We start from the raw sequence: 144179 nt of genomic DNA, 5'->3' as shown, positions 1-144179 counted from the left end.
ATTAGGTTTAGACAGAATTGTGCTTAACAGCATCTTTCCAAGAAAATTGAACCTGCCATCACTGCAAGGGCAAGGTACCATTAAGATCACTATGTAGGTAAAAAGGAAGCAGTCCTACATGGATCTTCTGTGCACTCAGCAGTTTGGGTGAAAGCAGTAATTGATTAACATATGGAAGGAAAAAAGCCGATTATCACATCCCTCCATTTTAAATGATATGGTGAGACTATTGACCTACAGTAAATATATTGGAAGGATAATAGTTCAGTTTTAATTAAAATTGCCTGTTGTTGGAGCCACTTAATTCCATGCTGTTGCGATTTTCATTATCTCCGAGGTTTGATATTTGGTTGTTTAATATTAAAAGTCTACACTTATCTAGGAGCTGATTATTGAACTAATATTAAGGCTAGGTGTCACATGCTTTACCTGGTACAGACTGTCATGTGAGCATATGTCTCTGGCTGCCCGTGGATAAGCTGCTTTCTGCCTCAGCTCTTATTCCTGTGAAAGTCAGGAGAATTTCCTGTTAGCCCTACCAGAGTTTTCTCACTTGGATCACTGCTGAGCAATCATAATACGAGTAATAACTCATGTGGAAATATCATTTCATAGTTTGCAGAGGGTCCTCCTAACAACCCCCTGAGGCAGGTAGTGTAATACACTCGTGCCTATTTTATGGCATACTATGAGGATGGAATAAGGAAACTGAAGCACAGAAAAGTTACACAATAATAACTATAATAGAGTGCTTTTTAGGTTTGCACAGCTTTTTCCACGTTATCTCACCCCTGACAGAGGCGCCATTATTACCTCCGTGTTTCAGATGCAGAAACTGAGTTGAGAGAGAGGGTTAAGTGACTCACCCAGAGCCATACAGCTAAGTGTCTGAGGCAGGATTAGAACTCGGGGCTTCTGGACTCAACTCCAACACTGTCCACTGCATCAGCCAGCTAACTTACTCAAGGCCACAGGACTGTTGAGGATGCACCCAGAACTTTTAAAGATCAATGCCTTCCCACAATGCTTCCTAATTTTAGTAATTCAGCATTAACCCAAGACCCTATTTTGAAGAGGCAAAAATATATTTTACTACTTCATGTAGACTACTCTAATTGCCTCTCAGAGCTGGCAATCTCTGATAAGCAGCTCCAGTCAAGGCAGTAAATCTAAGTGGATAAGGACCTTTATATGTATAGTCCACACCTCTAAGACAGCTCTACAATTTTGATAGCCTTTTTGGAAAGTTTTAATATTTTTTGCATCTTTGGTTACATATGTACACACATTTACACAATGTGTGTCCGAAGAGAGATTCAACACACCTCCTAGCACCTGATGATAGGAAAAGGGTGATGGTGCTATAATTGTCATTTTAAAGGTCATCTCTAACAAAGTAGTTTGTATCAAAGAGAATTCCTAAATTCTCTTCTATTAATAGCATCCTTTAGCCGTGCTGCAGCCCAAAGGACTCTGTTTCAGATACTTTCCCACCATGGTTTGCATCTTTGCTGAAATATGGAGAAGAAAGTGTTAGCAAAGGCAGAATTCCTTGAAGAAATTTTAAAAAATGAGCTTTTTTTTTCTTTTTGCTAGTCTATAGCCAGAGTTTTGAAAATTTAACCAAGGTCATTCTCCCTAAAGATTTGCTTTTGAATGTCTAAAGCAAAGCCCCCTCTGAATTTTGTGAATGTCAGGCATGTACCTTTCTTCTTTTGAAGGATGCTGAGCCCTGATCTTTGTTCCAAAGAGGACATGTTGCTGAGGGAAGCTTTGAGTTTCCAGAGAGGCTGGACAGCCAGTGCTCTCCAGCCCATTTCCTGGTACTTGTGGGCATTGTCATTTTGTGGGTGGTTGTATCCATCCCCAAAGCACAGACCTAAGTTGGGGCTAGGTTGGCAGTGCACACACCTGGGTATTTACCTGTGCACTCAAAGGTGGGGTTGTAAGGGAAATAACCATTCACCGGTCTTGACCTCTCTGCAGCCTTTGGCCCTGTTGATCACCCTCTGCTCCCTGATACTCTTCTCTGTTGGTTTTCAGGACTGCCCTGTGTCCTGGTTCTCCTAGCTGTCTGGCTAATCCTCAGTCTGCTTTGCTAATGCCTTATCTAAATCATACCCACTAGTCATGGGTGTCCCAAAGGTCTTTGCCTGGGGCTCTTTTCTCCCTCTGTACTACTTTACTTGGTGACCTCATCTGGATCTCATTATCATGGATGGTTCTCAAGTCTGCCTATCCGGCCTTCGCCTTTCTGCTGACCTCCAGTCTCACATCTCCCACTGCCTTTCATACACTTCAAACTGGAGGTCCAGTAGACATCTTAAGCTCAACATGCCCTAAATTGAACTCGTCTTTCCCTCTAAACATTCCATCCTTCTAAACCTCCCTATTAATGCTGAGGTCAAGACCAATCTTTACAGACCACCAGGCTTCCAGCCTCGTTAGACATCATCTCAGACTCCACTTTCTCTCATCCCCCATCACTAAGCTGTTACCAAGGTTTGTGGATTTCACCTTTGTAGCATCTCTCCAACATGCCCCCTCCTCTCCTCTTCCCCTCTGCTACCATTTCTATCACAGGTCCTCACCCTCTTATGCTGGACTGTTGCAATAGCTGCTGGTGGGTCTGCCTGCCTCAAGTATCTCCCCATTCCGATCCATCTTCCTTAGCCGCCAAAGTGATTTCCTTAAAACTCAAGTCTAACCATGTCACCCCCCTGCCCACACACACCTTCCACACTCAGTAAACTCTAGTGGCTTCCTATGACCTCCAGGTTCAAATACAAAATACTAACTGGGATATCTATATCCTAATAGAGGTACTGTCATGGTGAATTTTCTCTGTATGAATGGGCTACTCCATATGGTGGGATGGGGAAAAGCATTCGTTCAAGCCCTCTGTTCCCCAAAACTTGCCCCAATTGCTGGTCATTTCTTGAATTGAGGATTGATTCCTTTGAGTCCTTGGGGCCTTTCATCTTCAAGAGTCTCCTATTACAGTAAAGCTCTTCATAACCTAGCCCCTCAAATCTTTCCAGGCTTCTTATTCCCTCTTCTGCTCTGCTGCCCACTCCATGTTCTCTGGTCTGGTGATCCTGGCCTCCTGGCAGTTCCTCACACTTCGTCTCTGGGCTCTGGACATTTTCTCTGGCTGTGCCCCATGCCTGGAATGCTCTGCTTCTTCATCTCTACCTCCCGACTTCCTTGAGTTCAAGTCTCAACTGAAAGCCTACCTTCTACAGGAAGCCTTCCCAACTCCTCTTAATTCTAGTGCCTTTACTGTGTTGAATATTTCCCATTTATCTTGTATATATCTTGTTTGTACATATCTGTTTGCTTATTGTCTCCCCTGTGAGATTGTGAGCTCCTTGAAGAGAGGGGTGGTCTTGTGCCTTTCTTTGTCTCTTCAGTGCTTAACACGTGCCTGGTACACTGTATGTAGGTGTCTGAGGCAAGACTTGAACTCAGGTTTTCCTGACTTCAAGCCCAGCACTATCCACTGTACAACCTGGAAGCCTCAACCAGTTCTGAATGCATTTATTGTGTAATCTAGTGTACATGGTTTAATCTCATCCACCATGGTGGCAGAGAGTATATCAGATGGTTGCTCTAACCCAGTTAAGCTATGCTACAACATTTACCTAATTTAATTCAGTAAATTTTTATTACATGCACATGATGTGTAAGGTACTGGATATATAAAGACAAAAAGGAAACAGTCCCTGACCTGAAGAAGCTTATGTTCTCTGGTACAACGTCTATGTAGATGATCGAATTCAAGGAGGAGGGGAGAACACCGAGCACTGGAGGAAGGGGAAGGGGTAACAGGAAAGGCTTCCTGCCAGAAGCAGTATCTGAGCTGAGCCTTGAAGGAAGCTAAGGCTTCTAAGAGGTAGAAAAGTGGAGGGAGCAAATGCCAGTCAACGCTGTCAGAGGAGACCTTCCTACACTGGGCTGGAGGTTACATTATAATTCGGTGACTTCTGCCATCTCTTCCAGCCCTAAGAGATTAGGATTCTGCACCATCTCTTGCCCCTCCCCTGCTTTCTGCATATGTGTGAATAACTGAGGACAAAACTGTAACATGGCCATTATATCTTCCCGCCAGGCCCCGCCATTCCCTCTGGATGATTCTTCTTTCTGCCATGTTTTTTTTTCCCCCCAGCATCTTGCTCTCATCTCGGTAGACTATCAACTAACATAGCTAAGGTGCTTAAAGTAAGATATTTCCCAGGAATAAATTATTGTAATAGGAGACTCTTGAAGATGAAAGGCCTGTAGGGCTTAAAGGAATCACTCATCAATTCAAGAAATGACCAGTGATGGGGGCAAGTTTTGGGGAACCAGAGGGCTTAAATGAACGCTTTTCTCCATCCCACCATATGGAGTAGCCCGTTCATACAGAGAAAACTCACTATGACAGTACCTCTACTAGGATATAGATATCCCAGTTAGTATTTGCTCTGACCTAAACATAGGAGAGGGTTTTTAAAAAAATTAAATTTACAGGAAAAAAATACATGATGGTCCCTGGATTCTAAATTATTTACATTATTACTGCAAATTCTCTTTTGATCTTTGTTGGTGTTTCTACGTCCTAACATAGTTTTAAATTGTGTACATACTTGTTTTCCTTTTTTACTTGGCATTATTTCATTTTCATGTGTTGACACAGTACACATACATTTCCATTTTGAATTTCTAGACAGCACAGTATTCCTCCTGGCTCGGTGATCTCATCGGTTTAAGGTGTTCCAGTGAATGACCTCACTCTATCAGTGCAGACCAACACCAGCTCTGAAACTCATTGTCTTCCTCAGTTGCCTGAACTCTCTGCTGCCACTTCTCTAACTGCCACCTTTCAGACCTCTGGAACTGGATGTCCAGTAGACACCTTCAACTCAGTGCGTCCAGAACAGAACTCTTTCTTCCTAAACCCTCTCTTCTCTTACCTTCCCTGTTTCTGTACAGGGCAACATCATCCTCTTAGTCCCTTCCACCCAAAGGTTAGAAGTTACTCCCTCTCACACCCCCTATCGAAGCTATTATCAAAGTCTACCAATTTCACCTCTGTCTCATCTCTCCAATACACCACCTTCTCTGCTCTGACACTGCTACCTCACATCTGGACTACTGCATGGTCTTGCTGGTGCGTCTGCCTCAAGTTTCTCCCCACTCCAATCCATTCTCCATTCAACCACAAAGGGATTTTCCAAAAAGTGCCAGTCTAATCGTGTCACCCTACCCCCACCCTTCTCAGTAAACTAAAGTGGCTTCCTATTTGTCTCTGGGATCAAATACAAAATGTTTGGCGTTCAAAGCCCTTCAAAACTTAGTCTCCTTCTACCTTCCAGTCTTCTTACATGTTACTCTTGGACTCATACTTTTTGATGCACTGACACTGGTCTCCTGGCTGTTCCTTGAGCAAGACATTCTCTCAGCTCTGGGCCTTTTCTTTGGCTCTCCTCTGTGTGGAATGCTCTGCCTCTCTGGCTTCAAGTCCCAACTAAAATCCCAACTTTTAAAGGAAACTTTCCCTGATTCCTTTTGATTCACTACAGTGCTTTCCCTTATTTGTTTTGTATACATTTACCAGTTGTCTCTTGCACTAGATAGTAAGCTACTTGAGGGCAGCGATTTTCTTTTGCCCCCTTTTCTATTCCCAGCATTTAGCTCTGGCTAGCCGGGGCCTTCACAGTCTGAGGCCTGCTTTGGTTTACAGCCCTCAGGCCACTTGATCCTTTGTATGTAGAAGAAATCCTTTGACTTGCCACAAGCAGCCCTGGGGCCATAAGCAGCCCACTAGCCACAAGTAGCGCAGGCCTGAGCCATGTACTTAGTAGGCACTTAATAAATGATGATCGATTGATTGCTTCAGTCTGCTATCTCATCAGTGTTAGGTATTCCTTTCAATGCTACAGGTTATAAATCATCCCTGCTCTCTCCTGTGCTGCTCAAGTACATATCCTCACGTAAAAATATTCCTTGAAAGATCCTCCCAAAGGGCTGAAGACTTTCCTCTGAGTCTGGACATTATGTTGATGCCAACAGAGTGCCAAACTAGACCAGTTGTCCCTTGTTCCTTCACATGACCAACCCACTTTCTTTTCTAGTCATAAATCTCCCTGATAACATGCTTTTACTCTGATTATTTGCGTGCAGTTATTTGTTGGGAAATGTGTTGCAGCCTGCTCTTGTCTCCATGATCTTCCCTGTTGCCTTTTGGGGGACCTACAGCTTTCATGCTTTGAAAATGTGGCCCTCTATAGCTCTCAGCCACACCAATTTAACAAACAACTATTGGTGGCAAAAGATTGGCTTTTAGCTTAGAGTCATTAAAAGAACTGCATAATTTCACAAAGGCCTAGTCAACTTTTTTCTTTACTAGATCTGCAATTTTATTGGTTTAAGGAATTCCAATAAATGAACTCCTGTCAGTGCAGATCAGCACTTGCTCTGTAACCACTCACTGTCTTGGTGACTTGCCTCAGGTCAGTGAGAGGTTAAATTACTTAAGGTTACCCAGTCCGGAAGGACTTACCTCAGTTCTGACTGACTCTGAGACCTCCTCTTCTACCTCCTAGGATATGCTGCCTTTCCGTATACATTTTTATGAATAAATTTCCTGACACTTCCTCATGTAATCCACAGCACACTGCACACCAGGGTACACTTCCCATACTCATCCCCATGTTCTATTCCTTTGGCACTTATTCTGGGTAAAGTGCTTTTTCAAATATCAGAAAAAGTTCCAAGAAGTGCAGAAGAATGTGTCCCCGCCTTCAAAGAGTCTAAAGACATTTTTTTCATCTAGACTATTTGTAGCCCTCTTTTAATCGTTAACGATGAAAAAATGTTTAGTAGGCAACAGTGAACTCTGCCTGTGTCCTTAAGGCCCCATGTAGGCTGAACCAAACACAGAACTGTCTCAGTATCTTTCTTCTGGGATGTGACTAAACTAAGCTCTTGTTCACCTTTAAAAAGAAACATCTGAGAAGGAAGGGCCAGTGTTGTCTCAATTGTACTGGTGAAAACATTAAGGGAGAAAGGTTCAGTGATATCAGTAAGGTCACAGAATGATTCCACTGGAACTAGGGGATTTATCTCAAAGCTGCTAAATCATTCTGGCATGACTAGAATTAATCATTTGACCACCCACAGTATTCCACTCATGTGGACTTTCTTCTTATGAACCCTTTTTACAAATCTGCAAAGCAATGGAAAGACTGCTGAACTTGAAATCCTGTGACCTGAGCTTAAAGACCAGCTGGCACTTAATATTTGTGGGAGCTTGGCAAGTCCTTAACCTCTACTGGCCTCAGTTTCCTCATCTGTAAAACAAAGGGGTTGGGCTAAGTGATTTCTAAGGTCTGCTTGAACCATCACATCCACTCTTTCCCCACCAGAAAATTGGGTTCCCTGAAACCACCCCATCTTTATTAGGCCAGATCTGGCCTTATCTTGCTGGGTTATAGGCCACCTTAGTACTTCTTGACATCTTCAGTCACACCACTGTCTTCTCCTATCATAGCGTAAGCTCCCTGGGGGCAGATACTCTTTCATTTTATCTTTGTTTCTCCAGCACTTGCTTAGTCAGCTAGACAGTCAACAAGCAGTTATTAAATGCTTATGTGTGCCAGGCACTGTGATAAGTGCTGGAACCTAGTACAGTGCCAGGGACATAGTAGGCATTTAATAAATGCTTGTTGACTTCAAGCGCTTCTTGAATTCATCGAATGCGATGACAACTCCTTTTGAGTAGCTAAGTCTCCTACCCAGGTAAAGACCTGAGTCCTCATGCTGGAGAAGCCCAAGCAGATGGCTAGTATCTCTAAAAGGATCTCCAGTTTCTACTTGAGCTTTAGAAGAATTCGTTGAAAGGATGGCTTCAGTGGAAAGGAAGTGCTTTTAATCAACGTCACCTTTGTAATAATCTTGTGTTAGAGCTCCCGGGCCCACTGCCATCTTCCCATGTGAGAGCTTGTGAACAAAATTGTAAGGTGCTTACTTCTAAGCTTGACCACAGAGAGCAAGCTCATTACAAGTCCCATAGAACAAAAAAGTTTGAAGCCACAAGATTAAAAAAGATTCTGACAAAAAGCGGCCAAATTTATTAATGTCTCCTGGGAGCTGTGGTCTAAACTTAAAAGTGTTGTAGCAGACATACCAATTAGATAAACGATCTCCCTCATTTGCTATTTCCTCTGAACATAGAGAAGCTGAAAAATGTTTTCTTTTCAAATTGAGAGGAAAAGGAATGTCTGATCTGCTTTCTTTAAGGACAGTTTTATAGAAAGTACAAATCCAGTGCCTATCTTTTGTCTCCTCCATCTCCCTGGAGGCTAGGATTTGAAATGGGCTATTATTGATGATGCTGTCCTTCCTGTTGCAGTTATGCTCCTGTTCTGGGGGGATGGGGAGGGGGTGTAAAAGCGGGGAATCCAGATGCCCCCTTTTCTCAGTCTCCTGTCCTCCTCCTTGTCCAAACCACGTGATATTTCCTTGCCTTAGGAGATGAGCAAAAGATACTCCAAATCCTAGAAGTCTCTTCAAGTTCAACCCTTCTTATCCTTCCATGAGAGATGTTATTCATTTCTTGTTCTCTTTTATCAAGCAGTTGCATCTTCTTTTTTTTGAGGCTAAACTGAGCCTAGGCTCTTGACACAGTCTTTTCCTGATTTCTTGGGACCTTTCTTAGTTACCTCATCCCTAACACTTTCAGTCTTCTCTCTAGCTCCACCTGGAAGATAGATCTTTCCTTCCTTCCATACTGCTATCCCCTGGAGTCATTCTGTGCTCTACATCTCTTTTTCACTGCCATAGTTCCTCCTGAATTCCAGTTGTCACAGGCCCAGGAGTCCTTCTACTGTGGCTGCCCTAGGGAAAGAGGGGAACGCCTCAGTCGCATATATTCACCTAAGTGGCAGAGTGATGAGTATCTTTCAGGTGGATTCCCCTTGTTGAGCACCAGGGCCTTGAGTCTTTATGCTATTTTTATAGCTCCTAGAGACATGACTAGCATCAATCCCTGGCTGCCTCTCTCCACGGGGATACTCAATTTAAGTAGATGAACCCTTCAGGGAGGCACAGACACCACTCACACGTGGATGGGGACCCCTGGGCTTTCAGAGATGCTGCAAAATACATCTGCATCTCATGAGGGAGACCACTTCCCTGTCTCTCTCGTGTTTAAGCTATTCCTATCTCCACTTTGCTGCAACTGAACGATGGGAGTGGACAGTTCGTTGTTATCACTAGCATCCCGTTCTGCCAGGGTCCCCACAGCAATATCTGCAGGCAGTTTCCTCCCCCACAGAGGGTAACTGCCTGATGATGGTATGTGCACAGCTGCTAAGCTCCATGCACCAATATATTTCCCCTGTGCTATATTCACTGGCTTAACAGCTAGTTACTAAGGTGGGTGTGTATGTGTGGTATATGTGTATGCATAGGTATGTGCACATGTGTACACACACATGTATACATAGGTGTGCATATATACATGAGTGTGTGTGTGTATACGTTTATGTATGTGTATATACATATACATATAATATCACCGCTAGGCATATACTCCTAGGAGTTCAGAAACAGAGGTAAAAGTCCTTTTCAGCTCCCTTTTCTGTTTTACTTTATCCCATCAGAATGGGGGTTGGTGAAGGTAAGGATGGTCTTTACTTTTATCTCTTTCCTATTTTTCAACATCAGAATCTTGCTTAAATAGGTGGAGTTGGAGTGGCTGTAACTGCACCCGTTTCTCCTCATCTGTATTATTTCTCATAACGTATTTATTTGACCTTTGTTACAACTCACCAATGATTTGACTTTGCACAAATGTCTGATCTTCAAAGAAGGCATGTAATACATAGTTGTGAAGTATGCTGCTTTTGTGATCAGTGATTTACATAGTAGTTTGCCTGTAGATGTTTCCTGACCCAATTCTGTTCTTACTAGGGATAAATCATATTTTCTCTCCTGCTAACATTTTAAGATCCTTTCTTTCAAAAATGTCTCCTATTTTACATATTAAAAAACCTTTCTTCTGACATCTCATGCTGTTAAAACATGTAGAAGATAAGCTCCTGGAAGGTAGAACTGTTTCATGTGTGACATTGTCTTCCTACCACAGTATATAATGTATATAATGCATCCTATGCTTGCTTGCTTGACCGATAAAGTAAAACCAATGCCACGAGCCTAGTTCAGTTCTTCGTTATCCTAAGCCTGGAATGTTGTAATAACTGATCTCTCTGCCTCCAGTCTCTCCCCTCTCCAGTCCCAACTAGACACCAGCATTAATCTTCAGTCTGCCCTGCTCATGCCATTCCCCTGTTGGAGCAGCTCTTCTTTGCTTGCACCTTAGCAGATCTGAAACCAGCACATTTTGGCATCTGGAACTAGCTGCACTAGGTAAATTTTAAAGTGAGGGAAGACTCCAGCTTACAAAGCTCCTTGGTGCAAAACCCTTGACAGAGCCAGAGATGAGCAAATCAGAGGTGAATAGCTTTCTATTGTAAGTCGTTCTTACTAAGTCCATGCTTAGCTCTGTAAGGGCCTTCCTTGGCTCATGCCCTTTGCTCTGGAAAAAGCAGAGTACCTACTAAGTGGAAGGCATTGTGTTACCATGGGTGATAAAGACAAATAGCACCTGCTAAGAAGTATAGGTGCCATCGATGCCCTCTATATTTTGGTAGCCTGGAGCACAGCCCCAGTCACCCCTGGCTTAACTTTTAGTCGTCAGGGATCTGACCCCAACCTGACTTGTCTAGCCTTATCTCTCGTGCTACCCTCCTTGAGTTCTCCGCTCAGTTACCTGTCCTCTTTGAGTTTCACTCAGTCCAAATCTGTCACCCAGTTGAGGTCCTAGTAGCTGTTATCTGCCATCTCCTGGGATGCTCTCCTTTCTCAATGCCTGGATTCCAGCTCCTGCTCTTATATTAGGGTATTTTCATCCTCCTCTGTAGTTTCTGACACTGTTGGTCATGGTCTTCTTCTTGATACTCTCTTCTCTCTAGGTTTTTATAACACTATCCCGTTCTTCTCCTACCTGTCTGATGCCACACTGTTCAAATCTACATTGTCCTTACCTGTCTGACTCCACACCTCAACTCTACACTGTCCTTTTCTCTCAGGTCCCTTTCCCCACCTATGCTATTAATGATCTCTCCCTGCCAGGCTTCTGCCTTGGGTTACTCCCGTCGTATACTGCCTTTGTTCTTATCCACACGCTGCTGAACAAAGCTAGAGAAAATCGTAAGACCATGCTAACTTGGTCTAGTATAAACTTACATAATTTCAACTCAGCCCTCACTGAGGTAAGGCCCTTTCATGCCTCCCTAATTGACTCACTATCCCACGCTCCCTAGTAGCTTTCCCAAACTTTTTCATCAATCCTCAAATTTCCTGTGGTTCCCCCCTTCTACTCTCTTACCTGGAACCCTTTTCTCATCCTTCACTAAAAACATAGAGCTCATTCTCTGTGAGCTCTCTCTTCTCCCCTTCTCCTCATCTCTTATCACTCAGATGCCTTTTGCAACCCTTTCCTCCTTCCCTCCACTCTCTCATGAAGAGTTGATCTTTCTTCTTGCTGAGGCAACCCCTCTACCAGCAAAAGTGATCCCATTTCATTGTCTTCTCCAGCAGATCTTCCCCTCCATCTTGCCTCTCTCACTTATCTTCAATCTCTCCTGGTGTAGTGGCTGCTTCCTTACTGCCTACAAGTTTGCCCTTGTCTTTCCATTCTTCAAAAAACCCTTACTTGCTCTGTTCATGCCTGATGGCTGCTGTCCTCTCTCTTTTGTGGAGAAGGCATCTGTAATCTCTGCCTCTGCTTCCTTTCTTCTCATTCCCTTAACCTCTGCAGTCTGGCTTGTGACATCATTCAGCTAAAACTACTGTCTCCAAAGTTACCAGTGGCCTCTTAATTGACAAATCTAATGGCCTTTCTCAGTCCTCATTCTTCTTTACTTCTCTGCAGCCTGTGACCCTGTTGACTGTGCTCTTTTCTGTGACACTTTCTTCTCTAGATTTTCGGGACACTGTTCTTCCTGCTCCCTCTCTGACCACTTGTTCTCAAACTCCTTTGCTGGATCTTTATCCAGGTCATACCTGTTTATAGTAAGTCTCTCTCAAAGATTTGTTCTGTGTTCTCTTCTCCCTCTATATTATTTCCCTTGGTGAGTTCATAAGCTCCCATGAATTCAGTTACCATCCCTTAGCTGCTGAGTCTCAGATCTACTTAACACAGCCCTCACATCTCTGCCAATCTCCACTCTCACATCTCCAGTTGCCTATTACACATTTTCAGCTCGCTGGCCTGTAGACATCTTACACTAAACAAGTCCAAAACTAAGCTTTCTACCCTAACCCTTTCCCCTTCTAAACTTCCCTGTTTCTGTCTAGGGCACCTGGATCCCCTCAGTCCCCCTGGGCTCACAATGTAGGTGTCAGACTGGTTTATTCACTCTTATACTCCAAATCCAATCTATTGCTAAGGCCTACTGATTTTAACCTTTAGAGTAACATTTCTTACACACTCCTTCTTCTATCCCCTGACATTGCTGCCACCCTGGTATAGGCCCTCACCACCTGATGCCTGAATTATTCCAATAGTCTGCTGGCTATCTGCCTGCCACAAGCTCCTCTCCACTGCAGTTCACCCTCCACTCAGCTACCAGAATAATCTTAAGAAAGCACAGGTCTGGCCATATTACCCTGCCTCCCATGACTCCTTATTACTTCCAGGATTGATTATAAAATGGACAGTACCTTGCACACACTTTCCCTAGAGCCCACTCCCTCCATGTGTCTGGGCACTAAAATCTTCCTTCATTTAGGGCAGGTTCCCCATCCCTGGGACCTTGCACATATCAGGTTCATTCATTTACTATCTATGTGACTTTGATTAGCTGACTTACTCAGCCTGGGCCTCAGTTTCCTCTTCTGTAAGTTGTACTCTAAGGTTTCTTCCAGTTCTAAATCCTATAAACCAATGAATTGAGTTTCAGCACTTGTCAGAAAATAAAAACAATTATTTCTAAAATTTTACAGTTAAAAAAATCTTTTTTAAAATTTTAATGCTTGAACATGACCTTGATACAGTAATCATAGAGTATGGAAATTTTTGAAACTCAAGCATGCGTATATCATGTATGCCCTCTAGTGATTAAAGAAGACCAATACCATACTAGCATAGATAAACCACTATGATTTCACTAACTACTCTGTCGTTCCTTAAGAAGAATAAGGGATATTGATCAACATAAAACAAAGAAAGACTGTAAGGCTGACAAAAATAGAAGGAGGCAACAGAAGCAACATTACGGGAGGGCTCATTGAATGAGAAATGGACAGTAAGAAAAGAAAGGATGTCCTCTCTGAGGCTTCTTGACCACTGCCAACATAGATCAAGTGTGGTTTTCTTAATTGTGTCTTTGGTGATAAGACTAAGCTCTTGAAGCCAAAATGGAAAACTCACCTCAATCAATATTTGTTAGGTGCCTACTATGTGCCCGGAATTGTGCTAACTGCTGAATATAAAAGAAAAGCAAAAAACAATTCCTGTTCCCAGAGAGCTCACAGGTTAATGGGAGAGATGACATACAAATAAGATAAACATGCAGGACGAGTTGGGGGTAATCTCAGGGGGAAGGTGCTCTGGTCAAGGAGGACTGGGAAAGGTTTTTTGAAGAAGGTGGTATTTTAACATACTTGAAGGAAGCCAGGGGAGTCAGGAGGCTGAGATGAGGAGGGGGAGTGTCCAAGGCTGGAGGATAGCCTTTGAAAATGTTCCAAGTTGGGAGTTTGAGGGAATTTGCTCATGGAAAAAAGGAAGAATCTATCCACAAAAACTTCCATGAAAATACTCTCTGAAACTGGTGAACACATGGAACTGGCTTTTGGCAAATGTCAAGTTCCATCAACAATATTTGAACAATACACTTTACAGACATTTTTGTCAGGAGACGCAAAATACCACGTTGGGGCTGGGGATACAGAGACAAAATGCTTTGAGGCTTTCAAAATGTTTAATCATATGATTTCTGGTTTGTTTTTTTCCCCCACAAGAATCTTAGGAGGTAGGTTTGGCTGATGTTCTTGAAGGATCTAAGAGTTCCTCAGTGTGGAAAACTATTGGTGTGAGAATTTCCATTCCTAGTACAGATCCAAAGCCATTTCTGACTGGATATGAATGAATGAATGAATGAAAAAAATAGTTTATTAAGTGCTTATTATGTGTTCTAAAGGCTTGCCTAAGTTAGTTCACTGACTTGCCCATAGTGATATAACTCCTAAATATCAGAGGTGAGCTTGTACTCCAGCTTTATTGGTTTTAACTCCAACACAATGCCATTTCAGAACCATTTTGTACATGGGCAGATTGAGGTTCAGGGGCTTTGGCAGGCAGTCAGTGAACAGTGATCCGGTAAGCATTGATCAGGCACTTTCTAAATGGGCTAGGTATGGTGATAAACGACGGGGAGTCAAAGAAAGGCAAAAGTGGAAGGTCACCCAGCTAGTTAAATGTCAGAGCTGGCATTCAAATCCAGATCTCTCCTACAGACTTGGCTCTCAGTCCGGAACCCTTTCCCGTATACCATATTACTGTCAACAAGATTCAGCATGTATTTGTTAAATGCCTGCTATGTGTAAGATGTTGTGTTGGAGCTGGGAGTACAAAGACAAATTTTTCAAAAGTTCCTGTCCGGCAGTTGCTTAGATGTATGAGGCTGGAGGAAGCCCCAATGCCACCAGTGCCTTATCATCTTTAGTAGTGCACATCAATGTAGGTGCTCTGAATCAAACTCCTCATGGCACATGCACCCTTCCCCCAACACCAGAGGACAGCCCGAGGTAGCAGCTCACTTCCTTGACCTCTCTAAGCACCAACTAGAAAGGAGCTGCCACTTTCTCTTTGGTACCAGCTTTTTGTAGGCCGACGGTAGGGTTTGGCATGTGAACCATCCAATCAGAACAAAACCTTTATACTAATAGATTCCTCTCCTCCATCCCTCTCCCTGCTATGCTTTCGTGAAAGTTTATGAGTCAGGAGCACTTCTGTTAGGAGTTTGAGGTGCCCTAGGAATCCCCAACTGAAGTATCCCATAGGCACCTGGTGATGCTGGAGGTGGTGGTGGTGAGTTAATCTGAAAGTCATCCGCATAGAGATGCTCATTAAACACCTTGGAATGGATGACGTCACCAAGAGTATAAAGAGAAATGAGAACATGTCTCTGGACAGAGCTTTGGGAGATACCCCTAGTTAGGAGGCAGGAGATGGATGATGAACCTATGAAGGAGATAGAGGAATGGCAAAACAGGTAGGAGGAGAATCAGGGAAGGAAAATGTTAAGAAAATCCAGAGGGAGAAAGTGGAGGAGGAAGGGGAAGGAGGGGGAGGGGAGATAGTCCAAAGAGTGAAGTGCCCTAGAGAGATTAAGGATGAGGATGGACATAAATCAGTCGGATTGCTAGTAACCTTAGGGAGAGAGATTGCAGAAAGGACAACAAATGCCTCATTGCAGGGGTTAAGAAACTAGAGGGGAGACATAAGGAAGTGGAGGCAAAGGGAGGCTAGGTATAGGGCTATAGCTTGGGTTCCAATGGTATGTGTGTTTAAGGATTCAAGAGATCTAGGTTTGTAGACTCGAGGAAGGAGAGATTGAAAATGGGGGAGGGGTCATCCAAGGGGCTAACTCCCAGAGGGGATGGGAGGAGAGGGAGTCAAAAGCATCAACTTGGGGAGAAGGGCCACCGAGGCAGAGACGAGAGTCAAAGAGAAGAGGGTGAAGGTCAATACAGAACGATGTGGGAGTGCTGGGGAGGGAGCTTGTGACCAAGACCTCTATTTTCTCAGTAAGGGAGGCATCAAGGTCCTGAGACTGAGCAGGAGGAGGACAGAGGTGGTGTAAGGGCCTGGGGCGGCAGGGAGGGGGAGGTGAGAAGCATGATAAACCAACAGGCAATAAATAGCCAATAAACATTTATTAAACACCTTCTCTGTGCCAGGTGCTTGGGATACAAATAAGAAAAAGGCAGTCCCTGTCCTCAAGGAGCTTACAATCTAATACAGGAATTTTTTTTTAAAAGGCTGTCCTCTAAGCAGTGAGGACTCACTTAAAATTAGATAATATAAATTGATAGTGAGTCTGGTTACCATGGTCATGGGACTTCTTCCTATGGTCATGCCTGGTGCCTGAGGCCCTTTTCCTTGGGTAAGGTCCCAGGCAAGAGTCTTAGTATATGAGAGGCCTGCCGTGGGGTGCCCAATGATTATAGGGGGCTGAGTCATTGGGGTCCAAGAGGAGGAGGTGCTGGGGCAGGATTTTAGCATAAGGCTTTCACTTGTGTGGGATGGATTTTACGAATCCAAGAATTAAAAACAGAGGCATCTCAAGGTGAAAGTAGAAAGGAAAATTTATTATGATCCTGCGGGAAAGGGCAACCCGGACACAAAAAGGACTGGGGGTCCTCTCAGTGTCAGAGCGCACTGGACACGGAAAATTGGGGTGTTTATATAGGTCCCTAACCGCAATTCCCCCTCCCAACCTCCTTCCTCTCAGCTTGCAGATGTAAGCTTTGAGGGTACAATCTGGACGCGATAAATCTACCCCAGGGACAATGGCAAGGAACAAACAGTATCGTTATTTTTGACAAGCAGGTCACGAACATGAACTTCCCACCATTCTTATTTCATTCTACTATCAACCTCAAGGTAGTAAATCTGTCTTAATGACAATGACAATGACGATTGAACAAACAGTTCGGTTATCGGTAACAGGCAGGAATTAGTTGTTAGTTACCTCATTTTCATATCTGTGGCTACGACGGATATCCCCAGTACCCTTACACCTTGTCTCCCATCATTCATACCTAACTGGTCTTGCACGTCTACATTGCACCTGGCTTTCTGGCTTTTCATTCATTTTTCTGCTGAGCTGAGGGTCCCTTATCCTGGGGTCAGTACACAGGGGGTGAGCATCCTGTGTCCTATCCTTACTTTCAGAGGATTTTATGGTTTATTGCTGACTTATTCACCTCAACCCTTCTTTCTTTCAGGCCTCTCGCCATTAGGTAAATACACAGGATGTGAGCATCCTGTGTCCTGTTTTTAACCTCGGGGGCCTTACGGTCACTAGCTAAGCTTGTGGAGGGGAAAATATCTAAGTAGAGAAATGGGACTATCCTACTTATTTCTATTTATCTAATTTTTTCCCTTTTATGAGAGGTCTTCACTCATCCCACACACACTTATTTGGGCAACCCCTGGCAATGGAAGGCAATGGAAGGATGCACCATTGTCCTGTGCTGATTTGAACAAAAGCAGCAGGCTTGGGGAGCTGGGTTGGGATTGGGATACTCATTGCGTAACCTTTGTCCCCATTGGGTGTTCTCTGTTTTGCATGTTTGCTTAATTTGCATAATGTGGTTCAGTGCTTCATGGGAATAAAATGAAGAACAATCTAACAAGGGTTCTTGGGGTCAATGAAGTTTTAATTCAAAAACTATTGCAGTATACTAATTGGTTTCCTTTGCATTCCTGTGTGCTCTATTTTATGTATTTAAAAGCATGATTCTTAGAGCCCAGAGGCTTTACCAGACTGGCAAAGGGGTCCATAATACAAAAAGAACTTCTGCCCTGGGTCAACCAGGAATTTCTTGCTGTAGAAGCCTCTGGCATAAGAACTATACCAGCAAGCATGAAGGAATGGGTTGGAGAGAAAAGGCCTAGATAAATATAGCCAGCCTACTCTCCCCCATCCACCCCTCCTAAAGGAGCCTGGACTGGACTCTCAATTAAAAATGTCTCCAGGCTGGAGAACAATCTGTTCCCAGGTTGTCTTATTTTGGTATTTGTGACTTAGCTATGACCCTTCTTTCCCCTTGACACTTGGAATCCTTGTTATTGATTCATCTTTATATTCTGTAATTCATAAGGGGAAAGGATCTAGGGAGGGAGGCACTAAACATTCAGGACTTATCCTGTCTTCAGAGCCCACCTGTCAGCAGTAGCCTAGCTTTTACCAAAGCTCAGTGAAGCATTTACCCATTCATTCATTTATTCATCCATTCATTCCTTCATTCGATAAACTTATGTAAGAAACTGGGTGAGGCACTTGGACCAGTTGGGAATTCATTAATGGTGCATGAGAATAAGGGTAATGATGCAGTTGGTGAAAAGAACCTAGACTGCAGTTCAAATCCTGACTCTGATGTTGGCTTACCTACTGGCTGTATGAATCTGGGCATTATCACTCAACCTCTCAGAGATTCCTTTTCCTAATTCATAAAATGGGGGTGGTAATAATTGTATTGCCTCTGTTGCACGGTTGTGTAGGAAGAGCACTTTGTAAAGCTCCCAGTGTTATAGGCGTTTCTGAAAGAACAGAAATGGCTAACAGGGAATTGATGCCCGTGTTAAATAAGGGAGTAGTGAGTATCAGGCTGCCTTTGATGAATTTAAGTCACTTGGCCTTAGGTCCTGAAAGATCTGGAAGATACGATGACTAAGCCAGTCAGTGAATGAGAAAGGCATTAGAGGACTGGAGGACAGATATTCAGATATTCCTTTTTTTTTTTTTTTTTTAAAGACAGAGAATAGTTCACAGACTCTATGCCAGGGAGCTGGGCTTTGATTCCTGGGAATATTCTGGAATGCCTTGTTAAAGAGATGGTGTTTGAGCATCTAGAAAATGCCCCAAAGTCAGCCTGGCTTCATTCAGAACAGGTCATGCCAGGTTAATCTCATTTGCCTTTTTGTCAGATGTAGTTTACCTGGCAAAGCATTTGATAAAGTATTTCCTACTGTTTCTATGGAGCAGTTGAAAAAGAAACATGGCCTAGATGATAAAATAATGGATTCAGAAATGGTGGAATGGCCAAACTCCAAGAGTCATCATGAATGGTGCCATATCAGCTCAGTTGGAGGCCTCTGAACTGTCACAGGGAACTACATTTGGTCCTGTTAGAAACATACTTACATTGTCTAGGAATAAACACGACTCGTTGGGAAGCCAGGAATGTTTTAATTATAATTACATTTATTCCCCCTAAATAAATGGGTACCTCCCCTGAACAGAGTACAGGAGAAAATACAAAGGACTTAGATGGACGCCAGGTCTTTAATAGACCCTCACCTTGAATCTCATGCCAGGCTCTTCATTGGCCAGATACAACCCCCTGACTGCCTACCTCATGCCTTCCTCAAATGGCTCGTTTAAGCATGCCTACAAGCCTCTGACCTTTCACCCGACCGACCCGAGGCCTGGTTTCTGCTAAAGCTGGGGTAGGGGAGGGGGAGATGGACATCTTCAATTCTGTGGAAACAAAATTCCTCCCCACCCCCTTTCTTACCATCCTGTGCTCTTAAACATTTTTATCAATGACTTGGATAAAGGCATAGATGGCATATACATCGTATTTTCAGACGATGCAGAATGGAGAGGTTTAGTTAACACATTGGATTTTGGTGAGGATTGAAAAAATTCTTGAAAAGCAAAAGTAGTTGGGCTCAACTAAGAAGATAAAAGTGAACAGGGGTAAATGTAAAAGCTTACACTTGTGTTTAAAAAAATCAGCCTTACAAGTCGAAGTTGGGGAAAGCATGAGGAGATGTAGCTTGCCTGAAAAATGATTTGGGGGTTTTAGTGGGCCGTCACCAGAATATGAGTGAGCAATATTATGCAGCAGCCAAAAATGTTGGGATCTTGGGCTTTGTGAAGAGAGGTATAGCTTCTAGGCATAAGGAGGGAATGAATATCCTTTGTATTCTGCACTGGTCAGATTCCATCTGGAGTACCATGTGCAGTTATGGTCTTCACAGTTTAAGGACACTGGCAAGGTGGGGCAATCTGGGGAGGGGAATCAGGATTTATGAAGGGCCTTGAGTTCATGCCATATGAAGAATGGTTCACGGAACTGGGAATGTTTAGCTTAGAAAGAGAAGACTCAAGGGGGACCTGATAGTTGTCTTCAGTATTTGACATATTTGACATGCTGTCTTATGAAGGAAAGATTATTCTGTTTGGCTGTCTGGGTAGAGCCAGGAGCAACTAGTGGAACTGACAGGTGGTCATCCAGACCCTGCTGGAGGCAATAGGAGCACTGGGTTCAAATCTGGCCTTAGACACACACTGGACACATGGCCCTGAAAAGTCACTGAATGTCTTGTTTGACCCAGGTGCTTCTAAAAGTACAAATTGCCGAGATGGTAGAGGTCATTTCCTACACCAGTGAAATTACAACTGTGGCTAAAAACCAAAATATACTAGGCAGTGTAGGGATAGGGAAAAGCCTTGTGATTTAATTAGTAGAGGGAACTTCCAGGTGAGGAATCTCCATCTACCTATTCAGGTTGTCATGGCCTCAGACTACTGAGTGCTTAAATAGTTACCCCCAGGATCACACAACCACTATGGGTCAGAGGCCAGCTCTCTGTCTGCTGTGGTTTTTATACTTGTTTAATCTACTCTCATAGACAAAGATCTTTTAGGCCTCGTGTCTCGTAAATATGCTAATTTTAAAAATGGATCTATAGGAGATGACTCGGAATGTTTTGATCATACTATATATTTAAATAATAAGACTGAGGAATGTGGTGTACTGGAAGGATCATTACATTTGGAAGCTTGTCCTAGGGATATCCTATCCCAGAATCTCAGAGTTGAAAGGGCCCTCAGAAGAAATCTAGTCTAACCTGAACAAGAATCCCTTCTACACAATCTCCACCAAGTAGTCATTCAGTTTTCCTGTCTAGTGTAGTGAGGGAGAACCTTGTGCCTCCTGAGGCAGCCCATCCCACTTTTGTATAGCTCAACTGGAAAGGTAGTTTTTCCTGCCTCCAACAGAGAAATGGATCTCATGGATCTGGGAGTTCCCTCTGTGGCCCAGACTGCAACTCATCTAGGCCTAATGATGATAAAAATAGTGGTAGTAACAATACCTAAGACTTGCATAGCGCTTACTACATGCCAGGCACAGTCATTACCCCATTTGATCCTTACAACAACCCCAAGATGTAGGTGTTAGTATTATCCCTGTTTTAGACTTGAGGAAACTGAAGCAAACATGGATTAAGTGACTTGCCCAGGGTCACACAGCCAGTATTCTGAAATGGGATTTGAACTCAGGTTTTCTGGACTCCAAGTCTGGCGCTCTACCCACTATGCCTCCTGCTGCCCAGTATGACTTGTCCATGTCCTCCCAAAATATCATCACAATTGATCCTTGCTATCATATGATTCCTTTATGCTGTGCTTTATTCCTGTTCTTATTCTGTGTTCCTTGTTGATTATATATTGCAGGCTGCTCACCCCCCACTCTGTGCCCCCTCTAAAATAAGTGTTGCTTTGTGATACTTATTTTTAATTCTTCAGAGGCAGTTGTGTTCTGTGTCTTGCTGTCACATATAAACACGGTAAAATGTTAATATGGAAAAGTGGGTCTTTGCTATCATGTGAAAGAACTTTGCAGTTTCCCTAAAGCATTCCAGCCTGCTTTGCTTTTCCCATTTCACTGTGGGTCCAATTTGTTGTTGGTCTGCACTGTCTGCCCTAGAGATACATATTGTTGGAAAGCTCCACAGTGCTTTCTTCATCCACTTCATATTTCCTGTGTGGATATTCAGGACAAACATCTTTGAATGATGACAAATCTCTTCCAGGGATGTCTACAGTGTTCTGGTGTTTGATGCTACCTCATCAGCATGATGTTACATCTTTAAATAGGAGGCTCTGGAAGACTTCATCATCCATAGGGAATCCCCCTTGGGTTTGGACTCTGACCTGGATTTCCTCTATCCCAATGGTGAATTCCTTTGGTGAGCAGATAGCTCCTTGTTTTATGTCTCATCTGATATTCATTACCAGAGGGTCATTTACTAGGTTATGTCTGTTAAACCTTCCAGGGAATCCTGACCAATTTTGATGTATGAATGGGGGCTTCCTTCTTGTGAAACAATCCATCGTGTTCTGCCAGGTCAAATGCTATTTTGTAACCACCAAACTTATGATGGTATCTTATATTCGCTACATCTCTCAGTTAATTGGGAATTGATAAAAATGTGACCTGTATAAATCAAGTTACTGATTTCTCTCAGCCCCCTCCCCCCACCCCTCCTCTTTTTTGGTATTAATAAAGTCCAAGATTTTTTTCCCCATACCTTTGGTATCTTTCCCTTCTTCCAGATATCTTGTTTAATGGCCCTTTTCTGCCCTCACAATTATATTGCAACCACCACAGACTTCTGGATAGACATGGCCCAATCTGGCTGCTTTTCTTGACACCAAACCTCTATCTGGTCCTTTGCGTCTTGCTCTGTCTTCTGGGGCCAGGCAGAACAAGTTTAATCAGTTTTACTACTTCTGACCCTGTTCCTTAGAGGCCCCTTTCCTCTCCCTCTTTCCATCTTCTAGACATGTGTTTCAAAAATAGAAGTTGGTTGATGGACATCCCTATGGATATACTTCGGTATCTTGATAACCTATTCCCCTTTCTCTCCCTTCACTAAAATTGTATCTCTTTTTGTCTTTAGATTTTATTCTGGCGAGATTTCCATACTTTGGGGACTGGTTTCCTCTTTGGAATTCTGGTCCATAGGGTCTTACCTAGCATTCCTCTGAACTGTTTGAACTCTGCTCTCCAAGTGTGTTCTTCCATTTTCTCTCCTATATTAAAAATACTAAGGTGCCTTCCTCCCAAGGTTCCCATCATTTCTGTCTTCAGTACTCAGTTCCTCCTTGTTGATCATGATTAGGTCCACAATAGCAGTGCTTATCATCATTTCCTCTAACTTTGAAAGAGTAGTATTATCATTCAGACAAGCCAGCACATTATTAGCTGCTTTGCTTTTGACAGGAGTGTTCCAGTAGATATCTAGATAATTGCAGCTGGTCATTAGTCCGGTATCATGTCTCTGTGTCAGCCTTGTGATCTTTCTCAAACTCATCTATTTTCTTCCCCTGTCCAGGAGAACTTTCATCATTGACATCTGTGACGATATTGCTTGTTTTGCCCAACTTGGTGTTCACACAAATGTTTTCCAGTCCTGGGTTTCCTCACATGAGTCTGTCCATCTCCAATGCTACTTTGCATCCTGCCCTCTTTAATCTATTCTGTAGCTGTTATTTTTGAATAAGGTGTACCCTTCCAAGCCATGTTCTTTTTATGGGTCAAAGGACTTATAGCCAAATATCTGCTTAGGTACTTAGTACCTAACAGTGTACCACTGAACTTAAAAAAAAGGCAAAAAGTTCTTCCTGAGGGGGCTTCTACATGGACATAGATAGCTGAAGGTAAACAGAGTTGGTCCTCAGAAATACTGCCAAGTAGTAGAAGCTTCTTCTCCATATTCCCAACTTCCTCCTTTCTCCCTTCCAGCAGCACCCTTTTCTTCAAGTGCCCCAGGACCTACTCTCATTCAAGCTCACATCCCTCTAAAAACTCAGAAAGGATCAGTCATTTATACTTATTGAATGATTGACTGATGATCCTTCAATGGTAATAAGTTTGTTTGTCTGTTAGTTAAAAACCAAACACTTAAGCCTTTTAACCATGGTATGAAATTCTATTTTTCTTCTCAAAGGAACTTCCAAGTATCCCAGAGCAAGTAGGGGAGATGCCTTGCTGATTGGAGTGGGGTTTCTCGTTGCCTAGGATATCATACTCTACCTTGGGAGACGGACTAGCCTTGATGGTGAACCTGAGTAGTCTTTTTGGATGGCTGGGCATTGTTTGGACAGGCATACAGTTACTGTGGAAACTGGGCTAGCTATGGCTATTAGTGGCCTGTGGTGGAGAGCTTCTATGGGCAGAGAAGACTGGATTGCCAACTCCTTTTCCGGCAGCACAAGTAGGACCTGGGACCTGCGACCCTTCCTTCTTAACAAATAGCACGGCCTGTTGAAAAGAGTACTGCACCAGCATTAAAAGGCCTGGACTTGAGACTTGATCTTGCCACTAATCAGCGGTGTAAACTTGAGTGATTCTCCACCTCTCAGAGTTTCACCTTCATTTTCCTCCTCTATAGAATGGGGATAATGAATTGTCTAACTCACTGGGCCATCATGAGGATCGAGTGAGTTAAGTGAAACACTATAAAGTAATAATGAGGATGGCGATGGCATTTATAGAAAGCTTTAAGGTTTGCAAGATAATAATTGTCAAGTGCTTAGGACAGTGCCTGGCACATAGTAAGAGCCGTATAAATGTTAGCTGCTATTATTATTATCTCATTTGACAGTATTTTACATTACGTATATAACCTCACCACAACCCTGTGAGGTTTTGTTGTTTAGTTATTTTTCAGTTTGTATCTGACTCTTCATGACCCCATTTGGGCTTTTCTTGGCAAAAATACTGGAGTGGTTTGACATTTCCTTCTCCAGCCCATTTTACAGATGAGGAAACTGAGGCAAACAGGGTGAAATGACTTGTCCAAGGTCACACAGCTAGTAAGTGGTTGAGGCTGGATCTGAACTCGGGTCTTCCTGACTCCAGGGCCAGTGTTCAATCCACTGTGCCACTGAGCTGCCCCTTGAGATAGGTGTTATTATCATCTCCATTTTACAGAAAAGAAGGTTCTAGGTGATTACCATTTTAAGTATTATTCCAAGACCCTGAACATAGAAGTCAATTAAATGGTGGCTGAATTGAAATCAAATTACTTGTACTATATATCACATGTGGTTTTTGTGAGGAACAACCTAGGTGGAATGTATGACATGGCTTTCTAACAACTATAAACTGCCATCGACATGTTAGATATTATTACCACTAGTCATTCTAATCCTGCCTCTTTCTTCCTTCTGCCTTCAGAGTCCTGAGTGTAGGGACTGAGAGCTAGTCTCCATGGTGCCCTCTCTCATCATTACTGGCACCATGGATTTTCCCCACTCCATCCTTGATTGCTGTCTCACACCTGGGACGGCCCTCTTTGTCTGAGGTCTCCAGGGTCAGAGGCATAGAACAGTTGAATATCCTGCTCTAGGATCCCTGTGGGGAGAAGTAGCTCCTGGGGAGGAATTTAGTGAGAATGAAATGCAGAGGAAACTCAGTCCTGGGCCATAGGGGTCAACTGAGGAGACCTTAGCAGTTTGGTAGTCCATTCTAGGCCCTTTGTCTTGTGTGTGTGTGTGTGTGTGTGTGTGTGTGTGTGAAAGAGAGAGGGGTGTTGTGGCTGTTGTTGTTTGTCCTTCATTCTGGAAGGGATCAATGACCTTAAGAAGGGAATTTATAATTTTCATATTAATCAATATGATATATGTAATGAATATACTAATAATTTAGATTTCTCAAGAGCTGCCTCTCTGGCCTGGGAGTCAGAGCTCACAATGCAGCTTAAAGTGATTAATCAAAACAATGCTCACAATCACTGGACCTTAAGTGAATCGAATCAAAGATTATAGAACCTGTTCCTGTCACAGAACTCTGGTTCTGTACTTTAGGGAAGTGGTCACAACCCCTAAAGACTTGATTCCAGAATTGTTGTATTGTGGGACTTACGGGTTTCTCGTGGGAAACCACTAAATGATTGTGATCCACCTTCCCTCCTCCTTCCCCCTTTGTGATTCAAGTCTATAACCTGTGCTTTTACTTCAGCAAAGACTGTTTCTCACTCTGAAATTGACTGATTAAACTGCTTGATTACTGGCAGCCCCGTCTCTAGGTCTGCTCTGTGTGACTCCGAGAAATCTCAGGTTGGAGACTGGCTCAGTAAAAGTCCTGTTAACAACCTTATGAGGGTATGTTTTGACTTTCAATTGAATTGGATTTAAGTGAGGCAGAGCTGTGCAAAATCATCAGCCTCACTCTCTCCTCCAGTCATCTAAGTTCAGTGGCAAGACACAGGTCAGGTCGACTGGTGATGACCCAGGATGCAATGGAAGACCATGGCCTTTCCAAATTGAGGTCTTTTCCAGGTCTCAGTTTGTCTGAGGCAATACCCATTCAATGACTAAGGGCCAGGTAAGAATTGAGACAAAAGATGTCATGGCATCAGGGGAAACAAGACATGGAAGGTGAAATAAGTATGAGCCTGTCAGGATGGTCTCTGTTAAAGAGAAGGAGACCAGCCTGAGTACACAGATGAAGGCCAGAGAGTAGTGGGAAATAAGGCGGGGGTGGGAGCATGTAGTTTTCCATATTAGAGGTCTTGGAGACAAAGCAGAGGAGTTTGGACTTAATAGTATAGGTAATAGGGAGCCATTAAGTAGGCAACTATGATAAAAGCAATAGGAAGATGTTTGACAATGTTATACAGGATTATTGTAGGAAGGAGAAATTAATATCCATCACTGAATTGGGCTAAGAAGGTGTTGTAGATATTCACACCAAGGAGGGAGATAAGACCTCATCTAGGGGGTTAATAGTAGGAATGAAAAGAAAAAAGAAGCACGTTCTAGGTACAAAAGAAATGACAGGGTGTGGTGCCTGGTTGGATATGAGAGGAAGAGAGTAAAAAATGACTCCTATAGGTTTCAAACTCAGGAGCCTGGAAAAAAAGTCCTTTAAAAGTCTGAAGCCTCTAGTTTCCTAATATGCAAAATGAGAATGTCAGAGAAGAGGATCTCTGGAAGGTTTTTTTTGAACTCTGAATCCTATGACTGCTCTCTATTTAAGGTATGAGAAAAGAGGCCTTTTACATTCATTCATTCTCTCTCTCTCTCAGAATTAACATCTCCTCCTCCATAAAACAAACAATTATATCATCTCAGATAAGGCTCTTACCTTCTCAGTTTCCTCATCTATAAAATGCAGATAATAATAAAAGCAGTACCTTTTCGACAAGTTGTGAAGAAACTTTTAGCGTCGTCGATAAAGTACTAGAAGGGCCCTTGGTGTTAACCTTGTCCAAAATTCTGATTTTACAGAGGAAGAAAATGAGACCTAGGAAAGTTGTGGCTTACCTGAAAGAAGACAGCAAGTATGTTTTTGTCTGTAAAATGTAGGGCTAAATGACCTCTCAGATCAAACAGTCAATAAGCATTTAGTAAACACCTGCTATGTGTCAGGCCCAGGGCTAAGCCCTGGGGATACAGAGAAAAGCAAAATGCAATGATCCTTGCCTTGGAGGAGCTCATGATCTAATATAGGAGACAATAAGCAAACAAATATGTACAAACAAGGTATTGTAGCAACAGTCTTGCTAGCAGCTACTGTGGCTGTGTAAAGGCAACAACAGCCAGCACACAGAAGGCCACTAGAAGAGGCTCATTGATCTGCTTTACTAAGGAAAGTAACCTTAAGGGGTTACCGATCTTACTTTAATCCAACATTCACTTAGTTCAGGGAGAAAAGTCAGCAACCTGAGCTTCAGAGCAAATACAAACAAATTACAAAAGTACACAATATAAATAGACCAAATCACAATTCATAGTTACCAGGAAAGCATCAACATCTGCGTTTTCAAGCAGGGGCTCTTAAAACGGCTACCCAGAGTCCCACACCACTCTTCCCTGTGGCTGAGAGCCGGAAAAGTCAAAGGCCAACCTTAGATCTTATGTACCCAGTCATGGCCCAAAGGATTCACATCTAATCAGCAAAAGGGCGTGGGCCTGGGGCTTTTGCACCTAGTAAGGCTTAATCAAAAGCATTTGATTACCTTAGCATTTCTAAAAGAGAAAACAGTAAAAAAAGCCTCACCTAAATAGGAAATAATTGATAGAAGGATGGCACAAGAATTTAAAGGGTTTAGGAAAGGCTTCCTGTATAGAAGGTGGTATTTCAGATGGGGCTTGAAGGAATCCTGGGAAACCAGAATTCAGAGGTGAGTAGGGACAGAGTATTTGTGGCACCTGAGACAGAGAAAATGGCAAGAGTCAGAAGATGTAGTGTCCGGTTTGTGGAACGGCAACGGGACCAAAGTTATTGGGGTCTCTGAGAGAGGGAGGGAGAGACAGACAGACAAACAGACTGCACTGGAAAGTGTACAGAAGACTGGAAAAGTGGGCGGGGGAGCTAGGTTAGGAAGGGCTTTGAATGCCAAACGGAGGATTTTGTATTTGATCTTGATGACAGGGAGCCACTGGAGTTTACTGAATAGGAAGGAGATGTGATCTGACTTGTACTTTAGGAAAATCGGTTCAGTGGCTGAGAGGAGGAGGGATTGGAACAGGGAGAGATCTGAGGCAGGCAGATCCACTCTCAGGCCATTCAAATTGTCCAGGTCATAAGTGACCAAAAGTGTGGTGGAGAGATGGTGCAAAAGTGAAATCCACCGCCTTGACCGCGGTGGGATGATGGGCGTGGGTGTGGTGAGAATGCACAGTCCACGATGTCTCCTAGGCTGGGAGCCCGAGGACCTGGGAAGATACTGTTGCACTCAAAGGTAACTGGGAAGGTGGGAGGGGGGAGGGCTTGGGGGAAAGATAAGGTCCATTTTGGGGGTGTCTACTGGAATCCAGTTCCAGATATCTGAAAGGTCAGCAGAGAGAAAGTAAGATCCACATTGCGGGCACCGAGGTAATTCCACCTGTGGGGGAGCGGAGGCGATGGAGCGCGGAGGGGCAGAAGACAAGGGGCCCCGGGGCTGAGCCCTTCCTCAGTGTCGGTTGGACAAACATTCGCTTAGTACCTGCGTGTGCAAAGCGCTTGTGCTGGGGGGGGGGGGGTGAGGGGGGAATGCAAAAATAACATTCGCATCTGACGTCACTGAGGGGTGCAAAGCCCGTCACACCTGTCTGTCAAATGCTTAAAGCAGCGTAAGCACCCAGGGAGGCTCGGGTTCTTGACCTGACATTCATAAACTACTTTTTTCCCTCTCAACATTCTGATAAACGTCTTTCAACATAATGGGCTTCCATCACAATCCTAATTTATTTGATGCATTTCCAAATATTCTTTAAAGGGAGTAGCTTCATCAGGCTGCTAATGGAGTCTATGACGCAAAAATTACTACTAAGATTGTGACTGCCCATTTTACAGAAGGGAGAACGGAGAGATCAAGATCTTAAGTAATCAAGAGCAGAATTTGAACTCGGGCCTTCCGGAGTCTCTCGGCCTGTTATGCTCAGGACCAAACTGCTGCTTGGGAAGGGGCGGGGGAGCGACGAGAAGCTCGTAAGGAGACAGACCCTTAGTGTCCTGGCCCCTTCCTAAACCGGCAGTCGCTGTAATTCGCTTTAGGTTGAAAGTCTAGAGAAGCCGCGGAATGCTTCAGCTCGGGATCGTGTACCCGGAGCTTATCCCACCCTCCCCGAGCGCCGCGGCGGGGCGCCGAAGGAAGGGGACGTGTACCAGCCTCACTGCGCAGCGTCCCTATGAGGCGCGCGCACCTTGCCCCGCCCCATCTCGGCCCAGTCGCGCACCAATCGGCGTTCGGAAGGCAGGCTCGGGTGGCACGTGACGTCTGAGCGCCTTCCTCTTTCCCGGCCTGAGGGGGGGAGGGGGGGAAGCGAGGTACTTTTCTCAGCTCGCTGTCTTGGCTCGCTTCCTCGGCTATCGACTTCTCCTCCCTGTAGACGCCTCTGGCGGGCCCCCAACGGCGATCCGCACGCACGGTCGGCGCTCTACTCGCTCCCGCTGCTGTCGCCGAGTAGGGGCAGGACGCAAGATGGCGGACAAAACGCCAGGCGGCTCGCAAAAATCCAGTTCAAAGGTGATTTCCGAGGGGGCTTCGTGTGCCTGGGGGAGGGGGATCCCCAGGCAGCCGGGGAGGACGAAGGCGGTGGGCACCGGCCGCCGAGGTTCGGGCGGGCGGGGTAGGCCTGGCCAGGTGGGGGGCGGGGCGCTGCCGTGCCGTGGTGCGCAGGCTGCGAGGCCTGAGCTCTCTCCGCAGCCGGGCCCGGAGCCCTCGCCGGGGGGCGGTGACCGAGCTGAGGGCGAGCGGGCCCGGACGGAGGAGCGTGGCCTGGACCCGGGGCAGGGGCGAGGCGCCCGCCCGCTTTTAGCGCCGCCGCAGCCTCCCCCTGGCGGGAGGCCCAGGCTCGGAGGGCGGTGGGGTCAGCGCCCGGGGGACGCGGGAATCTCTCTTCCTGGGCCCGGGCCCGGCCTCCCCGAGGCGCGCAGCCGGCTGGGCAGCCTCAGAGGGCGGGCCAGGGGCGGCGAAGTGTCGGACCAGGCAGGCCGGGGAGCCTCCGGCCTGGGCCGCCTGCCCCTCCCCAGGTCGCGCTGGACTTGGTTTTGCACGTGGGCCAATTAGCGAGACCGTTAGTCCCTCCCCAGGGCGCCCTGCAGAGGATTGACCTGGGAAGGCTACCCTCTGACCTCCGGTCCCCTCTGCGAGTCTGGGTGGAGGGGCCCGTGGGGCTCAGGCGCGGCCGCCCGGGCCCGGGGAGGTGCGGCCAAGGTCACGCAGGCAGAAGGGAGTAGAGCCCTTCCTCCCAGGCCTCGGACCCCAGCTCGGCCCCTCTGGCCCTGCCCAGTTTTCCGACGGCAGGCGGGAAACACTTGTTTTTTCAGAGCAGTGAATGCATGCTTTGGGAAACAGGAAGAAAACAAGCCTTTATAAAACGCCTACTACGTGCTTGCACCGCGTTGACCTCTCAGCGAATCTCACTTCATTTTTAATAATAATGTTGTCTCAGAGCTTTGGATTAGTACCAGAGGGTCACTTGTGATCTTGGGCCAGGCTCTTTGATCAGTTCCTACCACGGTTTGGTTTTCTTATAAAGGCGGTTAAATACTTGCTGCCCTGAAGCATTTTGATGCCCTCAGAAGAATAATGTTTTTTTTTTTTTAAGGATTCTAAACATTCTTAAGTCCCCAAAAGAATTAACTAAGGTGTAAACAGTCTTATAATGGAAATGGTGCCCTGTGGGGTTTCCTTATTTTGTGAAGTAATATCCGCTTGATTAAATGGATATGGTTTCTTATTTATGAACATCTTTGTCTTATCCCTTCTGGTAATGATATAGAACATAGGATTGTGAACATTGATTCTCCTTTATTTAGAGAACCTCAGTTCAATGATGATTGACGAAGAAAGAGTTGGAAGGGACCTTGGGGACTATTCTAGTCCAATCCCTTCTTTTACCCATGAGCAAGACTGAGGCCCGGAAAGTCTCATCACCTTGCCCCAGGTCACAAGTAAATAAGTGGCTGAGGCAAGAGTCCATCCCAGACTTAAGATTCAGAGGGAGCTGTATTTTACTTGACTATTTATCTTAGCACCTTTTTGCTTCTAAGGAAGAAAAAATGGTGTTATTGGTTTTGTGATGTAGACAGTGGTTTTTGGTTTTACTATCTCTGGCACTTATGTCACATCCCTATTGTAATTCAGATTACACTGCCACAATTCTGTATAGTATCCAGTAGTTTTAATCTAGTTTATTTTGAAACTTGGCATACTTTTCATAAAATGTCAGCTAGAACTTAATTCTAAATAAGCAGTTAGCACGTTTTCTTAAACTTTTCTTTTTACTCTTAAATAATAAAGTGTATTCTAACATGAGCGGGGTTGGGGTCCCTGAAGGGGATGACCGTTTTTGCCTTTTGCTGTGATATGTGGAATTTTTTAGTTCCTGGGTTTGATATTCTTACCTGCTCATTTACTTAGTCTAAAGGAAAAGTATAATAAGTGACTGCTTAGATTTCCTTTTGTACCCCATTGTTTATGACTGGTCTCTATCTATACTTTGCTTGCTATACAATAGGAAGTAGTAATTTCTAAAAATATTCAGCAATACTAAACTGTCATTCACTCTACTTTTTGTGTGTACGTGTGTGATGTTGACATTAGGGGAAATTATTTAGGGATGCTACATTTCCCATTTTTGTAGAAAATGGGGAAACAGTATGAACTGAAGTATTTTCTGTCACCTTAGGTAACTGCTTAACATATATTTCCTTATGTGTGAAAACAGATAATCTCTAAAGCCCTTTCCATCTCTAATATTTTCTGATTTTATGTTGTTACGCTCCCATGGCTCACCCTGAAAATTGTAGAGTAATATGCATGAGCCATCAGATCCTCTGCTCTTTTCTTTTGTGTATCATCAAGCTATGCTTGCCTTTGCTTATTTTTTATCTTTATTCTTTAGCAGAATCTGAAGAGGAGAGAAGGTCATAGCTTTGGGCTCATCTCGGTGAAGAAGATGCCCAGATCTATATATTCAGCCTCAGGCTCTCTCCAGAGCTTCTCTTCCAGGTCATCTGATGCTTGTTAAACATTTCTAAGTGGATGTCCTGCAGACATCTCAAACTTGACACATTTAAAACAAAGCTTATTGTTTTTTCCCCCAAATCTATCTACCTTTCTTCTGAACAAAAATACAGAAGTATTTATACAAAAATATTTCTGTCAGGCTATCACCGTTCTTCCATTCTTCCAGGTTCTTGGTGTGATCCGCAGCTCCTCACTCTCATGCCATATACCAATCTCTAGATCATGTCATTTCGGGCCCCACAACATCTCCTGCATCCGTCCCCCTTTTTTCTACTTATATAGTCACCACCACCAGCCAAGGTTCTCTTCACTTCTTCCTTGAACTGTCGTGGTAGACTCCTAATTGCTCTCCCTGCATCAGGTCTCTCCCCTCTCCCTACAGCTGCCGGAGTGATATTTCTACAACACAGCTCCTGACCATGTCATTCCTCTACTCAGTAAAATAAAATGGCTCCAGAGATTCTCTATAGTCAGTTACGAAGTCCTGTGGCATATAAAGCCATTCACAACCTGCCCCAACCTACTGTTCTACATTTTTTATATATTACTCCTTTTCATGTTCTTTCTACAGTCCTTGCTGTTCTTTACTAAGGACACTTCATTTCCCACCTCCGTTATTTTGCAATAGTCTGTCCCCTTTGCCTGGAGTATACTTCTGTCTCACCATTACCTCCTAGAATCTCTAGTTTCCTTCAAAACTCAGCTTAAATGCCATGTTGTTCATAGAGTCTCTTTTGTTCCCCCACTGCCAGCTGTTAGCACCTTTGCCCCGAGTGACATCCATTCCCCTGTTTACCTTGTGTTTATTACTTACGCACACACACACACATGCATATACAGAGTTTATGGAATGTAAAATCTTTGAGGGCTATTTTGTATTTTATTTCCAGCCTTAGCAGTGCTTATTGATTGATGCTACCATCACTAGAAAGTTGTGGTGTTTAGAGTATTACCATCTTCCTCAGAATTGAATTTGCGAAGTTCAGCAGCTTAATAATCATTGGAACATGGTGAATAGCTCTTTGGTTCCTTGTTCTGTTAAAGCAAGGTGAAAAAATAATGTATTAGTTTTTGCTTATGGTGGTCATTGCTTTGACGGAAGTGTTTATGTGGTGAGTAGACTGAGGATGCTTCTTTGGTGGAGTCATGACGCTGCTTGCTTTTTCCATATCCTCACTAAAAATTGGAGGAGAAGGAATAAAAGACATTGGAGGCTCCTATGAGTTGAGTAAAGTTGTTAGAACTATTGATACGTTTGTAGATTGATGGAAATAGTTTATTCTTCTCTTGAAAACAAGGACCCACTCTAGCTACAAGATACTCAGTATGTTTTGCAGTTGCAAAAGTTCACGAAGGTGACAAATACGCCTAATGTTCCTTTTTAAAAAATAAAACAAAAAACCTCTTGAAATGCAGGTTTTTCATACATTGTCAGATTTCAGTTTGAGTTTAGTTTTAGTTGAGTTTTAGTTTAGCCTTACATGTAGGAAGTGTCTGGCATATAGTAATCACTTAAATGCTTTTAAATGTTTCCTTTTGCTTTAAGATACTGATGACGGAATTTTCTAGGAGAAACAACTAAGTTTTTTAGTCACAAAATTCTCTGTAGTGATGACATTCTTAACCACATATGTAAGACAGCTCCAGGATACTTCAGGCTCTTTTGATGCTGCTGCTTTGAGTTGAAGTTGTCTTGCTTTCTTTTCCAGTATTAGAGCTTTTACCACTGGTATAGAGCCTATGCTTTTGTTGAAGACAGGACTGTATCTCTAACTGGTCTTGTCATTTTTAGACTGACTACAGGTCTTTGTTCCTATTGCTTCCTCAAGAAAGTGTGAGACTTTCTCTTCTCTATAATGTAATAGAAAACCTTAAATGAGGGAGAGGGCTCATAGGTTAGTGTGTGTACCAGAGAAGCAGCCATTTTGGAAGAATATGCTTTGTGGCATTAAGATAAATTAAAACAAATTAGTGCCACAAATTGTTATCTTTATTAATAGTGTTGCATTCATTTGTTCATAAAAGCAGTTACTTCTATTTTATTTTATTTGACTGCTCCCATTCCTCTTGTGTTCTATAGACTCTATTGGGGAAGTATCTTAACTAAACATTCAATGCTTTGCACAGAAAGTCCTTAATAAATTGTTGAGTGGGATCATTTAGTTGCCTTTTGTGTTCAAAAGCACTATTAGATCCTCAGGGGATGTATTAAGCCAATTAAGACAAGGCCCTTTCCCTAATGAAGTTATAGTCTAGCAAGGGAGTTATGACATACAAACATAGGCTGATAAATGTATACACATGCATGTATACATACATACATACACACATAAAGTAACTCAGGGGCAGAATAGAATATAATAAAAGTTTCAAAAGAATGTGCTGCTACAGTTGAAGCAGGCCTTGAGGAAATGATAGGATTTCAGAAGGTGAATGTAGATGAGAATACGGAGAATATGAATGAAGGTAAGGAAATGTTGACTATACAACAGTCATGAGTTTTTCAGTTTGATCAGTGTGTAGCATGAGAGGAGGGAAATAGTGTGAGATGAGGTTGAGAAGTTAGCGGCATCAGATTGTAGGACTCAAATTCTAGGCACCTTCCTCAGTAGGTAATAGGGAACCATTGAAAGATTTTGAGCAAAGGAGTGATGTGATCAGATCTGTTCGTAAGAAAGATTAATATGACAGCAGTGTGAGGATAGTTTGTAGGACAGGCATGGGTGATGGTGGGAAAAGAAAAAAAATTGCATCTTTATTTTAGTAAATTTTGGGAGGGTAATCATATGCACAAATAAAATGCATAAAATATGCTTTTGAAAACATTCCAAGAAGGGGTCCAAAAAGTTCAGACTTCCAGAAGAGAATAAGAAAGTAGGTCTAGGGAATGCACTTGATCTTGGGAGAGGATGTACTTCCTGAGATAGAGGTATGGGGTGGACTTGGTCATGGCCTTGGAGAGAATGGAAAAGCTTTGGAGGAGCTGCTAATGCTATCTGCAGTCAGAAGATGAACAGATGGCTGAACTACAGAAAGTCTCCAACTGAGGATAGCTCGATTTATAGTAGAACAAGTCAGTGTGATTTTGTTACCTTTTCCACCAATGCTTGAAAAATAAAGAGGAGATCTATTAGTAGGTTTCTCAGACAGGTGAAGGTAAAGGGAAATTAGGTTTCTAGGGTACTCTGTAGAGCCATGTTGGACTGATTATCTGGTCCAAGCTATGGGGGGTATGCAAATGAAGTCAGAAATGTGGAAGGACTAGAACAGTAGGGAAAAGTTAAGTCAGGAAGATGAACAAGCACCGTTTCAGTTAGAAGGAATGAGAGAGGTACAATTTTTGGCCAGAGGGAAATTTTAGAAATTGGGATCTTGGAGGAGGAACAGTTGTGACTGATAGGGAACATTCAGATTTTGATTAACTGAAGTAGAGGGGAGATAGAAATCATTGAAGTCGAAGACATAGAGGTTCAATCAATCAAACTTTTATTGTGTCAGAGGGAGATACAAAGACAAAAGTGAAAATATCTACCCTCAGTGAGCTTACAATACTTAAAAATTATTTTTTATTATGAATTTAATAAGCATCAACATGTTAACATTTAAATATAAAAAGAAAAGAAAAGGAGGAGTAAGTAATATGTGAACCTCTGTACTTCTTTTATGTAATTTTTCACTATGCACACCTTTTTTAATATTATAACAAATTTAACATGGCAGGTCCAACATTGCCCTTGTCTTGTGGTCCCTTCTGAACTTTGTTGTATATTCATTCATTGATTTTTTTCTTTTCTTTTTTAGTATTGTGGTCACTCTTCAAACTCTGCCCCCCCCCCAAGAAAAATAAAAGCTCTCTTATCATTAAGAAATGTAGTTAAGTGAAGTGGCTCCACACATTGAATCCAGAAATAGATATCTCATTCTGCTCTGGTTCATCACCTCTCTATCAAAAGGTGGACAGCATGGTTCATAATTAGACTTACGGAATTGTCTGTCGTATAAGATGTTTACATTTTAATGGGGGAAACAACGTGAGTATGTATGCACGCTGCACACACACATATACAGGGCATGCATTTATATGCATATGCACTCATACGTATATAGAAGATACAAAATAGATACAAAGTAACCCTAGGGGGAAGGCACTAGCAACTGGGCAGGTAGACCAGGAAAAGTCTCATGTAGAAAGTGGTACTTGAGCTGTCCTTTAAAAAATATATTTTATTTCATGAAATATTTCCCAATTAAACATTTTTTAAACATTCATTTTTTAAAATTGCATCCCAAATTTTCTCTCCAGCCCCACCCCCATCCATTTAGAAGGCAAGCAATATATCTTTTTTTTGCAGGAGGGAAGGCAGGGCAATCTCAATTAAGTTAAGTGACTTGCCCAAGGTCACACAGCTAGTGGGTGTATCAAGTGTGGGAGGCTGGGTTTGAACTCTGGTCCTCCTGATTCCAGGGCTGGTGCTCTACTCACTGTGCCACCTAGGTGCCCCACAAGGAATATATCTTGAGCTAAGTCTTGAAGGAAACCAGGGATTCCAAGAGGGTGGACTTGAGGAGGGAGAGCATTCCAGGCTTTGGAACAGCCAGTGCAAAGGCACAGGGTTGGGTAATATGGAAAGTCACGTTCATAGAGCAACAGATGAAGAGAGGAGTAATGTGAAAGCAGACTGGAAAGGTAGGAAGGGACCAGGGTATATGTGAAGAGCTTTGAGTGCCATAAAAGTTAAATATATTTGATTGTACAGAAAATAAGTAGTCACTGCTTGGATAGCTGGGGTGAGTGATGAGCCAAGGATGGTAATCTTAGACTTCAGGCTGCACTCATTTTGGACTTTGGCTTCTCTACTGTGCTCCTGAGTTGGGTATACCCCTCCCACCCTCCCTCTCACCCCTCTTCAGCTTTCTTTTGTGCACTGTCCTCCCTTATTGGAGTGTAAGCCCCTTTGAATACCTGGGCTATCTTTTTTTGAATTTGTATGCCTAGTGCTTAGCAACGGTGCTATATAGTAGGGCTTAATAAATATTCCTTGACTTACCGAATTTGTGAACCTGGATAATGGAAAGAATGGCGGTGACTTTGGCAGTAATATGGAAGTTTGGAAGAGGGTTGGTTTTTGAGGAAATATAGTGAGTTCTGTTTTGAGCATGTTAGGATTGAGGTGTCTATGGAACATCCAGGTTGAAATTTCCAGTAAGCAGTTGGTGATGTGGAACTGGAGCTCAGGAGAGAGACTAGGGCTGGATATCTAAATATAGGATTCATTTAGAGAGAGATGATAATTGAACCTATGGGAGCTGATGAAATCACCAAGTGGGTATAAAAGGGAAGAAAATTGGGGGTTACAAGTCAACCTTGGTATATCCCGGGTTAGTGAGCATGACACGCATACAAAAGAGCCTGAGACAGAATAATCAGATAGAGAAGAGAGGTCCAAGAAAGATCAGTGTCACAAAAACAGGAGGGAGTGTTCAGGAGGAGGAGGAGGTGGTCAGCAGTGTCAAAATATTAGAGAGGTCACACTGGGGGTCTCTCTGTGGGATTAGAGGTTGGTGATGAGCATGGGGATGATGGTGTAAAATGATGTCCATCTAATCAGAGGAGAGGTGATCATGCGATAACATTGGCATAATAGTCAGGAAGTGACATTTATGACCAGCCAATCTAAGCATTTATTAAGTGCCACAATAACAACAACCATATTCCGGCTATAGTGCTAGGTCCTGGGGTGCCTAGACAAAAACAAAGCTACTACTGACTTCTTATAGGAGGTGGTAATGAGAGGAAAGAATTGTAGGATATTGTGGGAGGAATGAAGGTGGAAAGATTACTTGTGGAAAAGGTGGAGAGCAAATGGAAATGTGCTTTGGGTGGGGGGGTGGCCTGGAAGAAAATAGGAGGGCTTATTAAAGGGAAGTAGACCTGGGGTTAGGGTACAAGGAAGATTGAGTGGGAATGGGATATAAGAATGTGAGAGTAGCTGAGGGATTTGTGTCAAGGGTAAGGAAGAGGATATGTCATAGAGCAATGAGAGAACTCAGGAGATTCTTTTTTATTACTGAAAAACTCACCCCTCAGATGTTTATTGGTATTAGCGTTGTGGTAGTCTGTAAGGTAGGCTGATCTCTTTTAAAATGGTCATGTATCTTAATGGAGATGTCCCAAATAGATCTTGGTGCAATCAGCACAATGTCGTCTGCAAAATAGGAATTTGTAAAGTACCTCATCTTCTGTAGGAAATGCCTCTTCTCTCTCAATTCTATGCAAGACATTCTATGTGATATTGACATATCTTTGGTATATACATATATATATGTGTGTGTGTGTATATATATATACACACACACACATATACACACACGCACACATATCTTTGGTATATGTGCGTGTATGTATATGTGTATATATACATGTATGTATGTGTATATGTATGTGTGTGTATATATGTGTGTGTGTGTATATATATATATATACATGTATATATACACACTTTGTTTTAAACAAAGAGACCTCTAGATGCCCTCAATTACCATGAAATCGTTACAGCCTTAATGTGGAGGATAGGTTCCAGGGCAGAGAGGTGAGCTGAAACTTGTAACCATAGTGCAGACAGAGTGGTGCTGAGGCCCTGGTCTTGGCTCAGGGTGGAGAGAGGAGAGTACCTAAGGTCAGGCCTTCAGATAGAGCTCAGAAAACAACAGGAAAAACCTGACACTTGAGATATTGTCCCCTACACTTTGAGACTAGAATCCAACTCTAATATAAAGATAAAAGCCAAGAAACAAGCTGCTAAAAAAATGAGTAAGTAAATGAGAAAGAAATTGGCCATAGAGAGCTACTGTGGTGATAGAGAAGATCTGATTTCAAACTCAGAAGATGACAGTGAAGTCAAAACAGCTACTTCTGCTTTAAAGAAAAATGTAAAATGGTCACAAGTCCAAAAAGAGTTTTTGAAAGAGCTTAAAAAGGACTTTTAAAAATCAGAGATGTTGATGAAAAATTAGAGAAAAAAATAAGAGCAAGAAAATTATGAAAAGAAACGCAACCAATTGGAAAAAGAGATGCAAAAACTTATGGAAGAAAATAACTTCTTAAAAATTAGAATTAGGCAAGGGGGAGCTAATGACTTCGTAAGACATCAAGAAATTATGAAACAAAACTAAAAGAATGAAGAAATAGAAGAGAATTTGAAACATCTCATTAGAAAAACAACTGACCTGGAAAACAGATTGAGGAGCCTCAACATAAGAATTGTTGGACTACCTGAAAATTATGATAAAAGAAAGACTGTAGGCACTATTCTTAAAGAAATCATTAAGGAAAATTGCCCTGAAGTTTTAGAACTTTTATCACCCAAAGTGGGTGATACTGCCCCGGGGGGTGCTGGAATGATGGGGGGGGGGCAGTAGTAGCCTTGGCTCAAATGGGGGTATGGAATAAAAATAAAGGGGTGATGGAAGCATAAGAAGAGAACAAAATTTTGTTTCATACATGTTTAATCTGTTGTATGACAGAGTTAAAGTCATGGTGATTACATTATTTTCCAAATAAACACACAAAATGCAAGTTATAACTGACCAGTGGTCAAGTCTACCTAAAGGTCTTAACAAGCTTGGCAGGTGAGCAGTGTTTCACATTGTAGGGAAGTCTAGCATGCATCAGCAGGAATACGTGTAATGACTTGTTTGCAATATGATACTATACGGTTGCATGACACACTATAGCATCATCAAAATTTCAATGCAGGAGAAAAACCCTGCAAATTTACAATAAATTATTATATTTGAGATGTGTCATTTAAACAATTTATATACTTTTTAAATGATGCAGATTTTAAAAAAAATACCTGTTAAATGGTTAAAAAAAGTAGATTTCCAAGGGGGTATGTGGAGTAATTTTCTTTTTTTTTTTAAATTGATTTATTTAATATATTTAGTTTTCAGCATTGATCTTCACAAGAGTTTGAATTACGAATTTTCTCCCCATATCTACCCTTCCCCCCACTCCAAGATGGTGTATATCCTGGTTGCCCCATTCCCCAGTCAGCCCTCCCTTCTGTCACCCCACTCCCCTTCCATCCCCTTTTTCCCTTCCTTTCTTGTAGGGCAAGATAAATTTCTACCCCCCATTGCCTGCGTATCTTATTTCCTAGTTGCATGCAAAAACTTCTTTTTGTTTTTGAACATCTGTTTTTAAAACTTTGAGTTCCAAATTCTCTCCCCTCTTCCATTCCCACCCACCCTCCCTAAGAAGGCAAGCAATTCAACATAGGCCACATGCTTATCATTATGTAAAACCCTTCCACAATACTCATGTTGTGAAAGACTAACTATATTTTGCTCCTTCCTAACTTATCCTCCTTTATTGAATTTTCTCCCTTGACCCTGTCCCTTTTTGAAAGTGTTTGGTTTTGATTACCTCCTCCCCTTATCTGCCTTCCCTTCTATCATTCCCCCCCTTTTTTTTTATGTATTCTTCTTCCTTCTTTTCTGTGGGGTAAGATACCCAATTGAGTGTGTATGGTATTCCCTCCTGAGATCAAATCCGATGAGAGCAAGATTCACTCATTCCCCCTCACCTGCCCCCTCTTCCCTTCCTACAGAACTGCTTTTTCTTGCCGCTTTTATGTGAGATAATTTACCCCATTCTATTCCTCTCTCATCCCTTAATTTGATTTTATTTTTTTTTAGATATCCCTTCATATTCAACTTACCCTGTGCCCTCTGTCTCTCTCTCTCTCTCTCGATATATATATATATATATATATGTGTATATATACATATATATACATGTGTGTATACACACACACACACACACACACACACATATATATATATATATATACACACACACATACACACACACACACACACACATATGCATATTCCCTTCAGCTACCTTGATACTGAGGTCTCATGAATCATACACATCATCTTTCCATGTAGGAATGTAAACAAAACAGTTCAACTTTAGTAAGTCCCTTGTGATTTCTTTTTCTTGTTTACCTTTTCATGCTTCTCTTGATTCTTGTGTTTGAAAGTCAAATTTTCTATTCAGCTCTGGTCTTTTCACTGAGAATGCTTGAAAGTCCTCTATTTTATTGAAAGTCCATATTTTGCCTTGGAGCATGATACTCAGTTTTTCTGGGTAGGTGATTCTTGGTTTTAATCATATCTCCATTGACCTCTGGAATATCATATTCCAAGCCCTTCTGCCCCTTAATGTAGAAGCTGCTAGATCTTGTATTATTCTGGTTGTGTTTCCACAATACTCAAATTGTTTCTTTCTGGCTGCTTGCAGTATTTTATCCTTGGTCTGGGAGCTCTGGAATTTGGCAACAATATTCCTAGAAGTTTTCTTTTTGGGATCTATTTGAGGAGGCCATCTGTGGATTCTTTGAATTTGTATTTTACCCCCTGGCTCTAGAATATCAGGACAGTTCTCCTTGATAATTTCTTGAAAGATGATATCTAAGTTCTTTTTTTGATCATGGCTTTCAGGTAGTCCAATAATTTTTAAATTATCTCTCTTGGATCTATTTTCTAGGTCAGTGGTTTTTCCAATGAGCTATTTCACATTGTCTTCCATTTTTTCATTCCTTTGCTTCTGTTTTATAATATCTTGATTTCTTATAAAGTCACTAGCTTCTACTTGCTCCACTCTAATTTTTAAGGTAGTATTTTCTTCAGTGTTCTTTTGGATCTCCTTTTCCATTTGGCTAATTCTGCCTTTCAAGGCATTCTACTCCTCATTGGCTTTTTGGAACTCTTTTACCATTTGAGTTGGTTTATTTTTTAAGGTGTTGTTTTCTTCCATATTTTTTTCAGTATTTTTTTGGGTCTCCTTTAGCAAGTCATTGACTTGTTTTTCCATGGTTTTCTTGCATCATTCTCATTTCTCTTCCCAATTTTTTCTCTACTTCTCTAACTTGCTTTTCCAAATGCTTTTTGAGCTCTTGCATGGCCTGAGACCAGTTCATGTTTTTCTTGGAGGCTTTTGATGTAGGCTCTTTGACTTTGTTGACTTCTTCTGTCTGTATGTTTTGGTCTTCTTTGTCACCAAAGAAAGATTCCAAAGTCTGAGACTGAATCTGAGTGTGTTTTCGCTGCCTGGCCATGTTCCCAGCCAACTTACTTGACCCTTGAGTTTTTTGTTGGGGTTTGACTGCTTGTAGAGTAAAGATTACTTTGTTCCAAGGTTGAGGGGATGGGCTGTTGTTTTCAGAGCTATTACAGCCATCTCTGCCACACCAGCACTACTCCTTCCCCAAGAACTGCCAACCCGGACTGGACTCAGGTCTTAAGCAGGCTCTGCACTTCTGCTCTGATCTGCCACTTAATTCCTCCCACCAGGTGGGCCCGGGGCTGGCAGCAAATGCAGCTGTAGTTCTGTAAGTGCCCCCCCTCTGCTGGCCCCGGGGTGGTGGCCGAACAGGGAACTCCTTTCACTCTTATCCCGCAGCTTTTCCCACTAACCTTCTCTGTTGTCTTTGGTGTTTGTGGGTTGAGAAGTCTGGTAATTGCCACAGCTCACTGATTCAGGGTGCTAGGGCCTAATTCTGCCCAGCTCCCGGTCTGGTTGGTCTGGGCGCAGCCCACGCTGGGCTCTGCTCCTTTCCTCTCCCAGCTCCATGTGCAGTAGACCTCACCCAGCGACCATCCAGGCTGTTCTGGGCTGGAGCCCTACTTCCCCCTGCTACTTTGTGGGTTCTGCAGTTCTAGAATTTGTTCAGAGCCATTTTTTATAGGATTTTGGAGGGACTTGGCAAGTCCCTGCTTTCCAGCCTCCATCTTGGCTCTGCGCCGCCCCCCCCCCCCCTTTTTTTTTTTTTTTTGAAAAGGAGATGTTAGGTCAAGTAAGTTTGGGAACCTCTGAACTGGAGGGTAAAATGAAAATTGAAAAAAACCCACTGAACACCACTTGAAAGAGATCCCATAATGAAAACTCATAGAAACATTATAGCTGAGTTTTGAAGCTCCCAGGTCAAGGAGCAAATACCACAAGCAACTAGAAAGAAACAATTTAAATATTCTGGAGCTACAGTTAGGATAACACAAGATTTAGCAGCTTCTACATTAATAATGAAGAATGAAATGAGCAGAACCAAGAGAACATTGTATATAATAATAGTAATATTGTTTAAAGAATAATTGTGAATGACTAAGTTATTCTGAGTATTAGAAATTTTTAAATCAACTACAAGGGACCTTTGAAGGAAGATTCTATCCACCTCCAGAGAAACAACTGATAAATAGAAGTATGTATAGTATGGTTTTACACACAGACACACACACACACACACATACATACATACATGCAAACATGTGCATGCACATGTCCGTGTCTGTGGCCTTCTCTAATGCAGGGTGAGAGGGAGGTAGTTTGGAACTTACAATGTAACAAAAATTTTTTTTTAAAAAGAGAATCATAAGCTGCATTGTCTTTTTCAAACCATGATCATCATTTATTATGGTCTCAACCACCCTGAGTAGGGGTTATGGTCCCTCTCTGTGATTTTTTTCCCCAGTGTTGATGAAAAACACCTTCCAAATCCTTTTGGTGCGTTACTCAGAAGTCTCCCAGCTACTAGAATAGGAATACTTGCTTTGAAATAAAGAATTGATAGGCAGCTTTCCTTCTTGAATCATGTTCTCTCATAATTTTTTTCCCCTATCCTCACCTTTTCCTACCTTGGCATTGAGGTCACCAAGTATCACTCTGTATGTTGATTTGATTCGGAAAGTTTTATTTTGTAGAATTTCTCTACTTTGTTCACAGTAATGTCTATAAACTGAAATTATTTTTATGCTGGGATTTTTACAAATGCTTATTAATAACATAATGATCCTATGGAACAATGCTTTTTGCTGCCTCTGAGTGTACTTTCAAACCTTCTGACAATTTTTTTTTTCCATCTTCAAGGCTTACATCCTCCTGTTTAGCTACAGCTTCCTTCTTTCTTCTGGTTATGTTTATGGCAAGAATGTCAAGATTGCTATGATCCAGTTCCTCTAGAAGTATGTGTGCTCATTGGATAAGGAGCTCATGTTCAGAGTCCCCGTAATCAGAGTTTATTGGTAGTCTAAAAAACCCTGTGATTCCAAGCATCCTCTGCCCGCTCTTCTGCCATGGCCATTATCATCAGCATATTGGGTGGTGATCCCCTGGTGAATTTAGGAGAGATTGTGGACTAAAGTCCCACAGGATAGACAGGACTAAAGTCCTGCAGTTTGTAATCTGCATCATTGCAGAAACCTGCATTAACGAGATGACATATTATTTGAATATGGGAGAAGCTTTTCTTAGCAGCCAACCTGAGCTCCTTCAAGCTTCAATACTCTTCGTACTTCTTAGAAGATTGTACCATGGTTTTTTATTCATTCTCGCACGCAGATGCGTTGAAGTACTGATGAGAAATCAGGCATATGATGCATAGTTGCTGACATTGTCCTTTTTTTTGGTTAATGATACTTTGTAACTTTTTCCGCCTCATTATATTTGGTTTCTGGTCCCTTGAGATCTTAGGAATTGATCCTTCACTGTGTTCATAGTTATGTTGCCAACTGCAAAATTTTCTTCTGTTCACTTGTTCTGGTCCAGTGCTCTCCCCAAATTCATCCCAAGTAATATTTCCATGTATCAGCCTAATATATTAGTGACTGAAGTGTCAGATTCAAATGTGATAGTTACTGTTGCTGATGAAGATTGATGAAGAGTAGTTAGCTATAGAAACTTAGAGAAATATGGTCCATTTTGCATCACTTTTTTTTGTCCTCAATTTTATTTGTAAATACTTTTTACTTCTGGTTTATTTGTTCTTATGACAAGCTTTTTTTTTTTTCTTTTGTGGCCCATTTTCTTCTTCGTTACTTTTTGTTTAGAGAGGCACAAACTAATCTTCCAGCAGTATTCTTCATATTTGTATGTACTCTAAACCAATTTTGTCTTGGCTATGTGTTGGTAAGCAAAATGGCCTTTGTTTTCTTTGAGTAATCCTTAGGAGGTGCTAAGCCTCAGGCCCAAACCCCTATTAGGTGTGGAACCTGTGTGGGTGTGGATTGGTGACTGGGGTGGGGCCCAAGGTGGGGCTGGCTAAGGGGAGGTGCTAACTCCAGAGCCATACCTTACTAAGTGCTAAGCCCCAGGCGCTAACCCCCATTAGGTGTCAACCTAATCTATGTGGATGTGAACCTCCTAGGGTCCTAAGGGGAGGGGCCAACTCAAGAACCAATCACCAGAGCCTAAGCTCTGGTCATTCAGACAATGCTTGATGACGTCAAAAACTATAAGAGGAGAGAAGACAGCTTGAAGATTGATTTTTGTTGGAGCCAGAGACAGCTACAGCCGAAGCACGTTAGCAGAGCCGACTGTGTGGACTGAGGAGTGCTGAGCAAGGGCCTGAGGCCAGTGGGTAATCTTCTTACCAGAGAGGGGAAGCATGAATATGATTTGGTTTAATGCCATCATGTTTTTCTGTGGCCTGGTTACTCTTGTGAGATGGACTTACTGGGCCTGGAAGTTCAAAATATCAAAATGGGGACGCTGGTTCGTGGGTCTGTTACTTTGGAGCTTGAATAAATGCTTTAATTCTTCTGCCTTCTACTTAGAGAATTCCTTATATCCTGTGGTTCTGAACCGTTCAGACATATACATGATTCTCTTTGAAATCATAAATTCTGCCTTCATAATACAGGCTACTATATTGCCTCCCCATTTGCTGGCTGAGGTGATTTTTGAATTTTCTTGCCCTCATTTTGGTGACTTGTTTTTGTTAGTCATTTTGTTAAACTCCTAAGAGATGATAAGTCAATATTACCTTTTTTCCCAATTTTTCAGAATCCACAGTTTGTTAAATAGATTAGGCTAGAGCTTTTTTTAAAAAAAAATAATCTTTTTTATTATAATCTGGGATTGATTTTGACTGGTGGGACTTCATCGATAGCTCTAATTTTCTGTGAACTTTCTTTGGTATTTGCTATGTCTAGTACCTTCCAACTCTAAGAATGTCTTCATTGGAAATAGTGAATACTACTCAATTGCAATGACATGTTAATACAAAGAAATGTTATTGGGCCATAAGAAATGACAAAAGGGACAGGTTCAGAGAAACCCGAAAAGAATTGTATGAATTGATGCAGAGAAAAGTAAGCAGAACTAAGAAAACAACTGATGAAATTACTTCAAAATTGTTTGAAAGACAATATACTTCTAACCTCTTGGCAGAAGGGTGATGGATCAGAAGTGCAGAATGGGAAGCTCATTTTCAGACATTGTCACTGTGAATCTGTTATAAGAGAGGACTTTCAGTTTTTGGCTGGGGTTAGAGTTATAGTTGTTGGTTGTTGTCCTTCGTTCTCAGAGAGGACCAAAATGACATCAGTATGCTAGAGTTAAGTTTCAGTTTGTCTAACTGTGTCTGATCAGACCAATACTAGCTCACCAATGTGAACTCAGAATGCTTTATCACAGGTTGGGTACAAATAGTCCATGTGAACATTTGGAGTGGATATTCTAAATTTGCACGTGCTGCATTTCCTTTTAGTTGTTTCAGTTCTGCTTTGCTCTTAGAGCAAACCCTATACGCTGTGGCACCTTCTCTGATGTGGGAATGCCATGGTGAGCTGTCCTGTGCTGGTGTCTTCTGTGTCACACAATCCGTTCCAAAGTTTTTGAGAGTGTTTTTGTATTGTTTCTGCTGACCACTATGTGAACGATTGCCCTCTGCTGTGAGTTCTCCATAAAATAGTCTTTTGGGCAGGGGTACATTTTGCATTCGAACAATGTGGCCAGCCCATCAGAGTTGTACTCTTTGAGGCAGAGTTTGAGTACTTGGCAGTTTAGCTTGAGTAAGGGCCCCAGTGTCTGGTACCTTGCCCTGCCAGGTGATCTTCAGAATCTTCCTAAGACAGTTTAAATGGAAGCAATTCAATTTCCTGGCATGGCACTGGTAGACTGTCCAGGTTTCACAAGCATAAAACAATGAGGTCAGCACCATGGCTCTGTAGACCTTCTGTTTGACACTGAACTAGCTCTGGCAATGTGTGCATCAACCTCATTTATCAATGTGTACTTCCCTGGAAAGTACACTACCAAGGCAAGTGAACTTAGCCACAGCATTTGAAACTTCTCCATTTGTTGTAATTGATGGTTCCACATATGGATGGTGTGGTGCTAGCTGATGGAGCACCTGTGTTTTCTTGATGTTAGGCCAAAATTAGCACAAGCAGCAGAGAAGCGATCCATACTTTGTTGCATCTCAGCTTCAGAGGTTGCATCGAGTGCACATTGGGAATAAGCCAGTCAATATTATTGACTGACTGAGCACGGTTAGCAAATGATAAGCATTTGTTAATAGTAGTAATGGTGTTAGCCTAGAGCAGGGGTGGGGAACGTGTGGCTTTGAGGCCACATGTGGCCCACTAGGTCTTTAAGTGCAGCCCTTTGACTGAATCCAAACCTCACAAAGGATTTGTTCTGTAAAACTTGGACTCAGTCCAAAGGCCACATGTTCCCCACCACTGGCCTAGAACTACTAAATGAAAAATTATTTTCCAGACCCTACCAATGTAAAGATTTATTTTTGCATGAGGATATTTATTTGTTACAAGAGAGGACTTTAATTTTTTTGGCTAGTAATAGTGAAAGGAGCATCAGTGAAACTTTTGGTGACTACATAAAGATTGAGGAGGAGAGAGGGTTGGGAACATGAACAAGTAGAGTGAGTTGTATTATAACTTCTATATTGGATTTGAGCTATACTTAGAAGTAAATTGTACATAATCAAGATTCATCGTTTCATCTATAAAACTTTTCCTCTGCTTTGTGAATGGAAATGTTGATGTTTGTCAGGTTCATAGTTTAAAAAAAAATTTCTTTAAAGGAAAATTAAGCTGGCTACCTCCTGGCTAAGAGCCTGAGTGATTAGCAGGGCCTATGTGGGAACTAATTTGACTAGTACAAGGCAGCCCTTGGGGAGGAAGTGCTAGGTGAACTTAGAGTTTGAAACCCTGGTTTTCCAGTCTCTACCTGTAGGAGTTCAGGTAATTTTCTTTGTGGTGAGTGAAGAAACCTTCATTTTTAGTGCTGTCTTCATTAAGCTTCATCTCTGAAGTTTCACTCACTCAATAAAGAATCAGGAAGACCTAGTTTCCAGTCTCAACCCAAATGTTTCTAGTTGCATGATTCTGTACAAGTCATTTATCAGTGACTCATCTGTAATAGCAATTACCTCACTTTTAAAAGGATCAGGTAGAATAGTATGTGCTTTTATAAGCAAAAAGCATAAAGCTTTTATATATTTTGTTTAGTTTTCTGTGTATTTGTCATGTTCCTCTCCTTACAATTTAAGTTCATTGGCAGACTGTTTCCTTTTGGTCTTTGTATCAATAGTAACTGGCTCAGTACCTGACTTATAGAAGATCTTTAGTAAATGCTTTTTTATTTTACCTTTTTTTTTTTTTAAAGAAGAAAGTATTAATGATGAACAGTGTGAGGCCTCGTTTACAGTCTTTAAGCTGCCTTCTCATTTCTTAATCCTGAGATATATTTTCCAAACATAACTTTGCACCATTCTCCTCTGTGCTTTTGCATTGAAATAACTAAGTATTGATTTGGTTTGGAAGATCTTAGCAATATTTTCCCAGAATTTCTGTATTTCTTGATATTCTGAAAAGATGTTAGTAAACATGATGAAATTCTCTTGATGGTGGTCTTTTTTTTTTATGTTAATCATAAACACAGACTTCAATATGAAATGACCAGGTGTTTTGTAGAATATTTCTTGTTGCTTTTAGCGAACAGGAAAATCATCCTTATTTGCTTCTCCAAGTAGGAATGGCTGTACACTATATTTTGTTAGCTCCAGCTCTTAATTTTATTGTATAGTTTGTTTGTATTAGCATTACAATTTCAAGGTCTGTCTTTTCAGTCATTTTCTCACTTTTGTTATTAATCTAAACTTACCAGAACGATTCTAACCAAGTTCTTCTGTTGGTTACTTGCATTTCCTCTTGACCAAAAATTAAATTCTTGCTTTGGCTCTTTCTTTCTCTCTTTGGGATTTTAAAATTTCTTTTATTTTCCCCTGCCTTTTCTCTGAAACACCCTTTTGAAACCTTTACTGACTTAGCTAATAAGTGAAGATTCTTACGTTTTCTTAGTGTAAACTAAGCATCAGAGGCTCACAAGTGGTTGATCTAGAATTGAGAAGTAAAAAATGGTTTAAGTATTACCGAACGAAAGAGTGAAAACAACCCAGAAACAACCTCAACTCTTGTTCTTTTCTTAAGGTGGTTACATTAATTTTTTGGTGACATTTAGTACTTGATGCATCCAGCAACTTTGGACTCTTTGTATACATTATTCATGCTACACAGGTAGGAGGCTTTTGATCTCTTTCATATCTTGATCCCGAACAGTCTTTTCCAAAGTATTTTTTCCTCCTCTGCACTAAAGTCAGTATGTTGGCCTGGTTTGGAGGAGCCTATCAGATTCTTTATAAATTTTCTATACTACTGCATCCTCTGCCACAAAAGGAAGAACACACATGCTCCAGTGTAGTCAGTTCCTTGTATTTGTCCTGAGTAGAAGGTAAGCTCTCAATTGCCAAAGTGGATGGGCTTTTCTCATGCGTCATCTTTTCTACAGAAAGTAGAACTTGACCCTGTTGGATCACACTTTCCTCTGAAATATTTTCTTGGGTTTTTGTGAGGCTGTTGTCTCCTAGTTATCCTTCGGTGTATCTGGTCCCTCCTCGGTCTTAGTCTCCTTTGCTGCGTCATCATCCATATCATACTCCGTTAATGCCATTCCATAGGTTTAATTAGCATTTTTAAACAGGTGATTTCCAGATTGCTATATCTAGCTCCATCTCAGATTCAGATTCAACACTTCCAAATGGAACACGTATTTTCTCACCATACCCAATCCTCTTCCCAGCTTAGCTATTTCTGTTGATGGCAGCACCATCCTTCTAGTCACCTAGGTTTACTCCCATTACCTTTGACTCCCATTATCTCCCTCACCCATGTATCTACTCAGTTCCCAAATATTGTCTGGTTGTTTTTTTTTTTAATTCTATAGCATTTCTTATATCTGACCCCTTCTTTCAACTTACATAACCACCACCTTAATTCAAGTCCTTATCTTCTCTGAGCTGGACAAATTTTTTTTTTGGAGGGGGGAAGGCAAAGTGATTAGGGTTAAGTGACTTGCCCAAGGTCATACAGCTAGTAAGTGTCAAGTGTCTAAGGCCAGATTTGAACTCAGGTCCTCCTGACTCCAGAGCTGGTGCTCAAGATCTGGACAATTTTAATAGTCACTTGATTAGTCTCCCTGCCTTAAGTCTCTCTTCTTTAGTCTATCCTACACACAGCTTCCAGAGGATTTTTCTTAAGCTCAAGTCTGGCCATGTCATTTCCTTACTCAATAAACTCCCTGTTACCCTCTAGGATAAAATATAAAGTTCTTTGTTTGGCTTTTAAAGCCTTTAACAGCTTAGCTCCAGCCTGCCCTTTCCAGATTCTGAGTCAATGCCAATTTTTGAATGAACTAGTCTTGGTGATGGGATGATGTACCTATTTCTCAGGTTAACTAGTGAATGTCTCCTGAGGAAAACAGCTGGAAATTGCAGTGTGGGGATAGAAAAAACTTACTCTTTTTTTTAAATTTTGGAGGTTCATAGTTATATCTTATCATTTGTACTCTCGCCCCCTGTGGTCCCTCTTTATCATAATTTTTGTTTCAGAGTTGTTTCGAGAATTATCAGAAAAAGTACTAGTCAAGTAAAAATCAGTAAATACTTGTCAAATGCCTACTATGTGCTAGGCACTGTACTAAAGCACTGGGGATACAAAAAGAGGCAAAAATAGGCCTTGCCCTTAAGGAGCTTACAATCTTATGGGGGAGATAACATGCAAACATATATAAGAAGCAAGCTATATACAGGATAAATAAGGAACAATTAGCAAAGGGAAGGCACTAGAATTAAGAGGAGCTGGAGAAGCCTTTCTGTTGAAGGTGTGATTTTTAGTTGGGACCCAATGGAAGACAAGGAGGTAATTGGAGTGGAGGAGTGTTACCGGAATGGGGGACAGCCAGAGAAAATACTTGAGAGTCATGTTCATGAACAGCCAATATCACTGAATGGAAGGCTATATATTAGGGACTAAGGTATAAGAAGACAGGAGAGGCAGGAGAGGGTTGTTATGAAGGATTTTGAATGCCAAATAGAACACTTTGTATTTGATCTTGGGAGGGAATAGGAAGCCACTAGAGTTTATTGTATTAGCAGGGTGATGAGGGCATATACTCAAGTGGTGGCATTGTCAGAAAAGAGAAAGGGGTGTATTCAAGTTCTGTTGTAAAGGTAAAATCCAACAGGCTTTGGCAACAGTTTGGATATAGGGGGTGGGAGACAAGGGATAGTTCTTAACCTGTACTAGAGAAAAATGCCTTTTCTTCTAGGTTATTAACTGAAAATTCTTACACATTTCCCTTTATTGGTATTTTATTCTAGGCTATAGTTAGTACGGTCAGTGACATCTGAGAATATGTTTTAGTGCTTGATTTTTTAAGGTGACAGTTCATAGACTAATTTTAGCTACAAATTTTCTTACTGTATGCCAACTTTCCTTTTCAGTTTGGTTGTTAAGCAGAGAAGGAAGTTGTAGAAAATACCAGGGACAGATATACATTTAGGAAGAACAAAGTTGATTGAAGGTAAACTATGAAAAAGAAGTGAACCCTTCAACATTCTTTTTGGTGTTTTTGGTGAACATTCTTAGTTACTTTCCTCAAGCATTTATTAAATGCCAAGAAGGAAAGGAGAAAGGAAGGAGGGAGGGATTGAGGGAAAGAAGGAAAGGAAGGAAGCAAATGTTACACCTGTTGATCCTCACAAGAATCCTGGGAGGTGGGTGCCGTTATTATCTCCATTTTACAGTTGAAGAAACTGAGGCAAACAGGACTTAAATGACTTACCCAGGTTTACACAGCTAGCAAGTGCTTGAGGTTGAATTTTAATTTAGATCTTCCTGACTCCAGGCCCAATGCTGTATCCCCCATACCACATAGCTCTAAAGTAATTAAGGACCAGCCTAGCTAAGTGTGGTGAGTCTCATCACCAGGTTGGCTGCATAGAATTGAATTTTTTTGGGTCTAGCAATTCTGATTGTCTGTCCTGGTCAAAGGAATACCCATGTGGGGGGCAAGGAAGGATCCGTTCTCTGAATGCTCACAGTCTTGAGTTTTCTATGCTGAGGTCGCCTCAGTGATCCGCAAAAACAAAAAAAAAAGGTTAGATTTGCAAAGTCTAATACCTGCATAAAAATCGAATCCTGATCATACTGCTAGTTCAGTACTCTTTAGTTTTTACTCTTACGGATATTGGAGATTCTGTACTAAGATTTTTTTTCTTTCTGTGTCTAGTGATTTGCTTTCTGGTTTTGTTTTTGTTGTAGCAGTTTAGCACTGATAAGATTGTAATTAAAAAATAAGCCTTTCTTTCTCCAGTCTATTCACACGCTGATGCCATGGTAATATTAATGCTCACGTTATATACCTTTACAACCTTCAGTGGCTCTGTACTAGCTGGAATAAAATACAAGTGCTTGAGTCTAGCCTTCAGGGTCCTCCATGGTCTGATGCCATGCTAACTTTTCCAAGCCTTGTTTTATACTGCTTCCCTTATCTAAACTCTTCCTCCCGATCATCAAACCTTTTAAAATTTAGTACATTTGTTCAGTTCATCCCTCATCACTTTTGAAATGCTATTCTTCCTTCAAAGCACAACTCGGGTACAGCTTCCTTGTTCTACCCAGGTAAAGGAGATTCCCCCCTCTAATCTCATGTCTGTTTTTCCTTTCATATACTTTGCTCATTCTAATGGCATATTATGTATGTATATTATTTGCATGCATATATCAGCTAGATGCTAAATTGTCAGGAACTTAAGTTTCCTTTTTGGTATCCTTGGTGTCTAGCATATTATCCTGTACATATTTAGAATATAATCCATGTTTGAATTTTTAGATTACTGAGCAGGTAGAGGTTTTAACCTTCCTACAAGTGACTTGTTTGAAATGCAGCTTATTTGTATATTGGAGATTCTGCCTATATTCACTTCTGCTCGTTGAGAAGACATGCCAGCAAAGTTGGAAGGGTAAATTCTACCAAGAGAAATGGCATGTTTTAAACTTTAGAGTACAAACAATTTTTTCCGTTTTTGAATTGGCATTGTTTTTCTTATGTTCACAGGCCAGATCATCAGACACAGTGCACTCATCTGGCTCTTCAGATGCACATGTAAGTATAAAAGATGAGAATGGAGGAACTGGGAAAGAATGTTCTTTCCTCACTGTTACAACCTTTGTGGATGTTACGATAAAATTTTGATTGTGTTGCTGTTGTTTTTGTAATTCTGTTTCATATAATTTTTGTAATTTTAGTAACCTTATTTTTTTATTCTAGTCTTATTTAGGAAAAAGTATTTTTTTTAAAAAACTTAAAATTGTAAATGGTGATTCCACTATTAAATGCTGTAACTCTGCAGGAATTTTTAACCTTTTTTTGTGTCATGGACCCTTTTGGCAGATTGGAAGAGCTAAATGACCATTTTTCAGAATAATATTTTTTTTCTCTCATTTTATTTCTCAATTACATGTAAAAATTTTTTTTAAACATTTTTTTTTAAATCTTTGAGTTCCAAATTCTGTTTCCCTCCCTCATCCTTGAGAAGACAAGCAATTTAACGTAAATTATACATATGCAGTTGTGCAAAATGTATTTCCATAGTAGCCATGTTGCAAAAAGAAAACACAGACCCAAAAACCCTTCCAAAAATAAAGTAAAAACCAGATGCTTCTGTCTGCAGTTAGACTCCCATCAGTTTTTTCTCCGGGCTGGAATATCATGTTTCATCATATTTTATTGTTGTTGTTCAGTTGTTTCAGTAATATCCAATTCTTTGTGTCCCCATTTGGGATGGTTTCCAGACCCCTACATGCCACAGGTGACAGTGGAATACTACTGAAAGAAATAGATTGCCATTAATTTGACACTTAAGGATATCAGGTGGAGTTAGGTTCATAAGTTGGGAGTTTGTTGATTCCTGTTGATGTATTCCTCAATGCTTGATAATTCTAAAAAGTTTTTAATGAATGTAAATGAATCAAGTATCACCTTAAATTGTCACCTGGAAAAATTTGTAGCTTGTGTGGTTCATAGATTTAGAGTTATAAGGTACCTTAGAGATCATCATAATACAAGCCCCTTGTTTTACATATGGGGAAGCTGAGACCCAGAGAGTAACTTAGGTCACACAGGTAATAAGTGACAAAGCCAAAATTTGAACTGAAGTCTTCCAAATCCAGTGTGATTTCCACTACACTATTCTTTGCTATATAGCTTCTAAGAATAGTTTTGAATGTTGTGGCTATATTGATTTTCATAATTTAGTGTTAAGGCAAGGAAATAAATGCTTAGTTTATATGGATTCACGAAGCTAAAAGTCATTGGAAGTAACCATTTCAAAATTCACAGAAGGACAGGCAGTGTGTTGTAGTGGAGAAAGACCTAATTCAGAGTCAGAAAGACCAGAGGCAAAAAGCCTAGCTCTCTCCTGATGCCCACTGGCTGCATGACCTGTGCAAGTCGCTTAAACTCTCAGTCCTCCATGAATCTCCCTAAGGGTATAAGTCCCAGAGCAGATGTTGATCTGCATCGGTAGAGACAGTTGACTCACAGGTCTAATCTACAAAATTCATAGACATTAAGTGAAAACAAGGAAGTGTCATGAAATAAATATTAAATAATGACAATTTTGGGAAACTAATTCTAGCCCACAAAATATTATTTTTAAATTTTGAGCATATGACCTCTTTTTTGCATAGAAAGGTTTCTTCTTTTGTATATAGGTTGTAAAACCTGTATTATCATATCAAATCTTAGGATTTATGTAAAGTGAATCATAAGGAGGAAGGGACAAACAGAAGGGACTGTCTGCTCTTTCTCAAATGAGCAACTTTTAATCTGCTAATAGGACCTACTGATTTATACTTTTTCATGTATATAGTTTTTAATGAAAAATATCTTCAAGGGACTAGGACTATAATCTTCAGATATGATTTCTTTTGCTTTTTTTTTTCCTGAAGATGGATGCAGCTGGACCCTCAGATACAGATATGCCAAGTCGGACACGACCCAAGAGCCCGAGGAAGCACAATTATAGGACAGAAAGTACCCGTGAGAACCTTTGTGATTCTCCCCATCAAAATCTGTCAAGGGTTAGTTGGAAAAAAATAACTTGAGTGTAACATTTGCTCTGTGTTTTAGAATTGGTTCTCACTTTAAATTCTTTGTGCTATTCAACTATTAAATTTCAAACTTGTATCTCAGTCTTGTTTCATTTAAAAATGTGTGGTTCTAGCTTTTATTAATGTATCCTGTGGTGAAAAGAATAATCTTTTGCTTACCTTAACTTGTTGCTGGAGCTTTTCAATTTTAATTTCTGGTGAAATGTTAAGGATAAAATTTTGAGTTATTTGAAACATAAATATTAATAAACTTTTACCTATACAGATAGTTTGGGGACCATTCCTTACCCTTAACGAAAACAAACAAGAACTCTTGCCTCCTTTTCTTCCTGATCTAATTAGCTTGCAGAACATGTGTCCAAAAACCAACTTTATTTATGGTTGGTCTCTCCAACTGCTATGTCAGTATGCTTTCAAGGCTCTTTAAAAATAATTTTGAAGTCACTTTTGATTAGGTGTAAATTATCACCTTGTATGTAGCTCTATATCAAAAAGTTTCATGCAAAAATCAAAACAAACCCTTCCCCCCCAACTACCTAGATCTCTTTCCTTCTTTAGAAGTTACAGTCTAAGATAGGAAGGTATAACTACAATAAAAGACAAGTCCAATATAGATAGCATACTAGTTATTCAAGGGTAAGTGCAATTTGTGGAGAAGAGGCAAATCTATATTTGGAGTAGAGATCAAGGAGTTTCTTCTCTGTGCCTATTTAGATCAAGTAACAGGAAAGTAATAAATTCTCTTGTGATTAATCTGGGAAGACTTCAGAATGATATTTTAAAAAATATATAAATCGAAGGCATAACAGCCTGTGGAATATGTCCCAGAGGTGGTCTGAAAAATGATTTTGAGTATCTTGGCTGGGCCTACCTCTCTTTTGATGCCTCTTGATGATAGATTCCAGGTTCTCAGGGACTGTCAGCAAAGGGTAAACATGTTTTCCTAAGCTGAAAAAGCATTCAGTGAGGGTCCTTTATTGGACTACATATGTCAGTGTATCACAACAAAAGTACTGTCCCTATTTTACAAATGAGAAGATGGGGGCTTGGAGTGGTTATTTGATTGCTCTATAATCATGCCATTGATGAATGATAGGGCTTTGATTCAATCTCGGGTTAAAGAATTTCAAGTCCTGGACTTTCTCCACAAAATTTATCTTTACTCCAATTTGACTTTCTCTGTCATTCCTTTCACCCACCTCTTTCACCTCATCTTGTCTTTAATTTTGCTTTCTCCTGAAGGTCATGTAGTACTTAGAAGGGTAAACTAATCTTTAGGATGACCACAGTGTCAGTGTTCATCCTTTTCGTTTGGTTACTTACATTTTAAAATAGAAAGACCTTCAAGATCCAGAGGAATAAACCTCTCCCGTGTAGAATGACAGACAATTGCCTGAATGGCCTTTCCCATCTCTGCTCTTTATTTGTTCTCTTGCTCAGGTTTGGCCTCTGAGTTGCCCTACACTGGGCCTTTGCTGATAGGTTCATCCAGGGAGGCCTTCTAGATGGGAGGTGTTCAGGGAGAGATGGCTTGTGAGCTGGTCCCTTCCAATCTTCCTGCCCTTGACTTAAGAAGGAATGATTCAATCAAGACTTGGCAAGTGGTACAATGGAAAGTTGGAGGTCTTGGTTCTTAGATGCAGCCTCGAACGCTTATGACTTGCGTGACCTTGAGTAAGTCACTGAATCTCCTAGGGCCTTAGTTTCTCAGTTGTAAATTGACTGGTGAGGTCCCTTTCATGCTGTGACCTGAAGGTCCACTTCTGGTGAGAGAATTAGGAAAAGACTAAGGAAGCATGATTTTGAAAAGGCTAAAAGTCAAGAACAGAATGAATATACAAATGAGCCAGAGAGACAAGTGGAACAAAATGGATTTTAAGAGAAAATAAAGTGAGGTGGCATCTAGTTGATTATTTGTGATGCCGAATTTTACCAGTGGTGGTAAAGATACACTTGATGCATGCAATCTTGAGAAGTTCTAGTTAACTTTTAAGTTTCATTTTTGTGGCATTGGAGTATATATCAACAAAAGGATTATCAGCAAAAGGATGTTTTTGTCTTTTCAAGAAATGAAAAAATTTGATAACCTAAATTTAAATTAAAAAACAATTTTGAGCCAGGAATAGCAACTGTTTGCAGAGTATCTTGTTCTTTTACTAGGATTAATCTTTTATGAACGACATCATTCAGATAGTTTTGGATGTTTTTGAATATACAGATTATACTACTGATTTAAGTATTTCCAAGATGGTTTATGATGTTAGGTACTCATATATCAACAGAATTAATTGGTTAACTTTTTTTACTGATAAGAAAGTGATTGCAAATATAGCCTACTATATAACTGGATGGTTAAGTAAAGAACAGTGTTTGGTAAACAAATTTGTAGTACTTGATAAGTATTTTGATTCCCTGTAACTGGAACATTTCATCCAGATATGAAAATGATAGGACTTTAAATAGTTCTGGCTTTAAAAAGCTGTGTGGTTAGTTTAGTCACTTTATGATATGCAGTTTTTTAAATGGAAAGTTTATCTTAAGTAGTTATGAAGAAGATTTCACAGTTTTCAAATTGTACTTTTAAAAAAATTTTAAATAAGTTTTTATTGATAGATTTTTTTTCCACATTATCCTCTCAGCCATCCTACAGAGCAAATGCTGTTTTTTTAAAAGGCAGCAAAAAGAAGAGGAAAAAAATCAGCATAACTGAGCAATACATTGAAAAATGTACTGAATACATGTTTAGTGTACGACACTTATAGATCTCTCATTTCTGCTAAGGGATTGCTTGCGCGCACGCTCTCATATTTCTTTTTCACCATATCATAAAATTTCATTATAGTGTTTTTTTTAGATCTGTGAATATAGGAGGTGGGAGTGCTGCTTACTGTTCACTCCCCCTCTAGAATTTCAAATTGTTGATTTAAAATGAAGAACGTATTTTGTGATATTTGAAGCATTGACATAGGAAAGGTTTTAAAGTTGAAATTTTGTTTTCATTCCCTCCTGTTTATAAGTTCACCATTCCTCCTTGTCCTTCACCTGTCGCTCCTGTTGCATCTTGCTGAGTGTCCTCTTCCTTCCCACTGGCTTTCAGCAAGTAGAGGGAAAGACCACAGGGAAGCACTTGCATGTTGGGTCTGTCTCTTGGTGCTCTTCGAAGCACAGAGGACCTTGTCCCCTGGCGTGGGGCAGGGAGGCCTCACTTGCTTGGCGCCTTCTTTGGAACATAGACATCAGTTCTGAAAAGAGGTATTTCAAGAATTGTTTACAGAAACATTTAAGCTTGTTTTTCTTTGCATAGCCACTCCTGGAAAACAAGCTCAAAGCTTTTAGCATTGGGAAGATGAGTGCAGCTAAAAGGACTTTGAGCAAGAAAGAGCAAGAAGAACTGAAGAAGAAGGTAATTTGTCCTCCTTTCTCTTTTGCCTGATATCTCTCCTGTGACTGTGATACTTCTAAGGGTGGTAAGTTCAAGCTCTGCAGTTGGGCATGCCTAAAAATAGTTTTTATTCAGTATAGAAAAGAGTCTACATTGGTAATTGAAAGCATGCTTTTATTCCCAAGGATGAGGTTTGCCTAGTTAATAACTTCTGTAAGTGACTGCACAGTTGTTGATAGGTCGAAATCGTTATTTTGCCTGCTTAGGGATGGAAGATTTCAGTTGCTAGTATATACCTGGATGACTGACTGGGATTTACAGTAGAAAGCCACGCACTAAACTGTTAGCCATGCGCTAAATTGTTAAATTTCCTTATTTAGGAGGATGAGAAGGCAGCTGCTGAGATTTATGAAGAGTTCCTTGCTGCTTTTGAAGGCAGTGATGGTAATAAAGTGAAAACATTTGTGAGAGGTGGTGTGGTTAATGCTGCTAAAGGTAAGCTTGCGTATGGTAACTGAATATAGTCATTTAGCAGTCATAGTAGATTTTGATTAAGTAGCTCAGAATCAAAGTGTGTGAAAGCTTTTTCAACACTTGTTTTTCAACTTAAAGTTTTTATGAGTTGTCCAGGGGCATTGAGAAGGATATATGTTTTATCATAAGTATGTGCCCAGGGTGAAACTTGAGCCTAAGCCTTCATGACTCCAAGTCCAGCTTTTTAGCCACATTGCCTTTTTTTTTTTTTTACATTGCCTTTTTCTTAAAAAAAAAGTTCAGTATTATTATATATTGGCTTTGTATTAAATCCCAGAGTTCTCTGTTTAACACAGATAATTTTTCTGAGAGTTAAAAGCAGAATGATCTTGGAAACATCTAAAGGAAGGGACAACAATTTATTTGCTTCAGTCCTCAATAAGTGGGTTTTCTCTGGTGATTTCCAGAGCACAATCCCTCTATCCCTTAATAAATAGTCTTAATAAGCTGAGGTGGCTGAAAAAAATTCACTCATTGCTTATGGACCTCCTCCGACTTCTCTGGGCTGGTCCTTTGATGAAAAACACAATCCAGCCTTGACTGTCTTTACATAAGGCCTTTTTTAAGTTTGAGGCGACTTAGCAAAGCTTGTGTTTATAGCCTTCAAGGACCCAGGGTCGTGTAAATGCCATGAAAAGAGATCAGAGGCACACTTTAGTGAAAGTACATGCACAGTTTACAAAATGCTGCTCCTCACAACTAGTATAATCCTCATTTTAGATATGGAAAAAACAACTTAGGCTCAGTGAGATCAGGTGACTTGCTCGAGGCCACATCCTCACTGGTTAGTGGCAGAGTTTGGCTAGAACCATGGCAAGTGAAATGCAGTCATAGCATAACTTTTGTTTTAGCTTTCCCACGTGTGTTGTTTCAAATTGACAGATCAGCAGTAATTTCAGATTTATCTCAAAGTATGAAATTGAAAGGAACACATGGCATGATCCTGCTAACTTTACATTATTCTTTGCAGATGTGAGAAGGGGTCATTGAAATCCACAAATAATTGCCAGGCTTCACTCATACATGAATTTCAGTTTTTCCCTTCTATATTTTCTGGGAGAGATAACAAATGGAGAAAATTTCTAATTAGAATTTCCTTCCACCCTTTAGTACCCTCTAGTAGATTTGCCAGTAATACAAAGGAAATGGGAGAAGTACAGACAGTACGAAAAGTAAACAGCCTCATGATCTACTCATTATTTTAGTACCTTTTGGTTTGAACATTTCAAAAGTTCTCTGTAAGTATTTAATAGAGAGATCTGGTGGTTAAACTGGCAAAGTTTGGCCTTTTTAAGGTTAGTATTCAAGACCAAACACAATCTAATTTCTACTTTTTAATTCTTACCTCGCAATATTTCCCTTGAGGAGCTCGGTGCTCTAGCCATGCTGGTTTATTTGCTATTCCCCAAACATGGTCAATGCTTTACTGCTCTTGTCCATCAGCTTACAAAGCTCTGCAAATTGAAATTCTTTTTTTTAACTGAACTCAAATAACACTTCCCTCCTGTGCTTTCTTTGTTTTACTTCCCCTACTACATTAGTCAGCCGTGATCTTTTCTTTTTTGGGGGGGAGAATAGTATTTCTTGTTCACTTTCATATTTATCTTTGTGTTATAGTTAATGTTTATATCTCTTATTCTTCTTACTAGATTGCAAATTCTTTGAAGTCAAGGACTGTTTTACTTGACTTTCTATCACCTCCTCCATCCCCATCTCTCCCCCCTGCCCCTCCAAACCCCCAGCCACCTAGCACTGAACGTTGGTCGTTGTATATGCCAATGAGTGTTAATGGAGTTGGAATTTATGCTGCAGTCAGTATAGGTGGAGAGCCAATGCTTATTAAAATTAAGTAATTTTACTCTTGCAGCATCAGTAGAGTGGTTATGAGGAAGCAACATATATAAGATATATATATATATATATATATATATATATATATATATATATATATATATATATATATATATGCATATGTATGCATGTGTGTCCATCTATCTATATCTGTATCTCTGGAATCATTTAACCAATTTTGTTTGCTTTTGGTAGGTGTACCTAACATCCTTTTTTGTCCTCTCAGCCATATCTACCACCTGGCACAATGCTTGGCACATAGTTGGTACTTAACAAATATGACTGAAAAACAGTTTTGAAACTTACTATATGTAGTAAGCATTATCCCAATTTCTTAAATTATAGAAGAACATGAAACAGATGAAAAACGAGGCAAAATCTACAAGCCATCCTCACGATTTGCAGATCAAAAGAATGCACCAAATCAGTCCTCCAATGAAAGGCCACCATCCCTTCTTGTGATAGAAACCAAAAAACCTGTAAGTCATACTCAGAAATCATTGACCTTTCATGTCTATATGGATGACCTTGCCGAGGCTACTTTCTGTACTTCCACTGTAAGCAGGACTTTGGTATTTTTTCTTTGGAGGTGGTGAGTTTTGGCGTTTTCTAACCCAATAGCATTCACATTCAGAAGATTATATTATATTAGCACGTGGCACATGACCACTGACAGGCTTTAAGCAGTATACAGTTTCTTCTTTTGCTTCCTTAGGTATACTGTTATGGCACAAGAATTTGCATTTTTCTTAACGTTCATACATTTGATACTAACCCAGTAGTTGGCGCTTCAGTTAGTGTATGTGAAGAATGCTTGGTTGCAGCTTAAGATGTACCTGCAAATTAACATACCAGATGTTTTACATATAAATGAGCATTGTGCCCTTTAAAGTCAAGTTAGGGGAAATAATATACTTATTCTAATAGCTCCCATTATTCATAATGTTTTTGGGAGTCCTCATATGGGATATTCCTCAGAATCTGTACACATTCTTTTGAAAAATGTATCAGTAGCATATCTTTATCCTTTTTGAGGATGGATCGAGTTTTGGAAACAGCCAAAAGTCACCTGGAGCCAAGTCCAGTGAGTAGATGGAGCGATCAAGTATAGGGTACAAGTATATTCTTTTTGGTCAAAAAGAAGATACCAGGATAGAAGAATGAGATTGATTTTTGTTCTTAATTTTGATGCCCTTTCTTACGTTCTAAACTGGCTTCGAAGGCAAGTTTAGGAGACAATGCAAAAATATATTAAGCAGTATCTTTTGGATAAGTGTATAATCTTCCAAAATGACTGCTCTGGATCACAATACTTATTTAGATGTACGAGTTTTGGTGTGTTTCTTAAAAATAGCAAAATACTTCAGGTGTATTGGGCTAAAATTTTTCTTTTACCTCATTATTTTAAGAATAGTGCCAAATTGGTTTTTTTTTAAGATACAAAATATTTGACAGTATGATAAGCTTTATTTTTAACAGCATCATCTTATTAGTGAGTGACATTAAAGAAATCAGTGGCCAAGAGGTAAATATGGTTTAGAAATGGCGTGATTATTGAACCATTCGTTTTGTTAAACCTTCCATTTTCTGAATCATAACCTGTCATATCCTTCATAGCCACTGAAGAAAGGGGAGAAAGAAAAGAAAAAGAGCAATTTGGAACTCTTCAAAGAAGAACTAAAACAGTAAGTTTTACAGCGTGGAGAATAACTGTCATGAGGTGTATCGAATAGATGCCTGGGAAAGCAAGAAAGACCCACACAGTATACCTAGTAGTTACTATCAATTATTCCATCATTAGGATTTCTTCTCTTAAGATTTTATGATTGTGTTTTGTGGGGCAGGGTTTGAAAATGAACTTATAATAAAATTCACAGTCATGCCTCTTGGTAATTTCCCATATGTGGGTTGAATTAAAATGCTTTATCTAATGGCCGGAGTCCTGTTTGCAGTGGAAAAATGTATTCCTCTTGAGGAAAAAAATAGGCGAGGACCCAATAAATTCTCAGTAGTTGTAACTTTTAATTTCCTCCCCATTAAATATAATAATTTAAAATAAATAAAAATAATTCTTCTGTTTCAGGCTTGATATTAGTAGTATAATGGCCATAAGTTGCCTTTGTACATAACTGAAGGACCCAGTTATCTGGGCTGTCTTGTATGGCAGCTGTAGTTTGTAATTAAGTTCTGACCTTTGTTCCTAAAAGTAATAAATATGACTGCCACATGAAAGTAATAAAAATCACCTTATTTGAATATAGTGGATGCATAATTTTTTTTACTCATAGTAACTAGGATTGTATTTTTTAACTCATTGCTGGTGACTTAAAATATTTTCAACAGAATTCAAGAAGAGCGTGATGAAAGACATAAAACAAAAGGCAGGCTAAGTCGTTTTGAACCCCCTCAGTCAGATTCAGATGGCCAGCGTCGTTCTAGTAAGTAAAATTTATTTTAATAAGCATCTTTGATAAGATAATAATATAATTTAAAGGTAAGGATGTCTTATTTTGTTTATTTTTTTTAGTGGACGCGCCTTCCCGAAGAAATAGATCATCTGGTGGTAATATAGTTTCTTGCTCTTTAACATGGTACAAATTCTGAACAGTGTTTTTATTCTGAGGGTTACAATCCTTTTTCTTTTTTGTTCTAGTCCTTGATGACTATGCGCCTGGCTCGCATGATGTGGGGGATCCAAGTACTACAAATTTATACCTTGGAAACATTAACCCACAGGTAATAATACAGATCTAAATGGAATATTACGGCATATTTCTTTTTGGAAGAAAACAATCTAAAAAAGTAGATTGGTAACCTTTAAGGCAATTAACTTCCATACTGTGGAGTATCATTGAACTATGTGTTTAAAAAATTTATAATTGTGAGATGACCCTGTATATCGCCAAAGTGATACCCACAGCAGCAGCTATGAATATGCTGGCATATTCCCAGGTTTGAATCACAAAATAGAGGAAACCCTCTTCCTCAAAGATGAAACCAAGACATTTGTTCCAACATCAGAAAGCCAAATCCATCGTAGTAATAAAGAAGTCTATGCACATTACCAGTGCAGGGGGCACCGCCTCCCCATAAACAAACTCCCGTAAGCAAAATCACTCCCTGTCTCACTCATGCTAGCTGCTCTCTACGCCCTCTCTCCCAGCTCCAACTCATACTGTTACTTCCTGCTCTATCCGTTTAGCAAGTTCCTCCCACCCTGGGCTCCATGTGACCTAGGCTCATGTAACTCAGGCTTCCATGTGACTAGCTCAAAGCAGGTCACATAGGCCTGTTAATAGATGGGAAAGACCTTCCTATTCCCATTAACATAACACCCTGTAAAAGCTCATAAAGCCCGTCAGATAGTGAGACAAGTCAGTTCTTAATATGAGCATAGTGATATCATTGGTCCTCTTCGAAAAGGAAGGACAAGCAGCAACAGCTTTTCTAATAGATTTTCATTGATATTTGTTTGAAGAACTTTATTTTGATTCTATTATTAAAGAGAAAAAGTATTTTGCAAGTCATTGCCTATGACCTCTAGTAATAGTAATTTATTCTTTGAGTCTCAAGGACTAATCCACTGCAGCATGTTTTCTGCTCTCTATGTAACTTTCTATAACAAACACTATAGGAAGATCTTGCGTCTTGTCTGTAACACTTAATTGAATGGATATCAGTAAATAATTTCATTGCAAATTCCAAGAGTGCCCATATTCATTTATTTTATTAAATATTGCTCTATTAAGCTGACCATTAATTTGGAATTGGAAATACTTGCAGGTATATTGTATATCTTAAGATTACTTCACAATGATATCATAACATTATGACTGAACTCCACTGTGACCAAACTTGTTAGCATATTATTTGGCTGATTGCCTGTTATGTCTTGTCCAACTAGCTCTGTCATATGACTGACCCTTACTTTTGAGTTTTAGAGAAGGAATAAAGGATATTTTGTACATTTTGCCACTTATAGTATGCTTGTCACTTTGCTTTCCTCTGTTTGTTGATGTCTATGTTTTAGAGTGTTAATTTATGAAAGGAAAAAAAAATAGGTTTTTCTGAGGTTCCCTTTCTAAGTATCCTTCTGTTCTCCTTCCTACCTTAAACAGCCTAAATAGCCCTACCATAAAAATACAGCTTTAATTCCTAAGGCATCCACTACAATAAAATAATTTCCTCCTCCAGAAGTTTGAAAGAAGGAAAGTGGGAAGGGATGAAGAAATAAATAAACATGAGTAAAAAGTAGTTTGCTCTGAGGTTTCTTTCTTTCTTTTATTGTGTAAATGCTGTTGACTTTTTTCCCCACTAAGTCTTAGCTGCACTGTGCGATAGCTCTATATTGTGATCTTACAGATTGAGAATGTCATTTTTTATAGTTCACAATGAAATTCCTTCATAATGAAATTGTTTCAGTGCCCCTTGAAGGTTCATTGTAATAGAATTTGACCCATTTGAAGTAAATTACAAATTCTATATTAAAAATTCGTAAGTATGAATTAATGAGTTTTTATTTGAGTAAAAATGTGTACTCATATTTTTTAGATGAATGAAGAAATGTTATGCCAAGAATTTGGGAGGTTTGGACCATTAGCCAGTGTCAAAATTATGTGGCCAAGAACAGATGAGGAAAGAGCAAGAGAAAGAAATTGTGGTTTTGTGGCCTTTATGAATAGGAGAGATGCTGAGAGAGCTTTGAAAAACCTAAATGGTAAGCAGCACTGATCTGTCCAGAAGCCTTAGCACCTTTTCACTGTTTGAAATGTAGTTTTGAAATTTAAAAATAAACTTAAAAAAATCCAAATGCAATTTAAAATATTTGGTTTTGTTTATAAGCCAAATATTTAGTGAAGTAACTCTTTCTTTATTGTAGGAAAGATGATCATGTCCTTTGAAATGAAGCTAGGGTGGGGCAAAGCTGTACCTATTCCACCACATCCAATATACATTCCACCTTCTATGATGGAACACACTCTTCCTCCCCCACCATCCGGCCTGCCTTTCAATGCTCAGCCTAGAGAGAGGTTAAAGAACCCCAATGCTCCAATGTTACCTCCACCTAAAAGCAAGGAGGATTTTGAGAAGGTAATTTTAAAAATGTACATAGGGCCGCATCTAATTTGTAAATACTAAATCTTATGGTAGTTTTTCTTTTCTACAATTTTATAGAATTGTGTGTGCTTATCTGTTTGGTAACCCTTAAAGATACATATAGTTTGTTCCCTGCCTTAGCCCATGAAACCCCAGTATTGAAATGAGGCCTCAGGAATATCAGGCCATATTTTTGTTACTGTCACTCCTTTAAATCTAGTTATGCTTCTCCAATTTTCAGTTATTTTTTTCTCCCTCTTTATTCCCTGTTGTTTCAGGTTTATTATTTAGGTGCTAGTTTTGCAGTATTTAAATTTATTTTGTTTTAAGAAACTTCTGCTTTGTAATCGGTTGGCTTAGTTTTCAATTAGAATGACCTCCTAAATAGTTGATTTGTTTAGATGGCAACTAGCTGACGTAATATTTAAGGACCAACTAGGTTTCAGAATATTTTTAGGGTATTTGTGGTTTGTTAAAGCAACTAACTGTAGTAAAAACATACTAAAGGGTGAGTATTCTTTACTTTTTTATAAACATAAAACCAACTTAATTTACAGTTATAAGAATTTGTTGGTTCTTTAATGAATTACACTTAAAATGACAGGGCTGGTTTTAAAGGCTTGGGAACAAAGTAGTAAACTTGTACAGTCCAAGGCAAACAGTTAATGATTTCACAAATTAAAATCCTTATCTTAGACTTCTCAGTGTAGTACTGATTCCGGGCATTGATGTGCATTCTGGCAGGAATGTTCTGATTCTTGGCATTTAGTGAACATTCATGGTTCACTGAACACATCCATTTGCATATATGTAATTGCTTAGTGTATAACTTCACAGCAGTGATTGCCTGCAAAACTTATGATTAGATGTGTAGTATTTTCAATGCATATGTATATTTTTGCTTGTTACTTGTTAACAATACTCACATATTCTATGTTTATTATCTGATGTGACTTCATATACAGACTCTGTCGCAAGCCATAGTCAAAGTGGTTATCCCAACAGAAAGGTACATGTTTTTCTTTATTATTACTGATCTAAATATAGAAAATATCCCCTTCTGAATTAAAAAAATGGTGTTGAGGAAAAGGTAATGGCTTGACTGAGCAATGGTTCCTTCCTCTTACTTATGGGGGGAATTGGAAATTTTACTAATTCATAATTTATACTTTGCAATTTTATGTCACTCCTTCCTTTTTAGAATAAGATATAGAATTATAGTTTTTGTAGAATAGGATGTGGTTATTTTCATTTGAAAATGATGGTCAAATGGTATGAAGACTAAATCTTTAATGAGCTTTTTGCATACTGTGGGTGCTTTAGATTGCGTTATGTTTCTACCTCATGTGCTGTAACTTTCTGTAATTCTCTGAATTATATGCATTTAATGTTCAATCTTGGTTGAGAAGAGCTTGGTAGAGTTATAGATTTATTTTGTAGATCTTTAAATGATTTTTTAAACTCATATTCTTGAACAATACACAGGGGAAGCAATTCTTCACTGTGGAGATAGTTGGGTTTCTTTGTTTTTCTTTTTTTCCCCCCTTTTCTCTTTATAAAGATAGTGTTTAAAAGCAGAGGTGTTTCTCTAGGCATGCTCTTGCTCAGTCAAGCTAAGCCTTTTCCCAAACACAGGAACACAACACTGGTTGGATAATAAATGAACACAAAAGAATACCAAATTCTCTTTGACATTGGCCTTGGTGAGCAACACCAGCTGAACTGTCTGCGGCAGCGGGGGACCAGGAAAACATCATGGGATGGATTGGGAAAGTATACAGTTTTTGACCAGACATTGGTACGATCGACTCCAATAAATGTGGTTTTATTATAACTGAGAGACATTTTTATTTTTTTGTTGCCCAGAGTAAGATAATTGACATTTTTAAATAATGCACTTTAAAAAACTATCATCTTTTTGTACTACACTGTTTTCATTCTATTGTAAAACAGTCCCTTTTTAAAAAAATAATAAGAGCAACAGTTTTTTAAAAAACACAACTTTTAGGGCAAGGAGTTTGAGTAAAATTGTCTTAATAAGCGCAAATTTAGGCTAGTGCCAGAAGGAGCTAATTGTCAGATTAAGGATGTTTTTTTAAAAAGTCATATTACTTAAATTATTAAATTATTGAAATTACTTAAATTTTTGATCATGAATGTTGAGATATTTATCAAAGTTGTAAGCCTATTTCAAACTAGTTTTTCATGTTATTTAGCATTCAAAGAGAGAGGTCTTTTTGCTTTTTGCAGCATTTCAAAAAGCTTATGGAGAGGAATATCTTTGTGTATGGCTTAGTTTATTTCTTTTAAAAAGATCTAATTGGTTGAGTGTAGTTTTGGTGAAAAAGTCTCAAGACTCACTTTTAGTATAAACCCCTAGTTTAAAGTTAATAAGCCAGTTTCCACTTAGGATACTGGGTTTGCCAGTGTTTATCTTAATTTTTTTTTAAATTTAATCTACATTAGTTTTCTGGATGTGTAGACCATATTTGAGCATTTGATGATGGGAATCACATTTCCCATATCTTTAAGAAGGCTGACACTAGCAGGACCTTAGAAACTGAATTATAGTTTCATTATCATTTCCCTCTACTACCCCTGCCCAAAAGAATACCAGAACCTATATGAATATGGAGAATATTCTCAGTACTTGAACTTAGAACTACATGTTCTTGCAGGATTCTTTTCTTGTAAAGAAGTAAATACTTATGTGCAGAAAAATAACTTCTAGGCAAGGTCATCCACCTAAGGGATGCTTTGGGTCACTTGTTTTAATTGTGAAAGCTAAAACATTGTAGTAGCAGTTAAATGTCTAGATAGTCAACACTTTACCTAGTTTTAAATCTTTTATAGATTAGAAATTTTTTCCTTTTAGTCTTAAATTAATTTTTTTCACTTTTGTAGATATTTTAGTGTCCAGTTTAAGTAGGTTTGTTTGAGAAATGTGAGAAATTAAGCAATAAAATTTTATCTCTTGGTGATTAATTATGTACTCTGAAGCAGGGTAATGACATAATGCCATATAAATTGATAATTTTCTAAAATAACCATACATTTAAAAATATATGTCGTAGCAGATATGAGAACACATTTTTCTGGCAGTGCTAATAGGGTAAATAAATTATGTCTGTGCATTTTACCAAGAGCCAATATCCTTTTGCTTTTCCCAATTAGTATTTGTTAATGCTTTGGCCAGGAGACAGCCAAGTTCATTTTACCTAACTTTACATTACTTTTAAAAAATCTCCAGATGTAAATTGAGATATATCTGACAATCATAGCACCCATTGTCAGATTTCTTAAGAAATAAAATTGTTTTTCAAATTTGGCTAACAGACTTAGAGGCAAAGGGACTGCTGTAATACTTTGAAATTTAGCCCAGATAATGCCCCATTAAAGTTATGTAACCTGGGAAAAGCTCCTTATATTTTTCTCCTTTTGGCAGTATTTTGACTAGAGTGGGGAATAACTTTCATTTAAGACTTTATTACCCATAAACTATTTTGAAGCTGGAAGCCTCTAATCTACAATTTGGAGAATTTTTCATTTATTTCACAAATGTATGTTATTTGTATTGTTGACCAAAGGGATGTTGCCTCTTTAAGGGTCAGATTCAATAAAAATTCCATCTGGTTTGTATGAACCAGAAAAGTATATATGCCCAGTTCTACAATGGTCTATAGAGCCCATAAATGTGTATTTTTTTAAAAAAAAAATTTCTGTAGCATGGAAATTAGATGGACTTCTTATTAAATCTGGCCATATGCATATTTACCTGGTAGTTTTCAATTTTTAGTAAATTGTAGCCATATATGATAGTATTTACAAAAGTTAACTCGCTTCTTGCATTATCTGATGTTAGTTTAGTAATACTTTCTTGTAAAATTAGTAAGATAGCTTGTAAGTTTTCAGTTTCCAATTTTTATATATGATCAGTATTCTTCCTTTTTAGTCCCTGATTCATAGTAACTTTTTGAGTTAAGTTTTGAAAATTAGGAGTGACATTTCAGAAAATTTACTCTTTAATATTATCAGGATGTGTTGTGGTTTCCCTCCCCTTCCCTTACCATGCCCTTCCCTTCTCCCCATAATGCAGAGCATTAACATTTACTCCAAATTACTTTTACCTGGTATAAAATTCTGTATTAGTCAGCAAAATAATCGTTTCCTGCACAATTAAAGTAACTTAGGTGAAGTATAGTTTTATATAGTGGTAGGTCTGAATCCATTTTTCTTTAACTGTGTTGTTGTTATAGGAATTTGCTCGCACTGATACATCGAATGATAGAGTTTGTTGTACGTGAAGGACCAATGTTTGAAGCCATGATTATGAATAGAGAAATCAACAATCCTATGTTCAGGTGGGTGTGTGTTGCCTAAATTGCATACATTGTCTTTGGTTGTTTAATTTTTGAAATTTAAGTTTCAAAAGTATATTTTTAAAATAGGAAAAGGGAGATTTCAATAGATAGGAGAATAGGATATATTTGCTTTTTTTTGTGTTTGGTTCAAATGAGTTAATTAAGCAGCTTCATTATATCACAACTAAATGATAAAACCTAAGAGTTTTCATCACAGGCTGTTATTTTGGCTTAGAGCAGGGGTTCTTGACTTTCATTCTGTCATTGGCCCATCTGGTGGTCTGTGGAGGCTTATGGGTACCTCTGAATTGTTTGCAAATAAAATACATAGGATTACCAGAGAAACCAGTTATACTCAACACCAGAATAAAAAAATTCGTATATCCCTGGTGAAGAACCTTAGACTCAGAGTAAAGTCTTTATAAGCAATGAGTTATGATAGGATAAATACCTCTGACATGGTTATTAAAAGGAAGGAGCAAAATAGTGAATCCCTTCCATAGTATCTTGAAACAGCCTTGGGAGGAAAAGAAAAGTGGCAAGCTATTACTTGTTAGGCAGTGTGGTTCACTTGAAAGAAAGTCGGCTTTGAGTCCCAGCACCTGGCTGTAAAGTTCCCACTCTTACTAACTGTATGCCCTTGAGGAAGTTAGATAACATCTCTGGTCCTTAGTTTCATCATCTATAAAATGATGACCTCTCAGCACTCTCTTCGCTTTCAATCCATGGTCCTATAACCCTTTGATTTCCATATACTGAATTTTTAAAGATTACACTTTAAATAGGTGACAAGCACCAGATAAGGGATTACACTTTGGAGAGATGCTTTCAATAGCTTGATTTATTTCATTAGATTTAGTGTAGAATGAATGTTTTAGAATAGGGTGATTTGTTTGGCTAAATTAAAATTTATTCCTCTTTGAAGAATGCATTTATGTGTATGATGACTTTGTCAGTTGTTGGTAAGATGAGATCAGGCTAAAGGGGGAAAATTACCTCTTTGGCTTTCAGTGTCAGGTCTTGTTCATGGTATTTTTACAATAGTCAGATGATATATATCTGACTTGTACATACATTTATTTGGGAGGAGTAGTCAGATCATTTCAGTTGGAAATTTAAACTGTGTATTTGTTGGTTTTTTTTAGGTTTTTATTTGAAAACCAGACTCCAGCCCATGTTTACTATAGATGGAAGCTTTATTCAATTCTACAGGCAAGTAAACCCAACCTCTGCTTTAGTTTTGACTATATGTAAAGTTAGACCTAATCGTCCTGTATCTTGGTGTTTTTTAGGGAGATGCTCCAACCAAGTGGAGAACAGAAGATTTTCGTATGTTCAAAAATGGGTCTTTTTGGAGGCCACCACCATTAAATCCATACCTGCATGGGATGTCAGAAGAGCAAGAAACCGAAGCGTTTGTTGAAGAACCTAGCAAGAAAGGAGCACTTAAAGAAGAGTAAGCATCTCTCTCCCCCTCCTTTTCAGTCTTGGAACAGTTTTGCCCCTCAGCCAAGAATATTAATATCTTAAAATTGTGGGGTTTTAATTTGAGGTTCCAGGAAAGAGGGCAAAGAAAACTACCCATTCATTTCACCTCCACCCCTCTACCCAGCTAAGAACTAAGTAATGTTTGTCATTGGTCTCCACTGCTTCTGTGATAAATGTTCTTCAATTCAGTACATTTTAGTTGAATGCAACACAGTGCCATGGAAAGAGTGTTAGTTTAAGAGTCAAGATCTGTGTTTAAATCCCAACCCTGCCACTATGTGTGGTACAGATCTTTGGTATGGATCATAAAATCTTCAGGAAGTTACCTTATATTAAAAAAAAAAAGAAGAATCGTACAAATGACCTAAGGTCTCTTCCACCTCTAAAACTATGTGGTTTATAACAAAGATGCTGAATAAGATGTAGGTCAACACCCTAAGTAACTAGTACAAGGCAGTATATACATTCCAGAAAAGAAGCGATGGATGTTTTAACCTTTGAACAAGGGATTCTGCACTGATACATTTGTCAGATCATGGATTTAGAGGTGGAAAGGACCTGAGAAACCATCTAGTTAGTACAAGCCTCTTATTTTATAGATTAGGGACCAGAGAGAGGATATGACTTGAAACTAGACACAGAGGTAGCCAGCGCTGTAGTCAAGACTTCGACTCTGACTTCAGGTCTAGTTTTCTGTGTTCTGTTCTTCATTGTCCCACTAAGTTTAGTCCTGATTGTTCTTAGTACAATTTAACTGATCATCACTGTGGCTGAGAACATCACAGCCACTGATCGATCCCCTGTACTGGACTCAGTGAGTCCAAGATTCTCTGGAATTGATCATGACCACATTAGAAATTGTAGCTGCCCAGTTGGGTTCACTTCTACACTGGCCACTTCCTAAGAGCAGCAATCAGAGCAGGGTAGACGTTGTGGACAGGGCTGAATTGGGAGTTAAAGCCTCACCTCTTCCATTATTTGCCAGTATGCCTGGGCAAATCACCCAACTTCCTCACCTTGTAAAATGAAGGAGTTAGACTAGATTGACCCATGATCCTTCCCTTCCAACTATGTGATCCCTCAGTACCAATCAAAGCCTCTCTGTCTGTGAGACCCAGCCAACTGGGAGCTAGTCTGCCCTCTTTATCACACAGACATTGTAAGGCATAAGAAACTAGCATCATGTTTTGTGGTGTCTTTGCCCTTCCCCTTTCCTCCAAGAACGAGGCTTCTTAGAACAGTGGCCATAAAGCTTCTGCTGTCATTCTTTTTTTCTCTTTTGTTGTATCAGCCCAGTCTGACCTGTCCTCTGCCAGTTAGAAAATGCCATTTTAGGCATGGGGGTGCCAAAGGATCTTGGTTGAGGTAACAAGTAATTTTCACAATTTTCTGGAAGCCCCTAGTCCTGTCATCACTTGACATTCTTTTAAGTCCTTGGACTTTTGCAGGCCTACTTCAGGTTCACGTTCAAGTTCTGATTGCTTGTTAGAAACCTTTTCCGTCTTCTATAAGACTTGCAGGATTAGGAGGAGTTGCTTTGGTAGGGATGAGCAAGAAATGGCCTACTAAAAATTTCCAGTCTTTGTTTTGAGAAATACAGGTTGGCCTCTGTGGCTACTTGGAATCATAGGATTTTAAAGCTAGAAGATAGTCTATCTCTCTTATTTTACAGGGGAGGACATTGAGACTCAAAGGTGAAATAATGTGCCCCCAGGGCTTTATTGCTGTTGATTAGACATCCAGGGAAATCTGCCAACCAAATGGACAAAAGGGGGGCTATTCTTTATTGTTAATCCATAACTCTGAGCTTGGTATTGGGGAATCAGTTTTTTATTGGGTGTGTTTATGCATTCAGATTTACTTCTTGTCTTCTGTTGGTTTGCCTGCTTTAGTCATGTGAAAGGGAGTGCTGAAACAAGACACAAATAATGTTGATGGTACATAGGAAAGAAAGAAAAGATAGCACACTAAGTCCTGTCCATGCTCTGGTGCCTTGGAGTGGGGACCTCTGAGAAGGAGCTAGCTTTCACGGGGGTTAGTTAATTATTTTATGCTTTAGCAATAATGACTGTTGCTTTTATCTAGAAAATACATTTATCAGGTAGTATCATTCTTCACATTTTTACCAAAGCTTGTATTTTGAAAGTGTTAAAATATTTACTTAGGTGATGAAATATGCGATGATGCCATCTAAGTGACTTTTTAAGGCTTGCAAGTTAGACTAAGTTCTGTGAAAAGTATTTGGCATTTGGAGTCAAGTAAATAATTGTTTATTAAGCACCTATTATGTGCCAGGCACCATGCTAAGTGCTGGGGGGATACAAAGAAAAGAAAAAACAGCCCCTGCCTTCAAGAATCTTGCACTCCTAGGGAACCCAAAGTATTTACAATTTGCAAAAAATTTATTTCAGGCAGAGAGATAAATTAGAAGAAATCTTACGTGGATTAACTCCTCGGAAAAATGATATTGGCGATGCAATGGTTTTCTGTCTTAACAATGCTGAAGCTGCTGAAGAAATAGTGGATTGTATTACTGAGTCATTGTCCATCTTGAAAACACCACTGCCTAAAAAGGTACGTAGGTACATTTTTCTTGAGCTTTTAATTAGGTGGTGAAACAAAAATGACCTTATGTCAGATAGAAATTCTTTTTAGCTCTTTATTACACAAAGTATTTTGTGATTGAAATAAGTTATGTTTTGCTCTGTGAATTTATTTCTCCCAAGAAAACCATTTCAGGTTTTCCATATTTATGTAAATTATGAGCAGGGAGTTTTTATCTTTTATGTATTAGATTGGAAAACCATGTGCAATGAAATTTACACATAATTTACATTTCTGCTAAAGAAATAATTGTAGAGAGCATGCTTTTATGTTGATAAAAAGTTACTTGAAGGTAAGCATGATTATCTCTGTTATTCCTGTCACTGTTTCATGGAAGAAGCATCATGTCCTGTACACATTTGTTGTTGGCTTTATGGCCATAATTGTGCATCATTTTTATATTTTTATGTTACAGATTGCCAGATTATATTTGGTCTCTGATGTATTGTATAACTCTTCAGCAAAAGTTGCCAATGCTTCATATTATAGAAAATTGTAAGTAAAGTATTTTATACCTGTAATTTTAAAATAAAAGATATGAACTTAATTTGAGCTCTACAAAATGTATATTTTAAATAACCAAAAATATTTTAACGCCACCCAGTGCTAAAAAATCATTTAAATTTCATAATGTTTTGCAAATATGGAACTGGAACTGCTTAGGGCATAATTTTTAAAAATACCATTGCTCTGGCACTTATTCTGGATTTAATTGGTCATAGTACTGATCTATCAGGCTTCCAAACTTGTAAGACAGTTGCAGTCATTAAAATAAAATTAAATAAGTCTTTTAGATTTTGTTCTTGTGGATTCTATTTTTTTTATGTTGGTGGATATTTGCTAGGATTTGAAGCTGTGAGAGCTCATCCTCTGGTCCCACTGCTTGATTTTACTCCTCAGGAGACTTCAGACCCAGAGTGGGCTGTCTAGGCTTCCTTTGGCCCCAAATCTACTCTCTTCTCTGTTTCCCACTCTTTTGATCTCCCTTTCCCACTAAATCAAATAGTCAGGTTTTAGAAACATTTTCCTGTTTGTCTTATGAAAATAAAACTTTTCTGCTTTTTAAAAAACCACTTTAAAATTTTAGGCCATTGATTTACTTTTCATATAGTCTGGGAACATTGCTCCGTTGGGACTGAAGCAGTGTTAATTACTGATTTTAATTCAGTGTTTCACTAATTAAAGAATTAAGATATGCTTGTAGGATTTTGTAGTGTAGTGGAAGGAATATTGAACTAGAAATCAGAGGATTGGTGTCCTAGTTCTGAATTTCTTACTTTCTGAGCTGTGTGACTTTTAGCTGATAATTTAAACTCTCTCAGCCTCAGTTTCCTTATTTGTAAAATGGGGGTGATGAAGAATTGTTTATGGTCTTGTCCGCAATTGTGCTCAGGGAGACCGAGCTTCACAGAGTCCAGAGACTTGAATTGTGGGACTCAAAGAAGTAGTATTTGTGAAAGGGCTTCATACATTACAGTATGATACTAAGGAGGTGATACTTGGGAAGAAATTCAAAATATTGCCAGTCTTTTAAAACTGTACAATTGTTGCTTGCATAATTTAGTAACTAGTTCTTGGTTCTTAAGTATTTAAGAATAGGAATGAGTACTCATTGATAAGGATGGAGACACAATTGTATTTTATGACAATTTCTGTTAGAGTTTTAAAATAATATTATTTGAATTACAGTTTTGAAACAAAGTTATGTCAGATATTTTCAGACCTCAATGCCACCTACCGTACAATTCAAGGTCACTTACAATCTGAAAACTTCAAGGTATGTGTATAGATTGTGTATCTTGTATGTAATTTTTATAAGTCCCAGCTGTTCTTGATAGAACCTTAAAAATCTGAACATTAGCATTATGCCATTTTTTTGTGGCAAAAATTAATTAAAAATATACTGGCAAACTTTGCCTAATTGTTGTTAAATGTTTATTTTCTGGCCTAATTATTTTGAGTTAAAAAAAAAATACTGTATCCTATACCACTACATCCCAGACATTTGTTAAAAAGCTTAAGACCACCTACTTTGTAAGGACTTTTGCCAAATGACTGACTTTTCAAATTTTGCTTCTCTTAATTTGGTAAAATTTGTCATTGAAGCACAGTGGTATGAGGGCAGAGATATAGAATTGAATAAGCCAGTTATCACGTAAAAGAAATACCTTTTATATCTTTGTGTTAGGTGGCAGTGGAGTGAAAAGAACAGGGATTAGGAAAACCTGGTTCATATCCTGCCTCTAGACATTTATTAGGTTGTCTGGAACATGAGGGTAATATTAGCCACCTACCTTAAAGCATTGTGAAAGTCTAAGTTAACATATCTAAAGTCTCTTGCAAACCTTAAAGTGCTATAAAGCTGTTAGTGATGCTGTATTGTGTCTTTCGGTTATATGTGACAGCTTTAAGGAAAAGCAGTGAAAGATAGTTTTTAATGCTTCATAGAAAATAACATCTTTAAGACAGTTAGGTGTTATTGAAGGGAAATGACTTGGGATCTACCACCTTAGGGATGATCTCAGGAGAGATCATATTCATGGGATTTGTCATACATTTCTACTTTTAGTGAAGTGACTCTTAATGGGGATAACTGTGCCAGACTCCTCTCCTTTTGATACTTCAATTTATTAGACACTATTGAAATTAACTGGCCTTTTCTTAGGGAATATCCCACTTTATGAGTTACCTTTAAAGTTAATAAAGGAATCCTAATAATTCTTGAGGTGATTTCAAATGACTTTATGCCTATTGTATTATAGTTCTAAATGTTTTCAGTTACTTTAATTTTTTTTAAAAATGAATTCTTTGTTATCTTTTCATTTGTTTTTAAGCAATCTATTATCTCTGATCCAAATCATTGACATTCAGAGCTAAAGAATCTGGGAATTCAGAATCCAGAGGAGGGTGGACAGGCGACATTACATTTCTTGGTTGGGTTTTAAGAGACTCAGGCCACAATTTAACTGTACCAGCTTTGCTTTTTAACTTTCTTGATAGATGACTAGTGGTTTCCTTTTGTTATTATTTTTTAAGCAACGAGTGATGACTTGCTTCAGAGCATGGGAAGACTGGGCAATTTATCCAGAACCATTTTTGATTAAATTACAAAATATATTTTTGGGACTTGTAAATATTATTGAAGAAAAAGAAACAGAGGTAGGTGTCACCACTTGTCTTTCTTTTGGGGAATAGTATAAGTTGCAATGTAATACAACACAATAGAGGTTACAAAAGGATGGTCGTTAAGTAATAATGTTAAAACACAAGACATTTTCAAAATGGGCTTCCTTAATTCATACTATTTCCTTATGACTTCTTTGATGGTACATGTGTACCATGTCTTGAATTGGTAGTTGTGATGATATTGTCACAAAGTTCATTTCAAAAAGATTTTAGAGCTTCTCTGGTGTGATAGTGCTCACTAGGGCAGTAAACATGGAAGCAGGAGGAAGAGACTAACTTGGCTAGGATAAAGTGACGGGGCTAGAATTAACCAGTGGCAGGCAAGAAGTTAATGGATAAAATAACCAGAGAGTAATTTGTATTCCTTCAGTCTATAGGGATGGGACAAGGCAACAGAGAAGCAGCGCAGTTAATCCTGCTTTATCTGGAAGAAGAAAGTAGTCCTTCCCCCATCCCCTTGTCATCTCTAGAGTAGCTTCCTCCTTACCTCACCTTAGTTCTTGGAACCAAGCATGTTCTCCTAATACTCTCTGGCCCATAATTTTAGTTTTGTTTGGCCTACTAACGGGGATTAAGCCTAGATTGGGATAAGTTTGTATTTTTTACTTTGTCTTATTTGAAAGAAATCTCTTCACAAAAGGATGATTTTGAAATATTATCTTATTTTTGTGTGAAGAGTATTTATAGCTTATTTCACAATCATAATTTTAGCCCTGGAAACAACCCTGGAGCTCCTCTAGTGGCAACATTGGGATTAGAACTTTTTAGAATGATTAAAAGCGTAGCTAATAATTTGAAATCTTGAATATAAATTAATATTGACCTCATTAATCATTGATCCAACAAGCATTTACTATTAAGGTTCTAGGCACTGTTCTAGGTGCTGGGGTTAGAAATACAAAGGTTGATTGAAAAAAATTTCTACACTCGAGTGTCTTACTATGTATGAGGTACTCTCCTAGTTGTTATGTAATGAGCATAAAATGTAGGTCTCTTGAGAAGTTTACAATATTAACATGAACGTTGACAATACAGGCGTGAAACTAATAATTCTTCTATTAAGTAGTAGGTACCAAATGACTGGTAGTTCGTTTGGTAGTTCAGAGTAGTTCAGAGAGAGTGATCTTTTCCTGCTGTATAGAGTCAGGGTAGGGAAAGCTTAGTTGGATCTTGAAGAATGAAAAAAATTCAGTTGTTTTTGGTGGGGTTACTACTTGGATTTAAATATGAGAACAAATCCTAGCTAAATGCTATAACTCTGCTAACTGTAAATGTTTGTTGAATTGTTAATTTATTATTGATTTTTTATTATTGATAGATTCATTTATCAGCTAAATTTGTTTCCTTGGAAGATTAATAGCTTGCTGTATTTGATACTGAGAAGAAAAAGTTTATTTGACCGTTTTGTGTGAATGCACATGTGGCTATAATAATCAAAGCTGTGCATACTTAAACTAATGAATTTAGTGTTTTGAACAGCTTTATAATGACTTTAATTGAGCAAAACAAGCTCTAAACTGATGTTTTAATGGCACTATCTATAATTTTCTTTTTATTTTCATTGAAAAAACTACCAACTCCATTTTAAAGTTATGTACAAAAAAAGTTTACCATGCCATTTCTTTTTCTATTCACTTAGTAGGCTAAATCTTAATTCATATATACTCTCTATCATTTGGTTCAGCAGGTATTTATTAATTACCTACTATGTGCATAGCACTGTACTAATCCCTGGAGATATGAAAATGGGCACTTAACCCTCTAGGAGTTTGTATTCTAGTGAAATATAAACCATAGACCTATCCTAAATATGGTAATTGGCATCCATGTCTCAGTAGGATTGTGATAACTTGTTAATAATCGTATGAAAGATGTTGTTAATGACAAAGCAGCAGCTGGTAGGAATACAGGAGGACGTTGATATGTCTTGTGTGTTTCTGTAGGAAGTACCAGATGATCTTGATGGGGCTCCTATTGAGGAAGAACTTGATGGTGCACCCTTGGAAGATGTGGATGGAATTCCTATTGATGCTACTCCCATTGATGATCTCGATGGAGTCCCCATAAAGTCACTTGATGATGATCTTGATGGTGTGCCTTGTAAGAGAAACTTTCACCTTTGTTTTTATGTAGAGAGAAAGAAATATAGATTGACATGTGAAATTAAATAGATTTCATTCTTAATTCTTCTAGATGAAAATAATGAAAAATGTTACATAGCACTTTGTGATAGAAGTCTTTTATTTGGATTTGTGTTTGTTATTTAGGGAAAAAAAGTTTGGATAGTCAGTAGTAAATGTGTTATAGGAATTAAAAGTTGTTGGGGGTGTGTGTGTGTGTGTGTGTATGTATACATACACACCGCACCCAGAGGTAATTGTGGCTCGTTGGGTGGTGAGCGGTCTGACCTTAGGATCAGGACTACTTTGCTTCACGTCTTGCCTTTGCTGCCTGGGCTTGTCCTCTCTGGTGCTGAGCGCCACTCTAAGACTAGAAGTTGCAGAGCCTCAGCCATTGTGATAGAGGGAGAAGTACAAGATTTAGAACCAGAAGGGATAGAGATTATCTAGTGCAGCCTTTATGCTTTATAGATAAAGACCTGTGGGCACTTGCTCAAGTGAGACAGAGAGTAAGTGGCAGAAGGGGGATTCAAACCTTGTTCTTCTTCTTCCCTTGGAAAAAGCACTGGATTCCCAGATATGTGCGACACACCTACGTGTGTTTGTTTCTCTTAGTTGTCAAATCCGTTTGCCTGGTCACAAGTCCTCATCTTTCTCAGCCTCCCTGCAGCATTCGTCACTTTTGCTCACCTCTCCTTCTGGGGATTCTCTATTCCCTGGATTTTTGTGACCTTGTTCTCTTATGTTTCATATAGTGTCTGACTACTCCCGAGTCTTCAGGTTTGCAAATAGCTTTACATGTATTTTCTCATTTAATTACCTCCCAACAAAACTTTGTAATAATGGCTAGCATTTATATGGTACCTGCTATGTTCCAGGTATTCAGTACTAAGTGCTTTACAAATATTATCTCATTTGGTTCTCAAACTACCCTGGGAGGTAGGTGCTACAGAGGTTAAGTGACTTGCTCAAAGTGAAACAGCTAATAAATATCTGAGGCCAGATTTGAACTCAGGTCTTTGGACCCCAGGCTCCAAGCTCTACATGCTTTGCCATCCAGCTGTGAGGTAGATGTCATTTCATTCCCAGTTTGCAGATGAGGAGATTGAGGCAGAGAGGTTAAATGACTTGTCCAGCAAGTGAGTAGGGTCGGTGGGGAGTAGTTTCAGAAATGAATGTATTATAAAAACAAAATGTGAATGAACCATGAGATAAACATTTTAAAAATCATTGATCAGCAATATAGATACTTTTTTTTTAGCATTCCTCTTCTTGGTTAGCTCCTCACCTAATAGTGCAGTTCTTTGCCTCAACAGTGGATACCTCAGAAGACTCAAAAAAGAATGAGCCCATTTTTAAAGTAGCCCCATCCAAATGGGAAGCAGTAGATGAATCGGAATTGGAAGCACAAGGTGAGGAGAATGCTAATTTCTTTTAAGCATTTTTTCCCCAAGTAAATTATAGCTAGCATTTATAACACATTTTACAGATGTCATCTTGTTGTGCATGGGTAAGGGCAGGGGTAGCTCCTGATGTGTTCATGTAGCAGAAGTTTGGAATCGTAGACTTCATAGAGCCGTAGATGTTCCCTCTTTCCTTTCAAGTCCTTGTTTAGCTGGCTAAAAGTCTCCTAAGTGACGTAATTTGAATGGAAAATCAAAATACAGAATCACAGGACATTTGGGAGCCAATTTCAAACTCAGTCATCCTGTAGGAATTAAGATGTTAGAGGAAATGAGCCCTCAACTCTTAGGGGAGTTTTCTCCCTATTCCTGTACTTAGGTTGACTTTGTGAACGCCCCAAGCCAGGGTGTGCTCATGACGTGTACACGTGAATATAAACAAGATGCTTATAGTGTGTCCACAGGAATATATGGAGTTTCTGATCAAACAAGGAATCTTCAGCAAAAGCATGAGAATATTAGTCATCTAGTTAATTCAGATAGAAATGCGATGTAAGTTTGAGTAAAGAATTAAACTTACATATTCCCATGAGGGTTGGAATGCATGTAGAACAAAGAGATGGCTGTTAATACCATACAGATAAAAACTTGTGTAATGCAAACCGCCAGCTCCAAACCTGGAACTAGGCTGTGCTTTTACAATAATGTTAATTTACCTTATGGAATTACATCCTTTTTCTCTTTATTCAGCGGTAACAACATCTAAGTGGGAGTTATTTGACCAGCATGAAGAATCAGAAGAAGAAGAAAATCAAAAGTAAGAATCTAGGATCTTAATGTGCTCAGTTTCTGGTGTGGGGTGCCCTTTTTTTCATTGGAGGTGTGCTTGAAATAATAGCAAAGAGAGGGGAAAAACTGGTAAGGGGATCATGTTCAGATCCTCAATTATTTTCCCAGCATATGAGGAGCTTTTGGCTTCTGGTTATAGTGCTTCTCATTTCAGTGAGCTTTTTAGTTCTGTAGTGTATTTGTTTTCTTCCATTTAAGTTATGAATCTCACTTTGTAGTTAAATGTGTTAATTGATCAGTGGCATTTCTTTCAGATCTCTGTTATCAAATATTGTATTGGGCTCTGTGGAAAGTGATTTTTAAAGAGGTAGAAGGAATAGTGGTATCATTCTCCATGTTATATAGGAGCTTATATTCTAAATAGAGGACTTAGACGCATCCCTATGTGCGTGTGTGTGCACGCGCACGTGCACAAATTCTTGGTAGTGATTTCAAAAAAATTCTTAGGAAATTAGAGGAGAGCTCTTCAACAAGAGGAAGGGTGGGTCCGATGTGTCTTTTTTTTTTTTTGTCATACGCATTTTGATTTTTCCATGAATTATATCACTTAACACTAAGACTAGAATTTAAAGAATACCTCGAAGGACAAGGAGCATACGCACAGTGTATTTTCCATCCAGAAGGCCAAGAAATAGAGTATAAAATTTTATTTCAGAGTAAAATCTTAATAATATATAACATTATAATAATATTTTTAGTCATTTAATGCTCCCAGTCCTCCTAGATTTAAATACTTTTATTTGTCTCTTCGGTATGAAATTGTAGTAATTTATGTTTCAAAATCCTCCTTCAGGCTATAGCTTGCTAGTATAATTGCTTCTTTGGGTTGGAGGTAGCACTTTCCATATATCAGCCCTTTTTCTGTGGCATTATTGGAAGATTAAAGATCTCTATTTGAAAATGAGAAGCCTTTTTTTTTTTTAAATGAGAGGTTGAACAAGAGAGAACCAAATTGGAGGGTAGGTGTATCCATTGCATTTGGGGAGTGTGGAGAAATATGAAGAAGGAATACCAGTGTCTTTCAAGTTTGGGGGAAATGTAGTAATCACTTCGGTGAAAGTCAAGTTTTGCATGATAAGAATGTTCTTACAAGAGAGATAATTTTTCTAAATTTATGGGTATAGCAGTGCTAATCCACAGTAACCCAACTAAATGGAATAGCATTCCCAGAGCATGGATGTGTTTCAGAGATACTTATTTTAGATATGGCAAAATAATAGGCGTGTTGACACACTTGCATGATAGACTTTACTTTTTTTTTTTTTTGAGCGGTAGAGAAGCCTTTACTTAATATTGTTTTCTAAAAGATGGAACTAATGTCCACTAAGTCATTAAATTTTGATGTATATTTGATTTTGTTATTCTGAAATATTAAACTGGTTAATGTGTTTGAGTGTTGTAACAGTCTTAAATTGATGAGTAAGACTTAAGATTCCAGTGACTTTTTGTGATTTTTTTTAGCAAGAAATCAAAATCACACTTAAATTAAAACTTAAAAGCTAGAAGAATAATGATGAATGTGAAACTAGACTTGAAGATAATGGTTCCAAAAAGTTAAATGGCCTATATTTTAAAATAACTTTTTAGTCATCTTGATCTGTTCTAAAGGATTGAGTGATCATTCTATTTCTTTAAAAATAGAATTCCCTATTCACTTCAAATGAGAAAGGTTCAGGGATTTCTTACAGACTGATTTAAGTTGAAAGGGGCTGGTAAAACAAATAATTGTTCAGATAGCTTCCTGGGTATGAAAGGCAGTAATTTATATCACCTTTTTTGTTTTCCCGTTTGTAATTAGTGTACTCACTAGCACTTGAATTTCTTTGTGTGCTACACTACTGCACTCTAGTGGCGGAACCTAGAATAGCATTTTACTAACTACATTTTTTGAGAGGGTAATAGTTACTACAGCACTGAGGAAGAAACTTGATTTTAAAATAGCAAGTTCGAACTTTAGAGAACAAGTTAAAACTTACTTGCTTTGGTTGAAGATTTGTACGTGTCTAATATATACATACTGCTTTGGAAGCTTTATGGACAGATTGCATTTGAATCCTAACATACTTTAAAAGTAGAAAAGCAAGATTACAACAGAACTAGTGAACATTTCTGTCTCTGATAGGAACTTTATGGCCTTTCAAAAATCAAAACATTTCCAGGACTCACCTGTAAAATGTTTAGAGTTTATATCTCATACTCAGAATCATGATTCTTTTCTAAAACATATTTAAAATAACTATATTTTGGAAGTAACTATCAGTTTTTTGCTATAGTGTATCAAAGGGAATAATATGAAATAAGGCTAGAAATGCAGGATAGACCCAGCTCTTCTATGAGGGCCTTAGCATGATGCTTAGACCTTTTCCTAAGGAAGATTACTTTGTCAGGAATACATGAAGGATGGGTTTTTTAGGGGAAACCGGAATCAGGGATACTAGCTGAGGAGGCTTTTAGTGTAATCCAGGGGAGAGGGGATAAGCCTGAAGTAGTGGTGGTGTGGCATTAGAGAAAGAGACAGATACGTGAGGGAGATTGTGAAGGGAGAATTGAAAGGACTTGGCAACTGATTTGGATATGATGGGAATAAGAGAGGGAAATGGCAGAGTGAAACATGATGCAAGTTTTAAACTTGGGTGACTAGCTATGTGCAAACTTGGTAAAGTAGCTTGGAATTATATATAAAGGTACTAGTACTTTTTGCGCTCAAGAAACAATTTACCTAGCTACTTACCCTTTTAAGATGTAAATACTATATTATAAAATAGGATAATCTTTCTTTATTACTTTGTTGACATTAATTGCTACTTAACTCCAAATTATTGTTTATTTCCGAATTTTTTTTAAAAGTACATTATTCTTTTTGGAAAGTATTTAGTATTTAGAAAGCATTTAGTTTTGATGACTGTTTTTGTCTTTTTGTGTGTCTCCCACACAGTGCTGGCACATACTAAATGCTTAATAAATACTTGTTAACTTGACTCAAATAAGTATATATTAAAGAAATTGCACCTGTTTATAATAAAGACTAAACTAATGGTATATTTCTTGATCCATTATGCCACTTGATTACTGTCTATAGAGTCCACCTCTCCCACCGAAAGATTGATCACAGTGATGGGATAGTAACTTTCCAGGGAAATAGAATAATATTGACAGTTTGTGTAGATCAGCATTTTGTGGGCAGTGTTTTTTGAAAAGTTAACATATTTAATATTGTTACTGTGGCTTCTTATAGATTATGTGAGATTTAATGTTTAAGAATTCCCAAAGAACAATGATGTACAGAGAACATTCGGATCAATTATCCATTTGATTCAGTAGTTTTGCAAAGGGTATATGGGAGAGTTACACAACACCTATTACTTGTTGGAGTCAAAACTTTTTTTCAGAAAACTTTTCAGAGGAAACATCTCTGAAAGTTTTGTAGTCAATGAGAAAATATGATTATGTGTTCAGCTGCCCTGCCCAGAGTTCTCTAGAGTGAAAAAAATAAACACTTAGCCCAATGGAAAAATCATCAATTTAATAAACATTTGTTAAGCCTTTGCTAAATTATGCTGGGTGCTTAATTGTAGGGGATAAAGAGAGGGAAGATAAGAGAAGAAGGAAGTAGTCCCTGCCCTCTGACAGTTTGTGTTTTACTGGAACAACACAGGCACAGATAACATGTTTTTTTGGAGGTAGAGAAGGGCACAGATATAGACAGAGGGAGAAAGGAATTGATCCAAAATGGAGATAGACTTGGCTGTAAGAGATACTAAAATATAAGACAGATGTAGATAGAGAAACAAACACAGAAGTAAGGAGATGAATACAGAGAGACCAACTGGAAGATTAAGAAGCCAGAGAAAGAGAGAAACTAACTGTAAGACAGGATGGGGGGAGAACACAAAGAACAAGCTGTGGCACTGATTAGAATTTGCTAACATATCCTAATTATTCCCAAAGTCAAGAAGAAGAGAGTGAAGATGAGGAGGATACTCAGAGCTCCAAATCTGAAGAACATCATTTGTATTCCAATCCAATCAAAGAAGAAATGACAGAGTCCAAGTCCTCTATTAAATATTCAGAAATGAGTGAAGAAAAACGAGCTAAGCTTCGAGAAATTGAGGTTAGTATTAGCATGAAATATGAAAGTGCAACCAAACATAAAAAAAGGTACCATTAGATAATTTTGTTTATAAGGACTAGATATTTCCTGATTCTGGATGATCTGTATGAATTAGATGATACATTATAGCAAAGATTAATTCCTCCATCATGCCTGGCACTTTGTCTTTTCTAAAAAACTGTGTTTGGCAGGTGTGGTAGGGCAGAATTGGGAAAAATAACATCTCTTTTTAACAGCACAGGTGATCTGTGTGGGGATTGTTATTGAAGCTGAGATGCTGGTTGGTAATTGAATGTTCTGGAATGGGAAAAAAGTACATGTGCTGGACTAGAAAGAACAGGGAAATTGTACCCAGAAAATCTGGGTTCAGGTTCTAGCTTTGCAGTATGCTCCTTGTATAACTCTGACAAGTGGCTTCACCTATCTGGGCCTCATTTTCCTTCTCTGGAAAATGAACGGGCTGGGTACTATGGTCTTTATGAGTCTTTGTTACCTAAAGAACCCCCCCTTTTGGGAACAGACTCGTTTTGCTCTTTTCATATGTTCTTTCCTGCCAGATAAAAGGTAGGATATTTTACTGTGGAAAATCCTCCTGAATCTTTACTCTCAGATTGTGGCAAAAGCTTCCTAGGGGTTACCATTTATAGTGAAGCCATAATGGAGTCTGAAACTTGAAAGAATAAGGTTGACAAAGAAACTAAAGTTTCTTAGGTATTTTGCTTTTACATTATACCTTTCATTTGTGTTATCTTATTTCCTTTTCCCTAAGTAGTTATTGCAGTGGTTAGGTTACTGCAAGCTTTTCCCCACCCATTTCTCATACATAGTCAATTCAGAAGCCACTGATAACATTTTGTTATAAGCTGTGCAATATCAGTAGGGTGTAAACTTTGGGTGGAGAAATCAGTGATTTTCAGAGTTATTAGGTTCATGTGGTTTCCCTACAGTGTGTTAGGGAAGTTTGTAATATTTGACATGAGGAAATGTCAGATTCCTCATCTCTTCTGAAAAGCGTAACTTTAAAATATTATACACGCACTCTAAATTGCCTACAAAAAGACTTACTCTTTTGATGCTATTTAAATCTGATATGATAAAATACCCTTCAGAGTACATTTTCAACTAAATTGAATAGTCAAATCACAAATAGGTTTAAACAAAATAAATAGGTTAAATAAAAGGCCTGAGCTAGTGAAACTCACTGGTGGAGAATTTCATAATGAACTCTGAATTACATCATTTAATATTTTCTAAAAAACTCTGTATTTGGCTGGTGTCATGGTAGAAGATACTATCACTGGAGCACAGAAACACCGCCCCCTGCCCCCCCCCCCCCCCCCCCCCAAATCTGGACTCATTGAGTTGCCAGGTGCACATTTCCCAGATGGCTGTCGGGCCTCTTTATATGCCACACTTGGTTTATCAGAGCTATTTTTGATGGGAGTAATTCTCCAATTCTTAGTGTGCTTTTTTGCTGCCTTAAACAGAGGATCCTGACTAATTTACCCTTTTTCGATGACTTTGGTGCTTTCATCACTGTTAGATGTCTTTGTTTTCTGCTTTCTGCCTGTCAGACTGGGATCTGTCACTTTTAGGTGTTCCTGTTGTCCTGCCTTTCATTTAGATGGTTGCTTTTGATTGATTTGAATGGGGAACAGAATCACAGAATTGAAGAATTCTAGTGCTAGAAAGAACTTTAGAGATCATTCAGTAAGCTATAAGCTCTGTGAGGTTAGAGACTATGTCTCACGAGAGTGAGAGAACCTTGTGCGGTGTGAGCTGAGGGAGCCCATGCTACTCAATGGCGAAGTGAGGGCTAGAAGACACACCTTTGGCTTCTTCTCCAGGACTCTTTGTTTTATGTTTTTTCCCCTCAAACTTGAGTCTCCCGTGACTTGAACTGGTCGTTGAATTTAAGAGACCAGAATACTAATCCTGGAACCATTCACTAACCAGGCTTGATTAAAAACTATGTTGAATTAGTATATAAACCACACAGGTAGAAGGGACTCAGGCTGTCTCATCAGCTCAGGAATTTTTAGGGAATGCGTATGGTAGTGGATTTTAGATGTTAGGAATGTGTCTTGATCCAAATAAAATCTCAAGATATTTTTGAAACAATTTTATTTTTTTGTTTTCAAAAATCATTATTTAATATTTTTAGTTTTCAGCATTAATTTTCACAAGAGCTTGAATTACAAATTTTCTCCCCATTTCTACCCTCCCCCCCCACTCCAAGATGGCATATATTCTGATTGCCCCGATGCCTAGTCAGCCCTCCCTTCTGTCACCCCACTCCCCCCACCCCCATCCCCTTTTCCCTTACTTTCTTGTAGGGCAAGATAGATGTTTATGCCCCATTGCCTGTATATCTTATTTCCTAGTTGCGTGCAAAAACTTCTTTCTGAGCATCTGCTTTTAAAACTTTGAGTTCCAGATTCTCTCCCCTCTTCCCTCCCCACCCACCCTCCCAAAGAAGGCAAGCAATTCAACATAGGCCACATGTGTATCACAACTCATGTTGTGAAAGACTAACTATATTTTGCTCCTTCCTATCCTGTCTCCCTTTATTGGATTTTCTCCCTTGACCCTGTCCCTTTTCAGAAGTGTTTGTTTTTGATTCCCTCCTGCCCCTATCTGCCCTCCCTTCTATCATCCCCTCTTTTTTTATCTCCATCCTCCTTCTTTCCTGTGGGGTAAGATACCCAATTGAGTGTGTATGCTATTCCCTCCTCAGAGCAAGATTCACTTATTCCCCCTCACCTGCCCCCTCTTCCCAACAGAACTGCTTTTTCTTGCCACTTTTATGCGAGATAATTTACCCCATTCTATCTCTCCCTTTCTCCCTCTCTCAATATATTCCTCTCATCTCTTAATTTGATTTTATTTTTTTCGATATCATCCCTTCATATTCAACTCACCCTGTGCCCTCTGTCTATCTATACACACACACACACACACACACACACACATATATGTGTGTGTATATATATATATATATATATATACACACACACATACATACATACATACACACACACACACTGTTAGAGGTGATGTTATGAGAAGAGTACTGGACCAGGAGTCTGGAAATCAGGGCTCTTGTCCAGCATCAGCCACTCACTGTAACTCCTCATTCATGTCTGGATTTTGTTTTTTTCGTCTATAAAACAGAAGTGTCGGAATAGGTGATTCTTATCTTTCCAGGTTCTAAAATTCTGTAGGGACAACATGGCAACGTTAAAAAGGGTTCTAGGATTTGAGCCAGGAGATTCAGGTTTAGGCCTTGCCTTGACACATCCCAGCTCTGTGAGTATGGGCAGGTCTCTTCACTGAAGCCTGTTTTCTCATCTGAAATAGGGATAGGGACTGAACCTGTGACTTTGTTGGAGTTAATGAAGCAGTCCTTCTGTTTCTGAAGGTCTGCTCCTTTGCCACTGAGAGTCCTAAGGAGTTGTGTAGGGCTCTGAGGGGGTCACACAGCCAGTGTTAGAGGCCCCACGTCGTCTTGGCTCCATGGTCAGCTCAGTATCCACTAGGTAGGATAAGACCTGTATTAGATATTGCAGGGTACTTGGAGAAAATGCTTTAGAGACTTTAAAGCACCATATTAATGTGAGCTGTCTATTGTATGTGTTAGAGATTCATTGTAATAGTTCTAAAACCGTTACATTGTGCCTGCGGTATGACAGTTGTTTTCTCATTCTGCTAATCTTGTCTGACTTTTTCTGCTTGGGATTGTTACTTCTTGCCAAGATTAACTTTTTTTCCCCCTCTTTTTTAATCTCCTGTCCCTTCCTGCTACCTATTGGACCTTTGACAGTAATCAGTCCTCTTGTCTCTTGTGCTTTCAAAATTTTCCTTTCCACACTCCTGTTCCCAGCTACCTATAAACCTGTCTAGGTTTGCCTTTTTTTTTTGTTTTTAGAGAGAGAGAGAGAGAGAGAGAGACAGACAGACAGACGGACAGACAGACTAGCATTGTATATTAAGACAATATGATTATGTGAGGAAACCCAGTAATTAGAGGAGAAAACCTGATGAAAAGCCCTTGGGCAAAAATTAGCATAGGCAGGAACATAAGAGACATTGTCATCTGAGCATGCTCAGATAGATGACCTAGAAAGAAAGGCAGTAGTTGAGGAGTTCAGAAAACAGCTCATAAGCTTGGCATATTGGTACAGTCATTTGCTGGAGCTCTCTTTGCCATAAGCAGATTAGCTAATAACTTTTTGATTTGTTTGGTAAGTCAGTCATCAAGAATTTATTAAATGCCCACCTTGTGCCAACTGCTGTGCTTAGCGTGCAGGCAAGTGAGTGCTCTGAAAAGGTGTACATCTCTAAGAGTTCACAGAATAAATCTATTCAAAGTAAGTATCTGTAGTCAATTCAGTACGTACCATGTACCTGCTTTGTGCCAAGGTTGGTTTTGGGGACACAGTCACAAAGAATGAAATAATTTACTCATAAGCTCATGGGGGTAGGCAGAAGTACTTATAAATACGTATGTAGCATATAAACCTAAAGCTAATCAGTACAAATAGATACAGAGTAGTTAAACACAAGTTAATTTGAGAAAGGGCAGTGGAGGGGGCCTGCAAAATAAATAAAAATAAATAGAAAGTAGTTAGGAAAGAAGGGCACAGGCATGAGGGTGATCAGGAAAGGCTTCATGTAGAGCTTGTTCTTGAGCTGCCTGAAGAGAGATTCTCTAAGGTGGGGGTGAGGAAGGAGTGTATTCCTCCTATGGGACAGCTAGTGCTAAGGTACAAAGAGGGGAGATGGAATGACAAGGTAAGGAGAAGAGAGAAGGTTAGGTCAGTTGGATCATAGAGTCTGGGAAGGGGAGTAACGTATGATGGAGCTGCAAAGTTAGGCTTGAGCCAGATCATGAAGGGCTTTAAAAGCCAGCTGAGTTTCTCTTTGCTCCTAGAGGCAGTAGGAAGCATGTAAACTTTATTGAGTTAAGGAAGTCATATGGTAAGAGAAGAGGTAATGAGCGACTAAACTCAGATGGTGATGGTGAGGCTAGAAAGAACGGGTTGGATGCACTATGGTTTTGGCATATTTAACATTGCAAACTTGGGAATGATGGTGGTGCCTTTGATAGAAATGGAGAATTTGGAAAAGAGGAGGGTTTGGCGGGGAAAGATGTGTTGAGTTTCAAGTGTCCTCAGGATGTCTAGTTTGTCCCATAGGCAGTTGGTGATGTGGAACTGAAGCTCAGTGGAAAGACTGAGGCTAAATCTGCAGATTAGTGAGTCATCAGCATAGAGTTAATAACTAAACCTGTGAGAAATGATAAAGTCACCAAGAAAGTATAGAGAAGAAGAGAGAAGGTCCAGAGCAGACTTGGCAAGCACTCCAATTTGGGGATTGTGGTGTGAATGATGAGTCAGCCCAGGAGAATTGATGGTTACCATTGTATTGAGCTTTGCAAAACAATATGCTTTGTCCTTACAACCTTATGTGGTAAGTAAGTACATTAAAGTTATTATCCATATTTTATAGGTGAAGAAACAGGCTCAGAGAATTTATGTGATTTGCATACAATCATCAACTAATGAATGCCAGAAGTGGAATTTAAAGTAGGTCTTCCAGGATTCAAGTCTAGCACTCTTTTCTGTTAATTCTCTCTTTAAAAGGTGGAATCAAGGAGCCATTTTATACCTGATTCCTACCAACCAAATATCCAACTAGTCATTTTAATGTCTTTGAGTTTAGTTTTCATCTTTTAAAACAGAAGAGTTGGAAGAGGACATTTATATCTAAATTCCTTTCTAGCTCTGAAATTCAGGTGGAAATGATGAGTATGTTGCAGGGAAATGACAGTCTTATCTTAGACATTATGATAGGAGAGGAAAGCTGGCTATATGTCATGTGCCCTACATTTTTATAGAGCACATTTCTAGTGGTTCAGAGAAAAGCTAGATAGGATCTCATAGATTAAATTTTGACATGACACATAAGTCCGGGAGGGATAGGAAGTATCAGTAATAAAATTCTGAATGCAGAGAGAGATTTTTTTTTTTTGGAGAGGAGAAGGCAGGGCAATTGGGGTGAAGTGACTTGCCCAAGGTCACACAGCTAGTAAGTGAGGCTGGATTTGAACTCAGGTTCTTCTAACTCCAGGACTGGTGCTCTCCTCACTTCGCCACCTTGCTGCCCGAGGGAAACATTTACGATGAGGTGGAAAAAAAAGGAATTGTCTAGAGACCTGTCTGGATGCACGGGGAAACTCATCAGCCAGCTTTAGATGGTTTTAGATTTGCATCAAAGATGAGCATGGGCAGATAATAGAGTTTGCATACAGAAGTAGGGCACCCAGAATTACTAAACACTTTTCACACAAATAAAGTCAGATCTAAATAAATGGAAAAACATCAGTTGCTCATGGGTGGGCCGAGCTAATATAATAAACATGACAATTCTACCTAAATTAATTTACTTATTCAGTGCCATACCAATCAAACTATCAAGAAATTATTTTGTAGAGCTAGAAAAAATATCAAAATTCATCTGGAAGAACAAAAAGTCCAGAATATTAAGGGAATTAGTGAAAAGAAATGCTAGGGACGGTGGCCTAGCCATACCAGATCTTAAATTGTATTATAAAGCAGCAATCATCAAAACTACTTGGTATTGCCTCAGAAATAGAGTAGTAGACAAATGGAGTAGGTTAGGTATACAAGACAACAGTAGTCAATGATTATGGCAGTCTACTGTTTGATAAATCCAAAGACCCCAGCTTCTGGGATAAGAAATAACTATTTGACAAAAGTTGCTAGGAAAACTGGAAAATAGTATGGCAGAAACTGGGCATAGACCATATATCAAAACAAAGTCCAAGTGGGTACACAATTTAGATATAAAGGCTGATACTACAAGAAATGAGGGGAGCAAGGAATAGTTTATCTTTCAGACTTATGGAGAGTAGAGGAATTTATGGCCAAACAAGAGATAGAGAACATTATGAAATGCAAAATGGATAATTTTGATTACATTAAATTGAAAGGTTTTTGCACAAACAAAGCCAATGCAACCAAGATTAGGAGGGAAGCAGAGAATTGGGAAAGAATTCTTACAACTAATGTCTCTGATAAATCCTCATTTCTAAAATATATAGAGAACTGAATCAAATTTAAATGGTCAAAGGATATGAAAAGGAAGTTTTCAGAGGAAGAAATTAAAATTATCTGTAGCCGTATGAAAAAATGCTCTAAATCACTATTGATTAGAGAGATGCAAATGAAAACAACTCTGAGGTACCACATCACGCCTGTCAGATTGGCTAACATGACAAAACAAGAAAATGATAAATGTCGGAGAAGATATAGGAAAATTGGAACACTTAATTCATTGTTGGTGAAGCTGTGAGCTGATCCAGCCATTCTGGAGAGCAATTTGGAACTATGCCCAAAGGTCTGTAAAAATGTGCATATCCTTTGATCCAGCAATACCGCTTCTAGGGCTGTATCCCAAAGAGATAATAAAAATGAGAAAAGGACCCACATGTACAAAAATATGTATAGCAGTTCTTTTTGTGGTGGCCAAGAAATCGAGGGGATGCCCATCAGTTGGGGAATGGCTAAACAAGTTGTGGTATATGAATGTACTGGAATATTATTGTGCTATAAGAAATGATGAGCAGGCAGACTTCAGAAAAACCTGGAAAGACTTATATAAATGAACAGATGCTGAGTAAAGTGAGCAGAACCAGGAGAACATTGTACACAGTAACAGCCACAGTCTGCGATGACTGATTTTGATAGACTTAGCTCTTCTCAGCAATGCAATGATGTAAGACAATTTCAAGACTAAAGATGGAAAATGCTATCCATATCCAGAGAAAGAACTATGGAGTCTGAATGCAGAGCGAAGCAGACTATTTTCTTTTTTTTGTTTTTTTTTTTTCTTTCTCATGGTTTCTCCCATTAGTTCTAATTCTTCTTTACAGCCCATATCAGATTACATGCCCTCTTGAGGAGGGGGGATGGGAGACAGGGAGAGAAGATTTAAAACTTATGGAAGTGAATGTTGAAAACTAAAAATAAACGAATTAAAAAAAAAAGAAGTAAGGCAGTAGGGCACTGTCTTATGAGAATGATATTCAGGTGCTAAAGCTCCAGGGCATTGAGCAGGGCACAAGGGTAATAACTAAGGGACTTTTTCGTTTTACAACTTTATTGGGGAAAAGAGGGTTGGAATGGCTCCTGTGGTCAATACGATAACAGATGATTGTGGTCTGGATATTTGAGGTGAACAGATAAGTAACTGCCCATATGTTGATAAATTAATTATTCCAGATGTGCTATCAAATGTTCGTGTGTTATCGTGCATCCTCTACCCTCCACATTGTGAAGCAGGTAGTGGCAGGCTAATTGGTCCTCTTTTATAGGTGGGGAAACTGGGTCTCAATCATGTGCTGTGACTTGTCTAAAGTAACCCAGTCATGAAGTGTCAAAGATGGATGCTAACCCTAGGTCCTGCTCTACCTCCCTCCCAGCTGTGGCCAGTCCACTCTGTCTTATCCTGAACTTGTTTCTCTTGGAGTCTGACTTAATTACTTGTTAGTTATATTTGTGGGCAACTAGGTGGTGCAGTGGATAGACTCATCTTCCTGAGTTCAAATCCAGCCTCAGTCACTAGCTAGGTGACCCTGGGCAAATCACCTAACCCTGTTTGCCTCAGTTCCTCATCTGTAAGATGAGTTGGAGAAGGAAATGGCCATCTAGTCCAGTGTCTTTGCAAGGAAAACCCAAACAAGTTCATGAAGAGTCAGACACGACTGAAATAACTGAACAACAGATTTGTATTGTTCTTCATAAGCCAGATAGGAAGTAATGACAGTGGTGCTTGGCCTTAGGAACCCTTTTCTAATTGAATGTCTGGTAACAAGGACAAACTTGTAAATGTGCTTTTATTCCACAGCTCAAAGTGATGAAGTTTCAGGATGAATTAGAATCTGGGAAAAGACCGAAGAAACCGGGGCAGAGCTTTCAGGAACAAGTGGAGCACTACAGAGACAAACTTCTTCAGAGAGTAAGGAGAATTCTGTATTCTGGTATTTGCCTGACTAATTAGACTAATGGACTAGAAGTTTTATATCCTTTTAAAAGAACTTTAGAAGTTGGCATATTTATATTTTTATTCTCTGAATTGTAAACATCCAGAAACATTTGACAAAATTTGGCATATTTAGAATTCTATATTAAAAGCATTTTGAAATAGGCAACTGCCTATTTCAACTGCCCATGTGGCCCCTATCACCAGTAAAGTAATACTAAATTAATCTTCTTAGGTATATTTGGTAGACCCTTGGAGTGCCCAAGGAGCGGTATTATAGTTGTGACAGTATGACACAATTTTTCTGGACTTCCTTATTGAAATGGTACAAAGAATATGAAAGCAATTTGAATTGGTGAAATTTTGAATTATAGGAAACTTGTTTACAGTGTCTTCAAGTTGGGGTGGCATCCCCAGCTCTCGGAGTAGCTCATTACTCTTGATGCAGCTTATCCTTTCAAAAGGACCCTGCATAGCTTCCTTGTAGAGAGTAGATATGTAGGTAGTTAAGGACCAGAAGTCCCAAATTTCATATTACATTGGTTGTAAGGACCTGGACTGACTATGTGGACCAGGAAATAAATGTTACTGTTGGTTTTGGCTACTTTATCAAACTGACAGAACTGGAAGTGATGAATATCGTTTTGTCCACCCTGTTTGGCTCTCTCTGTCCCCTCTCTTATCCCTTGCCCCTCCCCCCCAAATCTTTTGTTTTTCTTCAGGTTTTCACAGGGCTGGAAGTCATAGAGTAATCAGTTATATACTTATTTAAAAGTTACTTGTTTTAGGCATTTAACTGCATTTATAATTGGAAAAATAAGATTTCTGTGTATTATAGTACCCAGTCTATTTATCACCTTTATATTTCTGATCAAAATAAACATGAAATGTTTTCAAAACTGGTAACTAAGCCATTGAATTGACTGAGTGGTATATGAAGCTTTGGGAGATGATGATTAAAAGTTTTGTAGTGTATGAAAAATTAGCCACCTCCAAACTTATTCTTTCACTAGACTTGATGGTAGCAGCTGAAATTTAATGGTTTAAAATCAGTAACATCTGTTCTAGAACATAGTTGCCTCCTTGGTCTTCACACTTTCTCATTTTAATTGGAAGAGGAAGGAATTGTCTTGAGCAGATTTTTTGCCCCCTTTTTCAAATTCAGTAAATTTGTGAAGAAAATTCACATTAGTGTAGAGCTAAATGAGCCTTCGTTGGAAATGTAAGAGTGCTTCCTTAAATTACTCAGGAGCTACCTGCCTTGTTCACTCCACAAACATCAAGTGCCTACTATGTGCAGTGCACCATGAAATAGGAGATAGGAAGATGAGTAAGAAATTGTCCCTGTCCTTAATATTAGTAGATTTTGGGATAACATGTAGGCTCCCTAATGGCTAGGACCATTCATTTTTGTCTTGCATCCCCTGTACTAAATACAGTGTAAGTACAGTGCTTGACACGTGGATATTTGGCATACCTCATTGATTTAGGAGCAAATAGGAAGATTGCTCAGCCAGTTTATGTCTTCTATTAAGTTTGACAGAAGAGTTTTAATCTGCCAGAACAGTCGCCGCTTATAATATGGATAAACTACTGATATAAGATACTTTTTTTTGGTCTATTTTTATGCTTATATTTAAAAGCCTACTTTTATAAGATGCCTTCTGTATGAAAGCATTTCAAATGTAAATTCACATATATTTGAAAATCACAGAAGCACAGAAAGTAGTGGATAAATGAAATTACACAGAATTTGAAGTTATTTGTAAAATGTGACATAAGCTTTTTAAAAAAAAATTTTAAGGAAAAGGAGAAGGAATTGGAAAGAGAACGTGAGCGAGATAAGAAGGATAAAGAGAAACTGGAATCTCGATCCAAAGACAAGAAGGAAAAGGATGAGTGCACACCCACAAGGAAAGAAAGGTGCTACTTTTGTTACTTTGCTCTCTGGAGAAGGCGGGAGGTTTGGATTGGTGTGACTGTTATGTGACATAGTCTCATACAACTAAAGCTAGAAGGACTTTGGAGGCTATCTAGTCCAGCATCCTTATTTTACAGATGAGGACACCAAAGCACAAGGGAGTCATGGCAGTAACCTGGAAAAATGATGTTTTAGGTCATGGGCTCTCTTGGTTCTTGTCCACAAAGGGCCACAGGATTACTTGGAGAATAAGGAAGAGTGCTGAGCTAGCTTATGCAGCCATCTTCTCTATATCAAGGTTCAGATTGTATCTTTAGTTCTTACCTCAGAGGAGGAATTTAGTTACAGTATCATGTACCAGACCTGAAACTCAAATGACCAAAACAACTCACTAGATCTTCCTTATCTCTCAGAAAAGCAGCTCTCACAGATTAATGTGCCAGTGATGGCTGCCTTTAACCTGGAAGTGGGGGAGGAAGAGAGAGAGAGGAGTCTATTGCCTTCACTTCAGCTCAGAAGGGGTTCAGAAGGGAAGTTCACACTTCTGGGTTCACCAAAGTTACTGGATGTCAGAAATTTGCTTCTGTTTGAGCCATGTTTGCAGCCTATGTTTCCTTAATAATTGTAAAGAGCCTTGATCCAGAAGATTTGAGCTTCATCCTTTGAAATCTATTTCATCCTTGGCTAGCTGCAACTGAAAGAAAGCTTTTGGTAAAAGATGCATAGAGGCATTATATGGCTATGATTGTTCATGGCAGACATTCTTATTCTAAAAAACCCTCAAAATGATTTAAGAAATAGAAAACATTTCATATGCAACTTTGAGATTAAGTTCATTCATCTTAAACCAAAGAGTGATGTTTTTTCCTGTTTCAGCAATAGGGAAGTTCCATTTATGTGGAACTTTCTGCCCTGTGTTTTTGTCCCTGCTTCATATGAAGTGCTGAGACTGTATCATGTTTGGTATAGCACGTTATTACTATTAAACTTTGGCTCTTGAAGAAAAGACTATTTTTTTCAGTAGCATGGCATTAATAAGAAATTACAGTTGTATTATAATAAAAGCCTTAATTATTGAAGTCACTTGGTATGTTGGACTTGAACTACTGATACAAAATAACATTGCTGTAGCAGTTGAAACTAATTATTGGTAGGAATTAATTTACACAGCTATCCAGTACCAATTATTGAAAGTTTTGGCTCTTCCTTGCACAGGAAAAGGCGACATAGCACATCCCCCAGTCCCTCTCGGAGCAGCAGTGGTAGGCGAGCAAAATCCCCATCACCAAAATCGGAGCGATCAGAACGATCAGAAAGATCTCACAAAGAGAGTTCCCGTTCCAGGTCATCTCACAAAGATTCTCCTAGAGATGTTAGTAAAAAGGCCAAAAGGTAATTCTGAGTCATTTGTATAAATTCAAGTTGTAAAAATAATGTATCTTGTAGTTTTGTTCATAATTGCACCAACAATTACGTTTTTTACCATTTAAGATTTTTTGCTATTTAAAGGGAGAATTGTCAGCAGACGCAGTTCTGTGAATTATTTTGCTCTCATTTTTTTGATGACTTTCTTAAGTCCTTTTCATTTTAGATTATTCAGTTTTTCTCTTTTTGAGTAAGCATAAGAAAAGTCTTTTGAGTGAGAAAGGAAGATCAATAACCTTTAGATATGTATTCAGAACTGCTCAAATGAATACAGAAAAGAATCTCCTCCTTCCCCCGCCCACTGTCCCCTGTAGTTTCTGTAGTGTTGCTGAGCCTTTGCCATGAAAAAAAGACATGTCTAAGTTATTTCATTACCCTGGGTCACCATCTTGTAACACAGCAGCATCACAGGAAAGAGTGTGGGGTTGATACAAATATTTGCATAAAGGAAACTATTCTATTCTTCACTTAATGAATTCTGTAGTCTGTGTACTTTTTCCTTTTTTTAACTTCTGTTTCCACAGACACTTAATACAGGAACATGTAATTTTTTGCTATTAATGGAAATTTGCTAAACGACTGAAATATTTTCTTTTGGGGTGTCAGCTAAAAAGAAGTGTGATGAGAATTTGTCCAAAATATTATACTTTGCCTTCTTAAAGTATTCTGGCCATAGTTCAACATATTCTTGGATGCATGGCAGTTATTGTAGCATTGCTGTCTATAATTGGTCATGCCCTTAGCCCCTGTGCACAAGCAGTTCTTATGTCTGATTTTTATAGTTTTTTTTCTTTTTTCTCCCTTACTATCAGCAAAAAATTCTTACCATTGTCAGTTTACTTTCTAGAATCTTTCCTTGACCTTTCCCTCCTCCCAACATACCTCCCTTTTCTGGTTAGACGTTTCCAATCTGCTGTGGGATGAGAATCTAGGTCCCTAAAAATGCATGTACACCCAGAGAAAATACTCTGTTATTCTGTCCAGTGGAGGAGGCATGTGTATTTGATCCTACATGGACTTTGGGGTCTTTAGTTTTGCTACTGATAAGGCTTCTTTGTTTTCAGTCATGTATAACTGTGGCTTATAGATAAATGAGTTATTGCATTCTGACTTTAGTCAAAATGACAGTATTATTCATAGACTAAATTCGTAGACATAAATTTAGAGCTTGAAAGGCCATCTAGTCTCACCCCTCCTTTTATAGGGAAGGAAGCTGAGTCTGATAGAGATTGTGTCTTGCCTGTGGTTACACTATTAGTATTTCAGGTAGGATTTGAATCCTATCTTCTTGGTTCCAAGGCTACCTCTTACTATACCATGCTTCATTTGTTGCATGAATTTGTGTTAAGTAGCTTCTGGATTTTACATTACTATTTGTGTGGAGATTAGGAACACAGGTTACTTGGGGCCTCTTAAATTGTAGATATCTAAATGGCAAATTGTCTTATTAAAAAATCTCATAGAAGTTTCTTTTGGACTGAAAAATTTCTCTGGTTTGTCTATTGCTAATAAAATCATAGGCCTGGAATGGATTTCAAAAAATAACCAGTTCTTGTTCTAAGATAGTATTGTATTTAGATGATCATAGAATAGAATCGGCCTTTTCCTAAACTGTAGAACTAAAAATTATGTATAATCTCTCTTGGTAATGTACTTTTTGGTCTCTTATTCCTTATAGTACATAGTACTTTAATTACTCATGTCATACCATTTTTACAAATCATGATATTATGAACTGAAGTGAGGAATAGAGAAAGAAGTTTGGCTCTTTTATTTTCTGAGAGGAAAATTTTATTAATAATAAAAAAAGTGTTTTCATATTGATCTGTACCACAGAATTCACTAGGATAACAGATCCATCTTGACTTCATATCAAATTAAAATAGCAATTTTTTGGAGGTTATAGCTTGCCTTGTAGAATGGCTTGCTTTCCTAGTGTACAGGACAATAGTATTTCTTTCATTTTGAGGTAGTTTAGAAATGTAAGGGTGCTTATAACACTTCGTGGAAATTAAGTATTTTGTTTAAATGATTTTTTTCATTGCTCTAAATTGTTGGGTACTTTAAACATCTAAAATAGAGTTCTTACCTACATATTCATGCTTGACTTCTATTTTTGACAGATCACCATCTGGTTCAAGGACACCTAAAAGGTCTAGGCGATCACGATCTAGGTCCCCTAAAAAATCAGGGAAGAAATCCAGGTCTCAGTCTCGATCTCCGCACAGATCTCACAAGAAGTCAAAGAAAAGCAAACACTGACAAAAAAAAAATCACATTTTTTTACAATGCTGTCGCTTACTGGAAATGCGGTTTTGTTTTTGTGCCTGAACAAGTCTGTTTTAAAAAAAATCAAATGGAAGAGCATTCCTGAATTTTTTTTGTGAATGCACGTGTATACTCATGAGTAACTGCATCTGTAGACCTGTCATTGTTTTATATTGTACAAAAATATCTTCATTGTGGCTGTTTCTCAAAATGAAACATTTTTTTGTGTTTATGAATTTCATCAGAAATGTGTGTAACTGATCTGCTGGCAGTAGTGATATTATTTCGTTTTAGGATGTTGTGACCTAGCAAAAATAACACACAGATGTTTTTCCCCCTTTTGTAGCTTTGACAATTTGAATTAGATTTCAAATAAAATCTCAACAGAAAATTAAGATGTTGTTTTCTTGCCCCCATTGGTGACAGCGAGTTCCATAAAAGTCTGCTAAGTGAGTTTGCCACCACTCATATGCTTCTCCTCTTTGATGCACTTTACAATCCCTGGCGTTCTGAGTAGCTATCCCTTAGTTATAGTAAAATAATTGTCAAAATTAAGGCAACGGAGAAAACTCTGTGGTTATTGTTCCTAAAAGGTTCTGAAATAACCTGGATTTCCTAGACCACTTTGGTGCCCAGACAGCCAAGAGTCATAGAAATGGCATGCTTTGTTAGGCTAGTACACTGCCCGCAGGCAAAGCCAAAGTCGATAGGATTGTCTTTTTACAGAAGTAGTTTTAACACAAAACATATCTAGAATAAAAAATTTTTAAAGAAAAATATATGGAAGGAATTTAAATTGTGGGCTTAGTTGGGTGTGAGCTGTTGTATGAGAAATTCAGATTTAGTTAGGAAGAGAAGTAGCTTGGAGACCAGGTTTTTTAGGCTTTTTCTCCCTGTGACAGCCAAAGCCTCTTTTGATATTCTTTTTTCATGCCCCTATTTGAAGGTTGGTATCATAAAATATTCCAATAATTTTTTTTCTTACTGTTAATCACCTCAGTCTAAAAAAATGAGAATGGTTTTCAGTTCAGGTAAAATAGGAAAGTAAATTAGCTTTTCAAAACTCCTAAGCCTGAGTGTCTCATCTAGGATGCAATGAAAAGCTCATTTAAGCAGCTGGTGCCACTTGGAAGTCATAATGTGCTCTGAGCTGGGAGCAAGACTTCCTCAGTACAGCAGAGCAGATATTTGTACAGTGTTTTTATATAGTAGCATAAAAGACCGGGGTCATTTTGGATCTTAGGTCTGACAGATACTAAAATTTCTCTATTTTCCTTTACTGGTTTTCATTTGGGTGCTTAATTGTATAGTTGTTTGAGGTGTTTTTTGTGGTGGGGTTTTTTTTTTTTTTTGTAGGGAAGTAACTACTCTGATGATGGATTGTCTTGATTAGGATACTTTTTAAAGAAGCTTTATTTTAAACCCATTTTCCACATTTTTAAAACAAGTTCTTGCAGGCATGTAATTTTAAATGTACTATATTTGTGAGGGAGTAAATGTATTCGTATCAACTCAGTGTTGGCAGGCCACTTCTAAACTGTGCAAACCAATAATACGTGGCAGTGAGCCCATCAAGATTGTTTTCCTTAATGGCTCTTATCAACATAAAAATATTGCTTGAATAGGCATTCACTTATCTTTCATGCTTCTGTTCAAGCATTTTGTTAGGGAGTGTTAATTGTTAAAAACCCACTCTGAACCACTAAGAAATGCTAAAAATTTGGTGCTGGTTTCTTTTTTTTTTTTTTAATCAGCATAAGTAACTTTTTCTACTCTTATTCCATGAGAGAACTTAATTTTTTGAAGCATATCTTGCTTAGCAAAACTTTAGGGATAGATGAATCTCTGTGCAGCCCTAAACACAGATAGCTGGTAGCCTCGGTATTATCTTGGGTAGTGGGGGCCAGAGTGAAGGCTTGCAAATAAACAATATGCCAAGCAAGAATAGCAAGAAATTTTTTGTGTGTGTGTGTGTGTGTGTGTGTGTGTGTGTGTGTGTGTGTGTGTGTGTGTGTGTATATATATTCTGCTCTTCAAAGGATGAATGAGTGGGGAAAGTATTGAGATAATTTAATTTGAGGTATTTGTAAAGCTCTGCTTGTGGCATTGAAATTAAGTAGCTCTCTGTCCTGAGCATAATTTTTACAGTAGGTAAGACTGGCCTTCTGCCTTTGTTGAGGACCTTATTTTTGTAAGTGTTGACATGCTGTGCAAAGATCAGTGGAGGACGTGTAGGGAATCTAGCAGCTTTGGTTTACTCCAGAACACTTCTGCTAGGGTTGTTGACTTGTAAAAGATACTAGTAAATTAATTGCTCTTTTTTAACTTTAATGAGAAGTTAGAGCAAGTAAAGATGGTTCCTAACCTCTTGACTCTTAAGGATTTTATATGATGATAAATGGGCCCATTGAAGAAAGGAGGCATATTTGACTAGATTTTAGAAAATCACATTAGTGGTCATATAGATACCAAAACAAGGAAGTTACCTGCTGAAGTTTCTACAAATAAACTAAAAGGTTCTTATTCACTTCCTTTCACTAACTGGAAATATTCCACCTGATTTCCCCGTTCATGCCCAGGAACCATGTCAGCCAGTTAGGAAAGAAAATGTGCTCTCTTGGCTTCCTCTGTTGCAGGGGGAGCCAAATTCTCTCACTACTGTATGTTTCCTCGCCTTTCGAAGGAGGGCTTCCCTACTGGGCTTATGCTGCTCTGGCCTCCCATTGTTGTTCAGGTGAAAAAAAATCAGACTGAAAGACAGTCTGCTGCTTACCAAAAAGAAACCCTGAGGAAATAAATAAGCATGTTCATTTGGGCAATATTTTTCTGTTCCTATATGTGCTGTTGGTAAATGGCTGGGATTTTCAGATAAGAAGCATGTTTAGGAACTGAATCTGACCCAAAGGATGTTTTTTATTGATTCAGAATTTTAAAAAAATTCTTGTATGTGCTAAGGTTTGCAAAAATTGCACTGACCTAATTTTATTTTGTATGGACCATGCCTATGGGATTAAATTGAGACTTGCTCCAATTAAAGAACCTAGTGGGAGAAATATTTGCTTACATGCTTTTATGTAACAGCTGTTTATTCTTTAAGTTTTAAATTTCTTTACTGTTGAGAATTTTAAAAAAAATCTTACTAGTAATTAGACCTAATTTCCTTTAAAAGTCTTGACTTTTATCTTTATAAAATTCAAGGTTCAGAGAAATAGAGCCAAAAGGATGTTTTTGCCACTGTGAAAAAAAATACACAGATTATTTATATTGCCAAAACTTATGTTGCCAAAATGCTTCAAACTGGTCATCAGAATCATGACTTCCTTTGCTAAAGTGGGTTGCTTTTTAAGACTGTACAGTACCACCATTCTAAGATATTCCGGTAAAGAAATGTATATAAACACTGTTTGAAGAACTCAGGCTGATCCATTTTATGCATTGAAACATCTTTAGATACTAAACAAAAATTTTAAATGACTTAAGTCAACTACAATGAATTTACTGCAAATATTTCTGCATAGCCTGTGCTTTTAAAAAGTATGCATACATCCTTTTGAGTTTAAAGGAATACACTGTTTGTAAAAATTCCCTTTCATGGTAAAGGACTTGTCTAATATTCATACTTCACATGTAAGATTTAGAAGAGCTTATTTGGGGATTAGTTGATTATCATAATTTAAGCATTGAGGTTTTTTTTTCCCTACCATCTTCCAAGATTGATTTAGTACATCAATGTAAAGTCCCAGTGGGAGTGTTCTTAAGATAACCTAAGAATCTTCTTCCAAATGAGCCACATCCCAATTTAAAAATTGATTGCCTCAGTGTTTGACTCAATACAGCTGTGAACCTCATGGAACTTTAAGTATCGATTCATTGTTTGTATAATTGGTTATATAGTTTTTTAGGTGAATAGACGAAATTTGGCCTAAGCTCATTTTCATATGCCTATTTGTGCTTGGAGTATTGATATATTTTGTTTTAATTCTGCAGTCTCTTGTGTGTTAAGCCTCTGGTGGCAGCTTTGAAACACCAGGGAAAATAGGGAGTTTTTTTAGAACTGAGAATAATGTAGTTGGAACCAACTAAGCTGAAATATTCTCCTTAATTCCCTGTGCTCCCCTATTCCCCACCTCCCATGATGTTTCCTTCCACTGAACTTCTTCCATAGTAGAATCTCTTAATACAAGGATTAAGGTTCCAAGTTTATTAAAGGAGACGTTCTCCATACCAGACTGTCACTTTATAGTTTTTCTACTTAAGGATTATATGATTGAAACCAAATTGTGAAACTTCCCTTTTGTTGTTTGTTGGGCATAATTACTTTAATAAAAGTACATTTTTTCATATCAAATTTATACTGTTCATGTAATTTTATCCATGTAGAACTTGAGCCTTTTTAATGCAAGCACAGTAAGCCATATCTAATTAATTTCAGCTGTGTGCCTTCAGCAATCGAACCCTAAAAAGATCTTTGTCCTTTGTGAAGCAAGCAGTGCACCATTTTTTATCTGTTGCAACCAGAAAGCTAGTACATTTTTCATGGTGAGAATCGTAGCATACAACTTCAAGTACTTATTTTTGTGAGCTTAGTTCCTGTCTCCCCACTCCTGCCCCTATCCCCCCAAGAATGCTGACTATTACAACAGTAAACTCATGACTGGGAATTTTCAGGTTTCTCACTGGTTCCTTTTTGGGCTCAATAATGTTTTCTTCAAGAATTTTGGCATTTGAAAACAGTTACTTCCTTACAGGGCTTGGAAAATAACTGCCAAAATGGCCTATCAGCATTTTTTTGTATTTTGAATAAAAACTAAAAAAGAAAGAAATGTAACTGATCATAAAAACATGCGTAAGCACTGTATACTCCAGCTACATCATCTCATTAAAATGCCTTGCAGTTCCAACACTCTTGGTTTCATGCCCGTGTTTTATTCTCATTGTTTTCTATTTCACTACAATACTGGGTTGAGAAATTATTTTATAATTCAGAGGGTTATGTAAAGTAGATTTTCAAAATAGGCTTTAGTTGTTTTGCCCTTCTGTTTCCCCAGCCGCTAGCATAGCGCTTTGAACATGCTAGGTGCTTAATATTTGCAGAATTGAATTTGTAGAATTGTTTTACGGGTATGACTACAATTAAAAATATCTAGCAGCCTAATTCAGTGTATCTAACATGTCAAAAGTGCTTTTGTGGGTAGAGAATTCACTCATGCCTATTTGTTTTTTCTATCATTTGTATTGCATTGAAAATAAATTCTCAGACCCAGGAGTTTATAGTATTTTGGAGTGAACATAATGTATTCCTTAAGATTAATGTGAATATTTGTACCTACAAGAAAATAGAGCAAAATAAAGAATAACAGTGTATAACTCTGTAATTAGTAGGAGGTTTTCCTTTTAAAAACTTTCAAAAATCTAGTTGATTTATATTTGGTTTAACAGGTTTGTCATAAATACACGTGGAATATTTTGGCATTTTCATCTGCAAGCAATGCCAGTTCTTAATCTGCTACTGCTTTCAGAGTTGACATTTACTTTTTAATCTTCTTGGTGAACAGCCCTCCACCCAAATTCTGGTCCATTTGCCTAATCCTGATATGATTCTTAAGTGTGTATACCAGCAGAGGGCAAACTATGGCAGACCCTGCCAAGCTTGAAAGGACCAACCTCTAAGACATAAGGCCCATACTAGGGGATTGGCCATCATAGATCTAGCTAGAGTTGGCTCAAGACCCAGAGAAGTCACAAAGCTAATATCTCTTGTCTTACAATGCCAGATAAAGTAGTGGGCTTTTGTCTGGCCATAGCAAGTCATCAAGGTGTTGCAAGGGTTGCCTTCTGTGCCCACACAAGTGACATCAGAGTTCCCTTGATGAAGAAATCAGAGCCTTGAAAGGTTGAGAGAAGGCTGTGCTTTTTATATCCAAGAGGTTTTTTTTTTGTATTCCAGTTATACTAAAGTTTTTTTTTTTCCTCATTATAGGACTATGCAGCCTTCAGTCCTTAGATGCAAACTTAAATCTAGTCTCTGAGTTTACTGATGTTGATAATCAGACTGGTGTTGCCCATGGATAGTTTGCTTGAGTGTCATTCTATTAGAGGACATTTTCTATGTTTTTTTTATTCAAGTTCAAAGTTTTAAAAAGTGTATATGTGACTATTTGTGTATATGTATATCCATGTGCATGCATACATATATATATATATATATATATATATATATATATATATATATATATATATATATATATATATATATATATATGTGTGTGTGTGTGTGTGTGTATAAATACATTGTTTAGTCATGTCCAACATTTTGTGATCCTCTATGAGGTTTTCTTGGTAAAGATGCTGGAGTGATTTGCCTTTCCTTCCCCAGTGGATTAAGGTAAACTGGTTAAGTGACTTCCTAGGGCCACACAGCTAGTGAGTATCTGAGCTGAATTTGAATTCAGGTCTTCCTGACTCCAGGCCCAGTGCTCTAGCCACTGAGCCATCTTAGCTGCCTTCCTATGTAAAAATACAGTCATACACACACATATATATGCACTGCATTGTGTTATTTGGGTGTCTACATCGACGTGTATGTGTATATAAACCTATATATACACATCTAAGCATACATACATACACAGTTTCTTCCAAGCTGAGAAGCAGTAGGCACAACTGTCACAAAATGAGCAGATAGAGAACAATATCCTGAGATGAGGCTGTCAACGGGGTCAGTTATATAAGCATTATGGAACCCTTTATGTGCATTTGAAAGTTAACAGTTTGTGTTTTCAGATTATGTGGGAGGAGAGTATTAGATGTTCCCTAAAACTACAGTAATTTACTTCCAGAATACTGAGCTCAAACCGCATAGCATTTGAAAAGGAAATTAGACTTTAAATTCTGAGAAATAAGGGCTTAGTAGCAGCGTCCTCGGGACTTTGATAAAGCCCGTGGGTACATTTCAGCTTCACAAATGAGAATGTGAATGACCAAAATTTTGATGGAAAATGCTGCCTGGACTCACTGGATAGCCGTGGTCCTGAGACAGAAGAGAGAAAGCCTTCCTTGCTTCTTGAATCTAAAGGGGCCCCCTGACTTGTTCAGTGTTCTATTATGTGAAATAAGTATCAAAAATAGCTTTCCATTTTAGCATATTTTATGTTGAACTGCACTGTGCCATATGTAGGTATGTGAGCAGTTTACAAAGGGAACAAGAAAGTTTTCCCATGGCTTTGGGCCACACTCTTGTCTTAATCTTAATTGCCAGATCCTGCAATTATTCATGGGAATAAGTGAAACAGAAATCTCCAGCCCTGATGCCTTGACTTGGAGCTGGAAGTGACCTTAAACCTTGGCATTGTGTTCTCCCCTTATTTGATAGATGAAAAGACTGAGATCCAGGTTCATGTATCTAGTCCCTGGCTGACACCGAATCCAGAATGTTTTTCCATGGAACCTTACCCCTATTGGGATTCCATTTCTGTAAGCGTTTTCCCTTTGTATTTATTCTAGTTGCTCTGCTAGAATTAAATGAGTAACTTCCTAGCTTCGTAGACTCCCTAATGGGTCACACACAGGCTCATGCTCTTGGAGGGTGCTACTCTGCTTTCTGCTTTCCCATGTGGGTCTTCCATCCTGGTTAATTTGAATAGTCTGCATTTGGAATTGAGTCTTACTGAAGAGCAGTCTGCAAAATGTTGAACATGGTCAGCTGCTCCACAGCACGAAGGATATCCCTTGCAGTTATTTCTCCAGAGATGTGATCCGCCTCTTGAAACATGGTTTTAATTCTCCATAGATAGCAGAGGACTAATATCCTTAATTCATGACTGAAAAGACATTGTTTAATGTTAGTTATTTTTTTCATCTTTTCCTTTATCCTATCTATGACCTACCTGGAACTTTTTCTATAGAGGCAGTTGGGGTGTGCAAAGGAGGTTGAATTTGGAGCTGAAAAACCCAGGCTTGAAAAAACCTGATCCTGCCTCTACTGCCACTGTCACCTCGGGGGAATCACGTTAGAGCTCTCAGAGTCAGTTTACTCATCTGTAAAATGGAGGATAATAATATCTCAGGGAAACTGATAATCACTTCAAAGAATTTATATAGAGCCCTTTGCTGACAGCTTTGCTACGCATCTTTGTTACTTGTAGTCATCCCATCATGATAAAAAGCGCATGAATAATTAACAGTACACAAAGGGTTTTGGGAGGTCGGGAGGGAGTAGTAAAGGATGACAAAATTAAAAAGGACTTTGCCACCTGGGTGTTCTAGGCCTCTCGGTTATTACTGCATTATGGCAGACTGGAAAATTTTCCCATGGCTGACTGCATCCTTTGTTACGTAGAGGACCTAAGAGGCCCTGTGGTAAAATAGGTGGAGGAAGCTTGCCTTGGGGTCAGGAGGACCCAGGCTCCCGTCACTCCTCTGGGCCCTAGGTGACTCAATAAGAGAAGAGGTCCCAGTCTGGGTCTGGGGAGGGAATTTCCATACCAGGAATTTCCCACGCTGAAGAAAGCGGTCTGAACCGCAGTCACAATAAGGTTCAAATTGTGTTTTAAGGTTGACTTAACTTTTCTTAAAAAAACTGAAGGAGTGTAAGTATCTCCTTTTACCTGAAGGGTGCAACGACTTGGGGGAAGGGGAGGAAAAGATACACATACACACAAATGTGCATGCGTGTGTGTGTGTGTGTGTGTGTGTGAGAGAGAGAGAGACAGACAGACAGACAGACAGAGAGAGAGAGAGAGACACCATTGCACTAAGCACTTTACAAATATCCCATTTGCTCTTCTCAGTGCTCGGAGGTAAGTACTCTTATTATCCTCATCTTACAGTTGAGAAAACTGAGGCACAGGCTCATTGACTTGCCCAGAGTCACCCAGCTTGTACGTGTCAGAGGCCAAATTTGAACTCAGGTCTTCCTGACTTCAGGATCAGTGCTCCACCCACCGAGTCTCCTTGCTTGCCCAGAATTACTTGTCTAGTACTATAGAGAGAATTGAAACTGAGGTTCTCTAACCCCCAACGTTGCCAGCCTTACTGGAAACATCATGGTGTCTGCGACGGATGCTCACATGGCCAAAGAGAAGAGGTGAGGAGGCTTCCTTCAAGGACAAAATCTATCTCTGTGTAAAGAAACACAACTTGTTTACATGAAGACAATCAAGCCCACAGCTGTTCTTGGCTCTCACAGAAAGCCGCAGCTTGTCTTTATGGAGTCAGTGATCAAAGGAACCCACTCTGTGTTTTTCTTCTCTTCTTAAGCTCATTTCACTTTCTGATATCCACATAATGGCCCAGGGTCAATGGGAGAGGAAGAGAGGAACTTACCAAAGCTGTCCTGTGACTTATCTGACTCCACTGGCTTCTATCGACGCTGAACTCCTACAATGAAAAGGTGTGAGAATGTGATGTCATCTATTAAAAATACGATGAGTCTCATCTCTTGACACTTCTAGAAACTAGCATGGCATTGCTGTGTTGCGGTGCTGAGCCTGCAATCAGGAAGCCTGAGTTCAAATCCAGTCTCAATTCCTGCAACTAAAATGGGGATCACAACAGCTCTTACCTTTAAGGGGTGTTGTGAGGATCATTTAGATAATATTGGTAAAGCACTTAGCACGTTACCTGGCATGAGGAAGGTGCTTCATAAATGTTCTTCTCTTCCCTTCCTCTGCCTTCAACTTCGGTATATTTTGATTGAACATACAGAGCACATGCTCTGAGACTCTAATCTTGACTCCCACTCACCCCCAGGAGTTGAGTCCCTGGAACTCAGTTCCTTCTGGTGCTCTAGGGGGGTAGCCCTGTGGTGGAGGTGGTGGTGGCAGACCAGGCTTGAGTGTGAGGTTATTTTTCTAATACTTCAGCTTATGAACTACCTTCAATGTGTTTTGTTTCAAGATTGTCAGCTGAGAATCAATTTAACCAGCCAGCCTTAAGTGGCTTTTAGAAAGGGGAATTTACTAAGTATTCTAATGGTGTATAGTAAGTGTAAGAGGGCTTTGTAAGAGGCCTTTGTTTTGCACGATCACCTAATATGGAGGCACCTATTTGGGAGATGCTAGGGACCAGCTTCTTCGAGAAGACATTCTGCATTCCCCTCCTGTGTGGGCGGGAGCAGCCTTTTCCATTATCTGTATAATCAGGACTGGTTATGCCTTTAACACTACTAAGCTGGGACAGTCTTCCTCCCCCTCTTTCCATTTAATGGATGGCCCACAAGCACAACTAACTTTTCTGAGCCAAGCCAAATACTTCCATCAGAATCATTCTCCTTAGTCCAAGGACACTTGACGTTCACTCTAAAGTGTTTGATAGGTTGGTTGAGGCTTGTTTTAACTCCTTAACGTTTCAGGACATCTTTTTCCTTTAAGTAGAGGTGGGGCAGTGACTTGCTTGATTTACCCCATCAATCTTGCTTTTATACAACAATTTATAAAATGCCCAACTTGTGCCAGGCACTGTTCTAGCCACTGGGCACACAAGGACAGAAATGAAAGAGACTTTATTTTCAGGGAGTTTTTTTTTTAAGAATGAGGGGATACTCAGGTAAGTACGTTTGGTAAAGTAGGGTAGGGACAGGGACAAAGGGGAGGAGGAAAGGTCTCAGGAAGGGCACTTGGACTAAGGTTTAAAGTAGGATTAGGAATGCACCGCAGGCTGGCTTGTGTGAATATGGAGAGAAGGGGGAAGGTATCTTGTATTCACCCACTTTACCTGGAGTATAAAGTGAGTGAAGAGAAGAAAAGTGTGTAAGGCTGGAAAACAGGCTGGAGCCAGGCAGTGGAAATTCCTACATGCCAACTTCCTGTCTTGCCAGGCTTGTGAAGATAAGATGAGATAAACCATCTGTATCTCGGTTGGATTTCTTAAGGACTTTGTCATTTGAACAGCTATTGATCACTTATCACCCCAAGGCCTTCAATAAATAGGACCTGGGCTAGGGATGACTTTCGACAAAGAGAGTCGAGTTTCCATTATATATAGAGAAACCAATGATCAGTGGAAGATGTCTGGGGACCTACTCAGCCCAAGAACTTTTCTTTTATCGCTGCTGTTGCTACTTTTTTTTTTTTTTATTAAGGTGCCTTTACTTGTGTTATTCTCCATACCTGCAATGAAGGAATCCATGAATGAGAAAGCATTTACTAGGCACTTATGATGTACGAAGCACTGTGCTAAGTTTGGAGGTGCAAATGAAGAAGTCAGACTATCCTTGCTCTCAAAAAACTCACATTCTAATGGGCGAGATGACCCATGTAGATTTCAGCTACAGGTCAGATGGAAAGGTCCCATGGTTCTTAGAGTATGGCATCAAAGAAGTTGCTAATGTCTCTTCTTTAATGCCATTTCCCCTGATAAAACCATATCTGTTTTAGAGTCATTTCACAATGCCAAGAACTTTGGTGGTGAGTACTTTCTGGACTTTTCTTTAGGTGTGGCTGCTAAGGAGGGAGGGGCTGCATCACCAGCAGGCGCAGTTAACAGGTTGCAGTCTTTACATGATGGTTATGGGAGTTTGTCTGGAAATCAAGAGCTGTGGTTTGTGGTGCATTGCTATTCCCAGGGGCTGTTGGGGTCAGGGTACTGGACTGCCTTCATCAGGGTGATGGACTGGGGAGATGGGGGCAGTCATTTACCTCACCTGCAATATGCTGCCCCCTGTATCTCCCTCAGGGTGCCTTGCTGTCCAGTTAGGCTGCTTGTCTGTATTGTAGTTGGTGGGAATAACTGGCCCCTGTTCCACAGGGGTGGCTTGCCTGGGTGATGGTGGCAGGGCTGGACTGGAAGCAGGGCCAGTTTGGGAAGGATGGTAGTGTTACTGTTCCTGGTGCCCTTTGATGTACCTGCCTGTTGGGGGTCACCAGTTGGTGTTAATGGTTATGAGGATGGTGGGCTCTTCAATGGTGCCTTTAGGGGTTGGGGTGGAGGCTGGGTTGGTGGTCTTATGGAAACTGTTATTTCCAGGGCTCTAGGGCTCTCCATTGGAGTCTGGGCAGAGATGGTGGTAGAGATGGTTGTAGAACAGCAGCACCTGTTCAAACCTCTGAATGTCTATCACAGAATTTAGAGCTGAAAGGGAACTTTGCTAACATCTAGTCTATCCTCCTCATCTTGGAGATGTGGAAACTGAGGCTCAGAGGGGCCCAAGTGCATCCCAGTAGTAAGTAGCAGATTTGGGATTTGAACCCAGGTCTTCGGGAAGCAAATGCTCCTCTCAGCAGAACATATTGCCTATTATAAACTTTTATCATATAATTAACTGTGTTTGGTGAAATATATCTGACTATTTTCCCCTTATAAACAACCTCATGTGAACTTTCCTTAATGTAATTCTTCTCCTAACTCAAAAAGAGATGGAAAAAATAAAAAAAAATATGCCATTCCCCGTAGAATAGTATAACATTCTTCTGTATTCAGTCAATAACAATATGTACTGAGCATCTTGGACAAATGTTTATTTTTTAAAGAGCTGCTAATTTATATTGTACAATCAATACTAATTGCTCATCCCTTCATCTTTAACAGTAGTATCAATACTGGATGAAAGCTCTAACAATTAGTGTATTATACTCCTGCTCATGGTTTGAGGAATGAAAAGAATCAGATTGGTTCCTTTCCTTTCTTACTGATTCAGGACATGTAGATACTCCTTTTACTCAGGACCCTGGGGGGATTACTGACCTTGTTTGGGTGAATGAAGACAATGGCCCTTGACATAACCACTGCCAACTTCTTTATGCTGTGGCTTGATCCTGTGCTACACCACGTTTGCATCCAGGATTTAGAGAAGGATGTGGCTGTCATGGCATGCCTACCCGGTGTTCAGATGACACCAAGCTAGGAGGGCTAGCTAACAAAACGGCGGATAGAGTCAAGATTCCAAAAGAGCTTGACAAAGATCTGTATGTGTTGTCTTTCCTCTGTTAAAATGTAAACTCCACGAGGGCAGGGGCTTTCTTCTTATTTGTATTTGAAATCCCAGCACATAGCATTGTGCTGGTCCCATAGTAAGCATTCAATAAATGCTTGTTGATTTCCTTTGTTGACTTGACAGCCCAGAAAGTTGTGGTTAATCTAATAAGATAAGATTTGATAGGGATAAATAACAGCATATGTGGATTCAAAAATCAATTTCTCAGGTATGATTCAGGAAAGATATGGTGAGAGAGTTGTTCACCTGGAAAAGCACTGAGGATATTAGTGAATTACAGGTTCATGATGAGTCAACCAGGAGATGTGGTGGCCCCAAAAGGATAGGATCATAGATTTAAAGTTGGGAAGGATCTTAAAGGACATTGAATTCAACTCTTTTGCTCTATAGATGAGAAAACATACTCACAGGGGTTAAGTGACTTGCCCATGTCACGTAGTTAGTATCTGAGGCAGAATTCATGCATGTACTGTAACCTTAAGAAGCATTAAGAAAAGGGTGGTGTCTTGGACCAGGGAAATGATAGTATGGCTCTACTCAGCCCTGCCCGGATTACAGCTGGAATACCATGTTCAATCCTGGGCATCACATCTTGGGAAGGATATTGGCAAGAGGGAAGTTGCCCAGAGAAGGGTAACCAGGCTGGTGATTGATGGGACTTGTGGTCATGTCATATGGAGGCTGGTAGAAGGAGCAGGAGATGTTTAGTCTGGAGAAAGGGAGACTTGTGTGGGGAGGGGCATACTATCTTCAGATATTTGAAGGATTGTCCTAGAGATGAGAGGATAAACTTCCTCTGCCTGTCCCCAGAGGACAAAACTAAGAACAATGGGTCAAAGTTGAAGAGAGTCAAATTTAGTCTTGCTGTTGGGAGAAACTTCCTAACAATTAGAGCTTTCCAAAAGAGGCATGAGCTATGGGGAGAAGGGGATCTTCTTCACCTGAATTCTTCAAGCTAAGTCTGTATGACCATTTGTTGGATATCTTCTTGGTTAGGGGCTGGTCAGACTAAACGACATCCGAGGTCCCTTCCAGTTCTGAGATTGAGTGATTTGGTGACGGTAGTCACCACAAAGCCTGTTCGTGTGCCTCTGTTGTTGTTTGTCCTTCATTCTTGAAGAGGACCATGATATCAGGAAGGTGATGTCATGACTTGCAAGTGAATTGGATTTAAGTGAGGGAGGGGAGTGCAGAGTCACCAGCCTCACTTTCCCCTCTGGAGCCATCTGGGTCCGGCAGCACGCTATAGGTTAGGATGACTAGAGATGGCCCCCTCCCATTCCTCTGCCTAGAAGCTACAGGAAGGGGCCTTCTAAAATCCATCCTTGATTGAGCCCCAGCCCACATGCCCTGGCTGCCAAATTCAGACAAGTGGGCTTGTTTCTATCTTGCTCTTTGGGCAGAATCTCCTGCCTTGCTCTTGGGCGGTCAACAAGCATTTATTAAATGCCTACTATAGGTCAGGCATTGTGTTAAATGTTGTGGATTCAAGGAAACGGGCAGTAACAGCCCGTGCCCTTATGGTTAGGATTGGTTCTGTGGCAGCGAGCTTGTTTCTTAAACAGCCTGGGCATTTCTCAATAATTTTTGCCTTTTGCAAGGTTGGCCTAGTTGAAAACTGGCATGTTTCAGAGAGGAAACAGAACATGCTCTTTCCTTGCCCCACCCCCTCTAAGGATGTTCCTATTAATGCTTATTGACTAAGGACAAGCCAAAATTGGCTGCTTGATTGACTAGGACTAACTTTTCAGTAGGAGCACGAAACTAATTATTTAAACTTTCGTGAGTTAATTAGCTACAAGAATGAAAATAACGGCTTCCCCCAGAGCCGGATTATAATAAGGCCCAGAATGTGTGTTTGTTTTTTTCTCTAGCCACAGATGGTGCTCCCGGATATAGAACTGTGTGTGCATTTTATACACATGTATGTGTATATGCAAAGAGGGGGGTTTGTACTGCTGCTAGTCTCTCTCAAATGTATACAACTGAGTTCAGAAGTGACCAGACAGAAGAGCGTGGGTGGGTCAGTGCAAATTCATCGCCATCACTAACCAGATGCAGAACACATATGCAGCCTATCTGAAGATAGGACAACATGGCAGTGTTCCCTTAAACTCAGACCCTGAAAATCAACTTAGAGCTCTATGTTTAGGGTCTAAAGCAAATAAGTCTTAAGAGGTATTTCAGGAGAGTTCCTTCTGTGGAATCCTGTGCTTGTAAGAAATGGAATAGGTACAATGCCAAGAAAAAGCTATTTTCTTGCCTAGTGGTGTGGATATTAGGAAGAAAGAGCAAGACCTAAGGACCTAAATATGGAACAGTGATGAGGAGTGCCTAGTGGGGATTATTTAGTCATTCGCCCCTGTGCAGAGCTGAGGCTATAGATTTGTTCTCCTGAACTCTCAAGTGTATATTATTTATATAGAGGGGGTTTAAGCATTTAAAAGCTTTAATTCCAAGAAGGGATCCAGAAAGATTCACCCAACTGTCAAAGGTGTCCATGACACTCACAAAATGGTTAAGAATCCCAGCATGGAGCTGGAAATGAGATCTGGCCCCATCTGGTTAGACAAGAGCCCCTTCTTAAAGGATATGCGTAATCAGCTGCTCCTAGCTGGACCCTGGGTCCCTGTGACTGGGGGTGTGATTTGCAGCTGAGATAGGAGGAGCCATCCCCTCAGTAAAGCTGTAAGAGAGGTAGAAAAGTGCTTCTATTTTCAAAGTCAGAATCAACAAACATTTATTAAGTTCCTACTATGTGCCAAGGCACTGTGCTAAGCTCTCTGAATACAAAGGAAAGCATAAGACAGTCACTGTCCTCATGAAGTTCACAATCTAATGGGTCTATTTGCCTTAAGGGTTTTGTTTTGTTTTTTCTTTTTCTTTCTCTTTTTTTTCCTGGTAGGCAGAGAGGTGGGAGAGAGAGAAAATCAATTTTTGTTCATTAAAAATTTTAAATTTAAAAATAAAAGACATAGATAAGCAGGAGATCATTCCTCAGTAGGATGTAATAAAAAAATCCTTTATCATGTAAAAAGAAAGAAAGAAAAGAAGGAAGGAACAAAAAGAGGAAGAAAGAAAAGAAAGGAAGGAAGAAAGAGAAAGAAAGAAACAGGAAGGAAGAAAGGAAGAAAGGAAGGAAGAAAGGAAAGAAAAGAAAAAAAGAAAGAAAGGAAGAAGGAAAGAAAGAGAAAAAGAAAGGAAAAGAAAAGGAACAAAAAAAGGAAGAAAGAAAAGAAAGGAAAGAGAAAGGAAAGAAGAAAGAAAGAAAGAAGGAAAGAAAGAAAAACTGCCTTTTTTTTAGCCTGTTACTTAGGGCGTAGATGGCCTCTCCCTTGGATTCCAGTAAGGGAGAGGGCAGAGGTTTCCTAACCCCTTGGTTTAATTTTGCCACTAAAACACCAGTGTGCACTTGACTTCAGTGAACAGGTTGAGAAAGAATTAGTGTCAGGAAAAAAGAGGAGGAAAACACCAGAACGCACATGTCTTTGATAGAAAACTTTTCTCCCTCTTCCCCATACTGGTGGCAGTGTGAGCCAGCTTTGCAGGGAAGGGATGGGCAGCCATACAGGATGTTTTCTATTGCTTCCTTGGTGACCTTGCTCCCCACTCTCTCATGCATCTTCAATCTCTCTGCAGTAGCAGAGATTCTTAACCATTTTGTGGGTATCATGGACCCCTTTGACAGTTGGGTAACTCTTTCTGGACCCTTTCTTGGAATAAAGCTTTTAAATGCTTAAAATAATACATCAGATTGCAGAGGAAACTGATTATATTAAAATGCAATTATCAAAACATTTTTTTAAAAAACAAGTTAATAGACTCTTGAGTTGAGAATCTCTGGTCTACTGAATCCTTCCCTTCAGCCTCTAAGCATGTTCAGGTCTCCACTATATTAAACAACAAGAAAATGATTCCAAAACAAAAGCAAATCCCCAAACCCCCAACAAAACCTTCCATTGACCTGGCCACTCCTCTGAGCTCTTCTATTTTTGACTTTCCCTGAAACAACCACACTTCTAAAAAGAATAGTTTGCACTTGCACTTGCACTTGCAGTGCACTTGCACTTGCCGCCTGTCCTTCCTCACCACCCACCTCTACCCTTAGTCTTTTGCAGTCTGATTTCCATCCCTGCTACTCTATAGAAACTGTTTTATTCAAGGATACTGGTAACTTCTTTCTTTTGTTATTGTTCAGTTGTATTTGATTCTCTGTGACCCCATTTGGGGTTTCCTTGGCAAAGATACTAGAGTAGTTTGCCATTTGCTTCTCCATCTCATTTTACAGATGAGGAAACTGAGGCAAACAGGGTTAAGCGACTTGCCCAGGGTCACACAGCTTGTAAGTGTCTGAGGAAGGTTTGAACTCAGGAAGAGGAGTCTTCCCGGTTCCAAGCCCACTGCACCACCTAGCTGCCCTCTTTCTAGCTGGATCCAATGGTCTCTTTTCTGTCCTCATCCTTTTGATCTCTCTGAAGCATTTGACACTGTGGACTGTCATCTTTCTGAGTCCTGTCTTTCCTGGCTTTGGTATTGCTACACTCTTAAGATTCTTTTGCTTCTCTGATCCATCCTTTTCCCGTTGGCACTTCATTCTCCTTTTGATCTTTAAAATACTTCCTTAAAATATGAATGTTCCCCCAGGTTCTGTCCTTGCCCCCTTTCCTCTTCCGTCCACTCCCCTCCTCTTCCCTTCCCTGCCCTTCTCTTCCCTTCATTCCTCATCCACTCTGACCAGGATGATTGTATTAGCCTCCTAATTGGTCTTCCTGCCTCAGATCTCTGTCCTCTTCAATCCATTCTCCACACAGTTGCCAAAGTGATCTTCCTAAAAGGCATGTGAGACTGTGTTACTGCACTACTCAATAAAGTCCAGTGGCTCCCTCTTACTCTGGGATCCAGTCAGCCACCTCCATTTTTCACATCCTGGGTTCTTCCTACTCTTTCAGTCTTATTATTGAGGTTTCTCCTTTTCACATATGCATCTTACTTTTTGTCTGATGTGATATTCTGTCTCTTGTCCCCATGTCTTTGCACAAGCTGTCCCTCATGCCTAGAATGCACTCTTTCCTCATTCTTGCCTCGTGGAATCCCAGTTACCATCAAGACTTAGCTCAGAGAACACCCTCTCCATGAGGTCTTTCCCTTTCCTGGTTTCCCAGCTGGTACTGGCTCCTCTCCTGACCCCTCCAGATTATCTTATATGTATGTATCTGTTTTATATCTACTCACAAAGACACAATCTATTCATGTTGTCTTCTAGGGTAGGGCTGCTTCTTTTCTCTGTCTGTATCTCTAGTGCCTATCATAGTGTCTGCCATGTCAAGTCAACAAGCTTTTATGAAGCATTTACTATGTGCCAAGCACTGGGAATACATATACAGGCAGAAAGGGCAGTTCCTGTCTTCGAGGAACTTACACCGTAATGGGGAGGTACAATACATAGAAAGAAGTCCGAAAGTGAAGGGAGAGGGGCGTGATGAAGAAAGAAGTCCAGAGACTCAGGTACAGAGTCTGGGGAGGAATGAGCGAATGAACCCAACTGACCTGGGCATTTTCCTTATACTGGAGGTTTTGGGAGGAGCCAACCAGTTAAAGGAAGGGGCTGCAGGGGGAAGAGTGAAGTTCCATGGAAAGAAGACTGCTGTGATGTAGTGAAGAAAGAAAGCCAGAGAATCAGGAAAGAGTCTGAGCCCTGAACCCAGCATTTACTAAATGCCTTTTGGTTGATTGATTGGTATTCTGTTTCCTTGGCAAGCTCATCTACTCCCCTGTATGTAATGACCACCTCTAAGTTTAAGATTCTTCAATTTAGTAGTAACAATAACAGTAATAAACTAGTACTTACAGCCTCCTTGTGCCAGGAACTGTGCTAAGCATTTCACAAATATTTTCTCACTTTATTCTCACATTATTAGCACCATTTTACAGTTGAGAAATCGAGGCAAACAGAAATTAGGTGACTCGCCCAAGGTTACACAGCTAAGTATCTGAGACCAGATTTGAACCAAGGTCTTCCTGACTCCAGGCCCAGTGCTCTATGCGCTGAACCACCTAGCTGCTTCTAGAAATTTCTATTTCTACTTCCAAACTTTCTCCAAAACTCTAGTCACATATTTTCTTCTCCCATCTGGGTATCTCAACCTGCATTTTCTTCTAACACGCCAAACTCAACCTTCCCCCCGTTAGATTCTGAGCTCCTTGAGGGCAGTGACTGTCTTTTACCTTTCTTTGTCTCCCCAAGCCTAGTGTAGTGCTTGGCACGTAGAAGACATTTAATAAATGCATATTGATTGACTGAACTCATCCTCTTCTCCACAAAAAACTGCCCCTCCTCTTAAATTCCTCATTTCTATTGATGGCGTCCTCCAAGTCACCAAGGCTCAAGACCTCTGAGGCACCTTTGTGTCTTCCCTTGCCATCACCTTATCTTTCTCCATCCGGTCTTTCTCCTCCTCTTCTCTCCCTATGCACCGACTCTGGGCTATCATCTGTTCTCACCCAAATGGTCTTCCTGCCGAAACCCATGGTCCTCTTCAGCATATCCTTCCTGCAACTGCCCAAATAATCCTCCCAATTCAATCCTCCATCCCTGGATATGTCTCTCCTGGAGTTCTAACACTTCCCATGGTTCCCTGTTGTCTACTGAATGAAATACTAACTCCTGACCTTGGCAGGCGAAGTCCTCCCTTTCCAGCCATATTTCATAGTACTCACCTTCTATGCTCCAGCCAAAATGGACTATTCTTTGCTATATCTTTGTGTCTGTCCCCAGAGCTGAGCATGGTGTCCAGCATGTTGTAAACACCTAGTCGACGCTTCTTAATTGACCGATTGCTTAGAGTCAGTAATATTTTCATTTAGAGTTTTATTAGCTTCTGCGTGTCTATTCTACCTTCTCATCCTGACCTCTCTTGTCTCCAATCCCTTGCACACCTCCATCTACTTTAGCCTTTCCCTTCCTTTAAGGCCTAAGGTGCTATATCTTCCATGAAGCCTTCCCAGACTGTCCTTCCTCCCCAAAATTTCTCCTAATAAATTGGCCAGACGTCTCCTTTGCACCTGACTCCTCCCCTGGTTCACAGCTATTTGTACACAAACCACGTCCCTCCACTAGATTGTAAGCTCTTTGAAAGCAGCATCTGTATCTCCAGCAGCTAATATATTGCTTTGCACATTTTTTGTTTGTTTTTTTTTTAATCAAGGGAAAAAGGGATAGACCTCTGATTCCATCAGTGCAGGGATCTTCTGGTGTAGAAACTCTCTCTTCTGCTGTAGATCAGCAGCTCATATGTAATTAATAGTCACAAGGAATGGCTTGTGTGACGTTGAGAATTTTGCATGCCTTACAGTCCCACAGTTAGTATGTATTAGAGCCAAGGCTTGAACCCAGGTCCCCTGGCTGGCCCTCTATCCACCATGCCACACTGCTTCTTGCCTTGTTCAAAGTAGGTACTTAATGAATTGAATAGTTGTGGATCCTCGGTTTTGCTACTGAGGTTTCATATTTGATTTCAGATATCCCTGAGGTCCTGTGTTGGATCCCCTACAGAGTCCCAGAAGCCCGTATCTGTGTCAGAGGTAGATCTAGGCATGGGTACACCCAGATCTATGATCTTATGATCTGAGTCTCTGAGGCCATTCCAGGCCTGGAATAGACTTCCTAGAGTATGTTTCTAAGCTGAATTCAACCATGTGGCTCGAACACAGGGGCTTCAAAGCTGCCCTGTTTTAGGAAGGTAGACTGGGGGAACCCCAGAGCCCGGCTTGTGCCTAGTTAGATATGTCAGATTCTGACATTAACCAATCATCTCCAGACTGATGTTTTTCATTTGTGTAAAGCATCGGACCATTTCCATATCTGCCAGGGATGCTAAATTGCCTTTCCTTTCCCTCCATCATGGGCATAATCTAGTGGGTTAATAAAGTGCCATGCAGATCTCGTTTCTTTGGTCCCTTGGCGGAACTAAGATATTTTCTATAATAAGTACTCACCGCCATGGGAAAAAAAAAACTATAAAAAGATGATTGTTCTTAACAACTTGTTAGTGATGAAGAAAGCTCTGTTGGAAAAGCTACAAAACTGCCATGGCCAGAATCTGCTTTCCACGGTCACATTTTACATCCCTGTGAGTTAAAACTATCCAAAGTAAATGTATTTGAAAGGAGAAAGGGCTCTTGGGCAGGATGGACAGAGTATGAGAATATTAGAATTGGAAAGGGCAGCTAGAGACAGTCATGACATAGCATCTCCTCTCGGAGCAATATTGAAAAATGTGGACACAAATTGCTTTAATTCTCCAGTGAATTTTGGGTAGTGTGGAGCGTAGAAGGCAGCAATAGGATGGGTGAAGGTTGAGCTGTGTGGAAACCTGAGAGCGATGTTGGCGGTGGAGTGGTAAATGCAGCTTCACATGGACGGCATCCTGAGGATACTGAAGAAAGAACATGGGTTCTTTTCTCTTTCAGTTATTGATTGTGTGGATATGAGCCCCAGGAGATAAAAGCGAATGAACATAACTGCCTGTCAGGGAAGCATATGGCAGTGTGGGTGGTTGGGCCCCCAGCTTTGAGGGCCTTCCCCTCCATGGCTACCTTCCATCCACTCCGTATTTGTCCTACGTGTACCATTTCATGTATTGGTTGTCTCCACCATTGAAATATGATGTCTTTGAAGGCAGGGACTGTTTTTGCTCTATCTTTGTGTCTGTCCCCAGACCTGAGCACAGCGCCTAGCAATTACAAATACCCAGTAACGACTTACTGACTGATTTCTTAGAATCTAATATTTGTATTTATATTTGCTATGCATATGCATGTTGCTTCCCTATAAATCTTGAGGCTGGAGATGATTTCATTTTTGTTTTTGTATCCCTAGTACCAAGCAGCATACCTAGCACATGAATTATCGTTGACTCACTGATTGAAGGGGCAGCTAGGTGGCGCCATAGTGCACAGAGAGGTGGGCATGGAGTCAGGAAGACTCATCTCCCCGAGTTCAGATCCAGCCTCAGACACTTCCTACCTGTGTGACCCTGGGCAAGTCAATTAACCCTGTTAGCCTCAGTTTCCTCATCTGTAAAATGAGCTAGAGAAGGAAAAGGCAAACCATTTCGGTATCTTTGCCAAGAAAACCCACAAAGAGTCTGACATGATTGAAAATGGCTAAACAACAAAACCAATTGAATCTAGTTTTTTAGCACAGGGGGTCTTAACCTGGAATCCATGGCCTTAGATTGGAGAAAAACATACATCTTTATTTTCATTGATGTATGACACTTCCTTCAATTCTGAACATAGGCAACAAACCTTATTCTGAGGAGTCCATTGGCAAAGGGATCTGTGACACAAAAAAAGACTACGCAGCCGTGTGAGCTGGGTCTCGGTTTCTTCATCTGTAAAATAGAGATAAGGATATCCTTAGCCCATACCTCATAAGAGTCATGAAGATCGGTAAAACACATCACAGAGCCGAAGGTGTGATCTAAATAGCAGCTCTTATTATCGTCCTTGCTATTATTTTACTCATTTTCTTATCTTTTTTTTTTTAAATTCCAATAGAAACAGTCCTGGGACAAGTTGTTTCTCCTGCTATTTATTTTCCCTTCTATTTAATGTTCTGAAGACTGTTGAACAGCTTGATAAAATAACTGCTTTGTGTAACTGAATAAAACGAGGGGGATGTAAGCTTATCGTCTGTGAACTCCGAAAGCATCTTAAGGACGTCCTCACCGGCAGACAGGACGACAAGGACGTTCTCTCTATACTTCATCTTGGTCCTACATGATCTGATTTTCTTTTGCTAGGTCTCTCTATTGGGACAGATTTTCCTTCCATGTTGGTTGGAGATCGTGAGCACTCCTTCCCTACGGGTGACCGCCATTAAAAATATCGTTCTTAAGTTTTGGCGGCTCATGGTTAGGCAGGGTGATTTGTGGGGCAACAATATAGTCTGTGATCATGGTCCAGTTCCAAGATAGTATATGAATGAATTCTCAAGGCTATTGCAAGACCTGTGGGGCGCTGTTATCCGTTAGTTTGTGGAAGATGGTGAGCTCATGTAGAATTTTAGTTACCGGGTCATTCTTACTGGGTACTAAAGCTTTGCAGATTGAAGACCTATGTTGTATGGTTTCTGCAATTTCTTCACGTAATCCGTATTGATCAATAAGACTGGGTTCCATAAGCATTTTTGTTGTATTGTTTCAGTCGTATCTGACTCTCTGCGATGCCGTTTGGGGTTTTCTCGACAAAGACACTAGAGTGCTTTGCCATTTCCTTCTCCAGCTCATTTTACAGATGAGGAAACTGAGGCAAACAAGATTAAATGACTTGCTCAAAGTCACACAGCTAATAAGTCTGAGGTCAGATTTGAACTCAGGAGGATAATAAGTCTTCCCGACTGCAAGCTGGACCATTCATCCACTGACATGCCTGTCTGCCTTCCATAAGGATAACCCATCTGTAATGTCTGCTGGAGACAACCTGGTCCATATCCTCTTCTTTAGGGTCAGGGAGGAAGGTCACTCTCTCTTTTGATTTCTTTGCTTCTATTTTATTTTAAAATAAAGTTTTTAATGATTCGAATTGCTTTTTTTTAAGCTGCTTTGATTGTTTGCATTGGATTAACCTTTTAGCTTTTGTTTCCAGCTGTTATTAAATGGAGTCTAGAATGTCTAATATGCTTTTGTTTCCTAGATTCTGTTCCACGTGTTTCTTTTTTGTTTTCTTTAACTGGCTGATATGGCATTCACATTTTCTTTTGTGAATACCACCTAGATGTTGATTGTTTGATGATAGATAGAAAACCTGAATTCAAGTGTTGACTTTCATACATACCTTGGACAAATCGCTTAACCCCCCAGCACCCCAGGCTATAGGCTGGGAATCAAAGCTGAACTGCACTGATAAAAGGCATTTCCTTCCAACGGTTCTCTACACCAGTGAAATCATCAGTCTTACCAAAACCACACGCATATACACAGCTCCTTCCCCACATCCCCTAAGCCAACACGGTAGAAGGGTCTGTGGCGGTGGTATGAAATATGTCAGAATTTGTTATAGGAGAATCTTGGTATAGTCCCCTGGGTGAATAGCTCTCATCCTCCAAAGTCGCAGCAGCTGGACTGGATTTATCGGAAGAGAGAGGGGGAGCTTGGGGGGATTTGTTTCAGTCTAGAGCTGACCCCTCTGCTTGCCCAGGGTTAAACTCCTTTCTCACTTCCTAGCCTCCTTGTTCCTATTCTGATGTGGGGAGCTGGTGGGGGTGGGGTGAGTATTAAGATCAGAGGAGAAACCAAATTCACTGACCTCTGGAGTTGGGTAACCACTTTTGGTTGATTGTAGCATTACCCTAAAAAGTAAATCCTGTTTCTCCTTAGATGTGATTCTCTCTGGATTAATCTGTTTTGAGAGTTCAGTTTGGATGCCCATCTTTCCCAAATTCTGTTGAATAAGAGTTTCTTAGCATCATAGCATCATAGATTTTGAGCTGGAAGCAGGGATGTGCTGGAGCTAGCTTGAATAGGCTGGAGAGCTGATTATTAAATGTTCAGTGTGAATATTTACACCTTGGAAATCCATGAATGCTATGAATCAGGATTTGATTTATTGTTTTGGTGATTGTCTGGACTTAGGAAAGTGGTGGAGAAAATGTTAAAAATGCAGATTAAATTTAAAAGTGCATCATGTATATGTTCCCTCCCTCCCCCCTTCCCACTGGGTTGTTTGACTTTACCATCATACCAACTGGCTGAAAGCCAAGCAACCCCAGACATCATCTAGTTTAATCCTCCTTATTTCAATAGATGAGGGAACTGAGACCCAGAAAGGTTGTGACTTGACTAGAATCACGCAGTTAATAAATGAGTGGCCTAACTGGAATTTGAAGCCAAGTCTTTTGACTTTCAGTCGGCACTTGTCCCACTGTGCCATCCATGCCTTGTCCTGTTTCTGACATTACAAGTGTTCTCTGGGGACTCCCGATCCCAGAGGTACCCTTGAGGGCTTGTGGCACCCTTTTCCAGTGCCATTGGTTGGACCCTCCATTCTGGGTTAAGTGTCTCCCTATTGTCACCAGTTCCTAGTTACTGCTACTATGTATCAGTACCATTTGAACACTTAACATCACTTAGCTTTTGGAAGGGGATATTTATGAAATGAACCCAGCTCAGTCTCTGGGAGGGGTGGGCTTGGCACAGTATCTTACTAGCATGGGTCCCACCAAATTCACATTCACATGTGCCATTGCTGCTGGCTGAGTTGTCATGTCAGCTTCTTCTGTACTGTAGAACATTAGCTTTTGCTGGTCTTATGGGGGCCATCCCCTTGACCTTAGTAATACCCATCTGTGAGTCACGGTAGTAACTGATTCCTTCTCTTCGGCTGAATTTGTCTTAGTAACTTCTTGTATTCAAATCGCGACATATAAAAGTGATTTGAAGACCTGTTGTCCAATATTCCTAGCTAAATGACTCTGTCTCTTAGTGGTGAGATCATATATCACAGTCTTTGAATCCCAAGTCCTGGATTTGAGTCCCGCCCCAGCCAGTTACTAGCCATATAATCTCATGATAACATTCAACATTTATATAGTACTTTAAAGTTTGTGAAGCACTTGATATGTGTTGTGCCTCTTGATTCTCCTCCCCCACAACAAAATAGGTGCTATTATCCCCATATAGTAGATTAAAAACTGAGACACTGAGAAGCAAAGGGTCACACAGCTAATAAATGTCTGAAGCAGGATTCAAATTCAGGTCTTCTGACTCCAAGTCTAGCACTTTAAATACATAGATACCTGTCCTTCACAAGTCACTTTGCCTCTTTGGATATTAGCTTCCTCACTTAAAAAAAATGACAGGATTGGATTAGATAATTCCTTCCATCCTTCCCAGCTCTGACATTCTTTGATTCTTTGATGTTACAAAGGGAGCTATTGTCAACGAGGAAAAAGCAACGTGTCCAGATCAATTCTTAAGAGACTTCGGTCCTCTTGTATTCATTTCAGTAGCTTACACATACACATACACACACACACACACGGCCAAAGAACAGAAATTAGAGAAAAGATTACACGATTGAATGTTTGCTCAAAGGCAGGAGATCCCTTTACAAACTTTTATATGGCATCGTCGTACATAGGAAAAAAACCCTCTTTCTTTATCCCAGGTGTTCTCATACTTTTTGGGGGGAGCTTTTTAAAATATAAGTTTTTGTTGATGTCTTTTGTTTTTTACTTCACAACAGTTTTCTCCTGTGTCCCTTCTCCTTTCCTGTTCCAGAGAACCATCCCATATAATAAAGAGTGGTTTTTTAAGACAAAAAAGAGGAAAAAATCAACATGATGGATTAATACGTTAAGAAGTTTGAAAAATATGTGAATTGTACAATACTTGTGGACCTCCCACTTCTGCAAAGGGGTGGAGCGGGTGGGAGTGTCTCCTCGTGTCTCTCATTTTGAGCCGTACATGTTCTTTATAATTTTACAACATTTGATTTGATGTGTGCGTGTGGTCATTCTTTCCACTTATGTCATTGTAGTCACTATATACCTTGTTTTCTTGGCTTTGCTCACTTCACTCTGCATTGGTTCTTATAGATCTTTCCATGCTCCTCTGTATTCATCATTTCTTATGGCTCAGTAAAATCCAATTACATTCATGGGCCGGTAAACAATTTATTTGACTAGGTCTCCTAAATTCTTAAATTCATTCTAAGTGTGGTGCGAACTCACTTTCTGTGGGCTAGATGTCTACTTAAGGACTGAAAGTACCAAATATTTGACACATTATGGTTTTTCTTCACTGGGTTTTCCCCTTTATCCAGATAAAGAGAGCACAGTAACGCACAGCTGGGCCAGCGGATGAATGCAATGAAAGATGACAGCTGCCAATCAAGGAACAAGGCCAGTGAATCCAAAGGATCCATTCAGGAGAGTGGAGCCCAGTAGCTGAGCAAGCTGCCTGCCTCTGTCTTAACAGCTGGTGCTCAGCACTGAGTGACTGGCTTGCACTGGTCTGGCAACAGTTTAGCAGTAGCCCAGTAGCACCTCTGCCCAATGGCCAAACCACCCACTCCATCCAGCCCAGGGCAGCTGAGCTTGGTGAAGAGCCAGCCCAGGAGCAGAGTCCAGCAGCAGATTGAGCCTTCCAGACCTTCAAGGAGTTGGCCCAGCTGAGGGTAGGAGCCATTTGTTCATCACTCCTGCCACACCTCACAGAGAAAGTCATCTGGAGAAAGAATGGATATTGAGGCCCTACACTTCCAGAGTTGTAAGCTGCCTTGGCACATGTGTACCCTATGTATGTCTCATTACTATTGTACTTTAAGTGTGTGACCACTTTCCGCCTCCTTGATCACTTTTCTGTGTGTATTGATGGAAGAGTACAGCCTTTGTTTAGAAGAAAATGCTTTGTGACTACTATTCTTCCTATGCCAATTGAGTAAATACTTTGCCTAAAGAATTAACTAAGTCCTCTGTCTGATTGTTAAGGGGCAGCTCACTGGTGGGGGCTTGTGAATAAGTGTTAGGATAACCACCCATAAGGTCACTTCTAGAACCCTGAAAGTAGTAGCATCCACCCCACTGGAGATACAACTTCTGGGACCCGTTCAAGTCAGAAGAGCGAGCCCAGTGGGAATGTTTCATGAGAATAATGGATATGAAGTGTTTTATAAACTATAAAATGCTATACAGCTATGTGCTGCTATTATTTTGGCCAGGATCTCTAATTTCATCTCTTACCACTTGAGAAGAGAAAATGTAAATACTATCACATTATTGCACTGTCAGAGAAGACAAAAAAAAAAAAAACAGAAAAAGAATAGAGCCAGAGAAATCTGGGAAGACTTATATGACATGATGCAGCAGAACCAGGAGAACAGTGTATACAATGACTTCAATGATGTAAAGAAAAGAGACTTAAGAACTCTGATCAATGTAATAAGAAATCAGGACACCAGAACACTAATGTTAAAGCATACTTCTTGCCTCTTGGTAGAGAGAGGTGGACAGTAGGTACAGAATAAGACATACAGGAGCCACTAATGTTTGAATTCGTTTTGATTGGCTTTATTTATTGGTCACTAGGGAGGACTTTTTTTTTTTGGTGGAGATATTGATGTAGGTAAAAAGAAAGTGAAGAAAAGAGCACCAATGAAACAATGAAACATTGTGAAATGAAACATTTAAATTAAACAATGAAACATTTAAAAATACACAGGAGAATAAAAGGAAGTTTAGAAGGGGAAAATGATAAGTAGAGAAGTCTGAAATCTTTTATTTGTAATATATATGCACACATATACACAAATATGCATACATATGTGTATAATATGTATGCAAAGCCTATGTAAAATATATGCATATAATATATGTGTGTATTATATATGTATTATACATGAATCACATAGGCTTTTCCAAACCAATTTGGATGGACAGATCAGGCCTCCATTGCTGACTATTTCTTTCCTCTGGGCTCCAAAAGCTACGAATACTGAAGCCCCCATCTGATGTGTTCCTCCACTTCCTGGATCAATTGCTAGTTAAAGCTCCTCTATATCAATTAAGAAATTAAAATGAATTAACTTTTGTGTGGGACAAACCACAGGCTCAAAATAAACAAAAACAGAGGTGTCTCGGTTTTCTCAAGGTAGAAACAAAACAGAAGCTTTATTTGATCAAGTCTCGCGAGAATTGGGCATCTCCCACTACCAGGGTGGGATGGTAGTGCAGAGAGGCAAGGGGGAGAAGGCAAGCAAGGGGATATATAACCTTGTACAAACAATTCTAAGAAATTCCACCCCTAGAGGCTGGACCCCTGTCCCTATTTGCTGGGACAGGTGGCCTCACAATCTATCCCAGAATAAGTTTATCCAGTACTAGCACAGAAACTACAGAATTACCTTATAGGGAAATCTCAATGTTAAGATGACGGCATGCGAGTAGGCTAGGGGAGGGGGAGAGGGGGAGACCACCTGATTTCCCCGAAATCATATGATTTACAGGAAAACGAAACTTAGGCCTAGTGAGGTCTACATCCTAACTAAATTTGTACTATCTGAGTATTACCTTGCTTGATTTATTCATGGGAAGCTTTCACAAACAATCTTGTATCCCACACAACTTTTAAAAAGGACTGAAATATAACAACACATTCTGCCCTCTACACACTTTGCCCCCTCAGGAGAGTGGGCTCGAACCTAAAAGGGATTGCTATAAAACATTCCTTTACTAAGTTGACTTTTGGATCTCTCATAGCTGATGGATGAGTCACCCCCCTCACTTGCTTGTAGGATATGACGTCTTGGTTGCTATATTCATTAACTGCTGGGGATTATTTAGGTCTCACCTGAGGTCTCGTTCCTCCATGGACTTAGCTATTGCTGTCACCAGCTCCCATTGCCACAGGGACCTTTGGTGTCTCTTTTGACCTTTTGAGGCTCGCAAGGTTGTCACCAGTCCATTCCATGTCTAATATTTATTCACCTAAAATCAGGAAAGCAAAGACACAAAAAGACACAAGAAACAAATGTGCCATGCATTCATGGACACGTGGTAGCTGGATTAGGAGAGAAGGCTTGAGGCTCTCTCATTCCTTACCCCGCCACCTGGGGGCGCACAGTAGATCTGGCCTCACTTGCCACCAGGCAAGAAGAAAAGAATTCATGTCTTTGATTTTTTTCCAGTTCTAGTCCAGCAACCAATTAAAAGACTCATTGTCACAATGAAGTCAGTAGACAGGAAACAGTCGGAGGATGCTTGTGCCTGTTCTGAAGTGGAACCAAAACAGGTTCATCGACCCTCCATGTGGATATTGAACATGCTGTAAAGACTGGGCCCTTTGTTGGCTAGGTACTCCCCCTGACCCCACTCCCTTTTACATATATTTAAAAAACTCCAAAGCTGTAGAGGTTCACTGTTTTATATACAATCCTCTCTTTTTCTTCTTTGTATCTAGAAATACTCATGTTTGTTAATGTCTATCAAGTCCATGATTTATTGAAAGCTTTTTAAAAAAGGAGGAATCAAACGGACCCTAGTGATAGTGGCAGAGTATGCTGCAGAGTAGTGAGGAGATCCTGGGCTGAGCACTGCAGGCCTGAAAGCCAGTGCCCGTAGAGTGGCAGGAGGTCACCGAGGGAGTCCCTGGTCAAGTGGAAACAGGAGCCACGGAACAAACTATACAGAGAGTGAATACAAAGCAATTTCACTAGAAGGTAGGGCACTGGCAACAAGGGGGATCAGGAAAGGTCTGTAGGAAGTAGTGTTTGAGCTGAGCTTTGAAGGAAATGAGAAATTCTGAGAATCAGAGAGAAGGAGGAGGGGCTTTCCAGGCTCGGGAGATGGATAGAATCTCATGAATGAAGAGCTACCAGCAGGATGTTTGCCAATGGGCGAAAGGAAGCAATGGCCGATAAACGTAGAAAGGTAGGTGAAGATCTGGGTTGTCCTCTAGAGTTCTTCAGTCCAAAGACTGCGTGATTACTTTTTGAGTATGGGTAGAGAGGATTCTTGTTCAATATAAGGGTTCAACTAGATGATGTCCAAGGTCCCTTCAGCTTTGAGTTTTCTTGATTCTATGATTTGTGAGCCAAGACAGCTCAAGTATTAAATAGAATTGCATAGAAGCAACTCCCTAAGATTTTAAGTTATAAGCAAGTCGCTGATCTGCGTTGGTGGAGATTTTCTATCCTAGGAGTTTCCTACGTGGATTAAATTACATATCTGAATCTAAACAATGAGAATATGTAAGAAGGGCTGATGGAAATTTGGGGATTAATTTTTTCTTCTTGTTTATAAGTCTATATTAAATTTTCCTTTTTAATTAGTGCATTGGGGAAATTTTCTGGAATGCAAATGAAAGCTTAATAAACAGAGAATTTGGATATTCCCATGACTATAAATTTAATGTTTTTCCTCTGTTTTTGTTTAAAAAATAATTTTTTTCAACAAGCAAAAATCCACCTACTCTCCCTCCCACTCCCCCTCTACCACTGAGAAAGAATGAAAAAACAAAACTTCTGTTACAAATATCTATAGTCATGAAAAGCAAATTTCTACATAGGTCATCCTTAAAAATATGTCTCATTCTGTACTCTGAGTCCTTCACTCCTCAATCAGGAAGTGGGCAGCATGTTTCATTATTAGTCATCAGGAATTGTGGTTGGTCATCATGCCAATCAGAGTTCCTAAGTCTTTTAAAGTTGTTTGTCTTTACAATATTGTCAATAGTTTTGACAATATGGTATTACAAATAAGTTGTTTTCTTGGTTCTGCTCACTTCACTCAGCATCAGTTCACATAAGTCTTCCTAGGTTTCTCTGAAGCCATCCCCTTCATCATTTCTTGTAGTACAATAGTATTCTGTCCCCATTTATGGGCATACTCTCAGATTCCTTATCTTTGGTGCCTCAAAAACCCTGCTGATTCCCTTTCTAATTCTTTCTTCCGTAGTTCTAATTTCTTTTCCAATTTTTTCCTCTAGTTCTTTCATTTCATTGATTAAAAACATTTTAAAAGTCTTTAAAAAAAACCCTTCAAACTCTTGTTTTGTTTTTTCTAGGAAATCTAGTTGAATTTGTGCCTAAGCTTTGTTTTTCTTTGAGGCTTTGCCTGTAGATATTTTAAGTCATTTTCTTCTGGGTTTGTGACTTGAGCCTCCCTATCTCCATAATGTCTCTATAATGTGTGTGTGTGTTTTGTTTGCTCCTTCTTCCATCCTATTTCCTGCCTTTGGACTTTGTGTTATGGCCAGGTTCTGTGCACTTTTTTTAGGTTCTGTGAACTTCTGGAGGGAATATCTGGGCTTGTCCTGTTGAATATCCCAGTTGAAGCCACACTTTCTTGGAGTATTGACTGTTATGTTATCTCAGGGACAGTTCAGGCTGGGGACTTGCAAATTTTTAGTGCTCCCAAAGTGGTCTGATCTAGGCCAAAGTCTGATCATCGTCTCCCTAGTTTAAGCTCTGTGAGTTCCTGCTCTGAGTCTGAGTTTGAGCTACAGGACCATGGGCTTCACCCCTTTGAAGTTTTAGTAGAATACTGCTAGAATTAGTTATTTTCAGCCGCCTGGAAAACTATTGGTTCAGAGCAACAGTGTCTTCTCTTTGGTCTAGAATTCTTGCCCTAGTTGTTCCACTGCAGGCTTCAGACTGGGATGGAAGTAGAAAACAAGATTCCACTCCACTCCTGGGGTCTGAGTCACATGACTACTCATAATTTGCTTTTAGCTCAGTATACAATTTGGGCCAGCTACCACTCCTCACCTTGGGACATCACCTCTAGGTACAGGGTCCCTCCTCAGGGATCTGTGATTGACAGAGCTGCCAGTTGACACCTAGTTCTCTTTACATAAGTTCAGGCCTCTCTCTACTGGATCTGAGATCTCTTCTTTCCCTAGTACATAGGCTCTTCCTGCTGGAATGCTCCCAGGGACAATTCTTGGTTAAATACCATCCCCAGGGTCTGCAGACTTCTTTGTCTATTTCCCTGGGATGGAAAAGTGACTTGCAGTTATTTTTTTCTTGGATTTCCACATCAGGATTTGGTTTTTGTATTTTCTAGATCTTTTTGGAGGAGAGTTTTTATTTGTTTGTTTACTATATGTGGGGAGAGCTCGCCATGTGTCTTCCTGACTCTCCACTGTCTTCCCATAAATTTAATTTTAAGTACATTTATTTCTTATCCTAGGAAAATGTCACTGAAAACATTGTTCATTTGGAGGTAATTTTTAAAATATTTGATGTGTAAAATTAATAAGGTGTTCTGGGAATGACATAATCCCAAATCATTAAACAAAGATGGGGAAGAAACTAATGTTAACTTCCTCCCTCCTTCCTTCCTTCCTTCCTTCTTTCCTTCCTTCCTTCCTTCCTTCCTTCCTTCCTTCCTTCCTTCCTTCCTTCCTTCCTTCCTTCCTTCCTTCCTTCCTTCCTTCCTTCCTTCCTTCCTTCCTTCTTTCCTTCCTCCCTTCCTTTCTTCTTTCTTTCCTCCCTTCTTTCTTTGCTTCCATTTCTTCCTTCCTTCTCACATCGTTCCTCATTCATTTAGCAACATTTTGCAGCTTCACAGAATTTACAGTTGAAAGGAACCTTAGGATCCATCTAGTTTGAGTCCCTCAGTTTGCACAGACTGAGACCCATCATTCCTTGTGGATTCCTGAATCATTGCATCCTGAATGAAAGTAGATTTGGAATTCTATTTCAAGTAAAGCCAACCATTCCACTCAATGGTAATTACTCTTGAGGAAAAGTAGGAGGACGAACAGCTCAAAGATCATAACTCCAACACTGTGCTGAAACTTTATCTCCTAGGATGTCCCATCTGTGGATGGGCACAGGTCAAGGGTTGGAGGACAGTTGGTAGGCGTGCAGTTGGTAACTATTGTTTTTACCAAAGTAGATATATTTCAATGGAATTGATTATTTTTAGAAGCTAGCACAAGACAGCTCATTGGAAGCCACTCTTTATACACGTAACCTGAGCCTCAAAGCGCAATGATATGCTACCATCCTCATTGGATTTCTTGGTGCTCTGTGCTCCTAAGAGGAGCAGAGTTGGTGAGAACTAGAGAGAAAAGATCCTGGTCTCCTGGCTTCCAGCTTCAAGAGAGAAGACACACGATTCCAATTTCCCTTCAACATGAGAAGCTGACACGTTGAAGAGTTAACGCTCTGATCATGTCCCTGTTCTTTAAATTCAAATAAGATTGTGTTTGCTCATATAATTCTTTCTTTGAGTAAATAGGAAGCATGATAGGGTATGCGTTTGGCATCAGAGAGACTTGGGTTCTAATCCCAGCTTTGACATTCACTGCCTGACCTTGGGCAAGTCATATGACCTCTCTATTCCTCAGGAAACTCTCTTGGACTTATCTACTAAATAATAGATGCCTTACGATCATTGATGGTAGAGTGAGTTCTAGTACTGAGTTCCCTGCACTGACAAAAATCACAGATCTCTAGTGTCAAGTCATGGCAATAAGCATTTATTAGGTGCCCACTATGTGTCAGGCACTGTGCCGAGTACAAGGATGGCAAAAGAAACTAGTCCCTGCTCTAAAGGAGGGAGAGACAACATGTGAACAACTATGTACAGGCAAGTTATATACAGGAAAAAATGGAGAAAATCATCAGAGAGGAGGCACTAATATTGAGAGGAACTGGAACTGTGAATGGCTTCCTGTAGAAAGTGGGGTTTTATCTGGGACAAGCAAGGGAAGCCAGGAGGTAAAGATGAGGAGGAAGAGGGTTCTGGAGGATTCTAGGCATGGGAAACAGCCAGGAAAGATGCCCAGAAAACAAATCAGGAGAGGGTGTTAGTTTCAACGAACAGCAAAGAGGACAGTGTCACTGCATTGTAGAGTAGATGGTATGAGAAGACTGAAAAGTAAGAAGTGATGAGATTATGAAGGCTTTGAATACCGAACTGAGGGCTTTGTGTATGATTTTGGGGTTGACAGGGAGATACTTGAATTTAGTGAATAGGGCCACAACATGGTCAGACCTGAGCTTTGGGAAAATCACTTTAGTGATTGAATGAAGAATGGGTTGAAATAGGGAGAGATGGGGCAGAGAGACAAATAGTGTATTCCTTTATTTCTGAAGAAAGAGTGCAGACAAGCAATCTGGAAATGGGCTTGTGGGTCTAGCTCTGCATCTAAGGACTCTGAGCCAGTAATTTCTCATTCCTTGGATCTTAATTTCTTCATCCAAAAAAGAGAGTGATGGACTAAATGGTCTTTTCTGATTCTAGAAATCACAATGTGGACAAAGATATACACACTCTGAATAGGTCAGTTTTTTAAAAATGTTAATTTAAGACTTGTGTACTGTGTAAATGACTCTGGACTCCTGCTTGGAGCTCTCAGCATTGATAAGCAGACCCTACTTGGGTCAATCTTTAAAGATTTCTGTTCATTCTTTTCCCTTCTCCCCATCTCCCTCCTCCAATTCCTCTCTTCCATTAGCTAAATCCCATAGAGACAGTATTAAGCTACAGAAAGGCAGACACATAGAAGGTGGGTAGGGATAGCATTGTCTTTTAAACTCTCGTGCATGTATATGGTACCAAACTGTTTTCTCTCAGCCCATGGGTCCTGATAGTGCCCCATCTCTGCCTTCATTTCTGAAAGCTTTGAGGTTCTTGGTTGCCAGTATTCTGCTGATCTCCTGGCTTATGACCTAGAATTATCAAGAAGTCCTGTTTTAGAGCCTGGCCATTAAAGGTATCAAAACAGGTCAGTTTATAAAGGAGCCAGAGATCTTTGCCTTGAATAGGCGAAATATGATGCATTTTTAGAATACTCAATTGATAAGCCAGGATTTTAGGAGAGATACTTTTTCTGTTGGAAAGACCTGGGAAAGGGGTGTGTCCAGTTAAGTTTGAGAGGGCTGTCTCTTGTTATCTGGAGGTTTGGGTTTCTATTAAGGCTTTCGCTTCATCCCCCTCTTTTCTGTCTTCTCCCACCCCACAGTAGGAGAAGACTATGCTGTCACTCATCTCAGTCTCCATCAGGCCTTGATAATCACAGAGAATTTCTGTAACAGTATTCTATTAATTCTCTTCATGACCTTTACCATTGAGAGGTAATAATTTGGTGCCATGTGCTTACATAATTTTTAACTGTCTTGTTGATATCTTTGATTTTTATACCACAGTCATTTACCCCAAACTATTGTTCCCAACCACTGAAACCTCAATTGTAATACCAGTAATAATATTTAATATTTATGGAGTATTTTCAAGCCTTTTACATATACTGAATGCCCCCAAAGTAGCTTGAAACAGAACTCAGACTTTTGGGACATCCCATATTATCTCACTGAATCCTCACAACAACCCTATGAGGTAGGTGCTTTTATTTTCCCCATTTTGTGCAGAGAAAACGGAGGCTGAGGCAGGTAAAGTGATTTGCCCGGGATCATATAGGTAAGTTACCTGAGGCAGAATTCAAACTCAGGTCTTTCTGACCTTAAGTCTAACACTCTGTCTACCACACCACCTAGATGCCCCAAAGAAAAACAATGAAGTAAAGCTGACCAACAAAATGACCTTTCTGGCAGTGTATGCAGCTTTCTATCCCCATAGTCCCCCACTCTTCTACCTAGTTTCAGAGCAGGTACTAATCTGAATTATCAAAGGGAGTTTCCTCATTGAGATTTCCCCATGCCAAGTTATAAGTCCCATCTAAAAAAGACATTTATACACCCTAATTTGTTCAGACATTCTCCAGTTGATGGGGACTCATTTTGTTGGCAAGGTTGTTTTTTTCCTATTGCACAAAATAAATGCATCTATAAATATTTTGGTATATTTGTAACAGTTCTTTCTGTCTTTGACCCTTTGTGGTGTACCGCCAGTGGTGGGATTTGTGGGTCACAGTATCACAGATTTCTGGGTCGTTGTATCACATCTATCATCTCATTTAAGTCACACTACCTGTGAAACATAAACTACACATGTGATTACCCCATTTTACAGATGAAGTAACTGAGACACAGAGAGGTCCATTCATTTGACCAAGTCACACAAGTAGCATGTGATAAAGTCAGGATTTGAATGCAGCTCTTCTGACTGCAAAGCCAGTGTTTTCCCCAGTGTACAGTGCTGCCGCTTGAGTAAAAGAACAGTTTGCTGATTTTTCTCACATAATTTTTTTTTAAAGCAGAACGGTTGTACCAATTTACAGCCGTAGCACAGTGTATCAGCGTGACTGACTTCCCGATATCCTTCCAATGTAGACTGTTTCCACATTTTCTCAATTTGATGTGCGTGAGGTGAAACCTCAAATTGGCCGTTTGGTGTAGTTGAAATCATTGTGAATCTGCAACCAGAAGATCTGAGTTTGAAACCTGACTTTGCTACTTACCTTGGGCAAGTCACTTCATTCCCCATGTGCCTCAGATTCCCCATCTATAAAATGAAGAGGTTGGACTAGCTGACCCCTGAGGTCCCTCTGGATTCTAACACAATGACACTCTGATAAGGCGGCCTCCACCATCTTTTCCAGCTCTCAATATCCGATCTTATTATTGACTTTCCCCATTAAAATTTAAGCTTCTTAGAGGAGGAAATGTTTCATTCTTTCCTTTTGTATCCTCAGCACCTAGTGCAATGCCTGTCACGTGCTTAATAAAAGTTTGGCAATTGATTTAGACCAGTTGTTAATTGTGACTGCTGATAATTTATATTTTTTTCTCAAAAACTCTTCATGTCCTTTGGCCAGTTTTGTTTTGGTTTCACATCCTTCTATGGCTTATAGAGCAGATTTTATCAGACTTATTTGAAGCAAAGTTTGTTTGGTTTTTTTCCTCAAGCAATTACTTGACCATGGGCTTGCGTCTTAATTCAAAGGGGAAAAAAAGTAAATTAAGTTAAAAATGTATGTAAAGTGGAGAACTGGAGAAAGAAAAGGAGAGAAAAGCACATAGTTCCTACATTTGCAGCCCTTAATGCATAAAGAAAGAGCTATGTAATGTTTCTTTTTGGCTCTCTAATATCCAACCAAAACAGCTCTTTAAAGAGAAAGGTTACAAAAAATCTGGTACTGTCTCAATTCCATTATAATACTTGAAAATAAACCTGGCAAGCATTGTGAAACCGCTCTATCTATGAATATGGAAGTTCTTTATCTGGTGTCTTGGATAATTTTATCACAAAAATCTCCTTTTAAAATGCTACTGTGTTTCCCACCCACAGGTTTTCTTTCTGGTTTATCTGGCCCTGAATTTCTTAGGTGCCTGTGTAGGCCTTAGTATCTAGGGGCCCAATTAGCAGGAAGAATATGCCATTCTTGCACATTCTTTGGTTAATTAGATTCGTTATGAAATCATTCATTTGATGACCATCCTAATGAAGCTAATGAAAACCTCTTCTGAAACAGTTTATTCTTTGTACCTTAAGCACTGGACCTCATTCAGGCCCACGAGCAGCAGCCGCTCACAACTCATTATCTTCCCAATTCGTGCGTCTGTTTTCATGCTCTGTTGATTTCATTAGATACCAAATAAAGCCACCACATATTAAAATGGCATTAAAGTACTAACTGAGACTGAAAAAACTCGGAGCTGCTCTGTCTGCGGTGAACGTCTAGCCTGTCTGGGTTCTGCAGTCACAGCACAGGTGGCTGTCTTCTTGAAGTCATTGAGGCGTGGAGGCCAGGGGTGTGACCTTCACGTGGGAACCCTTAACATCTCATCTGTCAGAGATGGCACTGCATTTGAAGATGGCATTGTTCATTCCTTAGAAAATTTGTTTATATTAATAGATTTTGTTTTCATCCATCTTCATTGCAAAATATATCTCTTCTCCTTACTTTACCGGGCAAGCCAATCCCTTGTACCAAACAATTGAAAAAAGAGAAAGTGGGTTTCAACAAAACCAATGATTGCATCAACTAGGACTGCTAGTGTATGTAATATTCCACACTCACAACATGCCTCCCCTTCCCCGCCCCGCTCCCGTAAAGAAGGGCAAGAGAACCACATTTGTCACCTCTTCTCCAGGGCCAATCTTGGTCATTATAATTATATTAGTGTTCAATTTCATGCTTTGTTATGGTGCTCTTTTCACTTGCATTGTGGAAGTCATATATAGATGTGTATATACACATATATATATGTATACACACACACACACACACACATATATATATATAGAATACATATATCCCTCTGTCTATAGACATACATATCTATGTCATCTACCTGTATTTGTATTATATACACATGTCTTTTGTTCAGTTGTTTCAATTGTGTTAGACTCTTTGTGACCCCATTTGGGGATTTTTGGCAAAGATACTAGAGTAGTTTGCTATTTCCCTCTCCAGCTCATTTTACAGATGAGGAAACTGAGGCAAATAGGGTTAAACGACTTGCCCAGGGTCACACAGCTAGGAAGTGTCTGTGGCCAAATTTGAACTCAGAAAGATGAGTCTTCTTGCCAAGCCTGGTGCTCTTCTGCACCACCTAGCTGTCACAACACACACACATGTATATATGTGTATGTGTGCATATAAAATATACATATGTGTGTGCATACATACATATATGTATATATACGCACATACATGCGTTCATGCATACTAGGAAAATGTGGGTGGCAGAGCTGGGAAATTCATATTCTTCAAAGAAGTTGCAACAGCTTTTGTAATAGACCACCTAAAGGAGACTTTTCTGTTGTTAGTGGACTGTGGGTAATGATGCTTTTACCAGAACATGTAATCAATGTTATTTGCCCCAGTGATAAACATGCAAATAGCTTGGCTCTTTTAAAAAATGGGAACAGAAGGTTAAGTACCTGTGGTGTTCCAAAAACAATCTATGACTGGATTTTATCCAGGGGAAATCAATGGAATATCTGATAGACTGTGCTTGGAAAACCTTTAGCTGATGGCATAAATGCCAAGTGAAAAAGGAACGTGGAGAAGCAGAAAAAAAGAGCTAGGCGTTTAGGAGACTTGGGGGCCAATCGCAGCTTGATCACCAACAAGCTACATGGCCTCATGATTATTACTTGGACAAGGGACCTGGGGCTGGGCCTGGGGAAAGCCACAACAGGTACAGGTCAGTGAGTCAGTCAACAAACACTAGGTCTTACTGCATCAGACCCTTCACTAAATGCTGTAAGTAACTAGACATATGCAAGCTATATACAGACTAGATGGGAGGTAACTCCTAAGGATAAGGCACTTTCCTCTGCAGGGGAGTGGGGGGGAATTGGGAAAATCCTCCTGCAGAAGGTGGGATTTGAGAAGGGTCTTCACAGAAGCCAGGTAGAGGTGAGGGGGCAGGTCATTCCAGACATGGAGAGCACTCAGTGCAAATGTGACAGGGGGGAGATAGGGGGCTGCAAACAAGAAATGTCCAGTCGGCCAGTGTTACTGAATCATAAAGTACAGAAGGCGGAAGGAGGAAGAAGCCAGATTGTGAAGAGCTTTGAAGGCCACACAGAGGAGTTTGTAGTTGATTCTGGAGATTCCGGAGTTCACTGAGTGGGTGAGGGGAATGGTGTGGTTTGACCTGAGCTTTAAGAAGATCACCTTGGCCCTTGAGTAGAGGACGGATTGCAGTGGGGAGAGATTTGAGACAGGGAGAGCAGGGAGAAGGCTATTGCAGCAGTCCAGGTGAGAGGTAATGAGGGCCTGACCTCAGGTGGTGGCTGTGGGAGTGGAGAGGGGACCTGGAAGTGAGATTTTTTTTAAACATTTTATTTTATATTTTTTTTGAGGGGGGAAGACAGGGCAATTGGGGTTAAGTGATTTGCCCAAGGTCACACAGCTAGTAAGTATGTCAAGTGTGTCTGGCTTTGAACTCAGGTCCTCCTGACTCCAGGGCCGGTGCTCTACTCACTGCACCACCTAGCTGCCCCTGGAAGTGAGATGTTTTGAGCAATATTTGTGAATGGATTAGATTGGTGGTGGCAGTGAGTCTAAGGAGCCAAGCTTGGGGGCCTGGGGATGGGGCAGAGGGTAGTGCAATGATTAAAACAAGAATTCTTTTTTTAATTTTTAAATTAAATTTTTAAATTAAATTTGTTTATTTGTAGTTTAGAACGAGAATTCTCTAAGTCAAAGTGGAGAAGGGTTTCATGGGAAGAGAGGATGAATACAGTTTAGTTGCTTCTCAGAGATGGGCAAATGCCCTTTTGAAGAGATATGCAGCCATTGCCAGTTGATCAAAAGAGGGGCAGTGTTTTAATCTTTAAATCCAGAATGGCCATGGAAGGTAGCACAAGCAAAGAAACTGATTCCAGAAGAAGGTTTCTCTCTCCTCTGTCTCTTTCCCTCTCTCTGTCTCTCTGTCTTTCTTTCTTCCTCTGACCTTGGAGGATACCCAGTCATAGGATCACAGATAGGAAAACTGAGGCACCTTTGAGAAGTTAAGGAATTTATTCAGGGTGACAAATCAAAGTACTTTTCCCCCATGCTGAACACAGCAGAACAATATCTTGATACTTTTTCAAATCCTTTTTAAAAAATGTCCTCTGAGTCAGAAGCTTAGTAAACCACAGTGACGTGGAAGATACGACAGGGCTAGATTGTTGTTTGCTATTCTCAAAGAGGACCAATGACATCAGGAAGGGGAAGTCTTGACTTTTGAGTGATTGGGTTTAAGTGAGGTAGAGTTGCACAAAGTCTTCAGCCTCACTGCTGAGTCAACATTGGCAAGACAAAAGTCAGGATGAGTGGGGATGGCACCCACAGGGCTAGGAAGGGGGCTGGTGGAAGAAAGGGAAGAGAAACCTTGTGGATCCCTACAGATGAGAAAACTTTCCACCAAAGCCTCTTCAGTGCCTTATCCCATGGAGAGGCCTTAGGGAGTCTGGAAACCTTGACTAACGCAAGAAATACACTGAGTGGAACCCTAGACTTTGGAGAGGTGTCTAAGAAAGCTTTCTCATCCTTGACTGCTAGATATCAGGATTGTACCTCTCATGGAAAATTGGAAGATAATTCTTGAAATCTTCTGTTTTGATATTCCCTGCATTTCCCAATGTATCCTTTCCCCACCCCCTCCAAAACAACCATCCTTTACAATAAGGAATAAAAAAGAGAGGAAGAAAGCTTAGCAAAACTAACCAATATATCAAAAAAGCCTGCCGCGATATATAGCGGACTACCCCCATAGCCTCTTACTTCTTCACGGGAGCAGGAGGAGGGACTGTATTTTTAATGAAAAAGCTTCATTAACTTTGGACAGCTCTGTGGTTCTTTTAGCGTTTATTTCTTGTTTTTTTTTTTATCATTAGAACACGAACTCCTTGAGGGCAGGGATTGTGCCTGGCACATAGTGTGTGCTTAAAAAAATCCTTGTTGATTGGATGATTAAATTTTTCTTATAAAGCAAATTTAAAATAAATTCTGCCTGTATGCAGATTTCTCTCCCCCCTCCCGAAAGAAAATTCCAGGAAAATAAATTCTACTAAATAGAAAAGTGGGTAAGATAAGCAAAGCATCTGACTACCCAGAATATAGTATTTGGGAGTAAGATCTAGACCATCCAGGGTACAATCACAAAATTACAAGTTCAAGACTTACATTAAGACTGAGTGTTTTTAGCCTCTGAAGGACTGCTCCATAGAAGAGAGGTCAACCTTATCCTGCTGGCCCTGGGGGAAAGAACTAGGAACAGCGGGTGGAAGCTGCAGAGAGATAGATTCTAATTCAATGAAATTGAACAAACCTAGTGTCTCCTACTGCGCAACAATGAAATCAGTGAAATCCTCCTTTTTCTTGGGGACCTTACATTCTAAGGGAGATGGGCAGGTTAATAACATCAATACAAATAACTACAGTACAAGGAAAATGGAGGGAGATAGCACTAGGAGGGGGGCGGGGCAGACTTCTTTGGGGTGTAGGAGGTGGTATCTGGAGGTGAGTCTTGAAGAAACATAAGGGTTCTGAGAGGTGAAGAGAGTTCATTCCATACGTGAGGGTGCGCAGGTAGTAGCTTTTGTGAATACACAGAGGTGGGTAAATGCTGAGTTTGAAGAACAGTTATCAGGCTAGCATGGCTGGACTATAGAGCTCATGAAAGGGAGCACCATGAAAAGAGGCTGGGAGGGTATATGGGAATGACATTGTGGAGGCTCTTAAATGCCAGGCTAACATATTTGTATTTTATCCTATGGGCAATGGAGAGCTATTGAAGATTTTTGAGGAGGGTAGTGAAATGGTCAGCACCATGGTCAGCACTGTTTTAGATTATGTTGGTATTTGTGTGGTAGATGCACTGGAGATGGGAGAATCCAGTAGTAGGGAGAGGAGAAAACTAAGCAAAAGGTGATGAAAACCTGAAGGAGAGTGAGTGGAGAGAAGAGGACAGAGAAGAGAGATGTTGTAAGAATCAAATCAACAAGACTTTTCAACTGTCTCTAGGGAGAGTTGAAGATGACTCTCAGGTTATGAAGTTGGATGACCAGGAAAGTGGTGATGTCTTTAATGAAAGCAAAGAAGTTTAGAAGAGGTCCAAGATTGGTAAGAATAACGAATTCCACTTGGGGCATGTTGAGTTTGACTTATCTGTAGGGTATGCAGATGGAGATAACAACTATACAGTTGATAATGTTGGATTGAATTCCAAGAAGGGTAGAGTCATAAAGCTAAGACTCTGAGGCCAGCTGCATCAAGATGATGCTTGAATCTATGGGAA

The 144179-nt window shown here is 39.8% G+C and overlaps 1 protein-coding gene across 3 annotated transcripts; it reads left to right on the top strand.

Annotated features, from left to right (window-relative positions):
- The first annotated feature begins 28710 nt into the window (after positions 1-28710).
- On the top strand, positions 28711-105995 carry LOC118848873 (U2 snRNP associated SURP domain containing). Of its 3 annotated transcripts, none has more exons than XM_036757911.1 (28): positions 28711-29596; positions 53370-53417; positions 55265-55396; positions 58731-58829; positions 59189-59303; positions 61539-61672; positions 62811-62878; positions 63537-63631; positions 63721-63756; positions 63847-63929; positions 65745-65910; positions 66073-66284; positions 67256-67299; positions 70547-70651; positions 71797-71863; positions 71944-72107; positions 74551-74713; positions 75159-75238; positions 76433-76520; positions 77780-77902; positions 79873-80029; positions 81366-81461; positions 82203-82269; positions 86250-86412; positions 95344-95454; positions 97283-97401; positions 98615-98791; positions 100948-105995. In XM_036757911.1, the coding sequence occupies exons 1-28, from the start codon at positions 29552-29554 to the stop codon at positions 101084-101086; spliced, it is 3096 nt and encodes a 1031-aa protein (XP_036613806.1). In that variant the 5' UTR covers positions 28711-29551; the 3' UTR covers positions 101087-105995. The 3 variants fall into 3 exon arrangements, with proteins under 3 accessions (XP_036613806.1, XP_036613807.1, XP_036613808.1); XM_036757912.1 differs by having other exon boundaries at positions 29403-29596; positions 63721-63753; positions 100948-101479; XM_036757913.1 differs by lacking the exon at positions 67256-67299 and having other exon boundaries at positions 29526-29596; positions 63721-63753.
- Positions 105996-144179: the final 38184 nt, after the last annotated feature.

This window comes from Trichosurus vulpecula, chromosome 4 (genome assembly GCF_011100635.1).
Source record: "Trichosurus vulpecula isolate mTriVul1 chromosome 4, mTriVul1.pri, whole genome shotgun sequence".
Taxonomy (NCBI): Eukaryota; Metazoa; Chordata; class Mammalia; order Diprotodontia; family Phalangeridae; genus Trichosurus; species Trichosurus vulpecula.
This window is presented reverse-complemented; position numbering and strand designations above follow the sequence as displayed.

Excerpts from the sequence above, each read along its gene's own strand:
- LOC118848873 (XM_036757911.1), top strand. The coding sequence starts at position 29,552 with ATGGCGGACAAAACGCCAGGCGGCTCGCAAAAATCCAGTTCAAAG. Across the intron at positions 58,830-59,188 it reads AAGAAGAACTGAAGAAGAAG|GAGGATGAGAAGGCAGCTGC; the intron begins GTAATTTGTCCT and ends TTCCTTATTTAG. Across the intron at positions 65,911-66,072 it reads AGCTTTGAAAAACCTAAATG|GAAAGATGATCATGTCCTTT; the intron begins GTAAGCAGCACT and ends TCTTTATTGTAG.